Consider the following 144,179-nt stretch of genomic DNA (forward strand, 5'->3'; position numbering starts at 1 on the left):
CATCATTCTTGACTTTTTAGAAAAGTGCATTTTTTTTGTAGGAATTAAACCTAGAGATTTGTTAGAAACAGGAATAAATAATTGGTATAATACATTTGCAAGGCATCCTGACATACAGCATATTCCACAAAAGTTTTTAAACACTTAAGGGCAACAGACAGCTTCATTTCCCTCAAAAGAATCTGTAAAACAACAGACTTCCCTATCATGAGACTTTACACTGACAACACTGCAAAACCAAACGCATCACAAACTGTGGACTGTTAAGGATGGGGAGGGGGTGTCACCGTTTGGCTTTGTGTTTTAGGAACACTAAGCTTTGCAATGATCTTTGTAACACGTTCCTGTCCGTTTTAGAGACTGCAATATGACTAGTGCTCTTGCAGAGGTGGATGGCCCAGAAGAGCAGCACAGAGAATTCTTCATGCTCCATTACTCTTTTCCTTTCTTTAACTTGGTAGAGACAAGCAATCTTAAACACAGTGATTTACTGTCGGTCAACGAAACTAGAGAGAGTAAGGATCTTTACAAATATGTGAGGAGAAACAAGAAGAAAACTGAAAGTTAGTTGTTCATTAATGAAGGAGAAAATAACTCATTATTTAAAAACTGAATTTCTTTTTTTAGGAAGGCCTATTGCTGTAAAACCCTGTGTCTCTCTGTATATATGAGAGGTGTAATGATACAGGCCAACTACAAAAGCCAAGGAAGATCTGTGCTTTCCTCAGAAGTGTCATATGACAGAACACAGAAGTAACTCACTCTTCTTCCTGTGCAAACCTCACCTTGACTTACAACCATGTTTAATTCCAGACATCTCATAACTGGAGCTAGAAAGTGAAATAACAGAAATAACTAAGGTTAATTTTATTGAGTTCAAAAAACCACAACTTTTTGACTAACAGAAAAGATCTTCTGACAAACAGATTCACTTGGCATGGAAAATTTCCAAAGGCAAATGCAGGAAATTGTTGATTCTAATTTTTTAAAGGATGGTATGAAAAATATTATAAAACAAGTTGCAAGAAATAACTTTTTTTTAGCAAAGCTATCAGCTGGGAGATTTAGTGGCTCTGTAATTAATATATACTAATAAATCATAATATTAATTATGATTTCTTCATCATAATATTAATTCTGCTTTTTTCTTGTTTTGATATAGTGTGTATGAAAAGTCCTCATTACCTTTTGATTTTGTTTGTAGCTTATATGTCAAAAAAAGAAAAAAAATTTGAACCAATCCAACCAGGCTGGATAGAACTGAATCTAAAAAGAGATTATTAAGGATTTATTTATTTTCCTGACCATTTATTACTTGATTCAGACACATTTCTGTGGTAGAAAACCAGCAGTGGTCATCTGTAATGCATTGCAGATAAAACTACAGGACTTATTATTGCTAGGAAGCCTGTCAATGTGTTGTTTCCCGTGGAGTGTGACAGTATGAATTCGTTAGGGGGACAAATGAAGAGCAGAGGGTGAACAAGCAGTTGAGAAGAGTGGTGTATGGCACTCCGCCTCTCCTACAGGCTTTGTATTTCCTTTTGCTCTCTGAATCAGCGTGTGTCAGATTTTTCTGGTCTTTCATCTTGTGTGCTTAAACTTACAGATGTCTGTGAAAGTAACGTACACTTCAGAAGAATTCTCTGAGTCCTGATGTTCCCTGTACTACTTTAATCAAATACTGTGGGAAAGTAACTTACTTGCTACAACAAAACTTGTAACCAAACTTTTAAAGGGTGCCACTGCAGTTGTGGTTCAAAGCTTATGAAACTTCTGCATTTGCCTGAGGTAGGTCATTTTAATTAAAAAACATTAGTTTAAACATTCAATGTGTTGCACCAGCTTCTAAGGGGAACCAGATCAACTTTTACAAGTTGTTCTTAGATTTTGTCCCTGTTTGACAGAGGCCAAAAAATTTTGGTTTCAATGGGAAGAAGGAAAATATTCTTCTAGTTAGGTATCTAGCTACTTAGTTGTGTCTCAGAGGACCTAGTTATGTGCCCAGATACCTACACAGGCACACGCATTTAGCTAGTAAATGAGTTGTAACTTTCTTAAAAGCATGGAAAAGTCTCTGATTCCTTGGGGATATTTTGTAATTCTCTAAGCCGGATTGTGATTTAATCCTTCTGGTTTTTAATGTTCTTTTAGTTGCATTGTAATTGTAAGGTGTTCTGCTACATAATAATCTCTAATGATGACTACTTTGGCTTCTGTTTAGTTGTGAAATGATGCCCTGGCCTAAAGGGTGAACACTAGCAATCACAGGAGAATAGCTGAGGCTGAGTAAGTGCTTTCTCTGATGCTCATTAGCTAGAGAAGTATGTCCCAGACCTGCAGATGTTAAATAATAATTCTTGGTACATAAGGAAGGGAGTGATTGCTGTACTTCTTGTTCTTGTAATGATGGTGTGTGTGCATTTTGTAAGATATCTGCCCAAGAATAATTTTCAGTGATACTTTTGTTAGAGAGCTTTCTTCTTTTGTGCCTGTGATCCATCCATTTCAGTACCCGAGTTACTCAGAGAATGTGCATTATCCTGTTCTGCTTCCCTAAGATTCACATTTAGATTAAGATAGCTTTCTGCCTCGTCCTGTGTGATATAATGGTTTCAATTACATGTACTTATAAGTTTCTGATTTTTAAAGGTGGCATTGTTTGCTGAGCTGCTCAAACACTTTCAGGTACAGACATAGGTATGGGATATCTTGTTTTACTCTTTTCTATCTGTGGTCTTGTGAAAGAAAGCTGGGATGAAATCTTGATTAAAATAAAACTAAAATCCAGATTAGGAATCTATTCTTGTACTCTATCAGGTGGGTTCGTATCTGATGGAAATATTCATCTGTTAGGTTACTCATAAGCATTGTTCATCTAAGGACTAGAACTGTTAAAACTTCCTAAAACCTATTTAAGTTACCAGCTGTATGGTTTGCCTTATAAAACTATTGTGAAATAGAGGGACATGGCAAATGAAGTACATGTATGACATTCACAGAAATGTGAGTGGATAGAAGAGGAACATTTTTTCTATTAATGAAAAATACAATAAGCATGTCTCAGATTTTATTGATTAGTATCATTTTATGCAAAAATTAATGTGATTGATGTGTTTAGTTGTTCCCCTTCCAGTTCTTCCTAGTGCAGGCTTTCCTGCACACAGGCTTTCCAGATGCTTGTAGCTTTCCTGGGTGAAAGAGAAGGGTTCCTTTCAAAGTTTTTCTAATGCTAAAATTACTGGTTTTCTACATGGCCCAAAAGTGTTGCTTTGAAAATAATAATCCTGTGTTTCAGAAGCTCATCCTTTCTTTCCCAGAAAAGCTAACAATATTAATCTTAATGGATAATCTTAGCACTGTGTTCCAGTGGGTATTTGATTGTTAAATCAATTCCTCCTGCTGTCTCTAAAAAGATGTACTTTATTTTCATGAGTCTTTCATGGCTATTTGATAAGAATGGAAAAGACTCTCACATCCTTCAGACAGGAGTACTTTTCCAGTTTGTAGCATTAGATGAGTAGTTTCTCTCTTTTTTTTTTTTTTTTTTTTTTTTTTTTTTTTTTTGTTTTGTTTTGTTACTGTGGTGCTACTGGTTTTATCACATGTGGTAGTTTTTATTTCTTCCTCTGAAACTCAATGTTCCAGTTACATGATGGTCATGCAGTGAAGCCATTTTTTAGGCTTTCATATGTATTTGTCTTGCTCAGCCCCCTTTCTATTTAGATACTTTTGCAGAGGAACAAGTGTGTGGATGAGAATAAAGGAACAGTTCCTTGAATCCATTTTCTGACACATAAGCCTGAAACTTGTTTCACAGAGGTTAAAGCAACTATGTTATGACTTTCCAGTCTATAGCCAAGTCATTGAGGTAATAGCTTTCTTTCTGTGCATTTGCCTCATATTTGCAGAATATCTCCATGGGCAAAAAGCAGATTGATCCGAAATGTTTTCTTTTTCATCCCTATTGCATAATGTCATAACTTACACCACTTAAAGATCTAGGATGTGCAGTGGCAAGATGCTGAACTACTTTACAAGCATCTCCCTTGACTTTGTTGGGAATCAGAGCTTCTCAGTACTTCAGAGAATGAAGCTTTTCTGTAGCATGAAAAGACCTTCCTTGGTGTGAAATAAATGACTCAAATAGAGAAGAGAAAGAGTGTGTGACGGTTTAGACCCTTTGTTTCAGCCTTTAGTTTCTCCGTTGAGGAGAGGCTAGTGAGTTCCAGCTGTAATGGTGAGGACTTCTGTTTAAGTTCCACTGTAGTAAGTCCACACCACTCAACCCACTGAACTGCCCTCCCATATCAGCTGTGGTATCGGGGTACTTTGAGAAGTTCTGTATCTTCTTAATAATATCAGTGACATCCTGAACTCTAATCAGTGTAGACCAATTGCAGAATAATGCTCATTAATAACTTCTAGAGTAACTACAAAAGCAGATCTCTTGCTTATTAATACATTCAACTTTTTAAATTACGTTTTCTATTTAAGTGACTTTGCCTACTACAAGTTCTTTCTTTTATGCAGCTAGAAAGCAGGGCCTGTGTTTTTGAAATATTAGAACTGTGGCTGTGTAGATCACAGTCAAGGTTTCCATGCGTGACGCTAGCATTACTACGTACTAAAGAATAAATATCAGATAGTTGTAGAACACAGGTCACTTCAGAAAGATCATAAAACCTCTGTCAATAAGGTACACAAGCACATTAGAAGCTAGTGGGTCCAAGGGACTTAGGCAAGATGAAACAAATACAAAATTGTTGTGGTAGAAGCCAAAGACTGCTGTGCAAACTGCTGCCTCTGTTGGCTGTGCTCTGTGTCCACAGGTGAGTATTTAATTCCACCCTTAATGTGCATCATGTTTTCAAAATATCAGGAGGCTTCAAGAACAGCCCCTGACTGTTACATTTCCAATAATTCTAAGATTTCTCTAAAACACTGACTGTTGCACATTAGGAAAAGCCTTTCCTCTCACATTCAGTAAATTAAATAATTTGAATAGCTTAGCGGAAATACCTACGTTCTCATTAAAGATTGGATGCTAACAGTGCTTTCTTGTTTCATCTCCTTAAAAAAATCTTGTCATTTATAGCTTTATATAATTTTAACAAATTCTCAATTTCTGTGTAAATAGGTGCCTAAGGAGCAAAACTAAGAAAAATAATGCTTTATGTTTTCTTCTTTCTACCCGAATGAATGCAAATGAAACTCTATAATGAAAATATCTTAACAGATTTTGCTCAGTTGCATCAGAGCGAACCCTGAGTAATTAAGTTAACTTTGTTGCATGCAATTGAAAGGAATACTGTATTTGGTCCCAGATACTCATTATATGATATGACATGATACACATGAATTCAATGTTAAATTTGCAAGGGGAAGAAAAGTATTGTACTTTTCCACTGAGAGAACCAGGAGACATGTTGACAGCCTTTTCTAATCAGATTGACTAATATTATTAGCAAACCCATTTTAATCTGCCATTCATTTCTTGTATTACATTTAAATTTTAAGCTCATTGAAGCAGCAGATGTTTTTGTTTTCTGTTGTGTGAGGTGTGCAGCATGGCAAGAACTTTGGCAGTATTATATTACTAGTGTAAGAGAAATAAGTACAATGCTTACATATTGTGATTATAAAATAATAATTATTTATTTTATCATATTATCATCTGTGAGATGAGACATATCAATTCCCTGTCACAGTTTTCAGTGTCATGTTTACCAGTGCCCTCTGCAGGCATACAGTTTGACATATAAAAGGAAATATCTCTGTTAAGCATTTTTTGGGGTTCCTATTGGTCTTCCATATTAGAAGGATACAGACATATTTGTACTTTTGTAGTATAAGGTCACAGATGACCTGGAAGGGGGATTTAAAAAAAAAAAAGCTTTATTGACGTCTGTGGGAAAACAAGTTAAATTACTTCTGGTCCTGATATACACCTCCCCCCCCCCCCCCCCCCCCCCCCGTCTATTTCCAGTAAAAGCTTTTCTGGTGCATTCATTGAGGGAAATGCTGAGCTTTAGAAATGTACATTTAGTGATTTCTATAGCTTGGAGACTGAGTGATTTCAGAGTAAGCAAGATGAATACCCTTCATTTCTACCCTTTTCTATCCCTTTTCTCACTTTTTGTTTGTCATTTTGAAGGTCTTTGGAATAAAATGAATAATGAGATATTTCTTAGAGTCTTATTTAAAGCATTTATATTAATTATTTAAGGGCACAATGCATTTTGGGAGAAACATAATATGGATACATAACTATAACCATCAGCTGCTGTTTGCTGCTTTGAATTTGTGTTACAGAGTAATGTGGTTTTTTTCTTGTTGAATACCAAAGCATCTTCTGCAATTCTCATCTTTAAGATTATGAACAAACCGAGTTATCCCCTTCCCATCTACAGAGTTTGAGACAAGCCTTCTCACAAAAGAGGAGGAAGAGCTGTGGACTAATGTTCCTCAGCTATAGTGACCTAACTGTAACACACTCTTCTTATGAGGTCACAGTAATTCAGTAGGACTGCTTTCAGACTGCCTTCTGAATACAGTCTACACATAATAGCCAAATAGAGAAGAAATATAAAAGAGGTGGAATTTACATATATGGGCAGAAACATGAAACTGATGGTTCTAATGCTATTTCATCTAGTGGAGAAAGGAAACTTCAGATATTTGCAAGGGATTCAATTTCATAAATATCTTACCCTTCAGTAGCATGATTTTTGTGAAGCACTCAGCCAAGCTGTGGAAAGAGTAGGGAGTAAAGTACACTTTGATTATTCATACCATGATAAAGTCTGACCCTGTGCATCAATAACTTGTGATAATAAGTTAATTATATATGCTAATTTAATTTGTGTGCGCAGTCCTGGGTTTTTAAAAGCATCCAGCTGATGCTCAGCTGTTACAAGTGTCAGCTGCTCTCAGGATCGTTATGCTGCTTGTTTGGGGACTGGTTGGCTCATGAGAGCTAATCCCAGCATAGGCAACAAATTTCTGTGTCCTTTTCAATCTGATTAAATATTCCCCATGAAGAGATAGCAGATGAATTTTCCTGTTAGTTTGGGGAGAATCTATAAGGCATTAGGGGTGGGGAAAGACATTGTACAAAGTGGGAGAATGTCTTGAGAATCAGTAGCACTACTAGAGCTGAGAGCGCAGATGGAGTTGTGTGATTGCTGGGTCCCTGCCAGAAGTCACAAGTAGCTCCAGCTGAGGTTCAGCCATGGTGCAGAATCTGGCTCCTCACCTCGTGATTTTGCACTCTGCAGCAAGTCAGCGTGCCCTTGTTCTGTGGCCTGAGCAGTATGTTAGAATTGTTACTTTTTGGTGTTCCTCAACACCAGCATGCATCTCTCCAGAGACAACACTGTCCAAAATTTCAAAAGAAAACAAAAGGTAGCTTATTATTCCAATCTATTCTATCACATTTTTCTCTACCCCCTCCTTCAGGCAGGAGCTGTGGGTCTTGCAGAATTAACAGTCCTGATATGTACTCTGCCTCCTCAGCAGAGTTAATTTAGTGTTTGACCTTAATTCCTAATAGCTCTGGCAGTGATTGGAAAGACAGAAGTAATGTTAATGGTGCTTTGTCAATTAAAACATCAAGGCCTGACCTAATACATCCAGAAACACATGCTGGCCTGTATAAGAGGAATTTAATTTTGTTTCTGTTTTCAATTACTCCTAAAGCCAAGGACTTCTGGGTGTTTTGGTACATGTCCTGCAAGCTCCTTTATCACCTCAGAGGCCTCAAAAGAATTAAGGCCCTTCTGCAATTATTAGTCCCCAAGCCAAATTTATTCAGGAATAATTAGAATAGGAACATCCATTTTGGGCTGAAGATCATATTACATTTATTAGGAAAGTAATGACCTAGATCCCTTCAAAGCTGTACAACAAAATTTGATTAGCACGCTCATCCCTGCCGGTGTATGTTTGTGTGGGGTTTATTAGCATTCAACTATTTGGTTGTCCCAGCATTTAATTTCTGAACTCCTGTTGGGTGTTATATCCCTTGAAAATGCTTCCAAGGATCTGAGCTCTGTGAATGGGCCCCAGAGCTGCCACTGAAAGGCCAAGGTGCATTGGGAAATCGCATAGTTCTTCTCCATGGATGAAACTCATGGATTTTTTTCAAGGTCTTTCTCCTTACCTGGAGCTTGTGTGTGTATACGTGCATTATTTGTTCCATTTCAAAGACATTCTGTGTAATACCCACCTTAGTTTGTCACTGTGGCAGGCAAGGCAAATGGAATTGCGTGGTAGAAAGCTATTGGAACTAGGACCTATTGCTCTTGACTCACACAGGTCTGTAGGTCTACACTGAGATGAGTTGTAGAGCAGTCTGTGTCAGAGCTTGCAGAGGTGCAGCCATCCTGGGAAACCTGTCAGGTTGCATCACAGCTCCCTCATGGCTTCAGGGTCAAGCTTCCTTTGAGCTGAAACAAAGAGAGGTTGCCCAAAGATCTTGTTATGGCAGGATGATGGGAGGTGAGTAGGGTGTGCGAGGAGTTTTGCTATCTCCTTTGGAACAGCAGAGCTGAAGAGTTCTAAAATATAAATGTTAAATGTAATAGTTTATTAATAACTCATGTTGTTGTGGACCTTAACTGCCCTTTCATTTTCTGGCTTTCATTGTATTGTCATCCACAATTCAACCTTTCCATTCATGCCTGTGGGCATATCCTTAGAAGTGTAAATAAACTGTACCTTATTTTGGTATTTCCACTAGCTCCTCTATAGCCTCTCAATGGTAGGATAATTGATGCTCCAATGCTCATCATTTTTGGAATGTACTTATACCAAGATTTTAAAAGGAAAAGAATAAATAAATAAATAACAATAATTAAATATGCCTTGTATAGAGCTGTAACAAACAGACTTCCAGTTGATCCCACTGTTGTATTGGGTGGCATAGTGTCATCTGGGAGTGGGAGCTGGCCAGGTGTAAAGGTAGCCACATCTCTTCCTTGCATGCTGTTGTCTACAGAAACTGCCATAACTTAATGATGTTAGTCTAGTAGGACAGACAGCCTAGCTACAGACACTTAATTAAGGATGACTTCCTAATCAGACAGCCTGATATGTGAGAATACAGGACACTGGTGCTTAGACTGTTTGAAAAGGAGACACCTTCAAAGATAAGTAACAGAAATAGATTAGAAGCTTTTTTAGGCTGTTGGATTTGTTTGGTAATAATTTTCTGTTTTCTTCAGTTGTTCATGCTATTTTATTTTTAAAAAGCATTTATTTAAAAAATGTTTCCTGTAGGGTAATATGCTTGCAGTCTGTAATTTTTTAAGCCGATTCAACAATTTGGTGTTTGATGTTTATCATGGGTGGTTTGTTGCACAATATGGGCATGGAAACATGCTTCTGATATGATATTTCAGATGTATAATAATTTGTGCCAAAATTCTGAACATTCTGTGGTTTGTGAATTCAGCATTCAGATAGCAAATAATGCAACTCATAAGAGCTAGGACATTTATTTTTCCAGATTTGCAAAAATATTAACGGATCTCTGACGAATTCTGTTTATCAGTCCAATTCACTTACAACTCTGCTAAATATGGACTCCGAAGCTATACAATTTTGTTAGATACTTGGCATATTTAAATAAGACTTTTTTTTTTTTCCTGAAATTAATTTATTTTCAACTGCTTTCTTTTCCACAGATTTTTCCAAAGGTGAGATACAGTTCAACTAAAAGACCCACTTCACTTGATACTTTGTGGTTAGTTTTTTATGCTGTTTACTTAAATGCTATTGCAAAAGTGTTACCATCAAGCTTTTCTACTGGAAGAGACAATTATTGATCTCGGGTTATTGCATTTTAACACATCTTTCGCAACCCTGAGTGACAGAGATGTTTTTTTCCAAAGACAAAATGCATTATGGTGGTTTTCTACTCAATAGTTTTTTAGGAACAGGAGTCCTTTCAGGAACAAAGAATGAAACTTCACATACCTACATGTTAGCTGTTTGATAATATTTTTTAATTTCTGTACAAGGTATAGAAGGTGCTAGCACAATTAGTCTGAGATATTAGAGAATAGATCAGTAAGCTGCAAAACTAAACTTACAAATTATGTCTTTTAAAACCATTTACCTGCATAGTTGCTTTTGAACTTATATTTGCAGTCCCAGTGGGGGATACTATTCTTTCTTCTTTGGGGTGTAAAGCAGTTAGGTCTTCCTTGGACAACGTTATGCAACTGTAAATGCCACTGCAACCTGTAGCCAAACTCGTCATGGGTATTGCCACCAGTCATCCATTTTTAGGTGCAGTTTGATAAACTGTCACGGTGACTGAGAAGTTAAATAGATAACATCCTCTGAATCCGATGGTCTGTAGTTTATCTGGTGAAAGCTTAATCCATCTTTCTGTGATGCCTGATCAGTGCTTGTGAGGAAGTGCTAAGAAGATATTTGACTGGTGGCACCAGATTATTTTGAGGGCTGATGTCTTTTGCTATGAGGGAACATCTAGTCTCCTGAAACCATCTAACACTGCTAGAAGGCAGAGCACTCTGATCACACTATGTAGAGACTGACATAGAGTCTGGGCTAAATTTTGCACTAAATGGAGGCTACCTCAAAGAAGAGTCCACTCAGTGCCTCCTGTGCTTGCCTCAGGATCAGATCAGAAGGATGGGATTAGGAGCCACGATCTTAGGTTAATATGGGAAAACTACTGAGGAACCACAGGATCTGGTGGGGAAAAAAGGAGGCATATAGATTTCTGCTGTGACGAGAAATATGTCTGTTTTATGTGATACAAGTTCACAATAATTAGATATAACTATACCGAAGGTTTCCATGATTATTCAAGTTGTTTAGACAAGAAGAAGCTATTTAGCTATGCGTGAAAAAGTGGGGTTTGAGAGTTTCACTCATTCGTTTGGCTTGTGATGTTCACCTGGACACCAGACTGCTTTGGTGCTCTTTGTATGGACCTTCTTGGGCTCAGGATGACCTGTACACAGTGGAAGAGGAAGTGTTTAATTTGAGAAGTGTGTGAGAAAGCATTGTGTGAGAGATTTGCTAAGACAGTACTAGGGAGAAACGTTGGAAGTTTTGAGAACACGGCAGATCATTACACTGATTTTCTCCTTAGTATACACTAGGACAATAACTACTTTGCAATGTGGAAGTAGCCACATGTACAGTGAGGTGTGTATGTGATTATGGATACAAGAAATGGTCCAGCCTTGGCAGCATGGTCAAGTTTACTCATGATAATTTGGTAGTTTGGCAATTTCAAGGTAAATTTTAGCCCTCACAGAGCTCTATGTTGGCATGTCTGTGTTATTTTTTGTACCTAAGCTCATCTGCTGCTATCTCCAAAGCATCTTTATACCCTATTAGTTTTAGGGGGATTACATGGCTAACAAGGTATGAAAAGTAGTTTTGGACCCAGAAACAAACAGGCTTGCTCTCTCTTTGCTCTAACAGTACTGGTCCTGCTGCCCCGTGCATATTAGCTGGTTAGGTGACAGCAATGGCATTGGTTAGTAGCCCTGAGGGTGCTGGGGTGCAGAGCACAGGGAGAGAAGCGAAGATCACTTTCTTTCTGCCTTGTTGAATTACCAACCCCCAGGAACACTGCTCAAGATGGGTAGCCTCACATGGCCCATCACTTCTTGGTGATACACTTGCCTAAATACTTTTAAGGTTCCAAACTTGAACAAAATGAATGAACACTGTGAATATATTAGAACATGCTTCTGAATACAAAGCTTCCTTTCTGTAGTGTAAGGCTCTACTGAGTAGAGCTTCAGGCTAAGGAAGAGCAGTACCTTTGATCTCTGAAGTGTTGCTGGCTACCTTAAGTTTTTCAGTTAACGTCCGTGAGGTAGGTTTCCATATTGCAGACAGGAAAGAGCTGCTGGCTGCCTGGCTCTGTGAAGTCCTTTGACACTGTTAGTCCTTCGGCTTGTCAGATTTCATCTGGCAGAACCTCTGCCAATCTGGAGATGCTTTTGCGGGAAGTTTTCTCTTGCATTCAGGAAGGAGCTTGGCTGAAGTCTTGGTGTGTATAGTATCTACAGACTTGATCTGTTGTTACTCATATTTGCATATGAATTTTTGGGCAACATTACCGAAGAGCATCTGAGTATTTCAAGTGTTAACAGATTTGTAGCGTTCCATTGGTGAATGCCTGTTGATTAAATGATCAGTTTTTTAAATAATCTAAAGCACGTAAATTGAAGCGGGCTAGGCAATATGAATTTTCAAAATGTGTGTGGTTGGAAATACAATTTGTGGGAATGATGCTGGTGTCCCTTTTTGTTCACATTGCAAATATTGCAGTGAAAAACATACTGCTGGGAAGCTTGGAAATAATGATTCCAGAGGTTAAGTTACAGAGTACTCATAACAGGCAAGTTTTGTATTTGTAAATGTAACCATTTGCTTTGGGAAATCTGATTCCAGTTGTAATCCAATATGCATGTTTCAGTCTTACAGATAGGAGAGAGGCAATCCAATTAGCCAATAACAGGATACCATGTGATATATGAACCGACCTGAAACAATCTGAATTTAAATACCCACAGCAACTGCTCATGGACTGGTAAAGAATTATCTTTGCACTCAACAAATCATTTTGATTTACAAACATAGAACCACTTGAATCTGCTCATGACCAGGAAGACTTAAACTGAACTGAATACATTATTTAATATAAGGGTTTCACACAACATTTGTGGACAGTGGTGTATCCTAAGCAGTATCTCCTGCATCTTTTGTAGCAATATGTGGAGGTATTCATTAACACATAGTAATTGGGACTCAAAATTCCAAGCTCATCTTGAACTAGAGGAAGTGGTACAGCAGATTTAAATTTCTACCTGAGCTGGGGACAACTTCAAAAGTTTTGAAATAAATGCAACAGGAACAAGTGTTTCTATAAACTCTGTAATTCCTGGAGAGAACAGCCTGAAAGGTTTTGAAATTTATGTCAGTGAAATAGGGGGCTCTATTTAACTGCTGTGAAAGAAATTCACTAGTATTGAAAGAGAAATATCCATATCCAAAACACCCGAATGTTTTTATCTAGATAAGAAAGGCAACTTCTAAAACTTGTGTTTTGATCTCCTTTTCTATACTAGTTCCTTTTTTATGTTAATTTTTGAAAATGTATATTAGTATTGGTCCATGACCTTCCTCAATGGACACATTTAGTTACCAGATATAAACATGCTGCAAATAGCTCGTGCCGTGTGGTTCTGCCAATGCCTCCTAATAAGACTTAAGTGGACTGGAATGGAGGCTGTCAAGGGATTCCTGCCAAATAGCTACAAGCTGCAGCCTACTGAATGCATGTTGTATGAGTACCCTGAGCATACTCGGAGTTCATTTTTCCTCTCAACATCATGCTTTTATATGGAAGACTTGAGACAAAGTTATTATAAACCTCTATTCATGAAATGAGTTTTGAAGATCTGTGTTTAGATGTTTAGCTTTTTGTCCCCGTTTTTGTTTTGCTTTGTTTTGGGGTTTTTTTCCTTTTTTTTTTTTTTTTTCTTTACAAGTTTAGCCAATGTCAAGGGAATGAAAGAAAACTGATACTGAACCTACTGTGTCTGGAGATGTGAAAGTTAAACCTGTCCTATACCAAGGGAACCTCACTGCAAAGTGGCACTCCAGGGAACAATGAAGTCTTTTCATCATATAAACATTTTAGAGGCAGACTCCAGTAGCAGCCTGGGCTGAAGCAGTAGGAACTCTTATACATGAGGACTCATGACTCATAAGATCTTCAAGATCAGGCCTTTCCTGATGCTGCTGTTGAATTGTAGCTGTTTTAGAGTATTATTATGCCCCTCTTAGTAGGAAGTTACTCTGTATCTGTCTTTTCCTTAACTCACTTCTCAACAAGAGTAAAGGACACAGATTGAAGGTTGAAGTGCAGACGTGACACTGCTACAGTGCTGGACCAGCAATCACACAGAAACATGTGCATTGCATGCAGGCTACTATTTCGAGCAATCTTATTGGCACAAACTGAGGATGACTTGATTTCTTGTACCTTCAGAAAGGGGTGTTGTGAGGCCTATAATGAATTTTATTGTGACCAGGACACTTACTGCAAATGTTTGTTCAGAAGTAGTCATTCAGATGCAATCTGCTGTCAGTCACAGCTTTTGCTGTGCTGCTTGTTTTACTGTGTAACCCTTCATGGGTGTTGAGGCTGAGACAGAGGGATGGATTTGCACCCCGTATCATCGTAATGTTTTGTTAAAGCAATGCTGTGATTGAGAGCACAGATTTCTTCATTTGTTGTACAGGAATATCCTGCAACTTCAGAGGAGAACTACAGGAATGGTGAGGGTGTTTTTGACACCCCTACCCCACCAAAATCCAGTAGAGAGTATTAATGGATTATTTGTCCAGAATGTCATATTCTAAAACACTTAGAAAAGTGATATTGTTTTACTAATTAAGGACACAGGTGTGAGGAAGCCACCATTGCTTCCTCAATATTTGTCAACCAAGGATCATTAAAGTTATATGACAATGACGTTTTGTACATTTATGATGATGTATTTTTATATACAGCTTTTTAAGATTTATACTCAACATTTAAAGAGAATAAATTAATCTCACTACAACCATATTGTTTGAACTTACGTTCATGTATTGATGTTTATTAACACTGATTTTGTAATAGCCATAGTTAGAAAAGACAGTTTATTTAACAACTCTACATTTTCTGTATTTATGTTCCTCAAAAGTTGTACATGAGGAGGCAAAGGACTTTACAGCAAGTGTTTGTAATATATCACCATCAGTTTAATATGATTAGGTCCATTTTTTTGTGTGTGTGCGCGGCTATCCTGAAACTTCTCAGCAAAATTGTTAAACACCTGTGAAGATTGAAAATTCTTAAAATGGAGTATTTCAGGGGAAAAAATAGAAAAATATTTTTATAGACATTGCATGACACTTGCTGAATTAGTATACAGGGTTTTTTTTTTAAGGAAAAGTGAGAGTACAAGTATGGTATGATAAAAAATAGAGCTGTTTTTTCAGAAAAGCAGACCATTGAAAAGCATGAACTGGCATTTAAAAGGAAAGCCATTAATGAAGAGAGGTCTTTGCTTCAGTGGATTTAAGATCAGGCCTTGAATAGGAAAAGCTTGCATCTAGAGTTGTGATACATTTATATCGGAGTACAATACTCTATGACCAGGTTCTTCAGTTACTGCACACATGAAGGGTTTAACGTTAAACATGAGATTTACTTATTTGAGGTTATATGACTTTACACAAGTTTTTGATTTAGGAGAGTGATACAGCAATGTCCTGAAATCACAATACAAATACAAATTACACTTAGCAGAATATAACAATTGACTGTACAGATGGATCATTGGACAAACATGATTCGCATTACTAGTCTCTTATGATATGCTCACCGTCCCAGTGCTGGGCATCCCCAGTTGCTTGGAGGGAATGTGAACTAAAGCCAGCTCAAGCTTTTCTCTCTTCAAACTTCTCTTTGTTAATTGCTCAGCATTGGTACTGTGTTGGGTTGAGCCATGTATGCACTCCTGTGTGCTGGTCTGGCTAACTCAGGCAGACATTCACACTCTTTTGCTTAAGTTTTGTTTAACTGTTTGAAAACAAACATTCACACAACCAGGTGATCCACGCAACTGATTTAGCCATTTATCTAAAACAAAAGTGTCTCTCTGGTCCCTTTTGTATTAAGTTCAGCTTTCTTTCCAGAAGTGATGGTCAGTGAATTTTGACTGAATTGGGTGGGAAAGTATCTGTGTAATAATGCCTAACATGTTTTCAGATGCAGACAGAGGAGTATTTTTACACGCATCTAGCTATGTAAAATTTGGGAAAATAGCCCCAGTATTTTTTTTTCCTGGTGAAGGTGTTTCATAGTGAAACATGTTACTGTATCTTCTGCAGAGAAGAGTTCATAGCCACAGTGGTATTTTTCTTATATGTGAATCTCCAGTTTAAAATCTTTTGAGCTTTCTGAAGTCAATCACAAATCTTCTGTTAGGGTCACTGGAGGAAGATCTACCCTTACCACTGAGATACAAAACTATAGGACATTCATCTAAGCAATACATCCTCCTGGAAGTACACATTCCTTTGGAGTCTAATGTTCACTAATATAGAAACATCACTAGAATTTAACTTAGTCTCTTAAGAGATTTTCTCCTTTTAAAAAAAAAAAAAAAATTTCAGATATATATTTGGAAAATTGTACTGTTGCAGACAGAGCTGAACTTCATTCATGTGAACTTCATTTTGTCTGTTTGCCTGGGAATAGGTATAAATTGTAAAACAATTAAATAGACTTGGGGCCCATTAGGTCTTCATTATAAAAATTTTTTCATATCAATCTTACGTTATTTTGTTATTGTAGAATTAATACACTCATAATAGAAAACATCGTACATTTCAGCCTCAATAAGTGAAGGAGCCTGTTACATTTTGGTAAGTGAAACATAAATGCCACAGGTCAAATACAGCCGAAACAATGTTTTTTCAAGTCATTGGCTTATTTTAGATAATTCCTACAAACGTTGCCATGTATAAGGTGTGAATGTGCTTTTGGGCTGATGCATACATGCGTCTTCAAATTCTTCTTTCTCTCCAAAGCAGAAAAGTGATGCCTAAAAGTCTCATAATATTTATAGCTAGGGTTTCTCAGTAGAATTATATTTGCTTTCCTGTGGTATCAATATCTAGTCCCAAAGGAGGAGAGCATTGTCCAGTGCTGCTCTTCTAACAACTGTCCCATGAAATGCTTAGGAATAATCATTTACTGATGTATGCAGTGAACTGATGAGACTTGAAGCTGTGGAGATGGTCTTGGAATTCCTCTGTGAAGAGCCATTGAAACTCGTGTCCCTCAGAGCTGCTCTTTTCTTATGGCTGGCATGGGTGTGGTCTCCATCATTAGCGTCGAACACCACTGTCATGCTGGAATCCATTCTGGAGACAGCGTATAGGCTACTTTGCCGAGTGGGATGAAACCTGGCTGCCTTGAGCTCTAGCTCATCATAGCTCGACACCTCAATGAAGGGACACCAGCGGAAAGCTCGCTTGAAGCCAGCTCGGAACCTGGGAGGAAGGATGCTTGGTAAAAGCCTGTGCGTGTGAAAGCCAGCTACAGGCCTTCATCTGAAAACGCACCATGCTGACAGGACACTGGCTCAGCTAATTAACTTTTCCCTACTCCTGTTTGTGGTGAAGTTAGTGGGAGTTTGCTTGACTAAAGTCTCAGTAGGGTAAAAAGGACAGTGGTAACAGCTCATTTCTGTTTCTGATTTTCTATATACTTTCCCTGCATTTTAGCATTGGTATTTTCCTCATACTCAATTCCCCTTCCTTTGCCTGTGCTTAAATAAAAAAAACCCACTTTCATAGCACTGTGTTCACAGAAATTGTTTTGATTTGACCTACCATGAAATCTGCACCTATAGATCCACCTTCTTTCAGCAAGAAACTTTGTAGCCACCTTTTCTCTAAAATACCATCCCAGTTTCCAGATTCCAATACCCCTTCTGTGTTTCTCTCTCTAACAGGGATGCTTAAAGGGGAATGATGAAATGACTAATAATTGTTCATAAAGAATATTTGGAAAATAATTTGCAACAATTAAAGAAGATACTGAAAAGTTAAACAGTGAAAGTTAACAATGTGTAAACAGGAATTTTGAGGCTTTAGCACATTAGTGCTTCCAATAGTCATACAGGGTTACTTCTTATTTCAATTCACAGGCAGTGGTTTACTGTAAAGACTATTATTGCTTTTTATGTGCATACATTTCCAGAATAGATGTTAAATACATTAGAAAAACAATTTGCTGTATATTTATGTGTAACCTGAAAAAGAACACCTTTTCACCTAGACCTAAAACTTATCAGGCTTTCTCACTTGTCCTGCTTCTCTTCTTTTTGTTTCAACAATGAGCTGTGTTGTTCATAGTGTCTGTAAGCTTTTTGGAGCAATGGTTCCGCTGCCACAGTGATGACTACCGATAAAAGTTTAGATTAAGTTTTCAGTGAAAGCTGACTGATCTCACTAGGAAATAACTTTCTTTCCCCCTCGATTTTTTAAAGTTTGCCACAGAGCTGCCACAAGATGACAAATGAGCAGGTAGCTTGCTATTTGGCATTCCTCTGTTTAGATGCAGTCCACATTAGGAAAAATATAGAAAGAACCTCGGTTGGAAATTAATTTAGTGAAAGAAGCTGTAAAACCTAAACATCTTTACACTGCATTATTCTTTGTTTCAGCTTCTATTCTCTTTCTCATTCATGGCATGGTTTTTCTGCATCTTGAAATAATGCTCTCTTTATCTAGATACGTAAGTAATATCCTAATTATCCTGGAAGATGAGGCTGGGGATAGGTGGTATAACTCTGATACTAGATCCAGCAGAATTAACAATACTGGGTGAATTGATCTGACTCCCAGCAACTGGCTGTATTTTCCTACTGCATGAAAAGGAAGCAGACGCTCAGGTTTCTTGATTTCAATATGGAACTTAATTATAAGAAAACTTTCACCAATGCCTCACTCTTGTATTAAATTGTGAAGAGGGTGACCTTTAGTGTGTCTCAAAATTATGACATTTTTCTTGATTTCTATTCTTTAGTGTAGACACTTAACTTTGCAGTGTACGAGTGTCACCATAAGACACATCAGAGATATTAATTTTTTATGAATAATGTCTTTTGTAACTCTGTCATAAAAAGTTTTTGAAGAAAATGGCAATGTTATAGAGGGTTTACTGCAGTCATTGAGAAAATATGAGGCCTGGTTCTTCCTCACCTTTATTTTTGAAGACACTGGACACCCAGTGAAATCTGGTTTCTATTGAAATTAATGGGAAGTTTGCCATTTGAGTTCGGATTTTGTTCTGGCATACTAAAAGTTTACGTCATCTTTAAACAGTTGTAAGTGATCAAAAGGGGCAGAAGGCTGTATGAAATCAGGCATTACCTTGACATTTTAAAAGGCTATGAATGTTAAGCATCATAAGCTATCTTCATCAAGGAGGCAGACTCCACCATTTTTACACCAATAAAAACTCAGCAGGATTTGGTTGTTTCATTTTCAGTTAGACTCCTTTTGGCAGGTATTGCATGATCTTTACTGGGGTTTTATAAGTATTTAATAAAATTAGTATAAAGCTTCTCAGCAATTAAACTTGATGCTGGCTCCTCATTCAAAAGAGATTTCAAATAATATTTAATATTACTTATTCAATACTGATTCATACTGACTTTGTGAACTAATTTATTGTTCATGGTGGTCTTCATCCAGTAACACTAGAAGAAATACTGAAAAATAGGATGGCCAGGATGGTGTTTGTTTAGATCCTGGTCCTACAAGCTGAAATGAAAAACATGGGTTCATTCTGCAATCCAAGAGTCTCAAACTGCCAAATATCCATAAAACCTCGCCAAACTCAACAAGTGCAGGGCCTTTGAAATTCAGAGCATAACGCGTTGCGATCAAACAGTACTGTAATTTACTATGGAGTAATGAGAATATAAATATCCGTTTTATTAGCCTGTTACAGACCTCAGAGCTCAGTAGAAATCTAATGGCGAGGTATAAAATATACAGTAAATCACACTTTATATTATATCCTTCCAGGACTGCAAAACAAATTTGCAGCTACAATTAGTGAGCGTACAGACTGCACTGTATATCTCTAATGACTGTCTTTACTTTTTTATTTTAACCTTTTGCAAGGCAAAAATATTAAACTGCTATAGATTTTAAATTTTGCATATGGAAATGGGAAGGGTTGGTCTCTGAATACTGAATTTTGCTCTGAAATTTTAAGTAGACTGAAGTATTTACTGTAAGTGCGCATTTGTTTTCCTGGGATTCAAGTAAAAACCTAAAGGAAGCGTTTGTTTTATTTTTTGTTTTCTTTCCCTCTAACTGAAAACTATTCAAGTGAAAATTTCTTGTCTTTTATCCCATTTAAACCATTTATATCCTCATTGAAGTTATGCATACCAACTGTTTCATAACCAGCTCTTACCTCTTATTAAGACAGCAGTAGATAATGGGATTGTACATTGTAGAGCTCATGGCAAGCCAAAAGCTGGCCAAATAGATTTGCTGAATGTATTTCCACCGATTTAATTGTTGATAGATCCCAGTAACTATGAAGTAAATGTGGTAGGGCAGCCAGCAGACAGCAAATGTCAGCACAACCACAATCATCATTTTTACCACCTGAAAGAAGGAAGTAATAATGCTATTTTGTAATAAACATTAGCTGACATTATATTTGGAGTAGCATTTCAACATCCATTAATAATTTTCTTGCATTTGATAATTAAAGCTAGTCAGAGCAAAGATGAATATGCCTTTATATAATTTTCCTTTTAACCTGACTTTCCTAAATTTCTGGTTTAGTGTTTTGGTTTAGGTTTTTTTGTTTTCTTTTTTTTTTTTTCCTTGCCTGGAGATCCTCTTTTTCCTAAGGAAAATAACATTAAAATCTTCTCTAACTTTATTTGTATTGATTCTTCCGAGAAATGTATTTGCTTACTTATATTTGACTATCTAAAAATATTACTTTTTTCTGTACACCTAATCATGGAATAAGGTTACAAGGTGTTTTATTTGGACACCTCATTCTTGCCTTTATTGACCCTGGTGTCCTTTTCTGTTGTGGTCTGCAAGTATATCCCTTGTCATCAGTTATTAAATGTGATTTGAGTAAACACTAGGTTGTAGGAAATGAGCAGCTTCAGTATCCTGTTTAATTTCAGAGGCTAACAATTTCCTTGGCCGGTGATCTTATTTGTTGTTTTCTGCAGGCATTGTAACATCTGTTAGCTTCCATAGTTTCCATTAAGCACAAATGAAGAGGAGCTCTGTTTTGTGCTTGAAATGCAAGAAGAAAAGTTGCGAGTCATGTAAACACGCACTCCTGTCTTTCCATCTTCACCTCTGTTAAATACTAGTCGAACTACCATTTTCAGCACAATATGTTACACGTTTACACAACAGATTTTCTTTTTGTAGGTAAAATGAAACCGGACATGCTAGGTCTGTGCTGGAAAGTCTCTTGTTCATTTGTACTGTGAATACTGAGGAATAATAAGGATTGCTACCAACAGTCTTTTCATTTCTCTGTACAAGGTGCCATTTCCTGCTCTTCGTTGTTTTGCCAGGGAAAAAAAATAGAGCTGAAATTTCCCATACCTACATGTCTTAGGTTGATGTCTTTATAAAATTTCAGCGAATGTAATTAAATAATTTTACATATAAATGTCATGGTGCCATCCTTAACTCATATTACGTCTTCCTGTGGGAAACATATGAAGTAATTTTTCATTTAGTATCTGGTACAAGTTTACAAGCTTTCCTTCTGGCTGGGACTGTACTGTACAACATTTTCCTTATGGGAATGCTTATTATTACTGATACATCTACCAATCATTGCTTAAAGACACAAAAAGTACGTCTGTCTGCACACACAACAACATAATTAATATTTCATTCTTCTAAAGCACTTTTCATCAGTTAATTGTAAACTATTGTAGAAGGAAGACCATTATTATAAGGGAAGGCAACGCACCAAAACATATCACTGTTACCTTTGGTGGTGTACATCTGTATCTCTATATCTAGGCCTGTGTAGATGTATATGGGACTGTATATGAGGTGTTCCTGGGGGAGGGAAGAGGTTGTGGCTGTCTGTGAATAGACATTTCTGGACTAAATTATATATCTGAAATGGTGCCATAAAAATATGTTGTCAAATCACAGTCTATCATTAAATGGTATGTCTTTTCTACTCCTTTGGACATAACTTACACTGTTGTCTGTTGGGGGTTTACACCTGTGCCTTGCACACATTCTGTAGGTAGAAGACTTAAGTCCATAGTTTTATCACACTACTTAAGTTTTCTGTCCATTGATTTACAGGTGCACTTTATTTGTTGCTGTGTTTTTATACCTGCCAGGAATGATAAGCATTACTTAAACACTGTTCAGGATTTCTGTAATTTCAGAACACTGTAGAGTCTAATTACTTGCCTTGATATTTAATTAGCAAGTCTTGCAGTACCAGCTGTGCATGTGAAATTATTCCTAGAATTATTTATCGTTGGAATATCATAAGTACTAAATGGAAGGATTTGAGGCCTGATATTTGCCTCCAAATTTTGAAAGTGTAATCAGGCAAATCCATATTTACACTGAATATTTCATCTGTACAGTGCTTAAGAACAGAAACATTGGAGCTTTTCAGCAATAAATGTAGTTTAATCCTGTTGAACACTGTGTCACTCATGCCCCAGAGCTGCTAGAAATCACAGTGGGAGTGCAGGTTGCCAGTTTGGCACACTAAATTGCGTTAACAATATTTTCAACAGAAAGTTGCTTGTCTTTTTTCTGGCATCCAAATTCTTATTGGCCAGTTTGCTGTGTTATATCAAAGGTCAAGCTAAGCAGTGCTTTGAGTCCACTTAAAGGTCTCCTAAGGGTAATAAACTTTCACAGGCTGTACAAATATAGCTTTTTTATTTCAACTGCTGCCCTCAAAACTTAACACAAAATGAATTAAGTTTTGGTTTAACCCAAATGTAATATTTCAGGTTTTCTTCAGGGAAACAGAAACCTCCAAACAACTATTTGCAATATGACCCAAAGAAAATCCTCAATCAAAAATTTTTTGTCACAATTTCAGGCAGTTTGAGTCTTATTTGAAGCCTTTTAATTTTTTTTTTTTTTTTAGTTTCTAGATGAAAAATGTCAGTTTACTCCCAGAAAGTCACATCTTTCCCTGCAAGGTTACTGTTTTGTTTAAAAAAATCACCTGTCTTTAAAACCAGTGAAATCAGCACAGATTTTTTTTTTCTTGCTGTTTCTGTCTGGAAATCCATGATTAAATATTAAGTCATCACCATCATGAAAGCAGAAATTTCTGAAGCAAATAGGTAAACTGGTCAAGTAAAAGATTATTTTAGATGGCCATTACTGTTTGATTTAATTGTCATTTCAGTGACTTGTTACTTCACAAGAGAGTGAAACACACTATATTCTTCATTATTCACATTTGCAGCAGTTTTTCATAAATAGCAAGAGTTACCTAAAAATTTAAATTATTCTTTTCCTCTCAGATAAGGCTGTATTAGTCTGAGCTTCACTGAAGTGAATGGTAATCTACCGATATGCACGTTTAGGAGGAGACATGCAATGGGGTTCCCTTATTAATGTGTCAATTATTTTTTCCTGGAACAAAAAGTGCTAATTTTTTAATTAAGAAAAGGGATGTTTAAGAAAAGCCAAGGTTGAATTGTCACTCTTTTGAGTATTTATATAATACAATGCACTCATTGTCATACTACTTAAGGAGAAGACAAATGAGATGTTGCAAGCCTCTGTCATAAAATTGTTTGAAACACGGGGCAGTTACATTTGAATTTGAAGTCAGTCGCTGAAGTTATGAGAGGAATTAAACAGCAGTACTGTGTCCTGGTTTCATCAGCTAAGAATGCGTATGTGTTGGAGAAATGGAGGAAAAGAAGAATAAGAGGAAGCTGAAAAGGAGGGAGATTATTAGCAATTTTCTTTCCTCTTTCAGAGACAGGCACGCACAGTGTGCATACATTACAATTTATGTAACCGTACGTACACGTAAGGTTATGTAACCATGCCTTACAGTTTACGGCTGCGGTTGTTGTCCATCCCCTTACTCTTTCCAGTGTTAAGTTTCGTTTCTTGATGATATCAATAACTATGAACAGAAACTGCCTTCAAGGTCTATAAACCCAGGGCACCTTGATTTTACTTGATATAAATCCTGCTGAATGAGTGCCAGTGAACTGTTAAGCTCAATTAGGGAAAATAAGTGAAACAGGCCAAGTATGAATTTGCTGCAAAAGCCTGATTGTCTCTTCCCGGCACACTGTGATGTTTCACTAAAGAATCTGCAATGACACTTTGCAGGTTCAGCTGCAAAGTATAAAAGAGAGCCTCAATGGGTTGTTTTCTTTGTTTTTGTGTTGGGTTTTTTTTTTGGAGTGCTTAGACCTGTGGTTCTGACACTACAAAGATCTTATATTTTGTTTCTTTTTCATATGCCTGTTCTGCTTTATTTTTTTGAGATGACCATTTTTCAGTTGTTTTCTCCTCTCTTCTGTGTTGCATAGAATTCGTTAATAAGAGTTTGGTCTTGTGTGTTAGGAAGCATTTCTGAAGCAAGCAATCCAGAAAATCCCCGAATTCAGTTGTGCTTAATGTCTAGCTCTCTTCCTGACACCGTTTCACCACAGAGTTTTCCAGAATGTGTGACTGCAGTGAACATCACCAACCTGTGTCCCAGTGGCACCATTTTCTCCTGGTGTTCTGTTCAATCTCCCTTTGTGTATTGTGGGTAGCATAAGGTGGGGGTTTTTTTCTGTTCCAGGGTTTTTGTTAAAATGAGTTCTGCTGAGTCTCTCAGTTGTGCAAACTTTAGGCAAGTCTTGAGGCTATGGATTGTGATGGAAAATCAACATTTGATTTTCATCGACATGTTCTGCTGATATTGATGCACTTCTGCCTATGTCTAAGAAAAATTGTCTATAAAAAAAGTTTTTATGTGTTTTGTAGTCTTTTTTCGTCTTTTAAATTATTCCTTTCTGGGAAAGAAGTATTCTTTCATTAATGAATGATATGTCATAAGAAAAAAATGTATTTAAAAGAACAAAACAGACATAAGTTCATTGGAATTGGAGTTCACAGATTTGCTTTTGTTGTGAAACATCTGAAGCAGTAAAAGTGAAAAGGAGCTCACAGGTTCTGCTACACTTGCGAAGAGCAGCAAATACTTTTTTTCCCCCTCCTGTTTTTATTTTGCATGAAAAATAGCTAGAAAAGTGAGTCTGACTTAGATGTGGCATTGAGAATAGCTCTTGAAAGATTAGGAATAAAATATACTTTTATGAGAGACTCAGTTGATGCTGGAGGGCTATAGCAATTCACATTGCAAGGCATTGATTTGCCATCAATACCTAGACATAGGCCAGGGAATCATTTCTTTTTCAATCTGCTCTGCAGCTCCTTATTACCTTTCTAAGTCATCGTTGATATTGCTGTTTCTACAAGGCAAGGAATTTGGCTTCTGATTTCATGTGCAACAATATACTATATATACACTATAACTTCATTAGTTTTAGAACTTCTACTGCTAGGTGTCATGCGTATGTAAGTGAGAAGCAGAGCAAATACTTTAAGAATCCATACAGTACAGGAATCTCTTGGTTTACCCACTCATGGATATTATTTGTCCATGTGAATACAACATAAACACAGTTCACAGATAATCTCTGGGAGTCATAACGTGTTTCTCTTTCCGCTCTGTGCTCTTTTGGAAGAAGTAAAATACCAAACTAGCATTGCACAAAGTATTTCTCCCAGCACGTTAGGATGCAATCAGTAAATCCACTTGCCAATCCTGGGGACATACATGGCACTTGTGCAATAAGCACCAGAGAGAAGGGAACACCATTATATCTTTTGCTTCTCCACAATGCTTAGTTGGAGTAAACTATTTATCTCTTGCAAGAGAATTAGGATTCAGTCGTAACTCTACTGGCATTGGTACAGAGATCAGACTCTTCCCCGAGACAGCAAATGCCGTGGGTTTTCATATAATTTTGACAAGCTCAGGGGTTTTTTGTGCTGTTTCAGCCCATAGAAAGGATAGATTCTTAATAACGGAGGGAGACGCACATGTAGAAGGAGAAAGAATCAGAGAGCTTGGAAGTCTTTCAATCAAGTAAGGTACTTGTCAATTCCAGTGCTCTACAAATAATTTTATTCTTCTGGCTTACACTTTCTGTCCATTTTTTCTCGGTTGCTTGAAATAAAGAAACTACTTTTTATTTCAGTTTGCATAATCCCTTGCTGCAGGCAGAATTCGCAATCACTTATTTTATTTAAGCTGTAAAGGTGAAAAAGTTATTCTGTTCTAGTAAGAAGTAGCTTTGAATCAGCTAAAATGTGGGGTCCCCCCAAATCAAAGCAATTCCGACATTTTTAATGAATGGTCTTAGCTACTGCCATTTTTAAATAACACTTTTCAAGTGTTGCATGGAAAACATCTTTGACAGTGACTTTAAGATTCTCTCAACATGTCAAAAAATATCTATTGCAGTGAAGGAAAGGGGTAAATCTTTTGCTCAGAAGTTCTTCCTTGAGAAGACAAAATTTTACAAGCATCTGATTGGGGGCAGGGAGGAAAAGTTGCCACAAGTCTTATGTCACTTTACCTAAAAGATTTGTCTTAATTTCTCAAGAGAGATTGTTAGATATTAGACAACATGACAATGTTTGCTGCTCAAACTAAAAGAGTTTTTTCCTGTAACCTAGATAAGAAGTAAAGGTAGGTGGCCTTGTATCATTGCCTTGGTCTTCAGCATGGAGTAGCATAAGAAGTTTATGTTCTTTAGAAAATTATTCTGAGTGGCTGTTGTGGGATGTGCATTACTGGATATGTTTATCCACCAGAGATCTAGTGCTGAAAAAAAAAAGTGAGAAGACTGATATAGTATTTTTATACTTAAAATTCACATCATCAATTATTTTACAACAGTTTCCTTCTGTAGCTATGGCTTGGAATGAGTGATAGGGTACACTTTCCTTCTGTGTACCCTGTGTATCCTCTGCTTCCGAGCAGAGATGAGATTTTATGTGGGGAAAACAACATATCTTCTTTTGTTTTCCCAGTAGAGGTAGTAGGTTCTTAAGTCTACTTTCTGCCACAATCCTGAAAATGTTCTGGGACCTTTAATCCTCATTGAAGGCTCTCCCAGAACCTTGGTAATGTTTTAACACTCTCTTGAATTTTTCATATAAGACTTCAGAAGAATTGGCACATGTGAATTTTTTTCTCTTGGAAACCAGGCCTTATACTGAACAGTGCAATAAACAAATACAGCTATGCTGAATTATGCCAATGAATTACACAAAAGTATCCCTAAATGTGGTCTGCTTTATGTGGGCTTCTATTAATGGAAACTGCCCTCCTGAACCTAAAATGAGACGGCTACATTTGGTTATCTCCAAAACAGGTGCACAGACTCTTGTTTCGTATGGAAAGCCTACAGTCTTTTGGATTGTTTTATTTTCAGCTTATTCACTTAGGGGAATTAAATAAGTGATCTGTAGAATTAGAAACAATTTTAATGTTTACCATATTTCTCTATAATTTTGGCACAAGGACATCATGGGAAAGAATGCAGGTTATTTAATACATAGTTTGAAAAACCTCTTTCTTCTCTTTTCTATTGCTAGGAATAAAATTGTGTTGCCTGAAGATGAAATGAATTATTCCTAGACTGTATTTGTTTAAAATGCATGGCAAAATTATGTTTGGAAAAAAAAACCACACAATAAAAGCTCTTCTTTTATGGCCATCATAATTATGCATATGCAATGGTAGTCCACATCTTTCCTTTCAAAGGTCAAAGCAAAAGTGTTTATTACTACCTAAGAAAAAACAAAACAAACAACCAAACAAAAAAATATCCCCCAGTCCTATTTTAATTTAAATTGAGTTGAAAAGAAACTGTTAATGTCAGTGATGCCTGAGGCATGTTTTGCATTAGATGCCCATAGTTTATTTTTGTTATTCCACAAATGACAGTACAAGGTTATGAATTTATTAGGAGAAGTAGACTTGTAACTCACATACAGAACATTTTGGAACTGTTTGGTTGGTAAAAAGGGGGTATATGTTCTGGTCAATTATTCTTGCTAAAAAGCATCAGGAGTGCCATTGTCCTGACAGCATCCACTATTTCTGCATTTGCACAGACATTTTAGCATTGCTTCAAGTATTAAAGTATCCACATTGCTTGGCTATAATGGTCAACATACTGATCGTTACTGCTCTGGTTTGATACTCCTGCGGAATAAGGTATAAGCTGACCCATGCCAGGGTGGCTGAAACCGTTTCCTAGGAAACCTGCTCCAAAGCCTGTAGAAATCAAAGAAACTCTCTCCATCCACCCCAGAAAATGAGTAACATCGTAAAGGTGCTTTGATTAGGTTGTTTACAATGTTGAAGTACAGAAACTTCTAAAGCATGAAGTACTTGAGTTAAAGGATTAAATTTGTTGGGTGAAGGTATCAATAGACCTAACACAGACACCCCTCTGTGTGTAGGTCATAATTTTCACCTGCTTTTAAAAAGCACATTTGGAATATTGTAAGTTCTCTGCAGTTCAGCTCCTGCCACCATCTGTGATGTCTCTGGGATATTTCACCTGGTTTCCTCTTTGTAAGTCTATGCTGTAGTGGGAGTTTAGTGAGGTCTCTAATGCTAAGTCTTAAGGAAGGAGTCACATAGCCTTCTGCTTTAACTCAGGAAAAGTTGTGCTGAAATTATGTTTTGTTTTTACGTGAATAGCAACCTCTAATGAATGTAAAAGTGTATAAGTGCAATATTGGAACGGCAGTTCTGCTCTGCTGAATATACATTTCTCAGCACCTCAGTCCTCCAAAATGACTGATCTGTGTCAGGTTTCCTGGACATTTCACCATGCAGGTGCTGGGCCCCATTCCAGAAAGCTCAACAGATTCAAAACTCCTGCTAAAATTAATTTGTTCATGACTTTCCTATAGGGACTCAATGAGGTAGGGGCTTTTTCTTCTCTCTCTCTCTTATCTGTATATACACACAGGGCTATACATTTGGTTGCAACTTAATATACCTAATGGGATAAGTTTGCAGATTAGATGAGACACATTTAGAGACAACAAAAGACCTTTTGAGGTTTTCAAGGCTTGTTTGTATGCTGATGAAAGAATTTGCTTAGAACTTAAAGAACGTACTTTGTCCTGAATGTGGGATATTAAGGTTATCTGTCTGGAGGGTCAGGTCCCAGTCTTGATCTTGGGAAGAACTACACAGAGGAAATGAGGGATGTCTTAAAAAAAACCCAGATCCATAGTTTTAAACATGGAGATCATAATCTCCATGCTTAAATTTTAAATTTTGAAAAAGAGACAGATTTGGTTTTCGTTTGTCTTTCCGGTAAGTATCTTGGTTTTATTATTAAGGACCATGTATAGTTCAGTTCAGCAATGCATTTAAAAACACACTGAATTCACTAACATTGGAGTGGTTTGTTGAAATTTTTGGTCTGTTTAACCCAGTGTTATTTCCATTCCTAAAAATGAGGCATTATTAAACAGAAATTTTTGTCCGAGGACTGTAACTAGACTTAATATTTCACATAATTTTTCTGCCACAAGTGATCAGAACTATAGAAATACAGAGGAGAAGCATCACAGAAATCCTAAGAGCGCAATCCTGAGCCTACTCACTGACCATGCAGAACTGGTCTGTTAACTCTGCCCCTGATCTGGGGTTGTTGCCAGCAGTTCAAGAAGAAAGTTTTAACCAGAAAACTGCCATCAGTGTGTCAGTAAATACTTACACTGTGCAAGGTTTATGCACAGCATAAAACCGTTTTTAGAATTTAATGTTCTTTTACTCCCCTGTGGTTGCTGCTTGAAACATGGATGATGAGCGTGGAGTGGATGTGTTCACAGTTCATAGCAGAGTTTCAGGAAAACTTGAGACAATGAATGGAAGCTGGTACTGTTGCTGAGTGTGCTGTAACTATTTGGTAGACAGAGAGCAGAGCAGGGCAGCTTCCAGAAATTTCATTACATTTCACTGTTTTAATGCTGTTTAGAAAATGATCAGGAGGTCTGACTTTGTTTTTACCTCAATAGGAAAACTTGTTCATAATGTGGGGAAATTATTAAAACGAGAACAAATTCCTGGAAAGAAAAAGTTTCTTCTTTTCAGGAGAAAGGATGAACACTGTTTTTCCAAAGTTATAAGCCCATAGAATAACTCTATAAGAAATATTTTGGTTTTAATATGCAATGAAAATAATTGCCCAGTACCTCATGACCCTAGGCAACTGCTAAGCATGTGAAGAGTGAGACTATAAAATTAAAATTATGATACACGACATTAGGAATTATTTTGCTCACTCCCTACATTTTCAGTTGGTATTCAGTTCATATACTTGGTAAGGGAAAGGGTTTAACAGAACTTTTTAAAACTTAAAAAAGAAGTTTTCTCAGACTATTGGTTATGCTGTCTCATGCTGCTGGGAAAAAAGCCTCTCTGTGTGTATGTATTTAGGGAGGGGTCTGACACATTGTCATTAATGTGTTGATTTTGCAAGAATTTAAGAATTTAATTAATAGTAAGTAAAAATGCCCAAATCAAATTTTCCTGTCAATACTCTGTTTGTATTCTTGCTGAAATTTTTAATAGCTATGGGAACATATTACCAATCAAAATAGGAAAAAATATTTTCTTCTACTAGTCTTTTCACCAGAGAAATATTCATATGATGTTCTGGTCCTTATTACCCTCTAGAAGCTTTTCTTAAGCTTATGAGAAAATAAAGTACAGAAATCCCTATTCTGCAAGCTTTTAGCTGTAATAGCAATTACTTGCAAGTAGTGAATTTTACTATTGTGTTAACAGCAATTTGGTGAGTCCAGCAGAGCATCTGTCTTTATGGGTATGGGACAACTGCTCAAAAAGTTAGTGGAACACTAATACTTGCAGTCTGGTCTAATAATCTACTTCATGACCAGTGCTGACTCACCCATGCGTAAAGAACAACAGAGAGAATTACCATCAGTGCTTCCTAGGAAGCATGCTAAGGAGCATGCTACATCCCCTTGTGTTACTCTGTCTACAGTGTTACAAAACCAGTCTTAGGCATGTGTAACAGTTCAGCTTTATTAGGATTGGTTTTGCATTTACCTTGTTAACATGGATATTTCATATTCCCATAAATTGTCAGAGTTAAGGATATTATAATAAGAGGTGCCCTGAAGCAGAATCAGAGGAAACATATCTTTAGTTATTAATTTTTACAGGTAACTTTTACCTGTTGCATTTCACTACTGGGCACAATTTGTGAAACATTTTCCACTGGAAAGGCAGTAGAAAGAAACATTTTTTTTTAATTAGAAAGTATTTAATGTTAACCTCTGTCCAAACCAGGGTATATTCTCTAAGTGTCAGTCTTGAGGTTGGCCTCATTTAATGTATTTAGTAAGGAGTTTAGTAGAGAAGGATAAGAACATGCCAAATAAGTTTGGTGAAAACGCACTTTTGTGCAGCTTTGCTGCTATAGAGGCATAGCAGAGGAAGAACTTGGATGTTGAAGAATTGCAGGAGCAGAAACACAACTTAAATGCTAATCTCATATACTTATTGGGGTATCTGTAGTGATTGTCTCTCTAACTGGGGTTGTGGCAGTGACAGATACCACAAAGCAGAAAGAAACGGCTGGGTGGGTATTGTGCTGGTTTAGGGGATTGTTTTACACTGTTCTTCCATAGGTAGGATCATACTCAGAAAAATTCTGGAATTTGCTGAATTAAGGACTAGTAAAATTTTCTGCTGTGAGTTGTGGAGTGAACTGCAAGGAATTTTCCTGCAAGGAACAAATAAGGTATTAGGATGTTTCAGACGAGGCATTTTCAATGGAGACAGGAAAGCATTATTACCACTGTGCAGGACCATGGTAATACTTCATTGCTGGCATTCCTTGCCTGCTTTTTGACACTTATTCCATACAGATGTTATATAAAAGAAGACAGAAACACTTGTTTCTCTGAATTTATGAGTCTATGATTCATTTATGTAATGAATGTAAGTAAAAGCTGAGAGAGGATATGGCTATAAAAACATCTGTAGAGATGGCACTAGTGAGGGATAATAAGTAATTATTTAAGCTAACAGAAAATTATGGCATAAATATAGCTGTCCATAAATAAATTTAGCCTGGAGACTGGAACTCTAGGAGTGGTGAAATTTTTAGAATGCTTTCCATGAGATGTAGCAATACAGAAGGCAAAATGGTTTTAAGATGGAGATTTAAGATGGTATTGGAGGAATTCTGTTAGGGTTGCCTGTCATGACAGGTCTTGGGCCCTGAGGCTGGTTCCTGTCAGGTTTTCATTTAACATTTTAGCATTGAAAGAGACAAACTGACACTTAAGGAATAAGTGGAAAAAGCTCTGGACATAGTTCAGAATCTTCCAGTGCCTGGCAAACAAGGGCTGAGTTTGCTTTTGGAGGAGCCTTTAAAAGCTCCTGAGAATTTCTTCTTCCTGTGTTGTTTTTTCTTTACTTTAAGCAAGAAATGCGACAATGTCAAATGCAACCCCAGATAAAACTGATGTTTAAAACGTGACATGTCTTATTGATATGAAAATCTTCAAAGGGATTTAATTTCTAGAGTAGTTTCATAGAGTCTAGCATATATGGCTGGGTGAGTCTAACCTCAGAGGAGACTGACTTAAAAGTATTACATCATAAAGTTAGACTAGATTTATGATAGGGGAAGCAAAGACAGACTCAGAGCTAATCAGAAACTTTTAGTTCAATTCTTCGTATTTTATATAGAGGAAAGACATTGTATGAGCATAACATGCTGCCACTTTGGGTGGTATTTTTGTCACACCTTCAGCTGCTGAAGGAATAAATCAGTGGACATTTCAGTGTAAGGACTGGAATCATTAAAAAGCATCTCTTTTTTTGGTTGTTGACTGACAACAAAGCAGTGGAATGTACAGAACTGGTGCTAGCTGGAGTAAATTGTTCTTCAACCTGGTATTACTTAGCCTCTTTGCTTTTTGAATGTGCTGAAGAATACTTGCTAAATTTATGAATGGCTGCACTGAAATACAGCTGTGTTTTTCCACCACGATAAAGCTTGGACCTACAAGGCAATCATAATACATCAGCATTTGGGATAAATGATAATTTAAATGTAGCTGTATGAAATTTCAGATAGACAAGCAATATAACCATCCACACAATATAAGCCATAGTGATATGTCTGTTAGATCAGTGAGACCACCTGTTCTTAAAATAGGGTTTATTTCTCCAGCTCTCTCTTCTCTGCTATTTCTGTTCTAGCGTACCTCTATCTTTTTTTCTCCATTTTATTTTCATTGTCAATCTCTGCAAAGTTAAAGAGTTTACAGAAAAGGATTACTGATGGACCAAAAAATTACACAGGGACCTATTTTTTGCATGAGGTGTATATTATTCATAAAAAATTGAATTTCTGCACCTCATTTCTGTCCCACGATAGAATGGGTAGGTCATTTCACTTATCACTCTCAGAAACATAAAATCAACCAAAGCGAAGGGGTACCTTCCCAGGGGCGAAGCACACATGTCCCTTTGTGTATGTTTGCACAGTTCTGGAGTGGGCATCTTATCAGTATATAAGCAAAGTGCGCCTACAACACATTGGCAGTAATTTCTGTCCACGTAGCACAAGCACAAACGAATCTACAAGGTGGAAACATTCATGAGCCATGAATAAATAAGCAGTGGGAAAGGCATGATGGCAATATAACTGTCTTCCAGAGTCTGCTGTTATATGGCCATTTTGGATGAGCTGTAACCCAGATGCCTTCCCCCTGTATCTCTGTGCTCCAGGATTTGGTTCTTTTTGTATACATAACATGGAGAAATGAATATTTAGACATACATGCAGCCTTGGTAGACCATTACCTGAATAAAGGCCAAAAATTTCTGTGGTTATTACTGTTTGACTTAAAAAAAAAACATTCATAGGCGATGATTCAGTATGGACTAAGGTGTCATCTGTGAAGATCTGCCTATCCTTTGAAGTCTGTAGCACAAAGCTGTGTATAGCAGTTGATTGCAGCTGGTGTTTTTAATGGCATTTAAGTTAATCAAGTTATATTGACTTTCTGTTGTACTAAACTGTCTGACTCCCTTATACTGTTTTGGAAATGGAATATAACATGTAAGTTATGGAGTTAGGAATGCTGGTCCTCATGCTGGGAAAAGCCTAGGAGAAGATGGATTGCCTAAATAAACGGGAAGATACTGAACTTACCATGTCTGTGCAGTCCCCTGGGGTAGCAATTATTTTCCAACCTTGAAGATGTCTGAACAAATGTCTAGGATAAGAGTGGAGTTTGAAGATGGTGTTGACAAGAAATAGAAAGTCACATGCAAGACAATTCCTTGGACCCAGAGTGTCAAAACTTGATGTTTCTCGTGGCTAGATGCAAACTTTCACATGAGGTTTTATGAATGGTGTAGTATCTAACTGGTCTGTCTGTCTAGACTTAGTGGTTGCTTGTTAACAATAATGGTCTTTGATTTCAGAATTTCTTACCATGTTACATGTGAATTCACAGTGTAATATTCTCATCACCTGTTTTTGATGAACAAACTTTATATTATGAGTATGGTCTTGTTTTTCCAACTCTGTGTCAGCCTTTGTGGGTGCTCATAATCAATTCAGTTACACGAGTTTTGATGCTACACTGTAATGTTGCAGGTTTTAACTGTCTTGTCTTTTTTTTTTTTAAATGTAACAAAATATGCCTCTTAATAAACTACTCGATAGTGAAACAATTTAGCTTCTTTCATCCTAATCTTGTCAGCTACCATTTAATGCCAGCAAAAATATAATTATTTCTAGCTATTGATTTTCTGTTTTGTGCAATATAGTATAAAATGCATATTAACATGATTTCATGTCATGTTCATATGTGGTAAAAAAAAAAAGAAAAAAGGGACTTCTGCCTTTTTAGTTGCACTGAAAGTCAGTGAGAAGTCAGGAATAATATGCCGAACTATATTTTTATAGCTGTACTGCTATGTAAAAAAGGATCATAATGACATAGGACTGGATCACAGCGTTGTCCATCTATCCTACTATTCTGTCTCTGACAGTGGCAGTAGGAGGTGCTGTTTGGGGAGATCCCATGAACATGGCCATTTTTCTCTTCTGTTTTCCTAATACTGCCCCACCATCCAAAACTGTATTAGAGAGGGGTGCATCTCTTCTTCATCCTTTCAGTATCTATGAATTTATTGCCTGTTAATTTGCCTAATGCCTTTCTAAACCTTCTGAGATCATAGCATCTGGCAGGAGAGAGTCTCAGAAGCTCTTTACCGACTCTTAAATTGCCCTCTCTTAAAGTGCTTTCTCTCCTACCTGCTTTAAACTGCTCTCCTATTAGTTCTTGTATTTCAGGATTTGGTGACCTACAGTTCTTCAGTCACTTTTTCTACCACCTTTGTGATTCTGTAAACTTGGCCTTCTTGTAAACTTGGCCTCCTTCTTTCCAAACTGAGAAGTCCAGTCCACCTTAATCTCATAACACCTTTGATCATTTTAGTTGCCTTTCTCTAAATCCATGAAAGGAAAAGAAAAAAAAAAAAAGAACAAAACAGAGAAGTACGTATGAGTGCCTATGCGTGAAATGTTCACACAGTAGTTCTTACAGAGACCATTTGTTTAGATCCTGTCCTGTTGCTCACTTCCATAGTCTATGAAAGAGGGGAAATATTTCATGTAAGTATTCCAGAAAATTATTTAAAATTGTTAGGATGCCTATTTGTAGTATTTACTTTTAGTCCTCTAAGACTTTGCCTGGATGTTTCTGTTTATCTAGTATAAGCTTTTCACACAGTAATTTTGAGTGATTTTTGAATCACTAACCATTCTGACCCTCACTTGGAAAAGTGTCCTGCTGTCTTGATTTGGCTTCTCACACTATGTAATATTTCAAATTCATATTCAAAAGTGGTTCTCATAACATCATTATTCTTACAGTCCCACATTGTTTTGAATATTATTTTCTTTTTAGATGGAAGTCTTAAGTTTTCTACTTTTTCATTTTCTCCTCCTCTGTGTTGCATATACTGTATTAACTAATTAAATAGATGCATTTGACTGTAAATGGATATGGGATGTCTATTTTTGCTGTAAAAATACATATATAAAACTTTGAAAATTTCATTATGTAGTTAGGCTGGTAAACCTGGTTATCTTTTTATTGATTCCTGTAATACTCTGAGTTATTAGCAAACATACAGGGTTCTTTTTTCTGTCTTTACATGCAGATTTGCAAAACACTTTTGATATTGGAAAAAAGTGGCTTTTAATCAACCTTCATTGCAGTAAGAAGTTGAGATGACACCTCAAGCTGTGTTAGGAGAATCAAAGAATACAGGCAGAGGCATAAGTATGGAGGAATCATGAAAACTGCTGAAAAAGATGCACATTAATGTATTATCGTGAACGTAATAGAGGTAAGGGGAACTGTAAATAAAAGATAAAAGTTACGGAGATTATTTTCTGTTCTTCAGTATTCTTTCTATTGGGACAAGGCAACAGAATCTTCTGAGAGAAACACTATTTTTTCAGAAGACAATTGTATAAGAACTGCATCTCTTGACAAAGACAACAGTAACCCATTGATTTTATTTACAGTACGTGACTATCCCCTTACAGGATAAGTAAAGTTGGAAGAGAGATTGAAACAAAAGGTTACACAGAAAAACAGTGTGGAGACAACATCTGAGAGCAATTCTTCACGTATTTGCGTTGAATATAAAGAACACTTTGGCCTAGTAAAACTGACAGTAATATTATGAGCCACCTATATAAACTTCAGTTATGTATGACAGTATTGAAACTATAGTTCTGCCTGGTGAGAATGGGAATTGCAGAATAAATGATGTTCAGCTGAACATCGGTCAGTCTCATGCCAGGAGTTCAAGAAGAAGGGTTAATGGCTGCAAAGTCCCCACATGTTGTGAATGTTCAGAAGTTCAAAAGACTGATGTCAAGCAAATTTAAATGGGTCAGTCCCTGAAACATTTGATCTGTCAGGGAGGAAAAAAAGGATTAATGATGGCAGTCTCATGCAGTCCTGAATTTGTAAAAATTTCAAGTTTTTGACCCTTAAAGATACTAAGCATGACTTTGTGTTGCCCAACCTGTAGCGTGTATTGTGAAACTCTTTGAATCCTTTGTTCTGTGGTGCTTTCAGAAGGATTCAGGGTGCATTGCACACACATATGAAGGGATGAGACTATCGAACTACTAACAACTTTCTCAATCTTCAAATCTTTTCTTGGCAAACATTGTGTATTTTAAATGTCTTACATGAATGGTTCACTACCTTCTTAACATTAAATACCATTTCAAACAATCCTAATTAAGCACCCTTTGCATTGCATCCTTGCATAATATGAAACATGCAGTCAGTTATTTTGTATTTCTCCTTCGTTATAAGTGCAGCCAGTACAGACTTTCCGTATGTCTAGATATCTGCATGCTAAATAGCAAGAAAAACAGATGATTTTTTTTGTTTAGATAAAGGAAAAGCAATAGCTCTGTTATCAGAGGCAGGCTGAGTGATAGCTTTATTTGGATTCCAGCCTATTAGTTTATCTCCATGAATGACCAATTAGGATTCATCTTTCCAAATACCAGTTATTTAATAAATCCTGCTGGAGAGCACAACAGTGGAACTGAAAAGCTGTCATGGAGCTCTGCCAATAAAGTCACTGATGCAGTTACAATATATCTGCACATAATTGAATCCCCTTGTTGCATGTGTTGAAGGCATGCATTCCAGTACTCTCACATTCAAAATCCTTTAATTAATGATGCTACTCCTTGTCTCTTGCGTATGTTTACAGTTCTAAAGAGGTGCTGTTTTTAAAGTATTCAAGGGATGTAATTGGACCCTTCATAGCATATAGTAAAAGCTAGATTTTATCTTCAGAGACCTTTAGTTTTTATGATATATTTATTTTACTTAGTCATTATGATAACAGGTGCTGGAGTTCTGGGATCTCCTGGTTCTCCAAGTTAGCTTTTAATAACTTTCTTTCCACACTTGCTTTTGCAAACTGTGTTTGTTACAGAAAGTGGTTACTCAGTTTGTCTTTACAGTCAGACCCCAGGCACCCTCCACTGAGCATTTGCTTTCTTTTTTTCACTGGCTGAAATGGCAGTATTGGTAATAGCACAGTTAATTAACCAGTGAAATCTTTTCGTGCTTATGCTCTGTAGGAAAGGTAATGTTATAACTTTGAAAATACACTTTTGGGTAAGTAACAACATGCATGACAAAGGCTGTGGTGGTAATGTTGGACTTTTATGGATAATGTTCGAGTGAAATGATGATCTTCTGAAATGCTTTCAGCATTTCTGGAAATTGGTCCAATAATTTCACTTTGGGGCAAATATGCAAAGCATACTGGTTAGTTTTCCATGATGATTTTTCATCATTGCCTCTCCATTCACATTCCAAATAATCTTCGAACTGTTACAAGGCAATAGTAGCAATAATACGAGCCAAACTGCATTTTGCTTCCTTAAGAGAGGCTAGCATTTTCTCCTCTTAAATAAGCTATGTAAAAGCAAAAATAAATAACATCTTTGGTTTCACAGGAGGCATTGCACATCATACCACAAAGCTGTCCAGGCATGTCTACCATTCTGACAACTGAAACTTGCCATAGAAAGTTTTGCACTTGTCTCTTCTGAGTCTGAAGATGTATGAATGAGACAATTATCCTAATCTTTCCTTTCATATATCCTCTGCCATAACAACTTTTTCTGTGTAGTGTGTGGGGAAAAAACACTTTCGTATTCCTGGCAGTATCCTGAAAGAAATTGAAACATCAGTGTTCTCCAGTATTTGCAGAAGTTCTCCTATTGTCTCAGGACCCAATGTGCTGCACTCTGTTATTACTAGAGAATGGCAGCACATACCACTGTTCAAACACATGCACAGTATCAGGAAGCAAACTAAGCAATTGAAAATGTGCTCATCATTGTGAGTTAGAAGTTCATGTATGGGTACTATTTTTTTCAAATCTGAAAGGTTAAATGCATTTTAGTATGAAAAAAAGTACCAGAAATAAAAAGCAGAAAGGCTGCCTTATAAAAGAAGAAAAGTTAGATTAAGAAAAAGAATCTTATGAGAAAGAAATCTGCAACATCATGAAAACTGAACTGGAAATAGTAAAATAATCTGTTCATAAGCAATCCACAGGCTTATTAGATTAGGCAATACTTAGAGTGAAAAAGATTGGAAGAAAATAACTGGGGAAAAAAAAGCTTGTATTTCTCACCAAAAGTTATTGATTTGAAACCTAAATTATTCAATAGGAACAGGCTGATCATCACTCATCTCAAAGATGCATGGGCCTTAATCTACTGAAAATTACATCAAGAGTCACTTTTCTTTTAGTAGGATGAGAATCTGGCCTAACAGGAGCTAATGGTCCACTAGCCCATTATTCAAAACTCAGTATTTTAGCTATTTAATGATGAACCGTAAAGTAACAAAAAGAACAGCTAGTGAACGTAGAAGACAACTTGTCAAACTTAAAATCTTTTATTGAAGTAGATCTCTCATTACTGCTATTTCAAGTGACTTGGTGTTTCTGAAGGAATATATTGCAATACTTTGCAACACATGATGTTATCAGGATTCACTTAGTGAGGTTTAATGGAACAGTACCTTTCTCTTAGCTTTGAGCTGGTCGTGATATTTGTTGGATGTGTCGCCTGGTATTTCTCCTCCCCAGAGGGTAATTCCCACTATGGAATAAGTGATGCCCATGACAAGCAGTGGAAAGCAGTAGACCAGCACAATCACAATGACATGATACCTGCAATGAAAAAGCATTAAGCCGATGAGTGCTTTCAGAGGAGGTATACCTATGGAATGGGCTGTTAGAAGTCAAGAGTGCTACGGTAGCACAAAGCATGTTTTATATTGACTGGCTAGTCCTTGGTGTTTTCACTGTCTTTTTGAAAGTCCTAAACTGCACTGCAAATTTATTTACATTTTAATGCAAGTGTGTTACAGGGTTTCTAGTTCTGATTCTGAACTTGCACTAGCATAAATTAAGGATGACTCTATAGTTACCATGATTAGTGACTGCAGAATAAGGTGTGTTTGTCCATAGCTACCTGAAATGATGTAATTATTGCACAGCCAAGTATCCTAAGGGCAAGGTAGGCATTTTGAGCTCTAGTCTGGACAAAAAATGAAAGAGAAAAATAAGTATTTAAATGATATATTTAAACAAAGGCCCCAATAAGTGTCCTGTGTTACTGTGTCCTGTGTACTTCAAATGGCAGATCCATTGCCTATCTGCAACATAGTCATCGCTGCTGATGTAAGCACTGGGGAAAAAAAAAGATAACTTCTTTTGCCTCCTGTTAGCTCCTCTTGAAATGCCATTTCAGAAAAAGTCCCAGTGAATGATCAGTGAAGAATCCCCAGCAGTCACTGAGAGTGACCTTACTGCCCTAAAGAGAAATATCTGTGTGTGGTTCCTAAAGTGACAAAAATTATATATGACCAGCACCTCTTTCACCTGCCTGAAAGAGAGCAAAAGGTCAAATCTGATGCTGGGTGGTTACACAGGCTTTCAACCTTGAACACAGAGTTAATCTTAAATGCCAGTAAGGACGTGAAAGGGCATAAAATGTCTCTGTGGCTAGATGACACTTATTCCTAGTTCTGCCAGAGGGACAAATAGAATATATTCAACTTAATTAACTGTTATTCTACACTTTCAGAAACTGGAACCAGTTATAGGTTTTACAGTTTTCTTATTTGGACTGATATCTGAGATAAGTAATTTTGATAGTGTAACAGAATGAAGTGGGAAAATCCAACCCTCTCCTGAAAAGATCCAGATGGAAGAATCTGATAAGGACAAGAGGCTGGAAATACTTGTTTTTCTGGTTAGGATGAAAAGGAAGCTTGCTTTGAATTGCATGTTCTGTCCCCATTTCTGACTATCTCTCTCTGTATAGAGGTAGACATCTTAAGTGAAACAATGATGGTAAACATGCACATGGGATGGAGAACACTCATGGAAGTGGAAGAGAATAAATGTGTTTATCTCATTTATCACTTAAAATGCTGTAGCTTAGAAAACTTGCTTTACACTTCTCAGTGATCAGTGCTGTTAGTTATTCTGCATGTAGAGTATCTGCATGATACTCTACAGCTTTTGCCAAGTCTGTTGCAAGTGTAGACACCACCATGCACAAGTTTAAAAGAACAAAAGCTTACGTAAAGTGCTGTTTTGGACCACCTGGCCACGCTACATAGCACAGAGTTCTCCCAGGCATCACCTTGGTTATGGAGTATAAGCACTGGGGAAAGGCCAACAGGAAAGCCAAAATCCATATGCTCCCAATGACCACCTTGGTAGCAGTTGCAGAGAGCCTAGGTTTCAAGGGATCAATAATGGCCATGTACCTGCAAAAGAAAGGAAAAACCTGTGCATAAGAAACCTTCAAAGATTAACATGTATCTAGAACCAACCAAAAGTTAGGGTTGGGAGAAGGATAAAAGCAGAGATATTTGTCTTCCCAGAGTTCTGATGGCACTGTGCTTTTTGGGTGGTTCAGCCCCAATGAAGGCAGTGCTGGAAGAAAAAGAAGGTTATTGAATATTATTTTAAAGCTGTGGGGCACTGCGTTGACCATATGTATACCACTAGAACAGCTATTTCTCAGAGACTTAGTTAATCCTGTTACTACACAACCTGATTGAAAAGCAATGATAGAGCTGGATCCTCTGCTACTCTGCTACATAATACAGGGTTTATCTCTAATTAAAAAATTAACAACCAAGCTGTCAGGTTTATTAGTCATCTGTCCAAAAGCTACTGGAACCTGGTAAGTCTGCATGCATTTATTTCCGTAGACATAGACTGACTTTGGATTGTCTGCCAAAGAGCCCCAGGCTGCAACTGGTTCATACAGAGATTGAGAGATGAGCCATATGAACATTTCCTCAGGCAATGTAGAAGTGATAAAGGCACCTAAAGAAATAGATGCATAAAGCATGAAAACATCTCATTTGCTTTCTCAGTTTCTGTGTTTTCAGGTAGGATAGCATTCTTCTTGCTGCCATATAATTGTATTGGCAACGCAAAAATTTCTTCCACTATTAGAGGGAATGCTGATAAGTATCAGCCAGAATCGCATTTAAAGAAATTATTGTATTTCAGTAAAACCAGGGCAGGGAGGTACTGACTGGTATGTCCATATTGTGTTACTAATATAGCATACTGAATAACAGGCTACATGTTTTTTTAATCTGACATCCTAGTATTTTCCAAAACAACACAGGAAATGTTTTTTACATTAATATTTTGCTTCATGTCCAGAGGGTTCCCAAAGTACAATTAAAAAATCCTTTTATTCATGATTGAAACACAATGCTGTTTGTTAGTTAATGTAGGAGTTAGTGGATCAGCAATTTAAGTAAAGAAATTTCCATGGAAGTATTCAGTGTATCTGTGCTTATTCAGGAAACTGAAGTCTGCCCTTCTGCAGTCATTGGTAGCACTGGCATTCTACACTGCGTTTCCCAAACCATTGCTTTTCTGAAATCAGAATTAGAATAACAATGATTTAGAAGCTCCTCAGGAATAATCAGGGCAAGTCAAAAAGGAAACTAACAAAATCAAAATACTCTTTTCTGTGTTTCCTTGTCGTCTTTTTTTTTTTAATTTATTTTCTTATTATATGAAACCACCTGAAGCAGATAGAAAACTGGGGTGAATATGAAAACTAGCTTGAATATTTTACCAGTGAGAGTTTTACAAATTTCTAGGAGGATGTCTGGATTGGTTTCACCAGTTTGTCATCAGTCACAGGGATTAGTACTAATTCTGGAAGAAGCAAACTCATTGCCAGAAAATAATTATAGCCCATATACTTTCACTCTCTTTCACAGTACACATGTCCAGTTATCTGATCATCTTTGACAAGATTATTGGAGTATATCAGTGATTTCCTAATGGCCTTTTTTTGTTTCCATTGTAGGTCTCCAGTTTTCATGCCAGGTAACTGCCCTTGTCCCTGTCTGTTTCAGGTTTTAAATACAGTTAGAAAGCCAAAGGACACGTATTTGTACAGAGAAAATATTTTCATAATTTTCTAGTATTGCTTCCCACTTTCTGTCGTTTATACATTCTAAAGGAATTGCAATAAGTAAAAGATGTACTATGGCTCTTCATCTCCTCTTTCTCTACATTTCTACCTCATATAAAGATGTACTGGGACAAAGACTATTTTCTGATTGGGAAATTACATAGGCAGTAATAGGCATTGTATGGCAGGACTGTGAAACAAAAATCACTTTGTCTCATCAGCATTTGTAGATTTTGTGCTATTGTTGAGAGTTTATGTGTTGCTGTGGGCTTAGAAGTTATAAAATCGGTTTACTTGACACTCACAGAGAATTAATTATTTTGTAGATAAGCAAGCATAAATTAGTAGATTCTATTACAAAGCAACACTAATATGTGACTGTATTTTTTTGTTTATGTTTGCCTTTTTGACATTCATAGATAAAAAAATTTCAAAGCCACTCGTGACGTTTACTTTTTGTGTTCTCATCATGAGACCCCTTCTTATACTGTTAGGTGACTGCTTGGATCTGTGCTTCCAAATCCAGGCAGGATTTGAATTAAAATCCATTGAAATCAATGGATAAGCTGCCATTGATTTGAATCAGTCGCTTTTTCATAGAATCATAGAATCATTTAGATGGGAAGAGACCTTCAAGATCATTGAGTCCAATTGTAAACTCAACACTGCCAAGTCCACCACTAAACCATGTCCCCAAGTGCCACATCTACATGACTGAAATTCCTCCAAGGAAGGTGACTCAACTGCTTCCTCTCTGGGCAGCCTGTTCCAGTGCATGAGAACCCTTTCAGTGAAGAATTTTTTCCTCATATCCAATCTAAACATCCCCTGGTACAACTTGAGGCCATTTCCTCTTGTCCTATCACTTGTTACTTGGGAAAAGAGACCGACATGCACCTCACTACAACCTCCTTTCAAGTAGTGGTAGAGAGTGATAAGGTCTCCCCTCAGCCTTCTTTTCTCCAGGGTAAACAACCCCAGTTGCCTCAGCAGCCCCTCATAAGACTTGTTGTCTAGATCTGTCACCAGCTTCGTTGCCATTCTCTGGACACGATCCAGCACCTCAATGTCTTGTACTGAGGGGCCCAAAACTGAACACAGCATTTGAGGCGTGGCCTCACCAGTGCCGAGTACAGGGGCATGATCACATCCCTACTCCTGCTGGCCACACTGTTCCTGATACAAGCCCGGATGCTGTTGGCCTTCTTGGCCACCTGGGCACACTGCTGGTTCATGTCCAGCTGGCTGTCAACCAGCACCCCAGGTCCTTTTCTGCCAGGCAGCTCTCCAGCCACCCCTTCCCAAGCCTGTAGCCTTGCACAGGGTTGTTTTGGATGAATAAGTTCTGATCTGCTGCAATTAGAAGAGTAGCACTCATCTAACATGAAGGAAGGTGCAACATGTCCTAATTGTTACAGTACGCATCTAGGTTCTAGGCAGACTTATTCAAGATTTTTAGGTTCAGACATTAGCTACAGGGCAATAATAATAATATTCATAAGTTAATGGTCCTGATAAGAATTTGTGCAAGTAAACTTTTGCATCTGTATTTACCTACTACAGCAAACAAATTTAATTCAAGGTATTCCTACTCTTTAGAAATTTCGTATTTGAGAGATGGGTAATTATAGAATAGATATTTGTTTTAGAAAAACAACTCTGTTTATAGTTAACTATCAAATATGGGATAAATCCAATATCTGCCATCATAGTGGTACACAGACTCTAGTAGACATGATAGCTGTGCTAATACCTTAAAACATCTCAATGCTGTCAGAAAGAGTGTGATCTAAACTAACTTCAGTTCTGAATCATCCATTTCCATATCTAGAATTTCAAGCCTATTAGTTTTCCATTATTTTTACTGCACTTACGTATTTTTTTTTCTACACGTTAATTATTTCCCCTCTCATTTACCTGCATTTTGGTGTTTTTTTTTTTCAGCTAAACTGGTGCTTTTGATATTACATACTAACTATGAAATATCTTTATTCAAGTGCTGGGTGCCATGTCCTGAGAGAGCCACAGATCTCATGAAAATATGCATCAGTTAGATTGTTGCCCTCTACCCCCTAGTTTGCTTCACCTCCAAAGAGTATGTACAACTTGGTAATGAAGATGAGCTTGTAGTCATGAGTCCTGTCTTTCAAACTGAGTTAGCTTGAGCGTGGGCTGCCAGATACTGTCCAAAATGTTTGATGATCTTTACCTGTAGTAGGTGATAGCCCATAAAAAAGTAATAATTTTCACTTGCTTTTGGGACTCTTAAGGCATCTCCTCTTAGCCTGGAATCATTCCTTTCAATTGCTAGTTTTCTTCAGATTGCACATGGACATTATTTTATATGCTATTGTCAGATTTCTAATACGTTCACATTATTCATACTTCCAGTTATATTATTCTTATTCCCAATAGGTACCAGCAGTAATTCTCTTTGGCTAAGATAAAATTCTGTTGTTTTATCTCCCTGTCTGGTGACTGCCCTTTAAAGATGTGGATTGTTTGTGTGAGATGACTCATATAGCTGTACTGTTGGAAATTTTAACTATTGGCTGTCTGAGTAAGGTAAGTCAAAGGACAAGGATCAGATGAAAAGCTACTTGTCTTTCTTGTTTAAATTTGAGTGCTAAGCCAACAGCCTAGCTTTTGCACAAGATAGATTACAAAAACATAGCAGGCAGTCATTCTAACAAGCAAGATGGGGAGGAGGTGGACAAGCCTTGACCATTCCGTCAATAATGCCTTTATGCAGGAAGGACTTAGCTGACCAGAGAGTATTGACAGTTCTCTACTACTGAGCCTTTGATAAAAAACCTGATTTATTCTAATTTGCCAGTACACTAACAAGTACAATGAAGTATCTAGCTTGTTCCCTAAGTGGTTTTTCTTAGAAACAAAATAGCTTAATTAACATAGTGAGATATTGCTTTATAGCTGCAATTGTTAGACTCACTCAAATTTGTCCTATAAGTTTGGTGGCATTTTCCTAGGGAAGCCACCACTGCCATAGTTAAGGATGGTGGAAAATGTAGAATGACTCTTAGCTGAAGGTTAAAAATGACCTCTGTAGCTGAGCTGTCTCTGGATGTTAAACTCTGTAGCCAAAAGAACCTCAGAAGGGAATTAAGTCCTTCCTGCACTGTTAGCTGTCATTTGCAAAGGAGACTTGGCCACTTGGCATATAATTTTGTTTGTTGGAAATCTTGCCATTACTGGTACCTAAAGGTGGTAAGTCGTCTGTCTCTTCAGCCTCAACCTGCAGGAACAGAAGCTAATTTTTTTCAGTTAGCCCTTGCCTTTGATCTCTGTCTATTTTAGCCAGGGTGTTTCCATCTGGAATGAAAACTTCTGCTAGCACAGGATAGAGGCTCCATGCTTAGGTGTTGCTCAGAAAATTAGCGAGGTGAGGAGGCTATGTATGGGACAATATGTATGTATGATGCAGGATATTGCCCCTATGTATTCCAGTTACCCACAGCTGACAACTGTCATCTTTCATGGTGTAGCTCTATCATTAAGACTCATTTCCTTACTTACATATATTTTGTATGGCAAAGTGCCAGTTACATGGGTGAGCAACAGATATGCTGTCTGAATTGTGCTGAACATGGTGTAGGAAAAAGAGGATTCTGTAAGTAGGCCAGAAACGAAAGGGAGAATGATGACATAGAGGATCTGGAGCAAAAGCAAAAGAACTAAGACTGGGGAACAGTTTGCTGAATGCAAAAACAGCAATAGAAGTGAAACGAGTAATGAGAAACTAACAGGAGGAGAAACAAAGAAAGGAGGATTGTGGAATAATAGGAGATAGAAAATGGGTTGAGAGAGGAAAGAATAAGAAAGGACACTGGGGCATGTAAAGGCAAAAGACATGAGAAGAATCATCCCTAGTGAACCAGAGATTACCAGGTAAACTGGTAGAAAAGCACAATATTTTGACAGTAGGACTCTGTGGTGGCAAGCCCTTTTGCTTCTGCAGGTGTATGGGACAGAACTCCTAAAGTGTTGTTGTCTCTCTTATCAGCCATCCATAAACTGTGTGCAAGGGGAACAGATGGACTTCTCAGATGCTCTGATGTCTTCTGTCTTAATGACTGTTCTGCTTCTCCACTGTTCTTTCAAGTGGCCTGAACTTACGCAATCCTGAAGTCAGTGAAATTGGGTGAGTGCTGAAGCCCTTGTAGGTCCACCATGTTGTGATATTTATACACAGACCTTGGACCTCCCCACACCTCTGTCTCTAAGGACACTAAAATATGGTAAGCATTTGAGCTGAAGAAGGATTTATAATTGCTATAAGCAACTGAAGGCTTGTTACACTGCTGAAAAGCTTTCTGTAGCCACACAAAAATTATTCAGTGGGGTGCTTTGCCAGTTTCCTTTGCAGTCTTTGGATATTTACTCTTCAGTCAGTCACCGGGCTGGAGCAATGGGATGCCCTGCCAGACAAAGAGCTCTGAACTCTCACTGTGGTCATTTGATTTCAGGATGGGACTTCTAATGCTTTCTCACTCTGGTAGGAGCTGCTGAGAACGCCACAGGTAGCTTTTCCACACAATAAAGCAGGGATGCTGAATCTAAAGTACATATCAACTGAAAAGAAGCAACTCATGCTTATTTATCACAAGCAGAAACCATTATTACTCTAACCAACATGAACACTAACACTTGGGAGAAAATTATAAGACGCAATATGCACATTTAGAAATTTAGGGATGTAAATATGTGCAGGTAAAGACTCAATCCAACACTTACAAGAATGTGGATTATTCAACATCTGTGCCGTATTCTACGCAGTACTCTAAAGCTTTTTTAAGTAGCACTTTAGTTTCATCACTAGAATCATTAGCACATGATTTTGTTTGCTGTTATCGTCATGCTATATCCCACTGTCATTGCTTTTCTTCCAGCCTTGGCTTGTGTTAGTCTTAGCTAATTCCTACTGAAGTCAGCAAGAGTCTTTCCATTGAACTTTATGAGAAGTCAGTCAGGCTGCAAGATACAATGGCTGGTACATCATGATGTACTTGCTGCAGTGCTCTTTTCCTTCCAGACTCTTTTCTTATCTGCTGGGGTCAGAATAGATCTAGTTTCCTTCAGAACTGCTCGGTTTGGCTGGAGTCTACAATTTACTGTTTGGTACTTGTTTCTTGGGTTCATCAAATCAAGAAAATCTGTTTTTTCTGAAAAAATAATAGGGACACTCTCATTTGAATAACACTGATAAACTCTTTAAGCCAGTGGTTATAATGACAGCATAATCATGTAGCTCTGCTACAGTTTGAAAATAGCATAAGAGACAAATAGCTGGTAAGTACTATGAAAGCTTCTGAAGTTTGTGTGTAATGGTCCTGACAGTACCAATGATGAAAAAATAATCATAATTTATCTTTTTGTAAAACAGCATACACTGACTAATACAAGCAGGAAAATCTTCCCTCTTTAACACGTTCTCTAGAAAATTGTAGCAAAAATACATAAGATGTCTTTAAAACAAAACCATATTCAAAATTGGATCCTACAAATGCCCATCTGGAGACACAGTTGGAATCCTTTAATCATCCTAAGTGATTTGATTCACCTGTTTACAGCGTGTTTATAAACTCAAATGGGGAAAAAAGTAATCAATTCATCCCCAGATTGTATCAGGAAATTGGGACTTGACAAAGGAAGAGACTGAGAGAAAATCATAATGTTTGCATATTACTGGCTCACCAACGGCAGACAGCAGAGCACACTTTCTTCATGAATGCACAGATGTTGTTATTCCCTCAAAACAGAAGCTGGTTTTGAAATTTTGTATTTGGAATCAACAGGTGATTAAGAAACTTAGGTAGGGAAATTGCTATGATTCCCTGTCTGTATTTAAAGCATTGTTGTGGAAAATCCTACAAAAGGTTATCTGTAAGGTAGATAGAATAGACTAAAGGGGATGGAACAAACTGTGAGGTTTTAGAGGCAGTTTTTGTGCGATGAAAACCAAATCTTTAACTTTTGCATTCTTTAGTCTTTATCTTCTACCCAGTAGTGCAAGGCTCCATCTTGTCTTGTGGGAGTGGTCTGCATTAATTCATTTAGACTGACTTTCTCTGCAGGAAATTTTTGCTACAGGCTACAGGCATTTTTGTAGGACTGTCTCTGACTGTTGAGTAAGACTGGTTTTGGTGGCCAGGAGGATCTACAGCAAACAATGTTACTGTAATATAGTGATAACCTTAAAGCTAATGACATAAAAAAGAGTATATGATAGCATGACAAACAAACACACACACTGTATGCTTGAGTGATCAGTGGGCAATATCCCAGAGGGATAATTTGGCCTTGATTTACCCAGAGGCACATGTGCTGCTCTTGGTGAATGGCTGTTGTGCTTTGAGCAGGGGGTAACACTGCAGTTTTTCTGAAATCAGAACTAGCGTCCAGTGCCTTGTTTTTGGGTACCTCTTAACAGAAACCTTCAAACAGGAATATTGAAATTCTTCAGTATAGCTGAGTTCTCATCAACAATGCAATGCTTCCTACTTGAGGAACATTTTGGTAACTGGCAATGAGCTAGATTTTTATAACTACGTAATTGATTTTACACAATGTATTCTATACCTATGGGTACAGATAGAAAAGTGATAACACTTTTCTTTTGTCTGTCTCATAAAATGATGGACTAACTGACTTCCCTTGACAGAAGGGCTTCTGTCTCTCCTATTCTGTGAATATGATCTACCTGGGATATCAAGGAACAATATCAATGCAAAGTCTGCAAAAACAGCTCCGTCTGCACAGACTGCAACCCATTCTGTTATTGCCTACATGTATGACACTCATCTGAATGGCTTCCTTCTTGTTTCTGCAGTTATTTTGAAACAATTTTATTTTAGGTAAACACAGGTATGTGAATAATACAAATTTCTGTCCTGGTTGGTAAATCAGTCAGAAATACATGCATATAGGCAACAATATTCAAGGGGAAAAAAGGCAAACAAAAAACCCCACCCTTGACTATGTTTGAAAAGTACCGCAGGCTACGTTACATAGTAAACCACAGACACATCTTTTTATAGTTTTCAGTAAGCTATAAATAAGGGCACTGAGAAAATGTATTTAAGGCTAAGAGTCCGTCTAAAATGAACTTCTCATTTGAACACACAGTTCGAACTTGTCAGATGATGTTTCCTGCCTGGAACAAGGACACCTGGGGCTAGTTGCTGTTGTAAATGTTGCTTATACTCCTCAAGATATTGGCGTATCTACCTCATTTTTTCACTGCAACTTTTGAAAGCAGCTTGTTAAATAGAATATTTACTCAATGCAAAATGAAGAGGAAAAAATAGCTGTTATGCTTATATTTATTCCCAAACTGTCTCAGTATGTTACCAATAATGTAACTGTGACATGGATTTTTACTAAAACCCAAAAAGATTCAGTCTTTTTGCCTGATCGTTATGAGTTTGTACCACAGCAAGAAATGGATTACTTTTCCTGTGTCACTGACAGTCTGAATCTTGTGGCCATTGCATCAGGCTGTTCTGCAGAAACTATTTCACCTCTTTTCTCAGAAAGAAAGTGAATTGTCAAACCCCCAAAATTATTTCAGGCCCCCAAGTCATAAAGAGTATTTTATGTTTCACTTCTTGATTTCTGAACCCTTAATGCTCTCCTGTTCAACTTTTTCTCTCCAGTTCTGAGGACTAGTATGTTTCAGAGGGCAGCATAGATACTGGAACCCAGAAATATGATGTGTTTCATCTTAAAATACAAATTGGGAAACACAGAGAAACGGGGAAGGGATTTCCTGTTTGAATTCCATAGTTTGGCAAAGTAATAACAGTAATAATAGTGATAATTTTAAAAACATATCTTGCATTTTTCCCTTCATGATGTGCAGTGACCAAGGCTGATTCATGAAGTCATGACTATGAAGTCATCCATTAGTTTGGAAAAAAAGCTGTATTGAAATTTATTTTGAGGGTAGGACAGGTAGCTTTTTGTGCAGTTATGTGACACCAGAGGCAGGTAAAGATAACTAACAATAAAATAACATCTTGTGGAAAAAACAGCACAGTGAGTATACAGAAACTCCCTTCATTGATTTCTTTGGGTGAAAATATTCTCAGATACGAGGGGGAGATCTCTCTGGGGAAAATAGCCTGTAAAGCACAAGAAACCTGAAAAGAAATCCATCTAGCTTTTTGTTTTCCTTGTTGTTATGTTCACCTCTTTCTCCCCAGCCTTCAGGGCAAATTCTCTCTTCTTTTACATGGAAACCATTTATTTTGAGACACAGAGTTTGAAGGAAGGGGAGTGAAAGAGTGGCCAAAGGCTGCAGTTCTGTTTGGGCTGAGCTCTGTGCAGGGGATGGTAGATGGCTGAGTGATGCAGTTTTCCTGCCTACCGTTGCTTCAACCTCCTCTATTTGGAGCACAAAACACTTGGTACCAAGCATATGTACAAAGAATGCAAGTACCAGTGTACATTTCCTTGGTGTGCATCTTTTGCTGATGCCGCTACCATATGACCACAACATAGGATCATGCCCTGTGCAGTCCATATCCTAACCCGTTAGATGTATTTGAGATCACTTTTTCACTTACACATTTCCCTACACTTCAGCGTTTCCGAGCACACAGGACAGATAACAGATATTTAACTCCCAACTCATGTAATGTTATTCTACATCAAAGATGGTCATGTATAGTTTGGCAGGACTATCAGTTTAAAATGGTTATGGCACATGAAGACTTTGCCCCAGGTATAGGAACTCATGCAGAGACAGATACCAAATGTATTATACCGGAAAGATAATACATTTTTCAATGTGCCAACTGCCTACCTCAGAATTTCAGTAGCATCCATTTATAGGTCTTGTGGTACTACTTAGTGACAGTAACTGCTCTTACAGCATACACTTGAAGACAATGAAGAGCCTTAGCAATATTTTGAGGATCTGTGTGTGTACACATGATGAATTTAGGTTTCATTTAATAAAATGAATCGTGTGTTTATGCCTCGTAACTGTCTTTGTTTACAAGTTTGTATCATATTATGCTGGATAGAGGGATTATTAACAGCCATCAGTAAGTGAACAACATCACAGAAAAAGAGAAAACTGACCCAGTATACATGTGTTTCTGTGGACATATTAGAAGTCTAAGAAATAAGGTGGGAAACTAGAATGACAAGTTTTGAATAAGAATATTGGTGTAATAGACATACTAGAAAGTGGGTAGTATGAATATTACATTGTAATATAAAGGTTCTTAAAAAAGAGGCGATTGTGCAAGAGGAGGGATAAAACTGCATGTTAAATATACTTTAAAATCAAGTCAAATAAAACAAATTGATTCATGAATAATATAGAATTTTATGGTTTGAAAACCCAAGCATGACTCTGAAAAAATAAACTTCATGATTATACACTCAGCTAATTCACAGGAATAAAGGTGACATGCCAAAAGAAATTAAAAGGTTGTGATAGCATGTAATGCAATAATAATAGAATATATCAGTGACTTCTGTGCAGACATAAAATATATTCTTGGTCAACATTAATCACTGCTCTATGGAGCATCTATGAGGAGGAGCCCAAAGTAAACAAGGAGCTCTTGAGTTGGTCCTGAACAGTGTCTATGATCAGGCTTAAACGTTATTATTTTTCAAATAGTGTCTAAAGTATGGCTGGTTTTAACATATCTGCAGAAACAATAAAAGCCAAAAAAAAGCTCCTGTGGTAGTGTTTAATTTAAAAAGGAGGAACTATAAAAACTTAAAGAAGCTTATTAAAAAGAAACGAGAAGGGCAACCAAAAGGAAACAGAGACTTCTAATAACAAGAATCAATCATATTCTGAAACATGGAGATTCTCTAATTATCTGTTATTTTATTAGTGAAGGTTGATTTGATTTTCGGTCTGATGTTCAACAAAGTTTGTGTCGGGGTGTTGGGAAAAAGAAAGCTGGGCCCATGGCTCTTGGATTCTGATTCCCATTCTGCTGAAAATTGTTTTATTATTTGTTTTTTTCACTCAAATTTTTAAAAACATCATCATGATGTCAACATGTTATCCACATTAACAACATGATGCTCTATAATCATACCTGAGTGAGCTGTCTGGGGTACCAGAGGCAAGAGTGCAAATATACCTTTTAGCTCTAATTTTAATAGCCTTATTCCCTCTAAAAATAGAGTTATAGACACAGTTCTATGGAATAAATGCAATTAGGAAGTTTAATAACAGCTCTGTTGGACTAGACAAATATGGACTAAAGCTCTGTATCTTCCTGTAGGTCAAAAAAAAAGGGCATTTTGTTCTAACAGAAGGACCAATAAAGGGGCAAAAGATGAAGTTACTATTGAAATCATAACGGGACTTTGTGATATGATCAAGTTTTAAGTTTTAAAAATGGTGATTTACTTTGATAATCTCCTGATTTGAAGGTAATTATTGGACTTTCATTATTAATGTCTCACTGAGACGGCAAATTGTAACAGCTCCAGAGTTTACATCAACACAACACATGAGGAAAATTTTGTGATTAAAAAGAAGTGCATGAAAGTGGAATTCTCTTTAACATGGACTTTATTTTGTTGTTCTGCTATTGCAATACCTTTGATTCTGCAAGGAACTGAACTGAAAAATGGGCTGGGACTTTTGCAGAGTATAGGGCTAGGAGAGATGGGTAACATCTGGCAGGATCTGATCTTTAGAAAGGATTAGGTCAAATCCATTGTTTTTCTCTTTCCTAACAATTTTTTAATAAAAGTTACATAGGTCTTTTGATGCTATTATGTTGATCATGTTGAGCAGCAGTAAGCCTTGTAGGCTGTGTTGCAGTAATGCAGAACATTGGTGTATCATAAATATAATTTTATTTACATTTGTGTGAAATATTGGCACATATATGTCATTCTTTTCAATTACTTTTGCATATAAAGGAATCTAATATATATGTAATAGCTCTTCAAAGACCAAAACTTTGCTTGCGTATTAGGAAGAAAAGAAGTCATAAGATGTGAATAGGATCAGCAGCTACTCACCATCACTGTTAGAATACCTTGCTTAATTCTAAAGCAGTTGCTTTTACAAAGAGTTAATCTTGTTGAAATGAGGAAATCATTAGGGAATTGCTAAGAGAACAATTACTGAGAAAGTCATACTGTAAATCTGCTAATATCAGGAAAAAATGCATAAAAATATACTAAGTAAGGCATGTTATTTTATGCTATATTGCTACATTTCCAAAATTCCACTTTAACCATCAGCTATCTGCAGAGAATTTCTAGGCCTACACACAGAACTGCTTGTATAATGATGCAATCTTGGGACTGGAAATTAATTGCCAGTGTACATGAACCACCTCATTTGCATGCTAAGAACCAGTAGGAAGGGACACTGGGTCTTCAATGGCCAGAGCCAAATGGCTTAAATTCTGCCTAAGTTACTATTTTCAATATGTCCAAGAAGTGTACCACAGCCAGTAGCCACAGATGGAGTTAAGAAACATGACCCTTTAGGATCGTGCACCGGGCAGTGGCAAGGGCATATTGGCTCCAGAACTGTGCCCTATTCAGTTTTAATTAGGCTATTTTAAAAGTTTATCCCCATAAGGTAGCTAGAGGAACTATTGCACTGGAAGGAATGTAAATGTGGTGCTGTGCAGCACGAGCTACAGAATGCTCAGACGAATGCCTTTGAAGCAGTACAGTGTAAAATCTTTGCTGCATCTGATACTTGAGCTGGCTTGGTTACAGCTGCCTGTGGCATCTCTGCAGTGGAATGCAAACAGCCTGTTGGAAAAGAAGCAGAAGGTGGGGAAAAAAGACCACCAGCAAGGGGTGGGCAGAAGTGTGAATAAACCCACATAAATCTGAATCTATGTTCAATGACCAGGTGGTCATAAAGCAGTCTTGCATACTTTCACCCTCAGCTCCAGACGCAGCACACCCCACTGCAGGACCTGCCTACTCCACCGAAGTCTGTGTCGGTCCAGTAATTTCACAGTGCACACAACTTAGACAACATGACCTACATAATCAGACGTGAAAGGAAACATGTACCGCCTGTGACCTCTGCTCAATGATGTCTAGAATCACAGTGACTCGTTCATATGCTGTGAAAATTTGGGTGTTCTAAAACAATCAATAGAGCATATTACGACATACTTTTTAGTGAGTCGCAACTCATGACCTTTCAGCATTTTGGGATGTTAAAAGTTTCTGCTGGAAAATCATCTGATACGATCCCATCATTTCAGTTCCTTCAGTAGCTTTATCCTAATTTGTAGCTTTCTTTTTCTTTTAATTTTTAAATGAACATGCGTGTGTAAGGATGAGTTTACTGGGTCAAAACTAAAGCAGTGTGTCCTATCTGAAGCACGGGCTGAACTTCTACAGAAAGCAAATGGGAACCAAAATGTTAAAAAATGTCCACCCAGCATATCTGTGCCCTGGAATAGGGCAGTCTGTACATCTGAGGATATTCCTTGGGATTCACTTTGACCCTCAGTTTTCCTCTTGACTCTGCAGAATTGTTCTGCAGAGGTAGCCAGGAAATGGTTAAAAGTGCCGAACACATCAGGTGTGATTTGATGTAAAAGGAAAAGGAATAGCAGTGTGAATAGGGAAGGAGGGATAGACTGCTCTTCTGTTTGTTTTACATGATGCTTCCTGGTACTACAGGGCACTCACCTAAACACAGCTGTGGCCTTGTTCACTGTGCTCCCCCCAAGCGAAGATTTTGACTTGTCTTTGGGGCCAGGTGAGCTTGGAAGATGTGGTGGGGTGGAAATTGTGATTTCTTCAGGGGATTTTCAGAGAAGAAATAGATCAGAGTGAATAACTAGTAATTGACTCACTTCTGAGCACCAGTGTCTCACATTGCTAAGCCAAGGAAAACATTCCCAATATATTTGTATCTGATCATTGCACTTCAGTCAGTGTGGAGCAGAGCTTTACTAACTCCACAAATGCACCTTTAAATTCCCAAGGAATATTCACCTTTGTCTCCTGTTTCCTAACATAAATGTAGGAACTTTCAAGGCAAGTACTACATCTCTGTGGGTGTTCTTGTCATAAAAATGATAAAACCTTACTCAGAGCATCCTAGTAACTGCTCCGCTAATGACACGATCAGCTGCAGAAATAACAGTTAAATCCTCATCATCAGCTAAAAACCTTTTATCTTTCTGAAAACCTCAAGCTAGATGAGAATCTTAAGCTAAACCCAAATTGACAATGGAAGAAATCTTTGCCTGCTTAAAGACAGTATCACTGGCTTTACGCTACCTCTTCCATTATTAAAGGGAAGTAACAGTTGGCAGTAAGATACATCACTGGTAGGAGAAAAGTGTACTGATTTCCTCCTGTCTTCACCCATCCCCAGAGCAGAGAAGTAGAACAGTTGCTAAGAATCTAATTTTCTCTTTCATTTTCAGCTTCACGGAACAGAAATGCATTTGGCTGAAAATGCCACCTAAAATTTGCAATTAGTAGGGCGAACAGAAAAGCATTATTATGAACTTGTCCACAGCACAGACAAAAGGTACCATACCACGTTTCTCAATCTTTGCACCTGGAAATGAGAAATAACATTTCAGAAGATGGACTGAACCTTATAAAACCTTCATTACCATCTCCGGAAAGTGCTGCCACTCTGCCAAGTCAATTCAGGCGAGATGCATAATGTGGCTTGAACACGTAGAAAGGAGTTTTGTGAGTAGTTTCAGTGCATTGCTAAAAGGAATAAAAGATCTGAAGTACAAAACAATCTGTTTTTCTGAATGAAAATTCAGGATTTTATTGGATTTCTAAAGTATGGGGTAAGTTATCTCTCCAGTATGGCAAATGTGAAAATGATCATGAAGAAAGGAACATTCGCCAGGGGAGACTCACAGCACCTTCTGAAGAAGATGGGCCATCAAAGCACCTCTGTTGGAAATCTGACAACTAAATCTCCCCTTTACTCTATGGAGACTACAGCTGTCCTATTCCATTATTGTCAAAAGCACAAAGGTAAAGTTTCCCCCTTTTTTTCTTTCACAGTCACAAAGGCTTGTTTTGCTGCAAGTAATCAGAAAAAAATCAAGCGCTTTCAAACAATGTTCTTGCCAGACCTCTGGATATGCACAGATGGCAATGTAAATAGTCTCATTAGTTAAAATCAGGAGGAACCAAGCAGCTCAGAGCTGTCTGCAAGAAAAGCTATTAAAAACAGGGTCTGAAGTGATTTCTAAAGAGGAGGCAAACGCCTCTGCCAGCTGCAGAAATACAAAGTGGAGGGAAATTTGAAATCCTCTCCCTTCACACACACTCTCTACAACTCCTTACCAGTATGGATTAGATTATATTGACTGAGGGACAGATACTGTTTTCACAGGTGGGGAAGCAAAACCCCAAATAATGGCTGCCGTTACAGAATTAGTATTGAAAGATTAATTAGTATTAAAAGATAGAGCACAGAGAGCAGCTGAAGTCAAACAGTTTGTTGTAAAAGAAAGCAAGACAGTAAAACCAATGAAAGGCTGAAGGAAAAAGGCCAAAGACAGGGAGAAAACCACTGTGTTAGGGAGAGATCTTAAAGAAGTACAGAGGAGCTCAATCTATTGAGGGCTCTGCCTCTCATCACTTAATGATTGTTATCTCTGTATTTCTATTTCAGCAGAGAATCCGATCTCCATCTCTCACCCCTAGACTTTTCCTGTCTTTTCTCACCTGTCCACAGCTATTGCTGTCATGGAGTAGATGCTGGCGAAGACAGCTGTGATTGGGAAGAAGTTGTGGAAGCGGCAGTAAGCCTCTCCAAAGTACCACTCGCTGTGCAGCGCATAGATGAAGTTGATGAGAGTATTGAAAGCAGCCATGGAGGCATCGGAGAAGGCCAAGTTCACCAGAAAGTAATTGGTCACCGTCCTCATGCGCTTGTGAGCCAGAATAATCCAGATGACAATGACATTTCCAAAAACAGCCACTGCCACCACCCCACCATAAGCCAGAGACCACAAGGCAATGCGCCAAGAGGGTTGCACAAACTGATTGGAGAAGTTGGCTGCTGAGGATGCTACAGGGGGAGAAGCGTTTCCAGCTGGCGCCCCCAGCTCCTGTCCCCAGGGATCGCCCGATGCAGCAAGGCTCAAGTTCCACCTGCTGCTCATGCTCACGTTCCAGTTGGCTGTGGGGACAGAAGTCATCTTGGATGTTCCTCTCCTCTCTTCCAGGAATGATGTGCTTCTCCCTCCTCCCTCTCCCAACCCTTCAAAATCCCTGCTAACAGATAAGAAAAGGAAAGAGAGAAGAAAGGAAATAAGGCAGCACAGCAGGTACCGGGAAGGAGAGATCTGTCAGAAAAAGCTTTGGCTACAGTGTTCAAACTGTTAGAAATGCTGTACCAGCTGAGTCAGAAGAGCTACCTCTGGGCAGAACAGCATCCCATTCCTCCTCTGTACAGCCACCTCTTGCTTTTGGTTTTGCTGAAGGAGAAGGGGACTGGGAGCTGAGGCACATTTTATAGGCTTGTGAGTTCCCAGCGTCATGAAGGGAGTGGAGCGATAAGCTCCATCGGCTGGTAAGATAACACCTCTTTCTCTCTGTTCTCCCTCCTCCCCTTTATTTCATTCATCACCAGCAGCAGGCACTTTCAGGAGCTGTGGAGAGCGCCACAGGGAAAATGAATTCTCGTCTCGTTTTTGTTGAGATATTTGTTTTGTATTGTCTTTCTTTAAGTTTCATTTTTGTGCTTTTTAAATAGTCTTTTTGCCCTGTCTTTGCAGGGCTAATTAGCTGGCTTCGTTGAACATCCCAGGACTGAGACTGCTTTTTATTAAAGCTGTTTCCAGATGAATTTTTGACTTCATTCCAGATTAATTCAGATCTGCTTTTTTTGCTGCTGTCTTTTCATTTAGTACACGTTTTCCTTTTAACCATTCTGTTAACCACAGATTTGGAATAGTGACCTCTTTCAGATGAAGGAATACATCCTGATGGTCCCTAATTTCACTTTTCAATCTGTAATATGTGACTGACATCAAGAAACATTTATAAAATTAAAATGTAACTGTCTTTTTCTTACTGCACTAACTTTGGTTCCTGTAAAGACATTTGCATGTTCAGCAGACACTGATTTTTGCTGAAACACTGTGCAGCCCTAAACATAGATGTCCTTAAATATGGGTAAAAAGGTAGGGATTTGTTTTCTTGTTATCTTTAAAAAAAATTTTTTTTTTTAGTTCTTTTTACTTATTTGCATTTATTCCACACTTAGTACTATTGAGCAAACAATATTTTTATATGCAGTGATTTCTATACTGGTAGAAAAGGGTAAATGAGGAAATCTAACACCTGACGTTTGCACATCCAAGAAATCAGTTTTCTTGTCAATACGTTAACAACAGCTGGCATTGGGAATGCATGCTTTGTGCAAGGGTTGATTGCAAGCAACTTCAACTAACAAACCTTTGTTATTCAATAGGCTGCAGTCTTTAGGGAGAAAATGTGTTTTAGTGCTGATCTGCTCCATGCTTCAAAAATTTAGAGCTACTACTTGTCATCAGCAGAGATTTCAACTGTATCACAGCAGTGGGAGCTATTCAATACCCCTATCAGCAATGACACATACTACATTTTTTTTCAAACAAAAGCTTTGTACAAAAATCAAACATTCCTGTGTACCACTTCTTCCCTGCTGTATTTACCCAGTGGAAGTAGTGCCTGCATTTTAATTGTCAGGTCTTCACTGCAGTTTTAATTTGAATGACTGCAACGGTGGCCATTTCTATATGCTTCTCAGGTCTTACCAGCTGACAGGATCCCAAGCAGCAGCTCACCCCAGGCTGAGAAGCTCTGCTGAAAACCACCCTTTGCTACATTATGTCTGGAACCTACCCATACACTGCGGGTCCTCATCACAGGAAAACCACTGGAGTTAATCCCACAGTTCCATTTTGAGTCCCACATCTTCCATCTGCATCATCTTTCATCCTCTCCTGAAGGTGATTCTGAAGAAGGGAATAGTAGTTCACATGCCGTTTCCCCAATAGGCTTTGTGCTGTGTTCGCAAGAGATCCCATGGTAAGAAGCACAGGGTCAGCAGAACACAGAAGTGGCAAGTGGGTTGAACCACTCTTTAAGTTAGCTTAAACTACAGCGAATTGTAGGATATGTATCTCTGTCTTTTGGGCATGTATAGAGGGGACTTTGGGAAGGCAATGAGGAATAATTGAGTAATTCAGGTCCACCCTCCTGGTAAAATCAGTGGGGTGCTGGCCAGAGGGTTAGTAGCTAGGGCTCACTGTTGTATCATGTTGTCCAAAAGAGGGCAGTGGGATAAGCTGAGAGAATCCCATACCTGGGCAAAGAAATCTGACTTGTAATAAATGATATAAGTCACAGGCAAAATCCAAGTAAGAAATTGAATTAACTATGGTAAAGAAAACATCTGTGAGTCTAAGCATTGAAAGAATTAAAATGTTGGTTCCAACGAGTAATACCAGACTGACTAGTTATAGCAGAGACTTGGACACTCTTGACTCCAGAAGCTTCACTCAAGATTTCATATGGCCATGAACCTGAAAGCACAAACCCACCTCTGTGCCCTAATCCTTTCCACCTTTATGCCTAAACCAGAAACTCCAGACTGTATCCTTTTATTAAACTGATGTGTTTTCCACATTCCCACACCAGCTGCCCAAGTCCTTGTTTCCCACATACTTCAGTTGCTTCCACCCAGCTCTCCCAGCCTCAACTCTATTACTCCTTTTCCTCAGTTTCAGCAGCGACACAGGGACCCTACTTCCTGCACACAGTACTGCTAGGCGTGCAGCAGAGTACAAGTACAAACTTACAGGAACAGCATACAGTATAGCTCCAGCAGTAACTTCCCCTGTATAGAAACATAGAGGATCTGTTTTTGAACTATTTGCTCTGCATGGTTCATGGAGTTATGTCTTGGTCTTGTGTGCAAATTCTGTCTCAGTAGTGAATTCCCATTAAAAAAATATGCAATATGCAGTAGTTTGGCACCAATGCTGCAAACTAGGGGCTGTAGTTTGACTTTTAGAGCAGGAGTCTAATTTCTTTTTCCTCTTTTCTCACAGGAATGAAGCTTGTTCTAGCTCTGTCTTGGAAAATTGGTTGCCATTGCATACCATGTGTTCTGGAGAGACCATTCCCGTATGTATTTCCCTAATAACAGTGCCACAAGGGAAATTTTTCTCCTCGATACATTCCTAGTCACAGTACGAGAAGTTAGTACAAGTCAACACCTCATTATGCAAGCAAAGCTATCAATAAATTGAGTCCTTGAGACACACTTTAAACAAAAATCAGGAAGCTTTTTGTATTCTGTGTCTGTGAAATGTCAGCCAGACCACCAACAGAGTACATGGACAGAAGTGTCAACTTTACAGTGTAGAAATGAAAGCATCATTGATTCCTGCCTTCCTCTTCTGGGCTACCCTGAGGAAACTGAGGAAATAGTCCACTCCTGTAGGGAACTTTTTATACACTGTGCTTTTCTCCATCCCCTCTTCTTCACACATGAGAAGAAGGGAAACTGTGGTGTACCATTAGCACAGTTTCATAACAGACAACCTAGATTTTTCATTAGTCACTTACTCAGTAAGCTGGATGTTATCGGTTGTGTTGCAGCAGGTATCCAAATCTGGCAGAAGAGGTGGCTGTGTCTGGAGCTGTTTTTTGAGAAATTGAACACTGAACAGCACAGGGCAAATGTTGGGCAACTTGATCAGCCTCCCATGAGGAACATTTACAATTCCTTTTGGAGATGACGGTAAAAATTTTCTAGAATAAATTCCTCTGTGCTCAAGCTTTCATGCTTTTTGAAACCCTCGAGAAGCAGCCTGGTACAATCAATTGGAGCAAAACCAGGTCCTCCTACATGCAAAAGACTACAGCAAAAAAATAGGTTGATCTGCCCTTTAGCACCTGTCTTGCTAAATTTTATTTAGCTAATTAAGGAAAGAGGTTAGGCAGCCAGCAATTGGCTCCTGCCTAGAGAGGAAATTCACTTGGACAGTGAAGTCAGCTGTGCTTCTCCATCAAAATTTGTGTTGATTATACATGTACTGATTGAAATTTGGTCCACTGAAGGTCATCAGCATTCAGTTTCTCAAATAAGTTCCACAGGAACGTTAGTGATAACATTGGTATTAATAACTTTTGTCATGGGTATTAATAACTTTTGTCATTGGTATTAATAACTTTTGTGTAGCAAAACCTGTCTAACTGTGGTGAAACTCATGCGAAGGAGCAGTACAAAAGACAAAGATCTGTGGTTTTTCTCAATCTCTTGGAGAAAAATATGGTAATTGTAGAGGTAACCATTCTTGCATCTTCTTCTAAAACTGTTAGAGGTACATAATTTCTTATGTTAATTTTTGGTGATTCCAGCTTATGCATATTCACAGTGGGAATGTTTCATTTTCCTCTAGGTAAGACTGTGCTCAATTTTAGAGTGACTGCTTTCCGCTCATCTGCTGTTTGCTGTTCTCTGTTGCCTACTGATATCTACTTTGTGTTTGTACAGTCAGTTGTGGCTAAACTTGAAGCTATTAGCAGTTCCCCATTCTTAGGTTCACAGAAATACTTAGAAATGTGAAAGAAATATCCAAAACATGATCAGAAAAGTAGCTGTGATTGTTTGTAGTTCTTCCTTTGTGGTATATAGCTCAAAGCTATTTTTTTCACAATTCCAGCAAAACGTTTCCTACTGAGCCCAGAGTGGAAGATCTTGATGTAGCATCATGACTACAAGGTAGACTTAGAAATTGTTCTATTCTTTGCTATTTATAAGACTATGATTTAATCTTCCACAGGCCTTCTGGTGTACTTGAAGTTTTCATCTGAAGTCACTTTTCCTCTGAATTCATCTGTGCTATGGAGAAGAGAGCCAGCAGCAGTACACAAGTAGGGATTTGTAGCAATATAGCAGCCTGCACAGCTTATCTATTTAGCATGAGTGCTAACTGCACCATTGTTAATTACAGCAGTTCTGTTTCACAAGACCTGTCCTCTGTGGTTGCTTCCTTTTGATATAGCACTGAGGGCAATGCTAAGTTTGCTTTTGTTTTTGGATTTGCTTGCTTGATTAGACTTAACCTAATGATCTCATTCCCTGCCTCCTTCCTCCAGCCCCCAGCTGGAAGACATGATCCTTCAGCAGCAGCTTTGGTAGTCCAAATATTTTCTTCAGCTTTGATATCTCCTGTTCATCAGTCAGTCATGCAAAGCTCTAGCTATGGCAGCAGAATTTTTGTGATTTAAGGATGCTCAGCACTATTCCATTTATTATGGCAGCTTGTTAGCATTGTGCTGCTGCCATGACAATGTCAGCCTACCTGGATTTTGAACAGTTTGCTTTTATTTGTGTAGCTTAAAACACAGCTGGAAAACTCAGTTTGAACTTGGTTTCTGAATATTGCTTATGAATGCAAGAGTCATCTTCCTGGCACCAACTGAAAATGACTCAGTAGGACATCAGGCAACCTCACAAACATGTGAGTAAGGATGTTGCAGCCAAGGGGTAGGCCAAAGCCAGAAGTGTTGTATCTGGCTCTTCATCATAGCTAGAGGGGGCCCGAAGGGTGGGGACAGTCAGAGCCAAAGAAGTGATTAGAGACTAGTTTCTTCTCAAATATGATGCTAAGGTACAACCTCACTGAAACTACTTTTAGAATAAAGTAAAACTGAGCAGGTCTAGGGATGAGTTATGGGAAATTAACTAACACTAAATAGAAATTAAGGGTACTCTGAATTATAGATAATATTCACAAATTATGTCATATGAGAAAACTCTTATTTTTCTTTGGTGAAGAAAGAACCAGCAGGATTTCTGCAGCCACTGAGAGTTTGATCTTCTGATCCTCCTGAAAGGCTAAATACACTTGGTTTCCATTATCACCAGCATAGCTTAGCCCTCTGTTTTTTAGCTGCTGCACATAGGACATGACTGAAAGGGCTGAATAACTGGTACAGTGAGGTGCCTGTGTCAAAATGTAATTTGTAGGGCACAGTTGTTCTGTGAAAAATAATTCTTATTCATTTGCTTTCCTGGTCAGTTAGGACTTTGAGAGGGAAATACATTATACAAAGTGCGATACTAGCAAATTTTTTTGAAAAAAAAAATTATGTGGATTGATTCAAGTGGTTCTACTGACAGCAGTATATCTGGAGAGGAGGGAAAGGCAGAGTGAAATGGGACATGATATAATAAACATTTCCTTGGGCTATTGTGGTTAGTCTTCCTTCCTGCTATTATTCTTTTCCTCTTTACATTCTTTGTTGCAGTCCCTGACAAAAATTAGTGTGATATCTTCACTGATTTAAAGTGTTTCTCTTCTAAGCACTGTACATTCTTTATTTTCTCTAGTGGGAGACAAATTATTTGCAGCTGCAGTTCTGGGCACCTCTGCCTTTTCGTCTTTCTCCAACTGCTCAAGCGCCTGTCTAATGTCAGGTGAGATGAACTAGCAACTTCCGTGTATATGTGCACTCATACATGTTTCCCCATACTCTTCTTTTCTTTTAAATTGCTTTAATAATTCTATTTTTTTTAAGTTGCATTTAACAACAGAATTATAAGGTCACATAAATTGGAGATTAAAAGAACGTGTTTTATTAGATCTTGCAGGTTCTGAACTTACAGTCTTGAAACTAATGGGTAGCTGCTGTTCCCACCTGAAATTCCTGCAAACCTGTTTGTAAGTCCACTAATGTCAATAGAAAAGACACCTACTGGCAACACAATTTCCTCTGTCTCCTACAGGGCTCTTTCCAGTGATATGTTTCCTTCCAAATATCCAGATTCAGGGGGCTTTTATTGGTCACTTTTCTGCCTTCTGGAGTTACTGAATATATGTTATATATAATAAAATGTATATACATATTCATACATAGTAAAATGCATTTTTTAAGGTCTTGAGCAAGATGAGGAGGCATGAATTGATTCATAGTAACTCAGTGCTGAATGAAATCAGGAAATAAGATTTCCAGGTAGCTTTATCCATGTTATTCATAGAGCATTGGTGACACTTCTGTGTTTCACTGATACCTGAAAAGTAAAACAAGGTGGCTTCTTGACTTTGCTCTTCAATAACAGGAGATGGTCCCAAGCTATAACCGTGGGTCCGTAGATGTATTCACACCACACAAAAATCTACAGATTCACTATGGCATCAGAAAGTGTAAGGATCACTTCCATGTCTAAAGAATGAAATCACATGAATCCGCTGATTCATAGAGTATTTGCCATCAAGTGTCATTTTTATTTCAGTTGTCTAACTGTGGCACTCTGAGTACAGTTTTAACAGGGAGGTATGTATACAGGGCCTCTGAAGTTGCCTTTTCAGCCTTGAAATCAATTACAATATGAAATATTATTTTGGGAAAAAAGCAAGAGCTAAATAGAAATTTCATAAGACCTAGATACGGCTACTTAGTTATATAATGCTGATGTTCGAATGTCCTCTGATTGAACCAATTTGCCTTCAGTAGGTATTACTGGTGTTTATTTTAAAGAATAAATGAAAATTTCAGACTCGATCTGATGAGCAGTTTATTATCTTACTGTCACTGTTTTATGAAGATATATTCAATGTTACTTGCTTCCTTCATTAAAAAAGAATTTTTATGGATTGTTCTTCATAAAGCATTGCAGGCAAGTCACAGATTTAGAATACTATCTACAGAGTATTTCTAAAAAGCAGTATAAATTCATCCATTTGAGAAGACTGTCTAATTGAAATGCTTGTATGATACCATATTCTGACAACATAGAAACAGTTTATTACTTTTTTCTCTGTTGTGCAAAGATAAAAGTAAAAAAAAAATAAAAGGTATAAATTTACCTATTATATTACTATGTTCTTATGACTTTCATCCAAAAATTATTTTAAATTCTAAGTGCTAGAGAAGGATCAGAGTCAAGTGAATTTTGTAATTGCTTATGTAGGAAACATATAACTTAGTAGAAGAAAGCTGTATCTGCAAACTGTGTAACAGACCTAGGAGGGAACCTTTTGGCAACATAGCAAGTTTTGTGTCTTGAAATGTATCTTTTGCACTGAGAGTAAAGGCTAAAAAGAAACCATTTTCAGCTAATCTCTCAAATGTGGGAAAACATCTGCTTTCTCCTGTTCAGCATTTCGGAACCGAAGATTCGTGCCCTGCCTGCTTCAGAATCCAGTTTTTTCATCTGAGATGCTTCAGGTGCAGGTGGAGTGGGGATCTGAACTTGGCTTTCCCGCATCCTAAACCACTGTCGTGGCCTACACGCTGACGATGCCTTGTGGTGTTTTGTGTGTTTGCTTATGTGTCTATCAGTGGAAAAGAAACAACCATTAGAACTGATGTGTAAGGACCATTGTATTCTTATGGTATTTTATCACAAACATTCTATTTCTAAACTATAGAGTTTCTTAAGCCAAAAGGTCTCTGGTTAATTGGTTTTCAGCAGAAATAATAACTTAATTTCTTTTGCCAAAATTCAAAAATATGATCTGCCTATGTGTCTTTGCTGTGTGACCTTTCTCCTTCCTTTGGAATTGGAATGAAAGAAAAAACATCTATGGCCATATCAGTGACATTCAATTTGTGGCTTCAAGAAGTCAGACATCCCTTGCACCTTTTCTGCAACCATTGGACCAAATTATTTCTGCTATTATATATATTTTGATTTCCTATATTCATGTTGAAATAAGATGATTTATGTAAGAACAAGAGTACTTGGCATTTGCTTTTCATCGTTCAGAATTAGAATTTTTCAGTATGAGAGGACTCATTACTGCAGCCAGCCCAAGGAATGACACTCTGAAGTTGACTGGCCAATTGTTTATTGACTACTGAAGATCACATACTTGGTTTGTGTTCAGCAAGCTGCATTATGGTCCAAAAATGTGAGAAAATATGACTGATTACAAATTGACTGGAAGATTTTGAGGTCGTTATGACCCCAAAAAAGCTGCAATAGTAAAAGCAAAAAAAAAAAGGATGAGCGATGAAGAGGGTAATTTTGTTAGTGTTTCTAATGGAAGATTTTCTAGAAATATGCTAACTGTAATTTCCGTCCTCCAACTCTTCCAGACAACAAGTATTTTTTTCCCACAAGTTTGCTGCAAATGGTTCTGCAAATTGCTACTTGGTTTCTGCCTGCTCAGAAAACTGTTTTTTTTAAAACATTCTAGCTTTATCTAGAAGGCCAAAGAAGCTTCCTGCTACACTAATTTTTTCTGTATTGCTTAGAGTTTAAGGGAAAGCAGAAAAACTGCATTTTGAAGCTTTTAGAAAAAGGAAATAATCACATTTAATATCCATAACCTCTGTGAAACGAAGAGATTACCCAGAGCAGATTAAGGAATCAGGAAGAATTGAACAACACAAGTAGTAGTAATAATAAAACTAAAAAGTACTATACCAGAGTGGATTATTACAGAAAATATATTGACTTAAAAAAGGGGTACGGTCTAAACTCTTCAAAGATGTCACTGTAAGGAATGACAGGACATGCTGATGCTAGGTTAGGTATTCATGACAGTTTCCGATCTCTGATACGCTGAGGTTGATCCAGAATTACTCTGATTTCTGGGGACTTGCTCTGAATTTCTGTCCTTCTAACTAAAAAGTGAAATCAGCTTTTAGCTCTGCATCCAAAAGTAAGGTTTTAGTTTCTCTTTTTATCTTGGCCATAATTTAAAATACTTAAAAGTTTCCCACTAAAAATAAGTTATAGTAGAGATAATTCAGGAAGAGCGAATATCTTTTAGATAAGAATCAGGCCAGGATTTCTGTGTTCATCATAATTCTAGGAATAATTTGTAGTGTTGAATGTATTTTCTTTGCTTTGATCATCTTATGTAATAGGATGTGCTAGCTCCCTTATGGGGGTCTGATCCATCAAATCCTTACTCTCAGTGATTTCTCTTCCTATACACTAGAGAAAAGTATTTTCTGGCCTACGCTATTCTCTCTTTTATGAAGTACTGTCAAAGAATTAACAGAGTTCAAGGAAGTGTTTTCTTACTAGCTTCTGTGCTTCGAACACGCCAACTACTAAGTAAGATTGACTAGAAGCAACTAATTAGAAATTCTTTTCAAAACCCTTTCTTGACTTTTTTGTTTTGGGCTTTTGGTGAAAATATTTAATTTTTCAGCTGTGTATAAGTCTTAGTCGTGCTCTGAGAAGAGTGAAGAGTAAGGGTATTTCTCACTTTTTGCTTCTTTTAGCACACAGTATTTTAAGTATGCTGGCACTGCTTAGTCTGTGGCTGATCTGCAGTGCCACAGGTTCCTCAGGTGATACATTCAGTAAATTGTAGAAGAGAGAGCCAATTTGTACTAGTTTTATCTTAGCATGAGATAGAGTTCCTATTGCCTTTTCTCTTACCTGAGCTGACCTATTGAATCACCTAGCTGCTACACATTTTTGTGCTATGTCAGTCCTGTTGCTTATTCTTGACACTGCTTAAAACCAGCAGGTCTATATTTGTGGAGACCTGCATTCAAGGTTGGCTGTGGCACAACCTAGCTTGGAGAAATCAGTTTCCCTCTAAAATTCAAAATTCCCATCCTCCTAATCTGCTTTGTAAAGTGCTCTGAGATTACCAGTCACATCAACAAATTATTACTGTTAAGGTTGGAAACCAGATGTCAGTAATTTTGTCCCAAGCTTTTCTATGTATGCCACTCCTTGCAAAAAATCAGGTTGCTTTTTTATGTACTAAATCACAAAATCTTCCTCCTATTTCTATTGTCAGACAGGCTCATTTGGCAGAAAAAAAAAATCTTGTTGCAAATGAGCTAACCTTTCTTAATAATTCAGTGTGTTGGAGAGACGTTGTGAAGACAACCAAGAGGAAGGCAATTAATTTTATGAAGTGAAATGATTTAGACTAATTTACTTTTGTGGATACAACATATATCACCAGATCAGTTTTGAACAAGAAGTAGCAAAGAGGGAGGAAAAGGCATGAAAGCAAAAGGTAGTAACTAAATATAATTTGTAAAGAATGAATCTTATTTAGACCAGCTCCAAACATTAGCATTCATATTTGGTGACTATTTTTGAACTTTGTGGAAGGTAGGTAGATTTTTATAATCATTTCCTTTTTTTTAATTAATTCTCAAGTAACAATGTGGCTTTTTTTTTTTTTCTGATTTAGGCTCCATATCTAAGTTTATTTTATGTGAAAACAGATCTTGCATGCTCTTTAGCTGTGCTGTGCTTTGGTGTACTGTGCTATACTAAACATACTATACTATAGCTAATATTGACAAGAGTTGATGGCAAAATTACTTTCCTTGTATACTCTTTCTAAAGGGATCATCATAATTCATTTATGAGAGGTGTAATTACCATATTGCTTAATCACTGGTTGATTTCTCCATTTATCCTGTCCAGCTTACTGACTGATGTTCAGTTACTGGGCTTGTATTCACAACTTACAATGCAAAGTAGAAAGTGTGCATGGCAAATGATTTCTTGTATTATTTTCATGAGTGTGAGCATGATTTGACCAAACAACTTTTCTTATTTTCTGTAGCAATAGGAAGATTTTTCTTCCTGTGGAAAACTTGCCTTTATATATATGATCTTTTCTTTTTCTTTTCATTTTCTAAAAAAAACCCTTAAAAATTGAAGTTTTTCTTAGCAAAAAGTTGAAATTTTCAGTGTAAATTTTCTATAAAAACATGGAAGCAGCTCACTTAGAATGTCTATTTCTGTCAAAAACTGTCTCAAACTAATATTTTGACTTATCTCTTATGGTAACAGAGCTTCTGTTGCTCATTAATTCAGCTATGCGTTTAAAATGTATAATTCTTTATTTGTTTACTCTGATCTACTCTCCTGTTAAAACAGGTTTATCTTCTTAAATCTTTAAGGGACTTGAACAGTTATGCTCATAGCTGATGGATTAACTCAACTAAGAAGCTGCTATCAATTTATTGATGTACCAGGCCAGGACCTAGAGATTCTTACTTTAGCAAGAATTCAAGGGAGGACTCACAGGCACTAAGCTGGATCTTCTCAGAACATCAACTTTTCTGTTGCTCTTGGGACAGCATATGGTGGTAAGTTGCCTTAAAAGATTTGTTTGCTCTTCTGTTTCAGTTACAGCTCCCCACAAGGATTAAAAAGACATAGTCTACTTTGGTCCCAGTTTCCCACTTCTGTAGTGCCTGGCTTTAGGGCATAACAGAAAAGCATTCTGCCATAAACCTTGTGTGTTCATGTATGTGTGTAATAAATGTTATATACATACAGACAATATGCACACATACATAGAACATTAATTGAATATACTATTGGTAGGAAAGTCGTCTAATATGTTTAAGTGGAAGGGTACATCTGAAGGAGGACTGTGGCGATCAGCTGCTAACACAGCTCCTGCAGGGTACCACATTTCAGTCTGTAGAGCTGCCTGTGCCTTGCCGCTTCTTGCAAACTACTTGAGTAGCAACGTCTCAGTTCTCTCGTTTGTCTCATTTGTTGTCCACCAGCTGAAAGAGATTCTCGTGCTTGCCTTTTCTTTTTTTTTTTTTTTGACATGAATTCCTAGAAAATATTAATTGCAATTTTTCATGAGGATACTTGGCATTTATTCTTTCCTCTAGGATAACTGATCCTTATAAGCATCCTGTTATGATCTTGTTACGGTTTCAGCCCCATAGGCAGCTAAACACCACACAGCCGCTCGCTCATCCTCCCCGGTGGGATGGGGGAGAGGATCAGAAGAGCAAAAGTGAGAAACTCGTGGGTTGAGATAAAGACAGTTTAGTAGATAAAGCAAAAGCCGCACACGCAAGCAAAGCAAGGAATTCACTCACTACTTGCTACCGGCAGGCAGATGTTCAGCCATCTTCAGGAAAGCAGGGCTGCATCTTGGTAATTGTTATTTGGGAAGACAAATCTACCATAATAATTGGTTATCTGAAAAAAACTGCAAATAATTCACCAGTGATCTGAGTTTTATGCACCTTAAATATTTTTAGTCAGAGAAATTTAATTTTCAGTAGAGATCCAGTTTTCAGTGAGGATGTTCAGGTTTCAGTAAAAGCATCTTGGGACACCCAAGAATATTAATTTTGCTGCTTACTGTGAGCTGATCCCTTTAATCTCTGGTGTTGTAGTATAAGTAGTTACCTTGGTAGCTATATCAAGAAGATATTCTAACAACTGGCATAGCTGTCTGTGTTAAAGAGACTAGAAAATTAGATGATACAGTTTAAGAAAGATGGGAAGGGGTTTGTCTTTCTTTTAAAATAGAATATGAGTAATAAAAATTATATGTCCTTTCATTCTCTGATCATGATGGGGTAGCAATCATAAAAAGCTTGTTCTTGGCAAGAAAAGAAGCCTGCTGCTACTTTCTTGGCTGCAAGAATTTGTGAATTGCAAAAAAATAGGGTATCTGTCAATCCCTCTCTTCTAACACATACCTGTGTATGTACCTGGCTTCTTGTGTCTTGCTAGCATGAGTGATGCCACTCCCCCAGAAAACAGTTGTGAAAAGCAATGTCACCATCTTTTTTCTTTTTTTAATGTTCCAAATATTGCTATGAAAAGATTTTTTTTTCTTTATAAAGAACAAGCATGTGCCATTTGTCTTTTGAAAAGAAACGCTCATTCATCAAGTAGGCTTTAAAATAAGTGTTTAAAATATTCCCATTCTGTACAATACAAATAGGTAATAAAGAAAGGCTGTATTTTTGGAAAACTGACAAACCGCAAACTCTGTATTTTAATACGATTTAATAATCTATTGCCCAGAATAGGAGATTTCAGAGAAGATTTTTTTTCATGAGGGCTACCTCTTCTCTGAGACTCATGTTGAGGACAGAGATATGTCCTAAAATCCCAGTCATCTTCATGATTTTACAGTTAATTGGGAGTTTAACAAGTTTAGTAATCAGTAAATTGATGCAAGCTCTATTTTTTCCCCTGCCACAGGCTTAGAGATGTTTTCCCCCAGTTGCAGACTGCAATAATTTAAGCTCCCTTAACTAATTGACTTCAACTTTTGTACACCTAAGTTGGCCTTATGACCAATCTGTTTGTTGGATAGCTCGTTTTTCCTAGGAGAGAGAGTAGTCAGAAGCAAAACTGAAATCCTGTGGCAAATTTAATGATGAAGGGGCTATGACAGCTCCATAATTTGCACCTAATAAAGCGCTTCTTATCCTTGTTGCTGGTTTTGGAACAAGAAAATGACTTTTATGTGGAAATGTTAAAGAAGTTAGTAGACAGCACTGCTACTCCTTTCCTGATCAGAGTCAAGGAAGGTGGATGGACACTACATCTACATCCATCATGTGTTATTGCATCCAGAATGATGATAGTTGGCCCTCTGGCAATTTCTCTAACTATATTAATCTGTCAACATTATTCTCTTTAAAGGATACCATTCATTAAGGGTTGGCACCAGGTAGCAATCTCATGCTAAAAAATTACTTCTAGCTTTACTGGACTTTTTTTAAATAGAGGCAAAAACCCTTTCCTGCCTATGTAAACAACAAAGGAAATGGCTCACAGCCTGAATATTTATTACACCCACACACCAGTTCAAATAATAAACAGATATAAATATGGATGTCCTACTAAAGTCAATTTTTGTACCTTGTATCTGAATCATTACTCCAACAAGTGGCAAATGAAAATGAGTTCTACTGTATTATGAACTGACAAACTAAGCCTTACTATAAAAAAAAAACCCAACCAAAAAAGAGATGCAACTACTCTTCCCCAATACAATGGCTTTCAGAAAAGGGTAGCTACAAAAAGGGCTATAAAAAGAGTTCAGAGATCTGGGATTTTTAAAATTAAAATGTGAGTCTTCCTTAACTTTCCTGAGGCAGGCAGAAAAAAAAATATTTTTGATTGAATCTCCCATATTCCCTTCAGGTTATCATCTGAAAATAATTTGTTCTCATACATGTAGCAAGCACTTGGGATTGAAGCTGTTTTATAAATCTTTTGCTCTTTTAAAACCAATACAGATGGTGGGTATTGATTAAATGTTTGTTGTCTCACTAAATTGTTCAGATAATTTAATTTTGTCAAGTAGGATTTGTAGTGGTAGGAACATGTGTAGAGGTAGCATTTGTAGGCTGAAGAAACTAATTTCTTGTCTCTGCCTTAATGCGTTCAGAGTGTTATCATCTAATGGATTTATTTCCAGATTAATCTGGTGGAGAAAGGGCCCTTCAGCACACATTTTCTTTCATGGATGATAGAGATAAAGAAATCCTGGACTGGCATGTGTACTTCAAGTGAATTCTAGCATTGGCCTAATGAAACATCATTTCATCCCAGAAAGATGAACTAGTGTTCCCTGCTGTTGAGCAGTGTTTTTGCCTCATGTTCTTGTTTCTTACTGAGGTAGTGCATGGGATGCCCAAGAATGCAAAGCAAAGGGTAACTGGAGTCTGCAGCTGGGGCAGTGTGCAACAGCAGCCATTAAAACCAATGTCCATTCAGAATAAAAAGACAGAAAACTGAGGAGAAGAAATGCAGAGGAAGGACAAAAAGGGAAAAGACAAATCAATAAGTAGCAGGGAAACAGGATATTGGAAAACTGAAAATAACTGGAAGTTGAACCAAGTTGTTTGGTGGGGGGAAGAAGGAAGGACTGAAAAATATGCTGTTTATGTCTGTGATTATATTAATGCTTGTATAATTATATATTTTTTTATCAGGTGTCCATTGTGAAACCTAAAATCACAGAATCACAGGTGGGAAAGGACCTCAGGGATCTTCTAGTCCAACCTTTCTAGGAAGAGCACAGTCTAGGCAAGATGGCCCAGCACCCTGTCCAGACAACTCTTGAAGGTGTCCAACGTGGCCGAGTCAACCACTTCTCTGCGGAGATTATTCCAATGGGTGACTGTCCTCACTGTGAAAAATTTCCCTCTCGTGCCCAATCAGAATCTCCCCAAGAGCAACTTGTGTCCATCCCCCCTTGTCCTCTCTGTGTGACTCCTTGTGAAAAAGGAGTCTCCGTCTTGTCTGTAGCCACCCCTTAAGTACTGGTACGTGGTGATGAGATCCCCTCTGAGCCTCCTTTTCTCAAGGCTGAACAAACCCAGCTCTCCCAGCCTAACCTCGTATGGCAGCTTCCCCGTCCTTTGATCATCTTGGTGACCCTTCTCTGGACCCCTTCCAGCCTGTCCGCATCCTTTTTGTATAGCGGAGACCAGAACTGTACACTGTACTCCAGGCAATTTTATCTGTCAACACAGAGCACCTTTGTTTAGACCCCTGTCTTTTTCACTGGCAGGATTTTATCCAGCCTCCATTACCAGAGAGTCCAGACACATGCTAGTCATGTCTCCAAACCTCACATGAAATCCTTTGACTTGCTGACTGTTGAAATTATTTCTTTTGTAAAATATGGCAAAGTATTTTGTTGGGGTTTCTTGTTTGATTGTTTTTTAAATCTAAACTTTTGAGAATTTCCGCTTGGGAAAAAAATTAGTCTCAAGTTCTCTGTTGATTTTTTTTAAAATTTATTTTTTATCTTGATTCAGGACCAAAATACATATTGACATTTCTCATGGCTGTACACTGGAGGCTTTCTTTTTGCATACTATCCAGTCCCTGCCACCTCTTTACAGCCAGACCAAAGCCTGTAAAAGGTCAGAAAATAGCAGTTTGATACTGTGGACAGAAAATAGTATATTTTAATTAAAGATTTTCTTTACCCAGTAGCATCTCCCTTATCCCAGCTGCGTCAATCTGCAGCAATCAACTGTGTTTTTCACTGCTGTCACTTATTAGCTGAGAAGAGCAAACTGTTCTTTTTTAAAGTGAAGTGCAACCTGGTATTCCAGGGTTTTATGACTGACAAATTCAGATTGATATGCTAATCAATGCATGTTGTCACCTTTGTGCTGAGCTCTTTCCTGTCAGAATGTTCTGTGTCCCATTGGCTTTGTTTTTTGCAAGACTCTCTGCTAATACGATTAATCAGCTAACCCGGGAATCATCTCCCATCACAGAAAACTGAAATAATCTTTTCAGCTGTAGGTACTCTGCAACTTTTGTCTATGGTGGAATCATGTGCTGTTAGATAGATCTAGAATGTATTTTAGCATTATAAATCATTACCAACACTAGCTCCAAATCCTATGGAAATGTACCACTATATGCATGTATATTTTAAAGCTTGTCTACCATTGACTTCACCGAGCAGTCAGTCCAGTGGAAGTCCCTCCTTCAGTCCTATGATATTAAGTTTTGAAAAGCACACAGATCCAAAAGCTCTAACTCTAAGGTCTGTAAAGAGTATTTCCTGGTGAGCACAGAATCTGTGAAACTAGGTTTAGGGATAAAAACCTTCAGCTTTTAAGAGAAAGGAAGCTCAGTGAAGTAAATTATTCTCCTGAATTCCTGCCACAATGGAGATGTTTTTCAACAGCCGCTGAGAGTTTCTCGTAAAGAGTGATGTCCCCGCTATTTTTTTCATCTAATAAAAGAGGCCCCTGTAGTTCCAGGTAAGTACAGGATTGACTTTGTGATGACTTTGTAAAGATGAGCTTCTGGGTGAAGACCTGGGCACCAGGTCTTTTCCAGTCAAAGATGGATAAAGCTGAACCCTCTATGTGACTATGATCAGCTGCAGATTTTTATGACAGAAACATAAAGAACCAGAGAAGTATAATACCGTCTTTCTCCTGGTATGCCATCCAACATTTTTTTTAAAGTGCTGTTCTGGGAACTTACTGAGGAGATCAGATTTAGGGTACCGTGTTTAATAGCAATGCTGAGACCTAGCAAAAGTGATTATATTTATTCTTCTGGTATATACATCATCTGGCTATGAGATCCACAAGTAAATAATACCCTGTGCCAAAAATTGTTTCATCTTGTCTCTTAAATCTGTGGCCTGATAACTTCTTTGGACTTTCTCTGATATCTTTATTTCTAAACCTCAAGAAATAGCCATTCTCTATTCATTTTCTCCAAATTAGTTACGATGTATTAGATGTGTTTCTTTTGCAAGCAGAGGATTTTTAAACACTCCCATATGTAAACTACACCGTATCTCTCACTTCTGTTAAATGTTGTTGTCTTTCTCTGCAAATCTAGTTACCTGTATCTCTTTTTTCTGAATGGTTGTAGTTACATTATAGATTCATACTGTGGTACAATTGCATTTTGTTCTTTATACCCTTTCTAACAGTTCATAACACCCTATTTGAATTTTGGCTGCTACTAAGCCAATGCTTTCTGAGAATATCTACACTGATATCTCTCGCAAGCAAGGCAGATGGGGCTTGGGCTGGGGCAACCGCGGGAGATTTAAACGGGCCCCTAGGGAGTGCAAGCGACCAGGGGTGCATCAGAAAGGGCAAGCAGGCAGCTGGTGAGCTCTCCTTGTGGTCTATGCTCTCCTGGAAAAGACTTAGCCATGGTCTCCACTCAGACAAGAGCCGTTGCCAGAAGGGATGTGGTGACACAGACAGAACTCCTGCTAAAGCATGCAGCCACCCAGGTCTCTGGCTGCAGGGAGTGCCAGAGCCTTGCTCTGGTCATGGAGGGCTCCCAAGACAACACCTGTGTGAGGTGTGAGCAGGTGGAGGATCTGCTCAGTATGGTGGCAGAGCAAAAAGAAGAAATCGCAAGTCTGAGGAGTATCAGGGAATGCGAGAGGGAGATAGACTGCAGGAGCCACTCCCTACCATCCCTGAGATGAGCACACCAGATGGAAGCATCCAGAAATGGAGTGGATCCCCTGCCTTTGTGCTGCCAGGCAGAGGGAGGGGACCCAAGAGACGGAGGAGGATAGATGCAGATCCCTACTTGGCACAGCAGGTAAATCCTCTCCTGGCCAACTTTGTCCCCCAGGATGCCCTTAACTATAGGTATGGGGCTTTGGAACCTGAGGGCCAGGAGGAGGAAGATACAGACAGTGACCCACCTGAGGGGTTGACTAAGGGGAACCAGTCAGCCCCACACATTGCAACGGCCACTGGTAAGAAAAAAAGAAGGGTAATTGTTGTAGACAACTCCCTTCTGAGGGGAACAGAGGGCCCGATATGCTGACCGGGCCCATCCCATAGGGAAGTCTGCTGCCTCCCTGGGGCAAGGATAAGACATATTACCAGGAAGCTCCCTGGGCTAGTAAAAGGATCTGATTATTATCCACTAGTGGTTGTTCAGGTCAGCAGTGATGAGGCAGCCAAAAGAAGTACAAAGACAATCAAAAGGGACTTCAGAGAACTGGGGCAATTACTTGAAGGATCAGGAGCACAGGTAGTGTTTTCCTCCACCCTGTCGGTAGCTGGGAGGCACACGGAAAGGCACAGGAAGACCCACCTCATTAACATGTGGCTCAGAGGCTGGTGCCAGCGGTGGAATTTTGTTTTGTTTGATCACAGGGCAGTTTACATGGCCCCAGGCCTGCTGGAGACAGAAGGGGTTTATCTGTTGCAAAGGGGGAAAAGGATTCTGGCTCAGGGGTTAGTCGGCCTCACTGAGAGAGCTTTAAACTAGATGGGAAGGGGATAAAACCAGGCTTGCTAGGGATGAGCCTAGGGGTGGCATACCTGTGTTGGAGAAGAGATCAATAGATCAACTGAAGTGCATTTACACCAATGCACGTAGCATGGGCAATAAACAGGAGGAGCTGGAAGCCATCACGCGCCAGGGAAACTATGATGTGGTCGCCATCACGGAAACATGGTGGGATGACTCACGCAACTGGAGCGCTGCAATGGATGACTACAAGCTCTTTAGAAGGGACAGGCAAGGAAGGAAAGGTGGAGGGGTAGCCTTGTATGTTAGAGAGTGTTTTGACTGTCTAGAACTCAACAACAGTAATAAGGTTGAGTGCTTATGGGTAAGGATCAGGGGGAAGCCTAATAAGGCAGATATCCTGGTGGGAGTCTGTTATAGACCACCCAGCCAAGATGAGGAGATAGAAGAAGCTGTTGGCTGAAGTCTTACAATCTCTAGCTCTTGTTCTCGTGGGAGACTTCAACTTACCAGGTATCTGCTGGAAATACAACACAGCAGAGAGAAAGCAGTCTCGGAGGTTCCTGGAGTGTGTGGGAGATAACTTCCTGACGCAGCTGGTAAGCGAGCCAGCCAGGGGAGGTGCCCCACTGGACCTGCTGTTTATGAACAGAGAAGGCCTGGTGGGTGATGTGGTGGTCGGAGGCTGTCTTGGGCTCAGCGACCATGACATGATAGAGTTTTCAATTCTTGGAGAAGTAAGGAAAGGGGTCAGCAAAACCGCTATCCTGAACTTCAGAAGGGCAGACTTTGGATTGTTAAGGAGTCTGGTTAAGAGAGTCCCTTGGGAGGCAGTCCTGAAGGGCGAAGGAGTCCAGGAAGGCTGGATGTTGTTAAAGAAGGAAGTCTCAAAGGCGCAGGAGCAGGCCGTCCCCATGTGCCGTAAATTGAGCAGGCAGGGGAGAAGACTGGCTTGGCTGAATAGTAAGCTTTGGCTAGAACTCAAGAGAAAAAAAGGAGAGCTTACTGCCTTTGGAAGAAGGGGCAGGTGACTCAGAAGGACTACAAGGATGTTGTGAGGTTATGCAGGGAAAAGATTAGAAAGGTGAAGGCCCAGCTGGAACTTAAGCTGGCTGTCACTGTTAAAGATAACAAAAAATGTTTTTATAAATCTATCAGTGACAAAAGGAGGGCCAGGGAGAATCTCCCTCCTTTGTTGGATGCAGAAGGTAACCTTGCCATGAAAGACGAGGAGAAGACTGAGGTACTTAATGCTTTCTTTGCCTCAGTCTTTGATAGTCAGACTGGTCATCCTTGGAGTTTTCAGGCCCCTGTGCTGGGAGATAGTGTGCAGAATGAAGTCCCAGTTGTTGAAGAGGTGGCAGTCACTGACCTGCTCCTCCACCTGGATGGTCACAAGTCCATGGGGCCAGATGGGATCCACCTGAGGATACTGAGGGAGCTGGCAGAGGAGCTTGCCAAGCCACTCTCCATTGTTTATCAGCAGTCCTGGTCAACCGGGGATATCCCAGATGAAGCTTTTGTCTTCCTAAGTAACTGTTACATGCGATGGAGCCCTGCTTTTCTGGAGATGGCTGAACACCTGCCTACCCATGGGAAGTAGGGAATGAATTGCTTGTTTTCCTTTGCTTGCATGCGTGGCTTCTGCTTTACCTATTAAACTGTCTTTATCTCAACCCACGAGTTTCCTCACTTTCACTCTTCTGATTCTCTCCCCCATCCCACCGGCAGGTAGTGAGTGAGTGGCTGTGTGGGGCTTGGCTGCTGACTGGGGCTAAATCATGACAGGTGGCCAGAGAGAGTGGATAGGACAGGCCAGCTGTAGAAATCTTTCAAGCAGCCACTCCTTGAGGGAAGGCATAGATTAGAGTAAATGAGATGCAGGAATTGCTCTGGTGGAAGAGAGCTGAGGCTTCTGTCAATGAATTTATTTTAGAATTATCCTTGTGTCAACTAATGAGATATGAAGGGGCAGGTTTTGTTATGCAAGGAGCTAATCATTTATATCTGAGGCAGTAATATGATTTTATCTGTTTATATTTTACTGGAGTATTAAGAGAAAATATAAGCATTCCTATAGGGCTTTTAAAAGAAATATAAATTGGAACAGCAACAGATTGTCAAAACCTGTAGAAAAATACTATTCCCTATTACATGCTACCTTTTTTCCACATCATATAAAAATGAGTTGATTTCTTCTAAATCCTGTGTGATTTTTCTGGTTGGGATGGTATTCAGATTTTTAAATGAAATTCTTTGTAGGCTTTAGCTAGAGTTTTTAGCAGTGCCTTTCAGAATTATGGAAACCACAAAATGTAGAAGAGAACTACTGAATAATGTTGGTAGCTTTAAAGTTTCCAGAGGGAGATGATTATCATGTATAAAGTGCATAAGTTCTCTCTATAAGGATTATGCAACACCGTAGATGAGAACCAAACAACAGCTTTAAGTATCAAATCTCCAAACAGGAGGGGCTGTAGATTAGAAATCGACTGATGTATCTTTTATCCTACAAATTTAGCATCAAAAAAGAGATAGAATGTATACTTAATCCCTCATTAGGTATAATCAAGATTGTTGATTAATTTGATCTTCTAATCTTGTGTCTGAAAAGCAAAGTCTGTGCCAGGAACACCTTGATTGCATAAGTGAATGTCATTCTTTTGGGATAAAACACCTGAGAATTACACAGACATGAAAAAATCTGAAGGCAGCCTAAGTGACATGGGAGAAAACCAGCATTTGCTTCAGAAAGGCAAGAGGCTGTTTACACTTATGTCTGTCATACCTCATTCTTAAAGGTCAATACAGTTTCTTTTTTAGAAAACAATAAATTAAATGGTATAACAATAAGACATCAAACACTGTAACAAAATACATACTGTCATTGAAGAAGAATGCTGACATTTTGCAAGATCCGTTGTGGGAGTCAATGGAAAACATTGAAGAAGGGAAATTACATACTTGCAAACATTAATAAGATTTAGTGGTAATTTTTAGTTAAGCACATACATTGTCATTCAGGAGAATGAAAGTATTTGCAGTTCAGTAATGGCATTCAATTAAGGCATTTGGGTCTGAATTTTGAGTTATAGTGACTGATGTAGAACTGTGAGCACTTTATCAGCCCGGCTAGTCCAGTGGTAGCTAAGGAAACTGTGTAAGGAACCACTTAGGAGCCAGTGTTTGCATCTGAGCCTGGAGTAAAGTAAAATTATTAGCAGTTACTTGACGGCAGTCATTCAGATAATCTCAAGAACATCTACATTGAGGTACAGAATTGTACTTCTTGGAAGAGAATACTGCATTTTTGGTGATTAAATATTTTGGGTTTGTTAGTCTGTTTTTATGCCTTGGGGAAATACACTCCAGTCCTCCTTTTCAGAGCTATTGGACTCCCTCTGATATGGAAGTCCGTGAATAAATTGTGCAGTCTGAGAGGGTTCATCATTGTTCTTCCAATGACTTGTGTGTGGTGCTCCTTGCTGAAGACGGCACCTTCAGCCCCTTGCAGAAGCCTGAAAGATTGGTGCTAATTAGAGACAAGGAGGAGAGCTGAGAAAATGTAAAGGGGCTTGGCTTGAGGAAGAAGCAGGTAGTGGATATATAGAAGCACAAAGGACAGAATTAACTATGTAGCTACTGTCCATTAAAGCAAGTCTCTGTAAAAGTAGTAGAATTAATCTGTAAAAGTAGTAGAATTAATTTCACAGAAGGACTCCCCCCCCAAAACAAGCTCTTATTAATATTAATCAGACTAACATTTTATTAATGTTAGTCAAGCTGGTTATTCCCTTTTGAAAAAACTGGTGATATCTTTTCCTCCAAATATAATTATGTGAAGATAATTAGCTGGCTGAGAGCAGGGAGACACATAGAGCAGAAACAGCTCATTTTGCTGTTAATAAGGTCTAGCATGGTGTCTAATTGGCTGTGCTCCGAAATGTACAGGCCAGCTAGGACAGCAACAGCATTCAGAATGAAGAATAGCCACCTTTCACAAGGTCACCCACTGCTTTTCCTTTGGTGCTGTTTGAATGCAAAAACCTTAGTTTGTAGGGAGATCTTTTCAAATAGGGTAAGACAGACGATCTTTTAAATGCTTCACTTTTGCAGCTGAAGTAGAAAAATAAACTTGCAAACAATAGTTCACACTAATTATCCAAATGAATTTCCAGCAGAGATTTATGTTAGAATTATGTGGAAGTCAAAGCATGAGGCAAGGTTAAAGAAAATCTCTCTGGGTTGTGCTTTTAGGCATTTATCTAATAATCACTCCATTTGAATAGTTGTTTTGTGAATTAAATAGCTAATGTTTATAAAGTTTTTTGGAAAATGTAAGTAGAAACATTGTGCAAATGCTCACTATTATTATTACTACACATTAATTATTGTATTAAGAACAACAATTGCCTGTCTCAGTTATGGACCCAATCCAGCTCCCAATGTTTTTGATAGGATGGATTTCCTCTAGGCTAAATGGTTGACTTTTCCATGTCATTTAAGGAGAAAAACATTTTCTTTCCCAACATTATCATTATATACAGAGACTCTAATGGGAGTGCCATGCTTTTTTTCTTTATATATAATAGCTGGTCCTATAGGTATTATTTGCTCAAATGATGTACAATATACTGTTGGCTTGGAAATAAGGCTGAAAGCCCAGTTTTTCTACTACTGACAAATAGCTTAGGGGTGACAACACGTCCTCCCTGAACCCAAAGGTAAACTCTTCAGCTAGTTGACATTGTTGTTTCAGAGTACTGAAATAATAGCTTTGATTGCCATCTCTTCTTGGCAGAGAATGTGAATAGAAATCCCTGCAATTTGTGAATTTTGATTACAATTGCTTACCTTTCCACATTTTCAGTTCTCTTTCAAGGGTAGCACATGGAGGCTGTATAATCCCATTTCTCTGCTGTTCCTGTTGTGAGGAATATTCACTACCTTGGAAACATACTCTAGTTTTGTTTCTTGTCTCTTCTTCCAGTTGTAGTAGTACAGAACAGGCTATAATACAGAACCATCTTAAGCATCATGGCTTAAGAAACCTTTAAGATATGCTGGAATTCAAATAATCCAAAACTTAGTGCAGGACTTGAGTGACTGAAAATGGACAAGGAAGAAGAAATATTGGAGGAAATAGACTTTAGCAAAGAGGAAAATATGTAGTTCTTAAATAATCCATATTCATAATCCATTTGCACTGCCTGGAGCAGATATTGATAATAAAAGCCCACTTGGGCATTACTTGTATATATATTTTTCTATATCACCCCACATCCACAGTGTTTGAGAATCTTAAATAAGAATTGTAATTGCAGTGTTGGATTACAGAAGATAATATTTCAGAAAGGATTTTTTAATGTGTTGCTTTCTGGTGGATGCCATCAGCAGGTGCAAAACTGCAGTGTTCACATCTCCTGTATTTGCTCTACTAAAACCTGGCAGAGTGCTTCTCTCACTTTACCAGTCCATTATGTATAGCAACTTTGTACTGATGTTTGCTATATATCACTGTGCTATATAATTTATTTCTCTTTTCTTAGCAGACATTCATTTTCCTTTATAAACATGCCAGCAATCAGATGTCTCTTAGCGCCAGGATTTTTTTAGCATTTATAAACAGGAAAGGTAAGTAGCATTAATTAAGTCCTGTGCCAAAATGTTTGTGATTTAGGCTTGTGTTTCAGAAGCACTAGCTGTCTTTTCCCTTCGTGGTGTTAGCACAGAAGAGTATCAAGAACGCTTGGCTGCATGTTTCACTCAAGTACGACAATTTCAATGAGCACTCACAGCATTGCTGTTAGGCTTGCAGGACTGAACAGAAGATACAGGTATGTGGCACAGGGAGCTGTGGGGAGAGAGAAGAGTCTGCGTGCACATGTTAACAAGTGTCATGCTTGTCTGAAGTTACTCATCTGACTTGGTTTCTCTGGCACGCTTTGTCCTATAGGCAGTTGCTGCCTGCGAGTCAGGGGCTGAAATCGTGCTCTATTTTCTGTGGTAAATCCAAGCCTGACCCTAAATATCTTTTTATCTCCATTTTCTAAATATGTCTTGATACTACCTTTGAAGCCATTTTCTGTCTTATTTGCACTCAGCTCAACCAGCAACATAGGCCTTTTTTTGACAGTTCAAAAGAGTTGACCTCCCCTTGCTCACCTTTCCTGTGCCATTGGTGCCTGGAACAGCTGCGTGTTAGAATACAGCTCGGAGATTAGGCAGAAAGATCTGTGTTTTCCAGGCTGATGTAAGCTGGTGGCAATGCTGTTAGAAAATTTATTTGAACTGATTCTTGTACAGTTCATTTATATTTCCTCTCTCCACTTCTCCATATGCTGACACAAAAGGCATAAAATATCTAAACCAACTTAGATACCAAGTATCTAAACCAACTTCTATCTGTATCACTTCAAAAAGTCTAGTTTTTTACTTCAGTTTGCGCTAAACAAAGACCCCCCCCTTAATTTCTGGACCATAAAAAGCTTGACACTGAATTTGCAGGGCTTTAAGATGTTCTTAATTTAATCCACATAAAATGGCAAGAAATTAAAATAAAAACACTTTTTAGGTGTAAAACTGTCAAGTGTATAGTGAAATAAAAATAATTTCAGTGGATAAGACATTATCATGATTTTTGAAGGACTTGTATTGGAACATACAATCTTTCAAACTTCCTGAAAAAAAATTGAGTTTCTGGTTTAGCACCTATGCATTTATATGTCCAGTCAGGATAACAGGACCATAAACTTTTAGCGGTCATTGGTTGCTTTGGCAGTGGTTTTGGTCCCTTTCATGTTCAAGATATCAGGTTTCAGAAGATACATTTGTAATTAAAGAAGACATGTTGTGTCTCTCATTTGAAGCCACACTTTATAGGCTAAATACAGAATAACACAGGATCAAATGGGACCTGCATTTCTGGTGTCTGTTTCCACAGATACGTAATTAGGGAGGAACAGAGGGCGGTGAAAAAGAGCAATTAGTTAAAGTGCAGAGCACAAAAAATAACACTTAGTATTTGGTCACAAATGCAAATGAAGTCACGCTAAACTGCCAACTATGACAACCATACACAGCTGTACAAATTATTGATAAAATTTTCTGGTTTGAAGATAGGAGTTGAAGAATACTTTTATGTAGCTCTTTTCCTTCAAGGTCGTGAAATGATGGTAGCTCTTTTTATCCTGTTCTGCCATGCTACGGTTCTAAGTTATGAAATTAATTGTTAAAAATGGCCTTTATTTCAACAGCAAAGATGATCACTTGTGTTTGGTTTTTGGGGTCGGGATCTGTGCAAACACAACTACTTGCAGAAATCTGGTGTGTAGTATTTGTTTAGAGAAACAGAACTAATAACAAATACTGAAGGCAGGATTCGGAAACTTCAAATGAAAATGGAAGCAACAGTAAAATACCTTTTTAGTTTAACAAATAAGCCAAATTTAAATTAATTTCCATCCCTGTCATTACTGGCCAATGGAAACAAATAACACAGTATGCTGCTGTTACAGCTGAAGTGATGTGCTTCTCAAGCTTTCAGTTGTTGAGTTGATTGACTGAAAAGTTGTCTGTAAATAAGGACTTGAAAAAGAAACGTGGGAACTTGAAGCAGCCTACAAAGGCAGCTGTCAGTGCTGCTAAGGAGTTAATAAAGCACAGGCTGGAGGTGATTCAGAGGTGATACCTTATGTGTCCTGCTTAACCCTTGGCACCAATATGCATTCTACACCACAGCCTTGTGAACAGCTCTAAGGACAGATAGAAGATGTCTGTGAGGGATAAGAGGAAAAAAAAAAGCTGCAGTCAGTTGTCTTCTGATTCCTGAGTACCCTACTATGCTCTTGAGTGTGCAATGGTTTTGCAAGACCTAGTTTCTTTTCTGTTCAGTACCATTTTTCATGTAGTTCCTTTGGGATGAACTATAGCAGAAGAATAAGTCTGCTAATTTGCATCCAGCTCCTATGATAGCAAAGATCAGGATGGGTTTTGCTGCTTGTTTCACCTGAAGCCATGTTAGGTCCTTGGCTCTGTTCCGGATGCAAGGAGTGATGAATGACTCCAACGAAAAAGTGTGAGCAACATAGGAGCTGCCAAGAAAGTAAATGGGCATCTACTGAGCAGCTTGGTGTTCGAGAAGAGGGACAAGAAGATAAATGATCTACATGAGGCAAGTATGCAAGGAGAGTAGAGTGGCCCAAAATTTGTTGATTAGGGGGAGCTAGGAGCCCAGGGTTGTACTGAAAGCTTTGCCATTTAATTGCCCACTGGCCTTGGGCAGTTATTTCTCTGATGTTTTCTTTGAAAAATTCTTTGCCGCCTATGCTGAGTATCAAAACTGGACTACCAAGGAAAATACATTAGCTCTATTCCTGGTGTATTCTGTTAAAAGAGGTACATGGGCACCATCTCTTCATGTGTCTTGATTTCCTTTCAAAGGAGGGCATGAAGGCTATATTGTAATAGTTCCTAGAATAGCAATGTGATGTGCACCTTAGTGCCACGCTTGCTGCAACTGAAGGTCTCGTTCTCTGTATGAACTGGTGCACTAGCTGGTTTTGTCTGACAGCTACACAGTGGTTGCATTTTTAACTCTTTGTGAAGGGAAAAACTAAATGAAATATAAACATAATCATTAACTGAATCCTTTCCTATGCAAAGGATCTTTCTGCAAATATTGCATCAGAAGTGTTTCTCTTTTGGTGCTGAGATCTTTCTGTTCAGTTTATTTTAGAATATCTTGTTATTCCATTTATGATGATGCTTAGCTAGTGTTTTTATTCTTAAAAAATATTGCATGCAGATGTCCCCTGAATGAGAACATTTTTCTCTTTCCATTCAGAAGGTATCTGAACTCAATTTACCCTTTCTCTCATTTCAATGCTGTGAAAGTTTAGTGTCTTTAGTCTCTTGAATATATGTCTGCATCTGTAGCTGAATTTTATTTGCTTATTTTTGAAGGGTCAAAGGCAATGGACTGTGGGCTTTTTAAAGTGAGTGTGTGCGTACTGTCTGGCAAGTTCTACAATGCATTCAATTACATTACTTTGATATTGAATTGGCTAAATTTCAAAGTACTCTCAGTCCCAAAAAGTACTCAAATTCTAGTGCTCTTTATACCAGTTAAGGTAAGGTTATTATTTCATCTACTTCTACCATTGGGAAGACTATGAGACTCCTATTGTAAGTAATCCAAAATTACTGCCAGCAGGATTTTGAAGACTTCCTGTACCTTTCCATGACACTGTCACAGAGGACCAACAAAAGCAGCTATATGATACAAATGTGATTTCCATCAGATGCAAATGTGATTAGTGGTTAGCAATAAATATAGGTCTAGGGAATTGTTAATAACAGCAGAGAGTGTGTAAAGGTAACTCTAAGAGCTGTAAGTGGTGAGTGTGTGGAAACTTAGGTCTCAGCAGGAATTATGCGACTCCCACAGAACATCAGAGAAATATGCTTTTCTATTTGGATCTACAACCCAGCATGTTATCCTGAGGGCTAAGGTCTCATAAATAATGTCTCTAATTATTCTGTAACAGAATTTATGCTTTTCAGTCATGTTGCTGTTACTGCTGACCATGTAATAGCCAACTGGCTAAGAAACCTCATCTACAGAGTGTGCAATTGCTGTGAAACCATGTACCTTGCTGGGTGCTGCAGTGAATCGAATCTGACTCTAACTTCCTAAAGGTCTGCACCACGAGGCACAACAACTTGTAGAAAACTAACAGCAGTTTCTTACGTTTCATGCATTTCTTGCTATTGAGGCTTGACTTCAGATTTCAAACCAAAGATATAAAAAATTATTGTTTGGAAAAGTGACTGTTAGAAGGGGAAGAAAAAAAATGAGTGCCATTACTCAGTAATCCTGTTTTTTCTGCTTTTGGCCTGGTCTCCATCAGCATTAGGGATTTCTTTTTCTTTTAAGTAAGCATATGAGTGAACCCTAGCAAGTGTCAAGGCTGAAACAGCTCATATACAGAATAATTTCTCTAAAGGTGTCACTTGCTGAAGTAAACTAACACCACCAGCACCAGTAGAGTAAGAAAAATAATTTTTACCCAAAAAAAGTTGGCCTTACCTGGAATTTAAATAAATTACAGTTTCAATTCAAACACATTTATCAGTCTGTGAAACTAATACTGCCTCCATCTTTGTCTTTAAGACTTCAGGAAACAAAAGTATTTGGATCTAAAACTGACCCGGTATAAGGGGGACAAATGACAGAGTGTAGCTGACAGGTGGCCCAGAGAGACTGTGAGAGAATGAAGTTTCAGTGTTTGTAGTTTCTTTGAACATTCCCCTACACTTTCTATCTTTAGCACTCTATAGCTGCCTGCATTGCTGTTCTGAGATTTAACAAACAAACAAACAAAAAGTAATAATAATATGGCATTAATCTGTGGAAATAAACACCAATTTAAAATTGGACGAAGAGACGGATAAATGCATTAAGATGAATTAAGATGCTGACACTTATTAGCATCTGAAACAAATGAAATTAAGTAAAAGATGACTCGATGTTTTGTCTGGGAGGAAGGAGCACTAATGGTTTTTACTTGAGTAATTATGGCAGTTGAAAATTCCTGCTGTGATCAGTAATTATTAGATGTTAATATTTTGGTAATAGTCTGTATTTCTGTTAAAATCTAACTAATTGGTGATGCTTTTATAAATACAGCCAAAAGCATATTCAAAGGTAGTATTAACTGATATTTCCTAAGAGCCTTTTATAATATTTTTTGCATTCCAAGTGCACATCAGCCTTTTGATGCTTCTTGTAATGCTCTGGAAAAAACCCTAATGTCTTACTGGCACTGATTGCTCTTTTTTTTTTTTTTTTTTAACTAACTAGGATGCCAGAAGGAAGCGTTATGATTAACTTGTCTGTCCTTCTTCTGAGTATCTCAAGCCACTGAGTTCTGCCCAGGAATTCCTCCAGGAAAGGAGATGAGCTCCCTCCAAAGCTGATGGGATCACCTCCTTTGGAAAAATGTTCACTTTCAGTTCAACAACTTCAAGCTCAGCTACAACCTCTGATAAGCTGCTACAAATATTGATTCCCTTGACTACTTCTATTGGTGTTACCTAGGTGTACCCTTTCAAAAAATTCTGTTCCTGCCTTCCAGCCAGGATTGCAGTTATGTGAAATGGCAGTATCCTCTACCAACAGCCAGCTGTGGGATTGTTAAATCCACAGCTCCTCTCTTAATGTCCCTCCTTCTGTCCTTGCTTTTGTTCCCTGCTTGATCACACTGTTCCCTCTTTTATTCCCATTCTCCAAGCCTATGCACAGCCTTTCAGACATTTTACTAACTTCTAATCTTGTTAATCCTAGACGCTGAAATCCAGGATTTAAGCTGTAATCGTGGATTCTTCTCTGACTTGTAGCCTTGTTTCCATCTGTCCAATTGTCTCCTCTACTTGTATGGCTTATTTCCTCTGCATTTGCATTAGGTTGTTTCCTCCACTGCAATATGAAAAATGAGAGCTTTCTTAGATCTTTTATTATTAGTCTTGGTACCTTGATGCAGCCAGGAGTAACACCTGCGCAGTTCTGGTACAATCTTTGGATACATTTGCTGTCAAATTCTATCAAGTGTCTAAGTAGCACGTGGGACCTGTGACCCTAAAGAGTTGTAGCAAGCCACAAATGCTGCCCAATTTCCAGACTTTGTTTTGCAACGTGAGATGCTAGAGAATTTCAGTAAATAGCTTTGGCAAAATGACATATTTTTTCAAGACATCTTCTTTAAAATATCTGACACTTACCCCTGCCCTCCCACCCCTGGCAACTCTCAAAATATCCACAGTTGGGACTAATCACTATATACTATGAAAGTAACCTAATTTCACTAGTGAGGACATGATCTTATGAACACACATACACAAGTGTAATCTTTTTTATTCATGTCTCATTGAAGCTTGCAGGTGCACATATAGTTGAATATTTGTGGGATTAGGCCCAAAGTTTATGTATTATTTAGAATATGGGGTATTTCTGCAGAGGGGTCAGTCTTTGAATGGGTCTAGGTGCAGGAAACTCAAGTGTTTCTACAGCAGAAATAGTGCTGTGCTGCTGCAGTGTTGTCTTTAGGACTCTTCTCTGGTGAACAGGGGGATTTGGAGGAATTTCTGAGTAGGGATGAAATGGTACACATATCAAAAATGTGTGCTGGGGGACAGGAGGGGAGGACACATTTACAACTCATTAGTTTAGCTAATGTATTGAAGTAATTATTTGGTATCTTAGTCCTCTAGAGATTGCAATGATTTGTTTTTCTTCTACAGATCCATCTGGTTGTCATACAGCTCTATTTATTAATTTTACCTCTGGCTCTTGCAGCATGAATATGGTGACTTGAGAATTTCTTTGACTGTGATTTATTTATCTGTGTATTGATTATTCCTTTAAAATAAGTATAAGTAAAATAAGTATCTTCTTAAAGTGTCTTTTTGAGATTAATCCTCAAAGAAAAAAAGGAATTTTGTGAGATACTGCTCTGAGAAACCTGGAAATTTGTGACTTCTTTCTTTCTTTCTTTTTTTTTTTTTTTAAATGAGATCCTTGGGTATTTTAAACCAAAGCATCTCCACTACTATTAGTGATATATCTCTAATTTACATCTGGTCTGCATCTGTAAATTCTGCCTGGTCTATCATTCTGAGATTTCTTTCTGGAGCCATTACTTCTATATTTTCTTACTCTCTCTCCACCCTCCCTGCCCATTTTCTTTTTATGTTTACTAACTGAATGGCAATAGAAGGTAGAATTTCATTCATTAAACAACATGCTCATTGTCAAGCCTGGTTCTGATATTTCTTTAGAAGACTCACACTGATGATACCCACTCTGTTAGATTTCTTACACTTTAAGAAGTTGTTCCTATTCTTATTTTTCTGAGCCATGGAGAAATTATTTCTGAAGCATACATAGAAACTATGTGGTTATTGAATGTTAGCTGTCTTCTATATTGCAGAAAGCCTTTGCAATATGTCAAAGCACAAACTTTTCTGATTAAATAGGCCAAGTTACCATCTAGATGACCTTGTGTCTTGAGAAAAAATATATTTTCAGGTAAGTTTTACATGTTTTTAAAAATTCTTACTTTCTATGAGTATGGTGCCTAAATAGCAATCCTATCTATACGACACAGTCATTGCTATTTTTTGGAATATTTTTGAGAGATAGCTCTCATTTGCAAATCACCTTCCATATATCTGATTGTTTACTGACTTACCCAAAGTCACAGGCTAAATCTACAGCTTTAGCCAGGAGTTTCTACCTTGGATTCTTAAACATTAAATCTTCTTTAAGCCTCTTTGCAACCCAGAGCCATATCTCCTAAATGTCTTTTCAGACTTGTATTTTAGAGTTGTAGCCACTGAAAAACAGATACTTAGAGTAACAAAAGCAGTATCAGAAATTCTGCTTAGATTGATGATCCAAGGGCTTTCTTTAAGATAAAGTGAAGAAAAGATTGCATATTACTTCAAATAACAAGAATGTAAGTGTCCCATGAGAAGAACTCTTGATGACCAGGTCTGTTGGCAGACTGAGCTACTTCTACACTTAGGTAGTGCGCCACATTAAGACCATTGTCCATTAACTTAGCCGTATTTTGAAATTATGCATTGAAGTTCAAGTCCCTTTCAAGGGGAAAGGAATATTTTCAGCACTGAAGTAGATGCATGGATTTGGAAAGAACAACTAGTGCTTTATAACCATTTCACATCACAAGTCAGGTCATATATAGCCTAAATACAGATTTTTTAAAAATCGTGTATAAATTTAATGTAAAAAATTACTGCATAGGCCACTTCATCCACATCCATTTGTGTTAATCCCTGACTGCAAACTGCATATATCACAGTGGGATTAGCAGCATTTCCTAAACGTATCACTTTTTCTACAGTCTAATCACTGAAGCAACACTCAACTCAGTCATGCCTTCTTTTCCAACAACATTGAATAAGTCACATGTGACAGATGGAAAGCTAAGGTGACCAGACATATTCACTTCATTTTGAGAGATTAAGTGCTGGGATCCCACTCTCACTGCAATGTAAGAAAAGTCTTTCACTGACATTGGAAGATGTGGCCTGAACCCTACACCATGGTCACACATCCAAAGAGAATAAGGCCATTTTCCATAAAAATGTTACGCATATGCCCTGTTGCTAGGAATTGATTTGGGCAGTAGGGATTTCTCCTTTCCTCCACAATCTCAAAATACCTGCACTACTTTTGCCTCCCAGCAGCCATACAGGGTTAGACTTACAGGATGGGGTAAGGGCTAGGAGGTTACCGCAAGGGGATAGAGTTTCAGGGTTTCAGGGTAGGGACTTGCTTTAGGGTCTAGTGAAAAGAATTAGTGTAAGTGACTAGCATAAGGGGTAGGGTGCAGGGTTAGAGATAAGGGTTGAAGCCTAACTGAAATGGTCTGCAATCACTGTCCCAGCCTTATTGCTGTGATGACCCAAATCCCCACAATTTCTCAGACACTGAATCCTCGGCTTGATGTTCTGAAGGGAACAAAGGAATGCTAATGTAACAACAGCCGTATCAGTAACGTGATTACTCATACTGACTTTATTTGTCATAAATTTTCATAGCAGAAATATCTTTCTTTTACTTGTTCTTTAAAAGGAAAGAGGAAGGTGATGCTGGATGGTTAGGCCTGCATCATGGTCATCACTATGCAGGTTGAATTAAAGGTGAATCTTTCTCAGTGGTATATTTTGACCTGCAACTTTAATATAACTTCTGTGCTGCATTTCCAGGGTGACATTCTTAAAGTCAAAGAAATGTCAGTTGGAGGGATGTCTGAAGGCCATCCATAGAATCATGGAATCATTAAGGTTGGAAAAGACCTCTAGGATCATCAAGTCCAACCATAAACCCAACAGCACCATGTCTCCTAAACCATGCCCTGAAGGGCCACATCTATGTGTTTTTTGAACACCTCCAGGGATGGTGACTCCACCACCTCTCTGGGCAGCCTGTTCCAATGCCTGGCCACTCTTTCAGTAAAGAAATTTTTCCTCATATCTAATCTAAACCTCCCCTGATGCAACTTGAGGCCATTTCCTCTCGTCCTATCACTAGTAACTTGGGAAAAGAGACCAACACCCACCTCACTGCAACCTCCTTTCAGGTAGTTGTAGAGAGCAGTAAGGTCTCCCCTCAGCCTCCTCTTCTCCAGGCTAAACAACCCTGGTTCCCTCAGCGGCTCCTAAGAAAACTTGTGCGCCAGACCCTTCACCAGCTTCGTTGCCCTTCTCTGGACAAGTCCAGAATCCAGCCCAGCCTCCGGTGAAAACAACAGGAATAAACCAACAAAGATTATTTGTTGTTTATATACTTGTCCATCAAGATATTTTACAGTGTAGAAACAGCCATGCAGGCAATTATTAGAGTCCATTGATAGTGGGAGAGTGTAATACTGAAACAAGGGAATGGCAATTTTCACAAAATTCCCTGTAGATAATCTTTCTCTGTGGGAAAATCCACTCTGAGGGTAGCAAGAGATTTCATATGACGATGCACAAATGAAGAAACCAGGTTTTAGAAGAGAGAGAAATCTGGTATATGGGATCAAACCCAACATGGCAAAAAGTTGGTTTTAGAATTGTCTTTGAGTTCCCCTCCACTAAACATTCTGGCTGAATCAAACTGCCAGGAAAGATGAGAACTTGAATGGGTGAACATCAGATAGCTTGTGTACATGTGGAAGAATCAGATGATTGATCCTAAGATAGGAGGGGAAAGTCTAGATATTTAATTATGTACTACAGAGATGAGAAAGGAGAAAGAGCAGCTGAAAACTTTATTACAATTTCAACTGAATTTTAAGTATTGTAATGAAATGGGTTCAAAGTCATATCAAACAGCTACTATGGTTCAAATCTGTTCTGTACCAGTTTGCTTGTTAGGAGACAAATGCTAAATTGCAATTTCTTTGCAATTAATACTTAAGGCTGTTTGCCATTAATATTTATTAATTCAGCTAAGTCAGTTTTAAGGCGGATTTTAGTTAAGTTGTTCAGGTAAGACTTTTCAAAGTTTAGACAGGAAGAGATACTGATTTTCACTGTGTTTGAGCATGTGAAAAACATTAATGGATATGTCTAATAGTGCCTCTGTAAACTAGAAAATAAGCAGTAATGCATCTTCTTTTTATAAATAGGATCATGTCTTGCCAATCAAAATTTGATTGTTTCTTGATAGAAATATAAAAGGGAGCAAGAAGGTAGTGACACAAAAATATGAACTGCTTGGAATTTGATTGAATTTCTTATAAAATCTTAGCTGAAAGTGAGTATGAACTAGCTTGAATAGGCTTATAGTAATATGTCTTAGGCTAGCCAGAACGGTGAACATAATAGGAAATGAATAACAGCTATCTGTCTGGAAATTGCTATTAGGAACTGTTTTATTAAATGTCTCCTTGTTTAAGCACTCAAAGAGGGTATTGATAATAATGTAATGAAATCTGAGGGTAGTACTGAAATGAGAGAGAGATGCTCGCATGGGTTGAAGCAGATAATAAAATGGTAATTTTAAGGAAGTACAAAGTTACAATATGAAGAAATAACAAGGTGAACATTGGCAAAAAAAAACCCAAACCCAAAGAGGTAAATTATATAGCTGGGGAGGATCTCAGGATGCCTTATAAAAACTCACATCTGTTCGTGGGAAGAGACTCACATGACAGATGCATGACAGATATATGGTAGAAAACAACATGCTTATGATATGGCGTCAAAGGGAACCTGTTAAAGTTGACTTGCCATGCAAAAGCGTCTAAGGCAGGGAACACTTCTTTATATGGCCCTGATGGACAGCTGAGAGCAATTTATTATCAGAGAAATAGCAAAGCTTAGGAATTTCAAAGATTCTGGGATCGGAAATGGATAGATGAATTTAAAATTTAGATGTATCACTGTGTGCTGGTTTTGGCGGGGGTAGAGTTAATTTTCTTCACAGTAGCTAGTATGGGGCATGGTTTGGATTTGTGCTGGGAATGGTGTTGATAAACATCTCTCTAGATGTTTTCATTATTGCTGAGCAGTGCTTACAAGGCCTTTTCTGCTTCTCACCCTACCCTACCAGTGAGCAGGCTGGAGGTGCACAAGCAGCTGGGAGGGGACATGGCTGGGACAGCTGACCCCAGCTGACCAAAGGGATATTCCACACCATGTGGCGTCATGCTCAGCATATAAAGCTGGGGGAAGAAGAAGGAAGGGGAGGACATTCAGAGTGATGACATTTGTCTTCCCAAGTAACCATTAAATGTGATGGAGCCCTGTTTTCCTGGAGATGGCTGAACATCTGTCTGCCGATAGGAAGTAGTGAGTGAATTCCCTGTTCTCCTTTGCTTGCGCACATGGCTTTTGCTTTACCTATTCAACTGTCTTTATCTCAGCCCATGAGCTTTGTCACTTTTAGCCTTCGGATTCTCTCCCCCATCCCACCCCAGGGAGAGAGAGTGAGCGGCTGGGTGGTGCTTAGTTGTTGGCTGTGGTTAAACCATGGCACACAGTTGTGGCGTCAAGTGGTCCTTCACCTCCATTCTGGATCTTGCATGTACCATTTTCAGGTAATGCATTTGTTGGTTTTATGTCCTTTCAGCTGGAATACTGTTGTTCTCCTCCACTCCAACATTTAGAACTGTGCAGTACATTTAATAACAATGTTTTTAACCCTGCACGTGATCATCTACAGGTCTTCAAGAACTGAGACCAGTGAGACTGCAGTCATAGAGAAGTTTCCTCCAACAGAGTACAGCTTTAATCTTAACTGCAGTAGAAAAACCTGCAAAAAGGCCTGGATAATTGACTTCTTGCACCATCAATATTACAATCATTTATTTAAGACTTAGCCTTTTCCTGAAATGTTTAGGCAGGCCAAGATGCATTAGGTCTAACTCACTAGTCTTGTGTGCATCCATCCACTACCTCCCGGAATCAGTAGTCCCTGAAAATGTCTGGTTCTTCAGGAACAGTTTTTATTTTCCTGAGTACTTTATTCTAACTTGCTGTTGTGATTCCCCTCATTCCCCAAACCAAATTGCTGATCCCAGTATGCACTGTTTGCCTCTGTATTGTGTGCTGTATATTAGTAGTTGGGCTATCTTACCAAGGCAAGATTTGCAGGGAGAGGTGTATTTTATATTAAAAACAGAGTCTTGCCTCACTTACCTCTGGATTATCAAGGCAGCACTACTACTATATGAAGCACCTAAACCTGTTTCCTGAGATTCTGAAATATGGTGATAGACTTAATAACCAGGATAATCTTATGCAGCTGTATAGGCAAATTTTAAATTAGAGAAAAGCAACTCCCTAGGAGGTGTAACCAATTCACTTGATTAAAGAAACACATTTTCTCAGAAAAGATTAGAAGTTGAGTGTAGATTTAGGAGAAAAAGAGAAAAAAAAAGCCAAATAGTAACAATAAAAATAATTACCTGACTTTCTCTATTCTTCCAGGAAAGAATTGTCAAGTCAGTACAGCTAGCTCTTGGGAAAGGTTTAAGAGTGGTAAAGATCAAAACTAAACAGGACTGCTCTAATTGCTTCAACCAATCTTGTTGTTAGAGCAACAGCTAATTACAGTTGAACTTCAGTTATATAGATATAATGGGGGTTACTGAATAGTTTCAGATAATTAAAGTTTTGCACAAATGACAGAAATGTCAAAGTAATTAATCTATTGAGAAGATTTTCCTTGTCTGAGGAAACAGATTATCTCAATATCTGTTATATTTGATAACGGGAACTAGCTCTAGAAATTGTTGGACTTAGAAAAAAGCTGCTGGTCTATACAGCCTTGATATTGCTTGAGGAATAGTATGCTTTATTTTGAACAAAATAGCATAGCTTTGATGAACGCCTATGAATTTCCGTCATGCAGAGAACATTCTGCTTTCCAGATAAATTTAGATACATCTGATGTAGACAATTTCCTAGGAACACTAATTTCTTTTTAGTCCTACAGTAGAGCATAAACTGTCCTTTAATCTTCAGCAGATTTATTTCATGAACAGTCCTTACTTTGCTGTACTAGGTTTATTTCTCTTCAATTCCATCTATATTGCTACAGTGAGAAAAGCTTGTGGCATTATGTCCCCAGCATGTTCAGGGGTGAAAATAAATAATTTATTACTTTAAAATAAATTTTACTGTTTCTTACTATGAGGTTAGCCTTTATTTGTGTGCTGGTTTTGGCTGAGAAGGGGTTAATTCTCCTCACAGTGGGGGTCGGCTGCCTTTCCAGCTTCCCGCGCTCTGCCGCGTGGCGGGGGGGGGGGGGCTGGGAGGGGCGGGGCCATGGCGGGGGCGGCTGACCCCGACTGGCCAATGGCAGGTTCATTCCATACCACGTGACACCATGACCAGTATATTGAGGGGGGGCGGTTGCGGCTCGGGAGCGGCGCGGCGCCGGGTCGGCGGGCGGTGAGCGGCTGCGGCGCGTGCGGTTCGTTTCGGCGGGTCGTTCCCCTCCCCCCCCCCCCCCCCCCCCCCCCCCCCCCCCCCCCCCCGGGGTTTTGTGCCTCTCGTTGTTCTCCTTTACGTTGCATTTCTGTTGTTGTTTCTTTTGATTTTAATTATTAAACTGTTCTTATCCCAACCCACGAGCGTTACCCTTCTGATTCTCTCCCCCATCTACCGGTGGGGAGTGAGCGAGCGGCTGTGTGGGGCTGAGCTGCCGCTAAACCACGACAATTTGAATCGGAGGTTCACTCATTTTTAATAGCTTAGTGGTAGGATTACTTAAACAATCCTCCGAAAAACATGTATTCTCTTTTCATACAATGCTCTTAAATTTAATTGAAATCTAGAGTGAAGAGTGTGTATGGAAAATGAAGACAGATGTGCAGATCAAGTTCTAGTTTTGGGCATTTGGAGAAATTTCAAGGGAACCCTAAATTCTGGTGTCTGGTATGCTAAGAACATGATATACTCCAGATCTACCTCTAGAATAGTACTGCCAAACATACAAAAATATGTATTTAAAAATCAGTGCAGTAGTGGAAGGGCTAAAAGTATTCAGTGTATTTTGTTTATTGTAGATAGCATTTGATTAGGGTATACATCCCTTCCTAGTTAGTGGATAAAGAAAAACTTTCTCTGCAGGCAGGGAAGGTTTCACACAGAAGGGTAAAAATCTGATGTTAATCAGAGAAAAGACAGTGGTTTAGGGTAATCACTACTCTGATCTGGCATTCCACACTCCCACCATCTCCTTACTGCTGTGTACTGGAGTAGAGACTGTGATACTTTAATCCTTCAAAACAATGCAGAAATAAATCTCTCCAGTCAGGTAATTCAAAAGGAAACAAAGACTGGGGGGTAGTGGAAAGGAGGTGAAATATTTCTTTAATGGTGTCTAAACACCTAAGGAGTTCTCCAGGGTCCATTAAAGGTCCATGGGGAGACTGATTTTTTTCAAGGCCAAGCTACTCTGGTCAGACAACTGAGAGATCCACCTCATTGAGGTGGGTACATTCTGTCTGCAGCTTTTCAGTCTAGCCAATAGTAAAGAATTTTCAGTGTTAATTGTATTTTTTCATAGAAAATTGCTAGAGATAAAGAAATACATTTAGGGTGGCAAAAGCTGAACTGTTAGAGGAAGTGATTATTTCCATTAGTTGTTGGATCCTTTCCTCTCTCACTGCTAGGGTAGCCGCTTTTGAATGCCCCCTTTGAATGACCTAGGAGGTAGGTCCTGCTGAGTGCACGAGAGTGGATTCCTCAGTGTGTACTATACCATGCATGCAGGGCAGCTTGCACACTGTTTTGCAAAAGGATGGAGCAGGGGGAAGAGCTGAATATGCAAGAGGGCAAATAAGCACTGCCTAGTTCCTTTGTACTTGGAGCAAACATCATCCCAAGCAATTTCCTTCACCACTGGTATCAGAGGATGATAACTCCACAAAATGAACAATCACAAAAAGCTAACAGGCAGCACTGTTGCTAGATGGTCATCTGAGGCTCATAAATGTTAGTTCTGTCTGTGCTGAAAAGTTACAATTTACACTGAATGGCAGGTAACGATACCCACTGTCAAGCCCTAAAGCTGCCTGCAGGCCTAGTGTTTGATTAGTCAGAAAACATTTATTTGAGCAAGCTATCATTGGTTACACATCTAGCTATACCTTCAACAAAAGGAAACAGGATGCTCATGAAATTGTGCCTGATTTCGTCTGAGCTCACCACCTAAACTAAGGATCCTACACCGGAATACAGATAGGACCTCCTCACTCCATGTGTCTGGGATACAAAGACCATTCAAGTACTGAGGGAGGGAAAGGAAGAGCAAAAGGCTAGGAATTTTCTGGTTGGAAAAGGGAAGATAAGGGAAAGATGAAAAGGGAATGATTATTTCATGGTTTGTCATTTAAGTATTAGCTTTTATTTTAAGAAATCAGAGTTATCAAATTAAGTTATAAAGAGGTAGATTAAAAAGAGCAGAGATTTTTCTTTGTGCCTTGTATAGTGAGACTGGGGAGCTCTGCCATGATGTGTTGCAAAGGCCAGTGTTTGCATGGATGCAGAAAAGCAACTAGAAAGCTTCATATTAAAAAGAGCTGTTAATATGTTTTCAAGAGCTGTTGATCACAAAGATATTAAACCCCAGAATTTCTTGCACCACAGATCACTTGTGACCAGATGACTACATGGAGAAGAATAAATACATTTGCTTTCTTATTATCTATCTTAGGCATTTGCTGTTGTGCACTGTCAGAATAGTTGGATGTTGAGCGAGGCTATCACTATGCAAGCTGAGTCTTTCCCCTCATACGGATGGACTCGGAGCTCTAAAGTGTAACAAATGTAATGAGAATATTTACTATAGTTTCAGTGATCTTTGACACAGCTGTTGGTGTACATGTCTATGACTGTGGCCCCGTAGGTCTGGGCTGTGGGATCCTGAGAGAGCATTAAGAGAGGAGACACCAAGGAGATGTGAACTTTAGTGAGGTGGGAGTTAAAACAGAATTATGGGGCTGCTAGTGCATGAAGTAATCTCTGCCCTTACTGACATTTTGCAAGGTTTTTTTCAATGATGAATCATTAAACTGCTCTGTCTTGGAAACACCAGCAACAGAAAGCTCAGCTGTTGCTTTTTTCCTTTGGTTTGACTTTATTCATATAGGTCAAGATTCTGGAAAGTTGCCAGTAAAATTTCTGTCAAAAGCCTCCACGGGTTGGCATCTTCTATAATACAGATAAATATTTTTATGGGCTCTTAATTCAGTGTATTTATTAGACATCCAATGCCCTAAGTGGCAAAGTAATAAACCACATACAGACACCTAGCAGCATTTCAGCTAATTTTTGAGGAAATCTGATTTTGATTTCTGCTGTACTGATTTCTACTTTTCTTCCTATTAGAAAAATTGTTTACCACCTACACCTTAGCAGTACTGTCAATGTTCCAGGTATTACACTCTTTCTAAACTTGATTTCTTTGCAATGTTGAGAGCACTTGCTAGTCTTGAATCAGGAAATTTTTCCTGCTGTTTTAATTTCTTTGCATAGGAAAGAAACTTAGTGGACTTGGCAGTGATAGGTTAGCGGTTGGACTCGATGATCTTAAGGGTTTTTCCAACCTTAATGATACTATGATTCTATGAACAGAAGTTGTTTCATTTCAAATTGCCTTGCACATGTTTACATGAAGTAAAGATATATTTCTCAAAGGAACTTGGTGGAGGGAATTAGGTAACTCAGAGGAACATTTGTCACACAAATGTTGATCATGGGTATGATCTCTAAAGAGCTTATCTTACCCCGCTTCTCTTTCCATTAGCTCCTATAAAATGTATACTACAATTAATTTCTAACAGCTTATGCAGTCATGCCTGGAATATGAAACCCATCTGCAAGGTACTGCTACAAAACTAGACATTACAGTGAAAAAGGGAAGAGAAACCAAGACCTCTGCATTTGATTTCCACTAATGTCAGAGACCATTTGTGCTTTGCACATACAGTGCACGTGACACCATTTATCAGATATGTGTAACTGTTAGCTCTTATTTCCTCTATAATGTAGATACAAATATTGCAATTTCCTCAGGACATCAATGTCAAAATCGAGACTAAATTCTTCCTGTTTTATTCTCCTCCTTTAATATACCAGTGTTGTTGATATGATTTCTGATGAGGATTTCAATAATTAATCGTTACTCATCTCCATTAGAAAATGAAAGAGAGGTCAGGGAGAGAAAGTTTTCTCACTGAAGTCAGATTTATATTTTGTCCCAAGAGAATATGTCTGGCTATCTTGAACATACAGGTGTAAACAGTTATTAAAATGCTGCATGCATTTCGATAATACAGTTAACCTAGGTATAGTCACTAAGCAAAAAATTCTGTAATATAAATGAATAATAATGAAATCACTTAGCAGCTCTCCTTTTTGCACGCACGTTTTATCTGTTTCCAAAGGATGAGGCTGCTGTCGCGGAAACATTCTATTTACCTGCTCATGTTTATTCATGGATTAATGACTGGAATTATTGCTTAAAATAAGAAAGCTCTTTTTTAATGCTTTTTCCTACTGTGCTGGCAGTCTCTGCACCTGAAGTCTGGAAAAGAAAGTTCATGGGTGAATTGAACAAAGTTTAACACGGTCTATTCAAAATTGTGCTCTTTTCCCTTGCCAAGTGATAGGAGTAATCTTCTAAAAATGCTTGTGTTCCTTCCAAACATTTCAGATAGATAGAATTGTAATACTATTACAGCATACTGTTCTCCAGCAGGTATCCCTTAGCTTAAAAATGGCTCCATTGCATAGTTATTGGCAGCAGCAAATATCCTGCTTGCTTGATTTTCTGAAATAATTTTTTACAAACAATTCTTTATATAGATGAAGAACTTGAGAGCTGAAGTCTGCAGATGTTCTTATTGATACCATTCTGCACTTGTGCTGAAATATTACTTTCCTAGAAAAATCACAGGAGATTTGAGCAAAATTTTGAATGCTCTAGATGTTGTCAGCTTAACATGGTGACAAATTTGCAAGACTGCCTGTGGGGTCTGAGCTACTTTTAGATGAAATTACAAAGATGCATTTAATTTATCGTGTCTAATGAACATCAGAAGATACAATTGGAATTATTATAATGCTGGAATACATGAAAACTACTTTATTATTCTGCTATAAGTCTAAAATAATTTAATCCATCAGCAGTATCTCTAAGTTAGCTGGAGACTAAAAAAAAGTCATCACTTCCTACTGGCATATACTGTTATCTGAACCACTGTTCTAGTAAAGCATTGGATGAGTGCAGTTGTGCTATAAGCTACATTGAGAAGAACTTTTATGGTTACAACTTACAGGATACTGTCCTGTATTCCACGTTCAATGATGGAATTAACTCAAAATGTAAACAGCATTTTTGTATCCTAAAGGACAAAACGAAAATACCATGGAATATTGCTGCTGTTGAAACTTGTATCCGATTCAAACAGAACTAAGAGATATCTAGTTCCAAAACAGAAATAAACTTGTAGTCATGAGTTTAATTACTAAGACGAATTTCATATTAAGTTCATAAATTGTTTCTGTGCAGTGCTTGCTAATGTTCTTATGAAATACACAAATGAAAATACATGTGCAAACACAAATGTGCTTAATGTGCTCATGCTAAAGAGGGGTTCAGCTTCTTGTAGTTAAAGAGAAAAAATGTTTATGCAAACATTGTAACACACATTGACATGAAAGTGCTTTACCAGTCATCCATAAACGCTCTGGTCAGTCCTTTCCAGCTGCTTGCAAAGTGTATGAGATGAACTATACAGAATGCTGTATTGAGACTTTTTGCATTTGAATCCTCATCAGCTCTGCAGTGTTATTCATCCATGCATCAGCAAATAGGTAAGTTGGGGAAGGGAATAAGGGAACTTAGTGGGAAAGCAAGAATTGGATATATTTGATATTGGCTGGTTTCGTTTCCTCTGATGTTTTCCTTCATGTTTTTCCTTAATGTCTGGTTGGAAATGGGAGCAGTGGGCACGATCCTGAATAAATGATAGGTCTCTGTGGTGGGAGTAAAAGAACTAATACAACCAGAGTCTTAAGTAGCATTTAGTTTGTTCTTAACACTCTTACAGACTGATGTCTTGGAAGCTGTCAGTGACTCAGGTGCTTAATTTTATATTAATGCTTTCCTTATTTTTCCTCTGTGGGCTACCAGGCATAAGTCACACTGTGTCAGCTATCAATAATGATAGCCGGTTTTCAATCAAAAATAAAACAATTGTGGTGTTAGCTGGTAGTAAAAGTGTCTTCCAGGAATGCTTGCTTAATGCAGGTTACCACAGGAGAGAGAACTACCTTACTCATATAAGAAGAACCTTACATATTGCATGGGCAAAAAACAAATTCCCAGTTCCAGAATAGGATGTAAACACATATTGTCACTACTCATGTAGTAGCTGTGGCCAGCAAAGACAATCTTGCTTGATTTCAGATATCTGCAAGGTAGATTTCTGCATCTAAGTTAGTTGTCTAAGTTCCTGTGTAGCCAAAAGAAAGGATTTAGCACCTCTGGGGTGCTGTGCTTAAGCGGAGCTGAATCATGCCCAGGAGGATCCTGTCACTCCAGTCTGATTCTAGAAAGTTTTGATGAGCATCTTCAGAAATACCGACAGTCAAGTGGGGACTCTTGTCCACTTAATGAACTGAACTCAAATACACACCACTGTTTGTATTCCCCTTAAAGAAGAGAATCTTCTACCTCATTACTCAAGTTTATAGTATTGGCCTAGTCTTGCAAGAATTCAGCCACATGTATAATATTTATTTAGATGATACCATAGGTTTTTTCATTGTGGAAGATTTAATGATGGGTGAGGAGTGAACAGTAGCAAGATCTATTGGCAAGATTATGCACTGCAGGCAGTATAGGAAGGTCTAGAATGTGAGAACGATTCTTTGTTGGAAAAGCGTAAAACTTTACCAATTATTTGTCTAATATCTCAAGTGATTTATTTACCATATACTTGATTTATTTTTTAAAATAATAAAAATCATACCTCATTCAGAGATCAGCAGACCATTTCCTTGCATTGTTTTTTAAAATCGATGTGATTTCAATTGTTTTAGTGATGAAAGTAACCGAGAGAACCAAAATTGCAGGGAATGTTTTTGTTCAGATTAGTTGATTGTGCTATTAATTATTCTTATTGCTTGCTTTGTCGTCTTCATCTATTATTTATGTAAACATTCAGAAATACTTGTGGACTGTTTTCATGTAGGCTATTAAGTATGCTAGTAATGGTTTGTTTTAGCTTTCCCTTCTTTCATTTTGCATCTGTATCTGTAAACATGGAAGAAAAATGAAGATTAATTTTCTGTATGATGTTGCTTTAACTTCCAGGTACTTCTTTCCTCCTTCCCCTGTGTTGGTCCATTCTGTCTTGTATAATATAGTTCTAGTAATAACCCCTGTTGTTCTCATACCGTTCTTTACCCTGACGGGAATTTTATTACATCCCATGCAGTTTCTCAACTAGATTTTGCTGCTTGTGCTGATTTTTAAGCACCTGTAGCTACAAAAGCAGCAAATATTTTCTGTGGTTTAAATAAGGGACTAAAGGTTGGCTACATCCTTAATCAAGAGCATCTATTATTATTCCCTTAAATCCTGCTGCCTACGAATAAATTTTTATCAATGTTCAATGAAGAGAGAAGTTTAGTTTCACTGTTTTAGATGGCTTAGGGAATAATTTGCTTTGGTGTCTCTGTAGAAAGGAGGGCTTCTGCATAGCTGACATGATCCCACAGAGAGAGCCCATGGCAAAAGCTTTCTGTGGAAAGATCTAAAAGACACTGTAACAGACATGCGGCTAGATTGTGTTTCCTCCTGGTCTGCTTTGCCTTACTTTAAAACATTCAGATCTGGTGGAAATGACTTTTCTTGCCTGTAGTTGTAATGTTTTCTCATGTGACTTTTGTTACCACAGTTGTGAATTGGGAGGGGCAGAGAGAAAAATATTGAAATTTAACATGCTGTTTCATGCTTCCTCAGGTCTTATTCTTGTTAATCTGGGGACAAAAATACTGGGCTTAATCCAAACACTTACATAAAGACAGAAATAATTTATCCTGCGTAGTTTTTGCCTCTCATCTTTGCTATTTTTTTCATTTCGTATAGATATATTTCCAAGTATAAAAGTTATTCTTTCCATTTCTAATCTAATGTAGCTTGTCAGTCTCTTGGATAGGGCTGAGAAATTGCAGAGTGATTGTGTAAGAAACTTTTAGCTATTCTTCAGAATGTAAAAAATAATATTTAGTGTTAGGATTTTTTTCAAGCCTCTAGTCTACCCCACTGTGCAATCCAGGGCAAACTTTAAAGTACAAGGGCATTGCTTGCATAGCCTTGTCTAGCTGAGTTTTGAATATACCCAAGGGTGGAGATTCCATAGTTTCTCTGGGCCCCTAACCCAGTGTCTTGCCATCATCAGCATGAATCTTGTTTTTCCATTCATGCAGACAGAATTTCCCTTGCTTAAACTTTGGCTGTTTTCCTTTGTCCTTTTCTTGGAAAGGTATGTAATATGCCAATCTTATCTATTATTGATAATGCTGTCTCAGAATATAAATGTACTTGCCAAATTTTGTATTTCATTCCCCACCACATGTCGTAAAATCTTGAAAAATACCCCTCACATAACAGTTGATGAAATAATACCTGTTGACTCCACTGTTTTTTATTTGTATGTGGGGTGCTGCATTTGCAATCCTTATTTAATCGAAATCAGTTTAAACTGGGTTAACATCACTAGTCAACTCTTCTAAACATTACATCATATACATTCCCCACTGTGTTTTCTTCCTTTAATGTCTAAAGTAAATCTCATTTTAGAATATGTACTCTGTTAGATTTCTGATATATAATGATTAGGGTCTTGTAAACTAGTTTTTCCCACCCTCACATGCTTGTACTTAGGGATTATATTAAACTGTCTATTGCAAACACAGGAAAACTTTTTTTGTGAAAACAGATCCTAACCACACAGCTGTTCTGTACTGCTCCGAAAAGCAATAAGGTTACATTCAGCTCAAAGAAGAAAATGCTCAGGACTTTCCTGTTTATTTTTTGGTGCAAATTCTCTGAGGTTCAACCCTCCCATGCATTCTTTCTCTAGAGAAGTTAATTTGCAAGTAGCAAAAGATGGGACTCCTCTGCAGCTTTCCACAGCACTATCCATCCAATTAAAAAAAAAAAAAAATCATATCCTAAATGTCTTAGATGGACAAGTCCAAACCGAGATCCAAGTCTCATGACTATTCAGAAACAGTTGTAATCATTTAAGTCCTCATCACAGTTGAGCCACATAAGTAGATTTTACCATAAGCTGGCTGGCTTAGCTTAAATTGCTTTAACTTGTTCTGCTTGAGCTGAAATTACTTATTCAACAAGTGTGGTAGTTTTAGCCCCAGTCAGCAACCCAGCACCACGCAGCCGCTCGCTCACTCCCCCCTGGTGGGACGGGGGAGAGAATCGGAAGAGTGAAAGTGAGGCAGCTCATGGTTTGAGATAAAGACAGTTGAATAGGTAAAGCGAAAGCTGCATGTGGAAGCAAAGCAAAATAAGGAATTCATTCACTATTTCCCACGGGCAGGCAGGTGTTCAGCCATCTCCAGGAAAGCAGGGCTCCATCATGCGTAATGGTTACTTGGGAAGACAAACGCCATTACACCAAACGCCCTCCCCCTTCCTCCTTCTCCCAGCTGTATATGCTGAGCATGACGTCATATGGTATGGAATATCCCATTGGTCAGTTGGGGTCAGCTGTCCCAGCCTTGTCCCCTCCCAGCCTCTTGTGCACCCGGCAGAGCACGGGGAGCTGAAAAAGTCCTTGACCAGTGTAAGCGCTACTTAGCAACAACTAAAACATCTCCATATTATCACCACTGTTTCCAGCAAAAGTCCAAAACACAGCCCCATACTAGCTACTGCGAAGACATTTAACTCTATCCCAGCTGAAACCAGGACAGTTAGTGAGAGCAAGATGTACCATTCCTAAAGAAGAAAAGGCACTTACTACACTCACAATCAAGAGCACAAGTAGCTTTACAGCTCCTCCTTGAGAGAAAATATGTGTTTTACTTAAAGTAAAACTGCAGGGGGGGAAAAATATAGAAATGCAAAAATACATTAGAATTTTGCTTAACACCTTTAACCTCATAAATGCTGACAAAAAGGTGAAACCTATATGCAATTACCACAGGTGTGAACTCAGGGAAGGAATCTTTCACAACTGTAAAATATCTCCTCGGTTGTTCCCCCCAAGCTCAAGAAAGAGCGCTCTAGATAACAAGTAAATTGTTGGGGAATGTTAGCCTTGTTCTAATAAAATCACAAAATATAAATGGCAGTATCAATTAGGATAAAAGTTTTCCATCTCATAACAAATACCAAATATGAAATACTGCCAATTAGTGATCATAACAATTATGTTTTGATTATGGAAAAATAAGATTGTATGCCTTTTAGTTATTCTTTGACATCCACCAACACAGCTTAATTTAAACTGCTCCCTCAGGGGAAAAAAATTAAAATATAAAAAGGTTTTCCACTTGACTGCATGGTATTAAATCACTGTAGTTTATGTAGCTGTGAAGGAAAATGGACCACTGATGACAGTTTTGAAAAGCTGTCCTCTTTGCTGACTGGAGTCCCAATTACAGATTTATTGTGTTCTTTGGGATCTGCTTAGGCTTCTTTTATGTCTTGGTCCTCCATTATGGATGACAATATATTCACCCATTTTTTCTATCTGTTTTCTAATAGTACCTGCAAGTCCCAGCCACAGTACAAAGAGTCACGTGTTGGACTGGGAAACCAAACTGGATTCTGCTCCCGCTAAACTCCTTGAATGTTTGTGGCCAACTTACAGAGAACAGAGAGCTTCAGGAAGAACGTAGCTGTCTAAATAAACAGGGCAAGTGGGGAGCAGAGCTTATCTCAAAGGTCTGGAGTTCCTTGTTTTGTTGTAACCTATTATGAAATGCTTCTGTTTCTTCCTTCATTTAAAGCCACCTGGAGCCTTTATCTTGATTTGAATAGAAGTTAAATCCCACGCTTCATTTTTATTATTTCAGTTTGTTTATTTTATCAAGTAAGGATAACAGCATTGTTAGACCCTAGAGAATTTGTAAATTATATTGTTAGAATTACAATAGTAACACAAGAGCTGTCAACACTAACCCTTGAAATCTCTTCTTTCTTTCTAATGTTGTAACCAGTTACACCTGTTTGCTCTGTCTCATTCTTAAACTGAATTTTAAACTAAGTATTACCCTTTGCACTTTTTTACCTTAGCCACTGTTATTCTGTGTGATACATCCTCTGTAATCAAACAAAATACATCAGATTTTTTGGATTTATGTGCCTTGGACACCATAACAGTAATGAGGTTAAATAATTCATAAATTCATAATTCTTGTCTAGCATTTTTTCCAATAAAAAGGCATCAGTATCATTACTAATACTTTCCATATGTTGATCAGAGATCCCACAGTTTCTATCTACCTGGCAGGATTTAACACATTCCTTGATATTATTTGCAGTCATTAGTTCCTTTCATAGTAATGTCAGTATATCTGCAAATAGATTAAGTGCTTTCCAGCCAGGCAAGGCGTGGTATCCCTCCCTGGTAATCTTTACCTGATGGTCTCCTCTGCCATCCCTTCTCCTCGCAATTCCTTTCACCAAAATAGTGCGTCATACCTTGTTATTGCTTGGGAACAACCTTTTTTTGCCTGCCTTTCTGAAAAGTTTCCCCCTCCTGTCAAATGAGTTACAAGGTGTTCCCCAGCTTCTGGGTAGCAGAGAGAGGAGGAGGTGGCCAGAGGGACAGGAACGGAGCGAAGTGAAATGTTGCAGGAGTGCTGGGGGATTGCTGAGATTGACCCTGCAGCCTGTAGCTCCACCGGGAGCCATGTTGCTTATGGGCTGTGCACAGAGGTGAGAGCCGGGTGGGGTACAAATCCGATGATGGGCACAGAATTCCCTGCTCCCCAGGGTGGAGGCCGGAAGGACAGGTGCATGCATGAACCTAGACACTTGTCCTCTTGACAGTCAAAACATGTTTTAAAACTTACTGTACCTTCTTCTGCCACTGGGAATGGACCTAGGAGAAAGCTGCAGATGCTGAGCTCATCTGTCATCCCAGGATGGAAGGCTGACTCTGACATCAAGCAGTTACAAAAGCTGAATAAACCCCTCTTTATCTTCCTGTGACCTTAAATGATGTGCAAACTGCTTCACCAAGCAGTCAGGGTCCCTGTACAGAAACAGGTTTTTGTCTTCCCATTTGTGAGAATAGGACAAAGTATGCATAGATTTTACTTCCTGCTTACAGAAAATAAATATATAATATTCCCATTTCTTTGCATAAAAATTTGTGTAGGGATTGAGGGCATTATCACGATTTTTAAAATATAGTTAAGAAACTTTGAAGACAGGATTCCCCTCCATGACAGTTCCTACATGATGTGATGGAAAAGCTTCCTAAGTCAACAACGAAGTGATGAAAAGAACAAAAGCATTTGGCTTTGTGCCTATTACGCTGCCCCAAAGCAGGTCCAGTAAAATATTTGCTATCTATTTATAGTGCCATTTATATTCACTAGTTTCAGTATGAAAAGTAGCTGTCTCTGAGCAGTGTACCAGATAAATGGCAATGGGCTTTCTCCCTGTAACATCCCTTAGTGCCACCGTCACCACATAATAAAAAGTGAAAAACAATGAGAAGAGTAACAGCCTTAGGAAACTGCAGAATGATGAATGGTTGGAAGGAAGTTATTTTTTAATTTCAGAAAAGGGGCAAAACAAATTTTTACTGTTTCATATTTGAGAAGTAATAATCGATCTTTTGACATTTAAATCATATTTATTCAAAACCTAAATCATACGTAATCCTTAGCATAATTTTGCAACAGTAAGTGATCAGTTAGGATTTTCGTTGATGTATGAGGAAATGAGTTGGCAAAGATTTGAATCATTTGAACGTGCTCACATCTGGTGTATTGGTCTGTAAATCAGAATCTGGCTTTCTGACACCCAGAGCTTTTCTCGTCCTGTGGCCAGATCATCTGGCAGCACGGAGCCAGCACTGTGACTTAAAGATGATATGGTTAACTGAGAAGTTGTTTTTTGTGAGATTAAAAATTCTTGGGAACCATTGGCTGCATGTGGTAGCAAATATAGCATAAATGGCAGATGCAAGGTAACTTATAAACACTGTTTTCAGTGTAGTACTAAAGCATCCCATGGCTGTTGGTTTCCTCCCCCATGTACCTGGCAGGGATGTCCATCACTACAATCTACAATAAATATAAAGCAGACACCTTGTCATCATTGTATAGTTGTCAGCTAATGATATGAAGGAGTGAACATAGAAGGGAATGGATATCAGTAGTGGGCAACTGCAAAATATTGCTGGGTAAACTGGGATTATTCACATCAAAATACATTTGTTTTGTTCCCTATATCTAGTATCATGCAAACGTCTATTTTTTCCTCTAACTTCTATTTGTTAAGGGGAACTATATGACTAAAAATTTAGTATATACAAACTTGCTAAATAAAGAGTAAAATATATCAAGGAAGACAACTCATGGAATTTATAATTAGATGAAAGCAAAAAGGAAAATTTGACCTTTCAGGAATGACAGCTGTAAGAAGATAATAAATAGGACATCTCACACAACTATTATTTTTTCTCTGTGTGGGTTTAAGGAAAAGAGTGCTAATGTGCAGATTTTGCCTCTGTGAAACCACAACGTGGGAAGGATATGATTTACTTTATCTTTCTGAAATGTGACATTCTGGTACAAGTACGTCGCTGGAATCTATTCCTACCTAGCTGTGTGCCAAATGGGAAAAACTACATTAAAAAATAATATTTATAGTTTCTATCTGCTGTTGAAATGAGCATCTCTACATATATAGATATCTATATATGTAGACATATATTATACGTGTAGAATGGGAAAAAAGCAGAAAAATCCCTCTCTCAAAATCCATACATACTTCATTTCAAAACAAACTGGACCACTGCTTTCATCCTCAAAACCGTCTGGTACCAGGACGAGGCGTTGCTTATTGTGCAGGGTGATTTGAATTCAGGTGAAAGATTCAAGCCTGAAAGGCATTCTTCTGATGGAGATGCAGTGTTTGTTGGTTGTTTTATAAGTAAAAATGTAACTATAAAAGATCCATTGAAACCTTAAAGCAACTGTTCTGTTAAGCCAAAGTGGTTAGACCCCTCTGCTGAAGAACTAGCTCAAACAGAAAGTACCACTCTCTTGGTGTCGAGACCTGGTTTGCCCTAACCCAGAGTTGGTTTGCTGTCTGAGAGACCGGCAGTCATACAGAGCTCTTCTCAGCTCATTTATCACAGCGCTGCTGCCGATGGTGGTGGCTCTAGAATAGGCAAGGATACATTATGTGTCTGCGTGTTCACGTCCAAGAAGGAACATAAACTAGCAAAGTGACCCCATGTCCTTCAATGAACTAACATATGTCCTGAGGATGTTGTAGGTGTGGGACCACGAACTGGACAGGGACAGAGCACTGAAGTTCTCGCTGTAGGATACCATGTTGTAGATAAATTTTGAAGAAGCGGGAAGTCATTATATGAGATTAATAAAAGTCAGCATAACTTTAATAATTAGCACAGAGGTCTCCCTGCAAGCTGCTTCCATGGTGACCTTCTATAAAAATGAATCTCTGGGGCTGTGACAGGATGGAAAGAATGATGTGGAAGTGACAGTATAATCTGTGGGACAAACACTGCTAGAGAGGGATACCAGTAAGGTAGCAGAAAGACCTGTCTTGCTTTGAAAGTGATCCAGAACTAGGAGACTTACTTTGATTCAGTGGTCGTGTGGAGGAGAGAAGAGTGACACAGTACAAAGTAGGGCCTGTTGCTGGAAGTTTGTCTTTAACCAGGGTCCTCTTACATCAAGTGTGGTACAGGAGCATGGGAAATCTAGATATTTGGTACCCATCTGGGTAGGAGCATGGTGGGAAGAGAGGAGACTTGGAGAGAAACAGCATGCAAAGGAGAACACCTTTAAGATCGTAAGTTTCAAATCAAGTCTCCTGGGTTTATTTATTATGCACATTTCCAACTTATTTGCAATGAGATCTGCAGATATGTCAGAGTTGTCCTCTCCTGTTTGGTTGCCTTCCTGCTGGTGGGCCAGACATTACTTGCATGAAAGCAAGCACAAAGGTTCTGCAGCTGGGCTAGAAGGAAGCCTTTAGACCACATTATGTGAAACACTGCAAATTCAGTTGCTGGTAGTTTAATAAGGAGTTTAAGAAACAAAGCTCATTCAGTTGAAGTTCCCTTTTCTGTGCTTATGATAAGATGCAATTCCTCAGTTCAACCTTCAAGAACTGAAGCAATATTCAGAGTATTAAGGATTTTGCAAGGTGCAGGGAACCTGCTGCATGAGCAGCTCTGAGCTAATGTACATTTTATGAGTGAGTCTTACTGTGAAGAGAGACTCTTGGTTTTTTATTGTAACAAAAAAAAAAAAAAAGGCCTTTCTCTCCCTCTTTAGCATACTGTGGGTTTCAGTATAATGCAATGAATTGCCTGGTGATGATTCAAAGCAGCAGGTGGAGAGCAGTGTTAATGGCAATCCGGGCTGGCTGGGTGGGAGTTACTGGGTGCACCTGGAGTGACTGCTGCTGGGGTTATGTGGGATAGCCCCAGGCTGGGCAGGGGAACAGGACTCAGCATTGGGCACTGCTTGGTGCTTCAGAGGTGCCTTCTCTGAAGAGGTGTGTATGGTTTAAGTAGCCTGCCTTGGGATGTCAGAAGGGTAGAAAGGAGGTTACTGAAGAGCCGCTCGCTCACTCCCCCCAGCCCTGTGGGATGTGGGAGAGAATTGGAAGAGGAAAAGCAAAAAATAAAACAACTTGTGGGTTGAGATAAGAACAGTTTAATAAGTAAAATAAAATAGTAATGATAATATAATAAAAAGGAAAAGGGGAAAAAACCCCAAAACCACAAACAATACAACTGTTCATCACCCACTGACTGATGCTGCCGGTCCCTGAGCCATGATTGCTGCCTCCCTCCCCTGGCAAGCTCCTCCCAGTTAACATACTGGGAATGACATTACATGATATGGAATATCCCTTTGGCTAGTTTGAATCTGCACTCTTAGCTGTGCTCCCTTCCCTCCTGGCTTCTTGTGCACCTGGCAGAGCATGGGAAGCTAGAAAAGTCCTTGACTAGTAAAAGCACTACCTAGCAACAACTAACATCTCGGTGTGTTATCAACATTATTTTCATACTAAGTCCAAAGCACAGCAGTATACTAGCTACAGTGAAGAAAATTAACTCTGTCCCAGCTAGGTTCCCTGGAAGATCTGGAAAAATACAGGCCAGTCATTCTGACCTTGGTGCCAGGAAAGTTATGGAGCAAATCATCCTGAGTGCCATCACATGGCACGTAAAGGACAACCAGGTGACCAGGCCCAGTCAGCAGAGGTTTAAGAAAGGCAAGTCCTGCTTGACTAACCTGATCTCCTTCTATGACAAGGTGACCTGCTTGGTGGATGAGGAAAAGGCTATGGATGTTGTTTACTTGGACTTCAGTAAAGCCATTGACACCATTTCCTACAGCATTCTCCTAGGGAAACTGGCTGTTTATGGCTTGAATGGGCATATTGTTAGCTGGGTAAAAAACTGGCTGGACTGCCAGGCCCAAAGAGTTGTATTGAATACAGTTAAATCCAGTTGGTGGCTGGTCACAAAAGGTGTTCCCCAGGGCTCAGTATTGGGACCAGTTCTGTTTAATATCTTTATTATGATCTGGACGAGGGGATTGCACCCTCATTAACTTTGCAGATGACACCAAGTTGGGCAGAAGCGTTGATCTGTTTGAGGGTAGAAAGGCTCTGCAGGGGGATCTGGACAGGCTGGATTGATGGGCTGAGGCCAACTGTATGAGGTTCAACAAGGCCAAGTGCCAGGTCCTGCACTTGGGTCACAACCACCCCATGCAACGCTAAGGACTTGGGGAAAAGTGGCTGGAGAGCTGCCTGGCAGAAAAGGACCTGGAAGTGCTGGTCAAGAGAGGGCTGAACATGAGCCAGCAGTGTGCCCAGTTGGCCAAGAAGGCAAACAGCATCCTGGCTTGTATTAGGAGTAATGTGGCCACTAGGACTAAGGAAGTGATCCTGCCCCTGTGCTTGGCACTGGTGAGGCTGCCCCTCAAATGCTGTGTTCAGTTTTGGGCCCCTCAGTACAAGACATTGAGGTGCTGGCGTGTGTGTAAAGAAGGACAACGAAGCTGGTGAAGGGTGTGGAGAACAAGTCTTATGAGGAGCACCTGAGGGAGCTGGGTTTGTTTAATCTGGAGAAAAGGACGCTGAGGGGAGACCTTATTGCTCTCTACAACTACCCAAAAGGAGGCTGTAGTGAGCTGGGTGTTCGTCTCTTTTCCCAAGTAACAAGTGATAGGGCAAGAGGAAATGGCCTCAAGTTGCGCCAGATGAGGTTTAGGCTGGATATTAGGAAATCTTACTTCACTGAAAGGGTTCTCATAAACTGGAACAGGCTGCCCAGAGAGGAAGCAGTTGAATCACCATCCCTGGAGGAATTTAAGACATGTAGATGTGGCACTTGGGGACATGGTTTATTGGTGGACTTGGCAGTGTTGAGTTTATGGTTGGACTCAATGATCTTGAAGGTCTCTTCCCATCTAAATGATTCTATGATTAGTACCAAATGATCTGACCTCTAGCAGTGGCAAGTTCCTAGGCCTCTTGACAGAGGATACCAGTTATTACAGCACACTGCTTCTTCAGGTTTTATTCACTGTGTTATACCTGGTGTTGGGGCATCCAGTTCCTTGTGGTGTTTTGCTCTTAGTGCCTCCTCAACAGAATGAGCTACAAATGTAAATGAAACAAGAATGAAGCTTTACTTTTGTCAAACTGTTAACTGCTGCCTACTTCTCTGGAGCTATCTGCACTAGAAATTAACACTGGCAAGTCCTGTGCTTTGCTGATATGTATGCTATTGACTCACTGTGAACATTGGATTGTTTCTGATCAGATTGCCCAATACTTAAAATGCAGAATAAAGCCACTCTACAAGTTAAATCTTGTTCAGGTATGATTATATTAACTGGGATTAGTGCATGTAGCTCACTGCTGGCTCTCAGCTGAGATCAGACCAGATGGCAATTAATTATACTGAAAGATAGGCTGGGGAGCATCCACTTTCAGCCCTGCCTTTGGGGTCAACTGCAACAGTGCTGTTTTTTAATTTCTAGTGTGCTAAATAAGCATGTCAAATGAAAGCTGCTGCTGCTCCTAATGGTTCCCCTTCTGAGAGCATGCCGTTGGAGCACTTCAAAAACACTAATTAAAGAATCACTGGAATAGGCTTCACCTACCAATGCACTGATGTTATTGTCTCTGCTTTTGTGGATGACAAAATTGGTGGAGAAGGAATGTCTTGCTGCAGAGCAAATCAGCATAGAACTGAGATTATTGGTCAGGTCTTAGCTCCTAGGACTATGCTCAGATGTCTTGTTATACAGGGAGGAGCCAGTGAAAATGCAGATATGAATATCAAGACACTAGAGCAACCCTTTTAGAAATAAATAAGTAAAATTGCATAATCTATTGACAGAAGCAGCTTTCCTCAGTGAGAATACTTGCTTAGTTCCCCAAATTCAGTCTTATTTCAGTCTTTGTCACTAGTAGAAGAACAGGCAAACCAAGGCAAGTTCTTTGCAGTTGGTTTCTCCCCACCCCACCATAGTATTTTTTGCCTGATAACTATTTTTAAAGGCTGGGCTCAAACATATTTGTCAAAGGATTCATGACTTTACTAAATGCAAGTCTGAAATTGTCTCCCTATTTCATAAATGCTTTGAATCTTATAATGGGCTGGCTTTTGGAAGTGGCTTTTTAAAATTATCATATTTTATTTTCAAATGGCATAATAGCAATTTATAACCGTTCTTGTAATTATCATTGCTTGTCGTTTTATTCTCATGTAAGTAATGACTATGTGGCTAAACTGTGTCAAGGTGCCACATATTTCTTTCTCTACTGCTGTTTCAACCTGTCATTAGTGTAATGAGTGTCATACATTGTATCAACCACTGTGTAGTCATCTCTCACAAAGCCCAGTTCCTTTGGCATTAACTTAATGAACAATATGGAGGAGAAATATTTCAAAATTACATGGCCAATTTAACAATCTGTGTATGTGAACAATCAAATTTTGCTGCTTTTCAGCCTTCATGTTCAAATGTAATTCCCAGTTCTGCTGAAATGATATTTGTAGAGGACCTTGCAGTCTCTTCAGGAGGAGATACAGCTAGAAAAGAAGTAACTTGTCCTTCATTGTGCAGCCTACACAGAGATTGTGTCTAATTAACAGGTATGTGATTCATATCAGTTGTAATCATGTCTTACTACAGAAATGCTTGGATATTTTTTTTTTTCTTTACTGGGAATCTGTTTGTGTAAATATCTTGTTCCTAATAACTTGATATTGCCAGTGTCATGGCTGTCCAGGTGACCTTAGCAATGCATGCCACAAAACTACATGGTGTCTGAAATGATAGAGTTCACTATGCAAATAACAGGCACACTATACAATCTGATGCCAAATGATACCATGCAGTCAAAACCAGAAACCATGTTTCGAACAATCCTAAATTCTTGCTTAAACCCATGTGCCAGGGCCTGTGGAAAAGGTGAAAAAGTCTGCAGGTTTGGGAAGAAGGGTGTGAAATCTGGACTGAATGAGGAAAGGAGTAGAGGATATATAGAAGCAGAAAGGAGAATCCTTTATTAGAAAGGAAGAGGGAAGAAGAGGAGAATAAGAATGTGAACTAAAAAGAACCATGGATGTAAGCAAAGAGCATATTATAGGAGCACAAAGGAGGGAACAAGATGCTTAGGTAAATAATAGTGTCTCCCTCCTTTTCTAACTGCTGGCTCCTTAAGAGCATTTCTGTTGGTTTTCATATAGCTAAACTACTAGGAAGCTGTGAGGATATACTGCTATCTCTGTGTGTGTGTGTGTATATATATATATATATATCAAAAATGCCCCAAAATAAAGGATGACTGTGTACAAAATCAAATTCTCAGAAGTTCAGAAATGCTAATGGTACTTGACCTTAACCAACCCTACTTGTGTTTGAGTTGTGATAGTCTTTAATTTTGATTACATACAACTGGTTATTAAAAAAAAAGGCAGCATCAGGATTAGTGAATTTTATTTAATCATAAAGCATGAAACACTATTTATTGTAACTTCTTAGTAAAGGCTTAAACTTCTTCACCAGAGCTGGCAAACTAACAGTAAAAGAAAAGTAGCTATTTTCAAGGTATTTACAAATACTTTCACATGCCAGCATATGTCTTTAGAGAGAGCATAGTTCACTACTCAGTCTGACACTTTACTGTATTTCTTCTTATTAAAATGTTGTTGCAGGAAATTACCTAATTTCCTTTCCAGGAGCATATTAAAAAAATGTGCAAGGTTCTTGAACTGTTCCAAAGAACTGCTTTTCATAAATAGGAAAAAAAAATATAATGCTTTCTTTTCAAGCAATTATCAGCTATGCCTCTCACAAATAACTATAATCAGCCTTTCTGGCATAGCTGTGCGTGAAGCTGCCTTCTCAGAACAGCAATATTCCAGTGACAATAGAAGCATTTATTGCAGAAAGAAGCCAAATATTCAGGTGACTTGACGGGGATGGGAAGAAAACCATTTTCATTGTCATGGCCTATAAAGTCCTCTTGCAATCCTATTTATCCTGGTCAAAGAAACTTCTTCCTTACCCTCTCTGAATAGTAAAAAACCACAGGGATCCTTGGTATCTTCCCCCAACCCAGGTTTCCCAGAACCTGTGTTCAAGAGGCTTTAGTCATTGCTGTGGGTGGCACTTCCATAGAGAAGTTGTTGTTGAGTTAGAGTATCTCTGAACTTCAGCTGTCATTAAAATGCCTCGTTTAGCAAATATAATAATGTTTTTAGCCTGTGTCAGCAATTCTCACAGCTACTCAGAAAGAAGTAATGTTGATGTGCCAAGAGACTAAATAAATCTAATTGTTAATGGCAGATTCCATACAAGTAGAAAACAGGAGTCCATGCTAATGCTAGAACTTCAGCTTGTTGGGTGAAATCATATGGGTACATAGCATAGAAAAATAGTTTGTGTTTGTGTGCAGCTCGTTCACAATAAACAATAGACCCAGTAGAGCAGATTATGATGACTTTAATTATTGGGTGATGTTTCATTTCTGAGGAAGTTGTGGACTTCAGTCTTCCAAAAATGCAACTCCAGAAGCTGACGGTTTTCCATAGGTACTGTAGAAGCTTTGGCTGGCAGGAACAATCTTTCATGTATTGTTGTTGCTGTTGAACTTCAGGCTGCCAAAGCAACTCTTGTTAGTTAAGTTTGAATACAGCCTATTTTGAGCTGTTTATTGGTTTTAAAAAACATGACCCAATGCAATTTAGGGGGTTTGTTTATTTAATTATTTAAATAATAGAAGGAAAATTGAAACAGTGTTAAGACTGGGCTGGCTGAATGGGAAGGGGCTGCACAACTGCACACCAGAAATGTCTTTAGATTTGTTAGTATGAAGTGTCATACACTGTGATTTCATCCATCTGCAGTTCTTGTACATATCACTGATATTAGAAGTGTTATCCTTTTCTTTATAACATTCCTATAACATGTGAAAAGAAGCTTGCAGAGAAAGGAATGGAAAAAAGTCAGGTTCTTTCTAAGACAGTCCCTTGGCTTTTGGGAGGGACTGCACAGTGCCTGCATGGGAAGGAGGCTAGAGGCTTACCTTGGCTTTCATTCAGCCAGAAGTATATTTCAACACAGCTTTTACATGCCTGGAGAGTTTGGGAGGTGGCTGTAGTAGCTGATTAAACTCCACTATGCTTCTTTTCCCCCTGCTTGCATTGATAGAGAGGCACCACTGTCACTGCAGCATCATGTTTTTCTGTTCATCCCATGGCAAGGGTTGGGGGAGGGTATTAGGAAATCCCAACAGACTTTCTTTCTTAAGAAGTGTTATTACTTTTGATTCTGTCTTTTCATCTTCCTGGAAAGAAGATGGAGAATGAGATTAGACTAACGGTTAGGAAAGAATAGACACATTTCCTTTCAAATGACAATAATAATATTTAACTGCATTATAGCATAATCTGGGAAGTGAGCGAAGACAACTGACTACCCTTAGGAGTGGCTGTGGTGGCTGCCTTGGAAAATTAAATAATATTTTAATATGAACTTTCACTGTAAACATAGCCAGGACAGAAAATTGCGGCCTAGAGATGTGCAGTAAATAGCTTTGCAATTGAGATTATAACCCAAGCAGAAATCGGGCTGTTTCACTTCACTGATCCTTTAGTCTGTATTTGACTTCAAGGCAGGTGCCCACGTAGCATTACCCTATGGCTGATTGTGGCAGGACAACTCTTTCCCTACCCATGCCCATTAGCTTGTTTCCCACAGGCGCCAAGGCTTGCAGGAAGGGCATGGGGAGAGTATACGCACATCTCGCCCAGCACACAGGCTGAGAGAGGTAAGCGGCTGGACCAGGGGACCCAAGAGTGCTCCCACCTTCTGCACTTGAAAGGCAGCTTTGGTCATGCCTGCAGTATCATGTACCCTTACTTCTCAGTTGGCTCCTAGGTCCTGCCCCTTTGGGCAACTTTAGTCAGTGTCTGTTTCTGCAGTCCTGATCTTTCTCTTGGAGCAAATGTCCAAATTAAAGGCAGCTTTACTGCACTTCTAGAGTATGCATAGCTCTTCAGACACTATGGACAAGGCTACAACAGTTCAGCCTTCCTTCCCCCTATACAGCCTTCCAGCATCCTTTCTGTAGCCTTTGTACCCTAAATTAATCCGTGTGACCTTAAGCCCTGGCCCAGAGCATGCCACATGGGCTACCAGCCTCAGTTATGAAATACAGCTCTTGGTGGGGTGTGACATGTTGCTTCAGGTGTATCTCTGTGTGTGTGTGTAAACATGCTGTAAAATAGTATTTATGTTTCGGGGTGATAACAGGGTGTTTGCTCGTGACTTGAGCAAAGTGTAATGAGGTGCAGATGAGACCAGCTGGCTCTGGAGGGACCCAGCCTGCCTCAGTGCATGCTCCAGTGCTGTCGGTGTAGCCTTCTGGAGCCACACTGAGCTGCATGTTTGCTAGCAAAGTGTACAAGGCTGCATGAACTCTGCCTGGAGTTTTAAAAGAAAAGTGAGCATTGTCAGGATATTAGGAAGAGCAGCACGCAGCTGCTCCTCATGCTCATTTTGGCACAGGCTGAAACAGAAAGTATCCTATGTATCTGAAAGAGAGCAACTTGGGGGCTTGTGTAAGCAGCAGCAAACAGATGACTATTATTTAACCAGGAGAATTATTCCCCCGAAGAGAACAAGAGCTTGGTTACCATTCAGCAAACACCCAGAACATAGCTGTGGTTGTTCAGGGACGTGCTTCCTTCTCCCTTTTCAGGACTCGTCAGAACAAAGGCAAGGCTTTGCTGAGAGTGCTTTTGTCTGCCAAATATCATATTTCATGATGCAAATGGCAGCTGCTTCTCCGGGGCAGAGAACTTTCTTTGTAGTAAAGATGCTCAGCATTTAATAAATAAATAAATAACTCACCTCTGTCACAGTGCACAGCCTGGGCATATCTGGTGGGAAAGAGCTTGTTTCCTTTGTTTCCCTTCTCCTACCTTTAAGAGCACATCTGGCAACATACAGGGTTTAAAGAGTTTATAGCTTGACAGTAGTTTTTCTCTCCATACAGGTGTAGTAGAAAGATGCTGGATATTGATGTCGACCAAGTGGAGGAAGTTGCTAGTACTGCACAACATCTCAGAGGTGTGGACCCACTTGTGTGGGCTCTTCTCCTTCATCCTGCTGAGGCAGTTCAGCCTCTTCCCTTCAGGCTGCTCTTTACCTCTGTGAGTACACTAGTTTATTTTTCAAAATATCTTTCAGTCTGCTGGTGTATCTTGATATCTGCAATAACCTGTCCACCACTAGCAGAGGCAGGGCATAGCTTTTCATCACTGTTCAGCCTCTGCTGAAGATGAGTCGTGGCATAAATACACTCTGCCGGTGGTAAAAACACAGTGATGGAGCTACTCTCTGCTCTGCCAGTTTGCATCATGCAGGGACACAAGGAAACAATATTGTACTGTGCGTGAATGGAGGAACTGGGGAACTGCACCCTTTATTTGGCTCAGTTGATGTTGTTGTTTCAGGTATTAGAGATGGAGGGTGAAGGGTGGATAAACAGCCCTCTTCTCAGCTGCTTCCTGACTGGAGGGCATACCTGGCTCTTCCATGCACTCTTGCTTGAGACCTGTTGCAAAACAGTTAAGTGATTGTGCAAAGGAATTTGTAAACCATTGATGTATATCATACAGCCACCTCTATTTTTTTCTTTCATTCTTGTATAGCTTTTTTTTAAAAGGTTAAACACTGATTCACCTCGGTATGGATAATGTATGCACAGGTAAATTTTGCAGACTAGTTGCCATGTGGGGAATAAGATGATGCTGCCAGTTGCTGACTGGAGCAGAGTCAAAATACTGTAGGATTTCATTTATTGATCCATCTGTTCAGGAGTGGCATTAGAGGACTGTAAGGCACATAAACTGAAAGTGAGAGGGAAGAACAACAGTACCTCACAGGAACACCGTTCATCTAGTAACTCGTAAAGTCACATCTTGCTTAGGTACAAGTGCACTTCTGCAGCCACTGCTCCAAGCTGTGCTGGTGTTGTAGCTCCTCTGGCAGGTACCACTGTTCTCCTTTGGCTTCTTCTAGTCCGTGTTTATGTAGTTCACTGAGCACAACAGGATTGTGCTCAAGTGCTATAATTCATAAAAATACATGCAGTGCACAGAAACAATCCAATATGACTTTTGGTCTGTACGGAGGTGCAGTTTTGCATGGTTATGGTGATTGAAAAATGAATTAAGCAGCAAGTGGGTCCATACCTCCTGTTAAACCTCTAAACCTGATGAAAGGGCTCTGCGTGGCTCCCTGCTGACTTGTAGGTGTACTTTCTGAGCACCAGCTGCTGCTCAGCTTCTTTATGCTTCAGTTTGGGAAGGGAAACAGCTGTTATTGCTGATCCTGTAATAACCAAAGACTTGGCAAATTCCGGTACCTATTAATTCACCACAGCTGTCTGAAATATTTTATTATGTTTGCTGGCTACTGCAGGAAAGTCTTGTGAAGCAGACTACAAGACAAATTCCCTAGAGGAAAATCCCTCCCTGCAGCTAGTTATTACAAATTTCCAGTTGCTGCCTCGCTGTGTGCAGATGGCTGGCCTCACCAGCCACCGGCTGCTGCTGAGCCATGCGGCATTGAGCCAGCATCGTAGCAGCCATCCTCATGCCGCACTGTGCTTTGCTTGCAGCTGGCATTGCTTCTGCTGGCGGCACCACTGGTAGAACAGTGGCACAGAAAGGGGTTTGCCTGCACTGTTATTGGCTCAGGAAACCTTTTAAATGGCTGTCTTTATTGATATCTGTTACAGCAGCTATTCTCACTTGCGTTGCCCTCATGCCAGCTTGCCTCCTTTGAATACCCTTTGTAAGATTTAAGGATGGGTAGCTGGGAGCCAGGATCACTCCTGTAGTAACTGGTCATGGAAACACCTTAGTGGATCTTGCCCGTCCTCAGCAGTGCCTGTGCCAGGGCTGCCCTTTCCTTTGTACAGTGTGTGCCTCGGTAGGCTTTGAGGCCAACAGGGAGGAAGGGTGGAAACCTGCTTGCAGAGGTGATGATGGCAATAGCTCCCTTCTGCAAGGATCCCTTGCAGCCGATATTGTTGTTTCACAAGGGCTAGAATGAGGCAAATCCTTGGCCTTTTGGTTTATCTTCTATGTGCTCTTGACAAGGCCAGAGAAAGAAGTCTGAGACTAAAGCTGTGGATCTCCTGTTCTGCTTTTGAGTTTTTCAAACTGCCTGTCTGGTGGCAATCCCCAAACAGCATGAAACTTGAACGCTGCTGTACTAAGAGCAATGGGAGACTGCCTGTTGCTGAAGTCCCTCTAATGCCAAGCCACAATTTTAGCCACTTTGATAAGACTTCATAGTGCTGACCTGCATTTGCAATCTGATTTAGGGCAGCCTGGCAATGTCTAGACACCATGACGGTGACATTTCCTTCCAACAGCTGTTGGTAGGAACTTTTTTGGTATTAGCGTTTTTCCTGTGTGTAATCAGTGATTTCCCAGCCGTTAAATATAATAGGTCTCTAATGGCCTCTGTCTGCTGCTGGGCTGTTGCTTGCTATGAATGAGGCACCTGGGAAAGGAACTTGACTTCTGGATGGGAAATTATTATAGAGGGGGAGTTGGCTTTTAAAAAAAAGCTCTTTTTGTCCATTCCACAAGGTGGAGACGAAACACCTTCTGGGGGTGCCAGGGATTTTCCCTGAAGAGGGGTCCCTTGCAATGGCCCAGGAAGCTCTGCATGCTGCTCACCAGGGACTGCTACAGAGCAGTGTCCCCATGGCATCCATCATCTTGGCCAGGCTGGCACTAAGAGGGCTGATCATCTCCTCTGTGGGCTTTGCCATGCTGCTGACAGTGGGATTGCACAGCTGCCGAGGCTTCAAGCAAGAGGCAAGGCTTTGCTTATGCTGCTGGGGATAACAGCAGCTTAGGACTCTTGCAGGCCTGGACCCAAATAGCTTAATATCTATTCTGCCACCAGCATTTCTATGTCTCTGGTCTAAATGCTGAGAGGCCTTGTATGTGTGAACACTGCCACCTTGGGAAGTACTCCTTCAAATGTGAATATAGCTTTGCTGGGGATTAACTTGTGTGAGTAGTTAGAGCCTGCAGGAGATTGACTCTGGCAGGCTTGTGCTCAGGTGCCTAGGTTGTCCTCTGACCTTGGGCAAGTCTCTCAACCTTCTGGCACTTCACCATTCACATCCTTCTAGTAAAATATGTTTCACGTTTTAAGATGCTGCTATGAAGTAGGCTGAAATACCTATGTATCTATGTGGCTTTAAAGTACTACCGTGGAGAATAACACTAGTGGGATTGGAGAACTTGAGCTGGGCACCTCAGTGCTTTGCACAGTTACTGTGAACTGCTCCACAGGCTGCCCTGGGTGGGATTTAATTGTTCAGAAGGGCACTGACAGCTTGATGTAAACAGACACTTAGAAATTAGCAACAAGAGATGGTTTACTACTGAGGTCCTTCTACATGTCAAACCAAACTGTCAGGAACACCAAAAAAATATAGTGCTGAAGGTTAAGGGCATTGAGTAGCAGATTTGAAGCAGATACTAAATTTTATTACTAAAAGAATTGGGCTACACAATGTACATAAATTTTAAATCCACCATTTTACTTGGATTTAAACTTAATCAGCTGACTACAACTTCTTTTCCCCTCCCACCTACTGCAGCACTAAAAACCAAGGTGGTTATATGTAATAAGATAAATGATTCAACTGCTTTTATAACTTGGAAAGCTACTGGAAATGAACCTTTCTTTCATGCAACACCTGTGCCTTTCTGCTGAGCACTCCGTTATATCTGTCATATTATCTGATTAATAAAGCCATGGTCTGATAAAGATGCCTTTAAAAAAATTGCTACTAAGAGCAGTAAGTGTTATCCCTTGTATTGGTATGAAAGTCCTCCCTAATGCTGTCATTCCTGTTCTTTGCTACTCACTGCAGAAACTTGAAGCATCAGATTAAACATTTTTGGGAGATAAAGATTAGTGGTTATTCCAGCCCAGTGGGTCTTGCTGGCTGGAGTTCAGCTGCCTTAGAGCAGAGCCTAGGTTTTTCTGGAGCTAGATGTTATGGTGCTCCTTGTTGTGCATCCCCCCCTCTGGGTGGGATGGGTGTCACTGGCAGGAACCGGGGTGTAAGTAGTAAGGAAAGAAAACAAAGCAGGGCGTATCAGCTGCTCCTGCAGCAGGCAGGCTGAAGGTGCAGCCTCCTCAGCCTCTACAAGTAGAGGGTTTGTACAAGAGAGCTCTACAAGACCCAGGTTCTGCCTGGGTTTGGAAAAGGAGCAGGTTGGTAGCAGCTCCCATATATTCTAAATCTGGCTGCTTCAGGTCCCAGTTTAACTCATAAGTCAAAAGTCCTTCCCTTCCCATACATGTCCCCACAAGTCATCACCTCCTTCAAGCATTGCTGAAGGTATTCTAGGGCCAAAAACTTCTGCTCTCTTTGGTCCCATCAACTTATCTCCTTATCAGAGTCTAGCTAACAGCTGAGCCAGTGGCTTTCAGCCCTCCTCTCTAGCTTAGGTCAGCCCTCTTAGCCCCTTCCTTTATTAGGGATTTTTGCATCCTGAGGCAGACAGACTGAGAGGACCACAGCAGCCATAAAGCTCCATGTGATCATCCTCCTTCTCTCATGTTCCTCTGCAGAGATCTCCTCCACAGTGTGCACAATCAGTATTGCTTTATTGAGACACTAAAGGAGAAATAAGGGGAATGAAAAGGAAACATAATGTTGACAAGCTCCTCCCCACCACCCCCACCCCCAGCTGTTGATGAAATTCAGTAGAATATATGCAATAAATGTTTGAACTTGCAGGCAGAGTATCAGGTTGTTTGGACTTAATTTTTTTTTTTCATAATAGAACAGGAGGCCCAGAGAGGTACAAGTGTGAGGAGATCAGTCCAAACTCTTGCTTACTGCTCTAGAAAGAAATTTTAGTGTGTGTGGAAGAGGGAACTTGTGCACAAAATAAAGTGCACACAACGATCTTGCTTTGAGCTCTGTGTTTAGTGTTGGTCAGCTTGACTGAGGAGAATGCAATGACAGCACTGAAATAGAGTATAAGGTACAACAAAATCCTCATGCTGAGGTGCCTCTTTACTGAGCCATCTCATGCCAGCTTGCTCTTAAGCAATCCTGAATTATAAATGTGCTTCACTTTTGCAGCGTAATTTTAATTGTTCAAAAGGAGGAGTCTGTCGGTTTGGGGAAGGTCAGGAAGGAGGCAATGTGAAACCAGGGAACTAAACCACAGCAGCTACAAGTTAGGACTAGAGAATTGCAATAAACTCTGTCAAACTTGCTCTTTTGAAATGCAAATAAGACCAGTGATCAAAGAACTACAGAGGTGATTTTAATGATCTCTCCAGTTGTTCCTCAAGCAGACTGATCTACAGAATAATAATTCTCTGTTTTTCTGCATGTAGTTGAATTCCTTCTTATAAGGGCTAAGTAGTATTTTTCCTTCCACTATCTGCTTTTCCTGTAGATCTTTTCTGATGTAAAATTACTTATCTAATCCAACCCAGAGATAAAGCATTGAAATAAAAGAAGTGATGAGCAGTCTGTATTTGAGCAAAAATTTGCAGCAGTTTCCCAAGGAATATACTCACTGGGGATGGCTTTTGAGCCAAAGGAAGGGCAAAACCTGTAGCTTCCTTGTAGGAAGGGTCAGCATGGGACAAGTATTAGTATTTCCTTGACTTCATCAGGAGACATTCACTAGATACTCAGCGTTGCTTGTCACGTTGTATTGTCAGGACTCTCAGCAGCTGCCGTAATGCTCAATTCTGTGTGAGACCCTACATCAAAGGCTAAAGCACTGCACCTAACTTGAGATGTGTGACTGAAGAGAAATTGTCCCAAAACTCACTTTTCTAAAGTCTAAATGTCTAAAGCCTAATGACTAAACATCACTTTAACCTCCCAAGGTTTTATGCCCCACCCATTCATTACAATTTAACGTGCCCTTATGCTTGGCAAGGTAAGGGAAATTGGTAACTGGACCCACATGCCCTTTGTACCATGCTGACTGCCGTCGGTATTGCAAGAAAACCCAATGCTGCACAAGCACAGTGGCAGCGTGTCACTGAGCCAAACAGCCAAACAGCTCATAGCCTGCAGAGGGAGAAACTGGCCAGGCTCCTGCCAGGACAGCTCAGTTCAAGTACTGCTGTTGCCTTCCCCTTTCTCAGGACAGCTGGAGCTTGGCAGCTCAGCCTATGGGCTTTACACAGCCTTGTTATTGGGGAAGCAACCTTTCTGTTGTCACTGGAATGCTGTTGGCAAAGTGTTTTCCCAGAAGTTTTGACCCTTCCAATTTTTGTCTCCACACCTGGATTAGCACAGGAGGATGCCTGCCTTTTATCTGCCTGTCTGTGCTTTTTTACAGTGCTCTTAAATCTGGGGTCCATAGTGACCCCTGCATTGCCACCAATGATCTGACAAGACCATCCGTATGTAGTCTGGAAGATTGCTGGGTTAAGGACCACCTTTGTTCTTCTTTTGTGATGTATAAAGCCAATAGATACTCCTACACAACACTGTAAGGCAGCTTACACATAACAGAAGGTGTTAGAGATGTTCTGGAAATCATGATGTTATCATTCTCTTCACACTCAATCTAGCAGCCACCTCCCTGTAACATCACTGAATGTAAGCAATGGAGTGGTGCTGCCAAGTTAATGAGAAAACAAGCCTTTTTTCTTTTTAAACTGTATGTGCATTTATGAACTTCCTTATAAACTGGAACAAGAACTGTAATATGTAAAATCTTACTGGTGAAGTGATAGCTATGATAAATTTTAATAGCTTAATCCTGTAATGTTTTCTGGAAATCTATCATAGAAATATATAACATGGTAAATAAATAAATAAATAAAAGCTGTGTTAAAACACAGCTTTAACATGTGTGCTAGTGACTTACCTCACACCATGCCAACACTAGAATTTAGAGTTCTGTAATGCAGAACTCCTAACACCCAAGTTGGTCACTAGGTTTTGTTCAGGGCCTTTAGTTTCCCCACTTCTATAGCTCCCATTTTGGATGGCGCTTAATATTGTTATTGATGCACTTTGCAACTTTTCGTTGGACATTGAACTGGCAGTATTACCAGTTGCAAACCCTTCATGTTTCTGCCTTGCATACTCTTGTCTTCTCTCATGTTCATTGACAATAATGAAAGGATATATGGCACTTTTAGACAGTTAGTAAAAAAAAAAAAAAAAAGTGCTTTCTGATGTTGTTGTAGTAATTAAGGCATGGTACTTTTATTGGAGAGAGGCGCTGGTTCAGGAGCAAGATCATAGGGTTCCTACGTTCAAGTAGGCATGTAGACAAATTGACCTGGAATATTTCCTTCCAAATAGCAATAATACAGACAGGTGACACTTAGAACATGGATGGAAGGGAAAAAAACATAATTGTGTTTTTGGAGTCTGTTAGGCTGTAGATACGGCAAAGCCAGATACAGTGACTCTAGACATGAACCTTCTCTGGGGATGTGGTATGTTGTATATGTCTCGTGTGAAGGTGGCAAATCTTACGACTGCATGACATGTTTAAATATTTGGCTCTTTGCTTACAGCACAAACCAAAGCTTCTCTGAAGGCAACAGCCATAAATAAACTGTGAATACTGCCCAGGTACAAAGGCATTTGTCTTTTGGGAAGCAGCCAGAGCTTGGACACTTATTCCAGAAAGCTGTCAGGACTTCAGGAACAGCATCAGTTTGAATAGCTCATGGTTTCATTAGCCAAGCATTCTTCAAACGTACTTTATTTCTGAGTGTTTGTTGTTGTGTTGACAGGTTTCAGGATGCTATTGTAGGCATCTAAGCTGCTGTTCAGAGGTCAAGTGCCTCCAGGCAGTTCTCTTTAGGGCCACATATAACTTCTGACAGTAGGGGGATTTTTAATAAGCAAGAGAGAAGGAAGGATTTTCATTTACTTTAAGACAGATGACAGTGTAGTGACTGTAGTGGCATTCCTCTAGACTGTTGTAAAACGTGTCTAAGGCCTTTTAGCAAACTGGATGCAATAGAGATTTTCTGAAAAGAGTCCTTAGTTGCAGAGTCGTATCAGCTAATCTGAGTTGGGAGAGACTAAAATACTATGCTGTCCTACAGTTTGACTGAATAGGAAAATGTCTCCTGCCCATCATCTCCCTTACGTTTGAGCCTAAAAAGCAGTTATGAACATATGAAAACAAGTTCTTAACTGCGTATGATATTTATATAGAATTTATATCTATATTTATATAAAGCTTCTGTAGTTATAAACTCATTTTTAATGAACTATAATTTTTTTGGAGGGGCACGTGGCAGTGGCACATGCCTACTTTATTCTTAATCCTTTGGCAATACCATCCAGAAGTCACTTTGCTAATACCAGCCTGAGCCAATCTACTGTCTCTGTTAGGTTTGTTTAAAACAAACAAACAAACAAACAACGACAAAATTGTGTAAGTCTGAAGAGGTGGAATGTCTGGGGGGTTTCTCTAAAAGGCGTTGAGAATTGTAAGGATAAGATGATTGAAGGTACAATGGTTGAAGAAAGGTTTCAAATTGATTAAAGAAGTTCTTAGGCTCTGAAATTTATGATACTTGAGAAGGAAAAACACACATCTTCTTAACAACTGTGAGATCCACTCAGAAGACTAAGGTAACTATTCTGACAATGAAAAGTACAGCACTCTAGACTGGCATCTTGTCTTTTGATCTCCTCCTGTAAATTATTGTCCTTCCCATTTAAATAGGGTCAGGTGTTTTTTGAGCTAGCTCAAGCCAGCTGAGGGATGTGTAAAATTCTCTTTCAGAAAAATCATAGCCTTCCCACACGCAGGCCCAACCGTACATTTACAATTGGTCCAACAGCATCTATTTGTAACTGATCTAATGCAATCTCTAGTTTGGTACATCCCTCAACTTCAAGGCTATTTCCTTTCCAATTCAGAACTTAAAGCTCAGGCCCTTTTCCTCAGTTTGGCTACTTGAGTGTTTTCTTTTTGCTCATTCTATCTCATGTGTAAGAAAATATTGTGTCTGACTGCAAAATATTCTAGAAGCTGCCCATATATGGTGGAGAGTTGAGTCATCAAAACCTGAATGAGTAGTTGTTTAACAGTAGATGAAATCTGGATGCTCCTTTCTCCACTCATTGTACAGCGTACAGTTTAAAACACATTAGTAAGCATTATGGTGTGATGTATTTTTGCCCAAAGTTGACACCAAAATCTGGGTCATCTTGTCCTGTGTGCTGAATAAACACAGATAAAAGACTTGGAGGTTGTACTCTGACAAAACCCATCAACCAAGATTCCCAGTGGAGGAGAGGGTAAGGAAGCAGTGATGATATCTTGTTTTTCATAAATCATACTCTTGTGCCACTACATTTCAGCTTTTCAGGTTTGTGCTGTGGGTGGGTCAGAGCAGAGCACTGTGTGCTCCTCCCTTTCCCTTCACCCCAGTAGCTTCCCCACCCTTGCACAGGGCTGGTCTGGTCCCCCTGCACACCAGGTCAGCCTAAGCTCTGCCAAGATTGCCTTTCTCCCATTTTTTATTTTTTTTTTTTAAAAGCAGAGGCATTTTATAGTAGACAGTAGGTGAAGTTCATTCTGTTGACCCCAAGTACAGTGCATCAGTTCACCTGAAGGAACTCAAATGTTGCTGACTTTGAAAACCTAAAATAGGGGGGTTCTGGTGATTGAATATTAATCCCCAAGCACAGCATACACTGCATATTGCTCACAGAATTAAAGGGTGACTTCTCAGATTTCAAGATTTCCTCCTTAAAATCGGGGAGAAAAGATTACCTGATGAATAGCAATTGTTGTTGCTATGACATTAGAAATTAGTACCGATGCATATTTGCCTAATATTCTTATCAGTATCTCATTTCCCACATGGACCAATCGCCACAAATCATCTCAGTGAACTTTCCTGCCAATGTTGCTTTCAGCTTAGGACACTCATCTTTAGCATCCTGACCTTAAATCCTCAGAAGGATACTACCGTTTCATCAAATAATTCCTGCAATTTGCTGGAAAAAATAATGGAGGTGGCTGTATTTAGATGAGGAAATCTTGAGGATGACAGGGTGAATATTTTGGCTGCTGGGAGAGAGGGAATAAAGCAAGAGCGTGAAAGATGAGGAGGCAAGATACATCAGCTTGGATCTGGGGGAGAAACCCAGGATACTGACAAAACTGTTTAGTTGAGGTAGGGGTAGCTGTGGAATATCATCAGCAGAAAAGGTAAACAAAACTAAGAGAAAAAAAATACATTCTGTCCCTTTTTACGCCTACCTAATTGGGACTGCCACAAAGTCAATGCCTAATGCATGGAAAAGACTTGGAGAAATGTACAGAAATCCCAACGAGCCAAATGGGACTAATGAATAATAAATAGCATCCAACTCCTTTAATTATATAGCAGATTGCTTCTTTGGAAGAAAAACAAGATAATATAAATACAAAAGGACTGGAAATACCACCACCACCCCCAAAAGATCCACTTGATTCTGCAAGCTGTCAGCTGCACTATTTCATTCCCTCTCTCTTCTTAATCCTCCTTCCTCCTGCTGAATGCCTTCCTAAGCAGCAGCTCTTCTGAGCTGAGGGTTTTGTTAGTTCTCTGGCTTCCTCCACCTGTACTGCTCTGTGTAATGATGCCACACATTTACAGGAACTTATAAGATAGTTATCTGAAACGACCAAATCATTAGTAAGTACAGCTAGAATAATTTATTTTTGGTGAGATTTTGGTGGCTTTTTAATTTTGCAAGGAGCTGTGCGCCAATTAAGAGGAGACAGCAATCTGATCGAAGAAAGGGAAACTGAAGTAAATATTCTGGGACTCAAATGCTGGGGAGGTTTTGTTAGACCTTGTTTTCCTGGTGGTTTGAATTTGCATCATTTCCATTCCAGGAACTTTATTAGAGGAGCAGTTGTCTTGGTCTTTTCATCTTAGCGGCTGTGACGAAAGGCTGCGTGGCCTCACTGGGCTCCCCTGCCAGTCCCCCAAGAATCACAGCTGTGTGCCCTTTACAGTACCTTCCAAGCTGCTGGGAATGTAACTTTTGATAGTTCCAATTTGTACTTATATGAAGGCTATATTCACCTATTATAAAGACTTTCTATAGAATTTTGTCAAAGGTCATATTGATCGCCCCCCAAAACCCCTGCATTTTATTAATTTTGTATTTACCCTTGAATGTTTTCATTTCTGCACATGAGGATGCCTTTCTAATCACAGTGTAATGAAGAAAATGAAATAATCGTGTGTTTTCACTGCAGTTTTAATAAAGAACAGTGTGTCTTTAAAATATAGATGATATAATTTAATTCCCAACTATAATTTCTCTGCTTTATGGTATGCAGTGCTCTGTAAAGAGTAATGACTAGTTACTATGGAAATACACACACTCACCTGCACACATGAAGAGGCTAAAAAGTGCCAGAGAAGGCCTAAGCTTCTCTTGGAAATTATGTATAGATCTGTCCCTGTGGCTGAAAGCAGATCTGTGGACTGCTGGAGTGGAAGAACAACTACTCTATGTGAAAGATGATACTGTCACAACAATAAATGTGCATGAATTGGCCATACTTAAAGTCAGAAGCCTTCTTCTAATGTTAGAGAAGCTCAGTTTTAGAGCAGACATCCAAGGTGAATGACAGCAACAATTTGTACTAGGTTTAGGACAGAACCAGAACTGGATTTCCTGGTGTGATTGACTGCAGTAGGAAAGAGTTGACCACCCTCTAGCAGCTTCCCAAGACCCTTTGGTTATTTACATGCATAATATTTTCAGATGTATTTTTGCTTGGCCTTGTCTTTTTCTTTACTTTATGCTGTCATAAGCCACAACATCCAAAGTCCTCCCACTTGCTGCCAATAGCTACCTGACTAACAGTTTTTGCAATCCCTGTAGCAGCTGATAGCTGACTGCCCACCTGAAGCTATGAGCTCAAGGATCAGTGAAGAATGGGGTTACCAACCTTGAAGATCAACAAACACAACAGAGAGCCAGAAGAACCAGCCTGAAACATACAATGTAGAGCTCTAACAGGAGAAAGCTGGTAAGAAGAAACTGGTGAGATGGGAGCATGAGTTAGGGGAGACAGAAGAGCAGAAGAGGTAACAGTGGGTCATCTCCAGGCATAAGCAAAGTCACACAAGTCCAAAAGTCAGAATGTAGCTTACTGTTTTCCTTGCTAAGAAGGCTGGACACTCATAAGGTCTGCAGGTCCTGGAGCTAGCCAACTAAGAGTCCTGAAGCACATGCAATCATGTATGCAGAAATGCTTAGAAAGTCACAGATGCATAAACTCAACTCAAAAAACGCTGTACAAGACCAGTGATGTTGTTTGTGGGACACTTACCAATATGATTTTTTTTTTTTTGTATTATGTACCCAGTGCTTTTGAATATATGTCAGAGCATTTAAAAATTTTTTAAAAATATATATTCCATGTCAATAGGTGGAAAAGACTTTACTAAGTGGGAGAATTAGGTCTGAATGATGCTGTGTATTTTGTGATGAGTAAATTGGACCTTGGTAGCTCACAATGGTGAGATGACTTTTATGTCAGTAGATGCCAAACCAGATTGGACTAGGTGTCTACTATTTTTTCCCTTACTAAAAACTGTATGTAATCTTAAAAGCCAAAGGAGTAATTGTATTCTAATGATTAGCAATGCAATTATGGGTGTATCTAGCATAATTCTGTTCTTAAAGGCAGAACACTGCTGGAAATGGGACGCTTCAGTTTGATGAATGTTCTGTAACGATGCAGCTGAGCAAATTTATTGTCAAACTCTTCAAGTAGGTTTGCTGGGTTATCTTTGCAGCTGATTTATAGGTTCAGAAGACGGGGCAGACAGGACTTGGAAGTGTGCAACTGTCATCTACAATCAGGGAGGAAAATTTTGTAGTGCTTTTTGTCATCTCAATTACAAGGTTTGAAAGAGATGTCCTCTCCTTCCACAATGGAACATGGCACTTGGAGAGGAAAACACCACATTGCAAGGGCCTAGGGAAGTCAGTGAGGGGATATATACCTAGACTAAAAGCTCGAATTGCAGCATTACTGTCTAATCAACTGAACAGTTTTGTTTTGCAAGAACACAGACCTTTATGTTTTTAGCCAGCACATGGAAGTTTGAAAATACATCTACCTGCTGTCCTTCTTTTGTACAAGTGGATTATCTGTAATTACCATTTAAGCAGTGTTTTGTCACCTTGCCTGGCCTGTTTTGCAGGAGCCATTGCAAAGTGCTGTGACAGTGGAGGAAACTGCTGGGTACGTTGTATATGACAACAGGTCTTGCAACGTGCTTCGTGAGCCCAGCCCAATGTTTCTTTATGTGTTTTGGGATACTAAATTGCTAGTCTGGCTGCCTACCACAACTGTAAATTTGCCATTTCTTTTTTGCCATGATTTGAGGAAAGGAGTTTTCAAAGCTGTATTAGCTCTCTATTTCAGAGGGGCTTCTCCTGTAGCATCACTAGCACCAAAGCACAAAAAAGGCAAGCTGCTTAGCCAAAAAAATTTTTTCCTTTGTATAAATGAACTTAACCTTTATTTCTGGGTGCCTGTAAGGGCTTTTGAGTGGTGTGTGTAAGAAGTCAGCGGTCTGTTTACAAAGAATATTTTTATTTAATTGTGAATCCGAGAAAAACTAGTTTTGTCTGTGAGGTCCATTACTCTTGGAAAGGTGCTCTTCAGACTTCTAGTTCTCTGTCTCTGATACATGGACTTCACCATTACTCCAGTGTGGTCAGATAATACCTTGCCAATGCTATCAGCAGCAAAATCGACCAGTCGTCATTGCTGAACAGAAACTGCCCCAATGAAGACTATTTTAAGTCTTTATTTGCTGCATATTTTCATATACAAAGTTACAGCTTAGGCATTTTTTCCACCAGAAAATACCTTACTGTGGTAATAATGAAGCTTAATTAATAAAAGGCTAATTTCTGAATTAGCACTTCTATTTATGCGTTTTTCTCCTAAGTTATTTCATTGTAATTTATGGAGTACTTATTTGTTGTTTTGAAGTTTGGATGATGACACAAATATTTGTTTATTGATGGCAACCTTGGTCTAATTTATTATCAGCCAAATAGCTGGTAGAAATTCTATGCTGTATGCAATTTTCTTGAGGTGTGATTAATCAATACCAATTCATCAAAGCCTGCAGTCTGTTAATTCCAAAAGAAAATAAATATAATTAGAGAGCAGCTGTCAATAAACTTTGTAGCAGGAATTGAAGCTGTGTTTGAGCCTTCCAGTAACTGCAGAGAAGCTGGGCTGATAATTTAAGCTTTTGAACTTGAACAAATCATTGCCAGCACTAACTCTTGATTATTAAAGCTTTTTTTCGCACTTCAGGACACTAGTTGATGTTCCAAACTTCAGTCAGCTCAGGTTCAAAATTAGATTGGTTTGTTGATAGTTGATGTTACAGAAATCAGTGGAGTCAGCATTGATTGGAGATGATGTGTTGGGACTCTCACAGCTCATTTTGTTCATCCACAGGACTGTTACTGATATTAAAATTTAGACAGGATATATTTTGTGTTTCCTATCTTCCTTGCACTATTGTTTGTGGGTTACAACTTTTTACCTTTACAAGGCTAAGTTCGCAGAACTAAATCTGAGATGGGTACTGTTCAGTAACCTCTGAGAACTGGCTACAAAAACATTTGGTTCTTCTAGGTCCTGGTTAACACATACACCTCTACACACGCCCTGCCCGTCCCACACTCTTCTTCTTCCTTTGGGTCACAGTGAGTTGAGAGTGGTGGAAAGAATCTGAGATGGCAATAGTCACTTCATTATTTCTAAAAAGAAATAAATTGGTATCTGTGTTAATGGAACAATTAGAAAAATTAATATTAAACTGAAAATCATCAGTGCAAGAAAGGTTTATGTGTTTATAATTCAAAGCAAACCAGTAGATTATATCCTAGTATTGCTTAGTTGGTATTCAAAATTTAAGCACTAAATAATTCTATTGCCCAATTTGATGTTTTGCAACCAACTGCTAATTAGGAGGATTTGAGCAGGAAAACTAGCACCAGGAACTGGCAGATATTTAAAATGCCCCTCAAAAAGTCATCTTGAAACACTTTTCTTCAGAAGCCATTTAATTTGGTCTTTTCTGATACAAACCTGTGCCAAGTATTTGGATCCATAGCATACATATGCTAGGATTATTAAATACTAGGGAGTTCTTCACAGTAATTTAGCAATTCATTATCCTGCTGTAGATCCCTCTCAGGCAGTTAACTGACTGCGTGTGTGCAATCTTGATCTGTTGCAATGCAAAATAAAATTAATTCACACCATTGACCACTGATTGTGATAGAAGATGACTTGCAAAAGGCATATAATGAAAATCTGGTGTTGGGATTCAGGATGCTTGACATCTGAAACCTTATGTAGGGTGGAACACAAACAGCAGCAAAACAGCTTTTCTTTGGAGTGATGGTGGTTATACTTACCTGTCTAATTTAGCCCTGTAAAAGCTTAGAAGTGCGAGTAAAGCCCATTACCATACCTCACCCATGGCTACAATAACCTTCCAGATGAGCCGACCATAAGGTTTTTAACTGCTTTGATGCTTGTATATGTGTCTGTTCATGCTCTGTTAACCATATATCTTCATGAAGTACTGTACAGAAACAGAAATACCCGAGCCTTAAGCAAGCTTGCTTTGATACTAAAAGCAACACCACTATGTTAATAAGGTGCTCTACTGCTCAGCTGGGTAAATGGGCCATATTACATGGCCCCTGGTAAGTGAGCTCATTTAGATATGAGATAGAGGCATGGATTAAGTCTGGAATGGCTGTTCAGAAATTTCTGAATAACTGACATTACACTTCTATTTAATAATATTTTGCACTTGACTTCAGTTTCATTTAGTTTAACCTGCTTCCTAATCGTACCAGAATATGATACTCTACTACAGTTTTCTACACACAGGTGACTTTAGGAATAGCTGTCATATTTTTGCCATCCCTAACAGAATGTTAGTGAAAACATGGGTTTAGAAATAATCTGTCCAGAATTCAGCATTTGTGTGAGCTAAAAAGTATTTCAGAAACAGCTGAATCCTGGAGTGTGGTGGGTATTTGTCAGAGTCACTGTATGGATGAAAATCCTGCCAACAGCAAGCAACAGTGATGTGCAAATCAGTAAATAACACATTTAGTATCAACCCACTGGAAAATTTATGAGCATTTTATTTCTGATAAGGTTTGTCATGAAAAAATGTTAATACCTCCTCCCCACAAATGGAAGCTGTGAAATTAAGCTCTGCCTCTATTTGCACCAGGTATGACCTGGTATGAATGTGGGCTACGATGTACAAAGACACTGTATCTGGCACAGTGATTTTGATCCAAAAATCACTGAAGACTGGGAGAGTAAATACCACTATCTATTGTCCCTCTCCAGCATGCAGTCACCGATATCTAATATTGGCCATCAGTGGAAGTAGAGCACTAGACTAATTGTACTTGTGGTTTGTTGCGTATACCATTCTTATACTCATGGGTGAGCTGGAGTAAAGAGGATTGATTCAGAAGCATAGTTTATATAGTGAGTAGGGAAAATTAAGGATGACTATGCAGAGGCAAAACAAGAATCCCAGTAATGACACAAGTGCCACAACGGTGCACTGTAACTTTGGACAGGATTTGCAAAGAGGATTTTGCTGGTTGCCTGGATTTCTCAAAATTTAAAACTTTATCTGAAGTTCCAAATACATGATTCAAGTTAAATTAAAGGACAGTAGCTTGAAACACAGTTTGCATTTTGTGTGCTCATTCCCCAGGCTGCACTTCAAGTGAGGTGGTGCCCACAGAGGGTAGAAATCTGGAGTAAGGTGCCACCTCTGCTCTTGACAGCATGAAGAATGCACAGCAGAAAGCACATGATTGTACACAGCCCTGAATGTAGAGGTGGGGCAGTAAATTATTTCCTCTGTACAAATTAAGTCAGAGCTTAAATTAAGTCAAAGCAAGTGAAGAACTGAGATACTGGGTTAAGAACTGCACTGGGACTGTCTTCAGTTTCTAACTGCTTCTCCTTGAATGGGTGCCTCTGAACAAGTTAAATCAGATGACTTCCTACCCAGGTGAAGGTGTTTGTTTTCAAATCCTGCCTGAATCTCTCTTACTTTGTGTTTTCAAAGGAGAAACGCAAGGATGCATTTACTAATGTGAAGTCATCAAAAGGGCGACTTTCTCTTGTTTTGTGTTTCGGAAAGCAGCTGGCACAGGAGGGCTCCATCTCAACTGCTGCTTCTGGATTCCGAGTTATTGCAAAATAATATCATGTGCACTGTATTACCACCTGAAGCATAAACAAATCTCTCCTTTGCCACACAGAAAGACATTAGGCAGATGGCTCTTTTTGCCATTGGCCTAAGACATGACCCAGCACATGCTCTAGGATGATGCGTTTACAGCGTACACAAGACTTCTTCAAACAGAGGTGGGGTGATCCAAATGGCACACAAGCAATTGCACTTGCAGGGCTCTCAGACCACTGCATCCAGCTCTGTTGCCAGGAAACTGCTCTTGTTTTTCTCCCCTCTGCTTCTAGCTCACTGCCAATTTCCATTTTCTGCTGTGCCCTGTGGTTTCGTTCGGCAAAACCTCTGTCCCAGCTTGGCTTGCCCTGAACATGTAGTGCTTATGTTTTCACTACCGAGCATGGCTTAGTTCAGGGATGGAAGTATGCATTAGCACCATTTTTTTGTGTCAGGTTGATGACGGCTGGTGGCCCCTGGAGTCAGTTCCTGATACTGTGAAGTTAAAGCACACTGAGCAACTGTGTACCCTTGCACTGTGTCCTACCAACCTTTCTCGTTTATTGCATATATGAAGCAAATTATGCCCATATTTTTCTATAACAATATGTGCAGAAAACATGCACAGAAAAAGGACTCAGCTAGAAAGCAGGGTCTTTACCCTCATTCCACAGGCAGAAGAACTAAAGTGCCCTGGTCTCTGAGCCTGGATGTTGCAGTTCGGCGATTAAGCTGCAAATACAGCAGCAAAAGGCAGCAGAGAGAGATCATCACAAAAATCTTTGCTCAGAACCTCCCATGCATGTTGCTAAGTCACCTTTGCAATGGTAAAGCTGTAATAGCTGAAAATAACTCCTATATATTTTGTTGCTTTTATGAAAAATTGTATTTCTCTGGCACAAAACACCCCTGGTCAAACATAAAACTTAAACCTGGATAAGGAACGTCACATACAGTGTCACTTCTGATGACTTTTCTTAGAATAACTTTCTTTCAGTTAAATATGTATCCAACTGCTTTTGGATTAAAGCTTGGCTGGAACACCCATCAGGTCCCTAGCGTGGACAGTAAACTCCCAGGTCCACTCTTAGAGCTGTGCCCCAGCAGCTCACTACCATTAGACTGGCGTGGAGGTGTTTTGAGCCAGTTGACTGGGAAACAGTTCCATAAAGCGTTTTTGGCATTGACATGCTTGTGGACAGAATGGTCTTGCTGTAGAAGGAACAGACTGTTATGCTTAATAATTGATAAAACATATCCTTAAATGTTAACACTTAGAAAGATTTGTTTTGTTAAAAGGAAAAGGTTGGGGGGTTTTAGGTATTTTTTAGACATTGACAGTGGTATGTTAGTGATCTTTGGCCTCCTTCATAAATATATACAGTCTGGGACAAGCTGCTGAACAGGCAAATCAAACCTAAGTCTATAACTAAAGAAGCCTAAATGTATTGCAAGTTGTGCTCTTGCAATTAGCAGAGGAAGTTTAAATTTAACAGAAACAAGGAAGAAAGAAAACAAGTATATTTGGTGGGGGAACCAAATCAGGAGCCTGTTGGTAGAAATTAGCACGCACTGCTGCTTTTCTGATTGGCTGGGAAAAGCCTTTCAGCTAGAAGTGGTTTAAGAATAGCCCTCAGTTTGCCATAGGCTATCTGCTTAGCCCTACAGAGCTGCCTCGGCAGCTGGGGCTCAGAGGGTTAAAAGAGAGAAATGATGAGATGCTTTCCATAAAAGCCAATGTGGCCAAGAGCTGAAGCATTTATGTGGTGCCCTTGTTTTCTGGGTCAGCCAAAGAAGCCAGCATGCCTCAGAGATTGGCTTGGCAATCTATCATCTCTGCGAGGAATTGAAAAAGGAAATGCGGTGCAAGGCAGCATAGTCATGTTAGATCCGTCACTGTCAAAGTCCAGATGGCTGTAAGATACTGAACTATGAAATGGCTCCAGAAAGCTAATATACACCTCTCTTCTAGTAGCCCATAAATCTTCTTCTTCTTTTCCAATAACATTTCTTGAGAGAACTAGTCATTGCACAGCATTGAAGGTCTCTTGAGAAGCACTAACTGATTTCCAGTACTGTTGGCTCAAGCTCCCAGAAGTTAAAAGTGCTTTGAGTTTAGATGATTCTTTGCAGTTTAAACTAATCTGAAGGTAATGAGATTACTCTGGATACCCCACACCTCAACATCATTTGGCTACCAACCATTTCTTGAATTATGTGAACTAACGTTACTGGTAGGACAGAAGAGTAATTTAATTGCCCTGTATTTATAGTACATTAGCATCTAGAAACACAAGAAAGTGCCAGTTATGTTGTACTTGATGCCATTTATAAGTACAGTAAGAGGCTACTTCTGTCCCAGATTATATTCTTATCAAAACAGAGTCAACAGACAAAGGGCAGAAGCAGAAATGAAAGACGGATAAGCTGAAGTAGCTACCTAAGGTTGTGCATCAGACCCCTGGCAAAGCTGATGTCTCCTGATTTCCAGCCTTGTGCTGTGCCTGCAGATTCAATGTACGCAACTGACACTTCTGAAAGGGGTAGTAAAGCAGCACTAGTCAAAAGCCTAAGGGAGTTTGATAACAAACCATAACATCTATCTGTCCTGCAGTTAACCAGTTGCATATTTATCCCCTTGAAGACAAATGGGGAGGAAAGCAAGCAGCCTATAAAGCAAGCTAGCCCCTGACTTCTGAGGCATGATACAGGAGCGTGCAGTTCAGAGCTCATCACAGCAGCCACGGTAGCCAAGTATTTTGGGTGATTGCTGTTGCTATGTGTGCAGATGGTCTGGTTTGGCTGGGGTGGGACAGAGGGCTGGGACCAGCAGATAAGCAGCACCAGAGATAAATTTGCAATGAGCAGTTGTAGCTGTATGATGATATTTTTGTCCCACAGTATTTATTATTCTGTTCAGCTGGGCTGCAGGGGCTTGGCCCTGGAGGTGTGTAACCGTGAACTAATATTAAGCCTGTCACAGAGAGAAATCTGAACTGTAAAAAGAGCTAAAGTTATTTTTATGTGGTTCAGGGATGTGTTGGAGGAAAAAAAGATGGGGTAAAAGCTACTTCGTTTTAGGCTAAATTCAAAGAGAGAGACTTAGAAAGCATCCAAAAATGTGGATTGTGTCAGATCGATACAAACTAATAAAGGCTAGCAGACAATTACAGCAGGAGTGGCAATAACATTTCTGGTCTAAGTGCCAAGTGAAAACAGATTTTTCTTAGTAGCTTCACTGGAAGAAATAATCCCTTTCTAATTAAAAAGAGCTGGAATGGAAGTGTGGGATGTTATGGCAAATATCCATAGCTAAGGCATTATTAGACTTAAAGCCTAACTGGGTAATACTAAAGAAACTTTAAGGAGACATTTAATTAAGGAGACATTCTAGCATCCACATCTTCTAAACAGAGTCTCATGAACAGAAATCAAGCTTGACGCCTAAGCAGGCCCAAACTATCAGGATCGATGGTCCCTTCACGTCGTCTCTGGTAACTGAGGATTCCAGGATGTCATCTTGGACCATAGTCGTTATGCTACCTTCTTTGGGGATCAGAGAAACCAAGGCCCTTAAACGGTATTAAGAAAGGTGCATAGGTTAGTGTTTCTGGCCTGACAAATTTGTATTTAACAACACATTATGTACACATTATATTATTTAACTCTTGTTTAATCACTGCTTTCATGACTGAATACCTCTCCAGCCAGCACAGACTGCTTATGAGGTAATCCAATCTTTTGTGATCCAATACGACTAGCAGATAAATCAGACTCTCAAGCAATGTTACAGTGTATTCCAGTTTAGAAGACTGCTTAGTATTTGATTCTGAAGTATTTGGAACATATTTCAGGTAGCGACATCTCTTGCTGCTGCTTTTAGCATAGTACTCTAACTGAGATTAATTTTGTTGTGGTTCAGAGTTTCAGTTGGTTCAGTTCTCTCCGAGGCAAACTGGTACAGCTCCATTTACTTTGCCAGATTTTGGTCTTTAGTCAAACAGATTAAATTTTAGAGGCTCATTCTGACACTTGCCTTTGAGTAGGACATTAGTATGTATGCATTCCCTAGGTCTCTCCACACGGGGCAAAGATGGGCTCAGTGACACAGTAAGCTGCTTCTGCAGAAAAGTAATATTCAGAGACAGTAAAAGGGTCAAGAACTGGCCTTAAGGAGCTATTCAGCATGAAAAAGGCTGAAATTATCAGGCCTACAGTAAGAAAAATCTGCTTATTGGAACAAGAGGTGCAACACTGAGAGCTCTCCAAACCTTTCTGTGTGTCTCAGAGGGTTATGTGGCCAAATTAAGCAGGGACTTGGATTTTTCCCATCTCCTCCCTATCAGTGTCCTGTCTGCAGTTGGTGCAGAGCTGAGTGTTGGTGTGAGGGATGAGCAATTGCATATCTCTGTGAAGTGGTTGAAGATGAGACTGATCCTGGCTATCTGTCCCCAAAATGTGAGTGTCCACACAAGGGAGGTAGGACAGACCTGTGGCCCCAGACATCACCTTCACAGTCCAAATGCACTTTACTTTAGCTCTTTAGCTGAAAGTATGCTTCAGCTAAAACCACCAGGTTGCAACTGCAGCAGCTGAGGTGTGGGTAGGCACAGTTCTACTTTTGCTGCCCCCGCTGTGAGGCCAGGCACACTAACATGCAAGGAGAAGGCTGGGAGAGCAGTGAAGGGGTGTGGGCACCTTATGAGAGTGCAGACATTAGCTTCAGTGCATGCAATTCTGAGCCTCAGCAACATCCTGATGCTACACTTAGTCGAGTCCCAGCAGGACAGCCGACAGCCTTGCATGAAGGCTGCCATGTACTGCTAGTAATGCTCACAGCTGCAGCTGTTTTAGCAGCATGGTATTACATGTCAAACATCAAAACATTTTCAGCCAGCCAGCATACAACTTGCATCGAGCACCTTGGCCCATGACAAACCTTGTACTGTTTCTCATGGCAGAGTTCAGTGAGACTCTTCTGGACCCGGCCAGCATCAGAAGTCCTCCCTCTTGCTCTGTTTCCCACCTCCCTGCTTGCCAAAGGAACTGCAGTTCTAGCAGCAGTTGTCTTATGGTGACAGCAGACTAAATGGCTGCCTGGGAGACAGAAAGACAATAATCACTCACTGTAGGAACCTCCTGAATTATCAAGTCCTGTCTCTGTTCTCAAGAGGCAACCCTGACACGTCATCCCTTTCACATACCCACCAAACTCCACCTAAAGACAATTTGGCTTTTTACCCTGTCTACTTATCTTGGGAGACTGTTTCATAACTCCACAGTTCTTGTGGTTGGAAATCATCTAACTCCCAGTTTAAATGTATTCCTCATCACTTTATATCTATGTGCTTCTTTCTGATATTTTTAAGCCCGCCAGCTCAATTTGATTTTTCTTTCCCTGGGAAAATTCAAAACACACAAGGTGAGTAAAGGAGGCTAAGCCTGGACCTCTTCTGTGGCCTAATTGTGTTGTGATGTGACTGAACAACTAGCATGAATACAAAAGTATAATTTAAGTCTTAAAGCGGATTTGCCAAGAATTCTTGTTAATTGAGTAACCGTATTAGTTGCTTTACATTGCGTAAAAAGTAGCTTTAAAAAGGAATTTGTTGGCACTGGAATGTCCCATTAGACATTAAAATGTTAGTGCAGGTCATCTCCAGTTTCTCCCTGAAAAATCATCTGGATAACTCTGAGCAGGTGCATTATGATCTCTTAACTGTGAAATACTTAATGAAGTTTTATTCTCTTTCTAATGTCTATTTTTTTGTTGGAATTAACTAGATGCCTAACACTATATATTTTCATAATCTACCTAGGAATCCTTTCCTCCTCCAGCCTCCTGGGTGGTTCAGCATGGCCTTTGCTATTTCAGCAGGTAACAGATTTCCTATGGTTTTCAAACTCTCAAGAGCTGAATTTGTAAACCAAAAACAAATCAAGGTAAATGGAGAAAAACACTCCAAAAAATAAAAAGTAGCACTCTTTTCAAAAAGACAATCAAACACACAAGTCAACTTATTTAATTTTCAGATTAGATTCCATTTCTATAATGCATTAGTTATTTTAGTCTGTTTATAAACATATCACAGACCTCATATATCATAACAATGGATTCATTGCTCCATACCTTGCATTTAACCCCCTGCAGGTTTCTCCTTTCTTCACAGTCAACAGAATAAGAACAAATTAGATATGTTTCATCTTCTAGATAGAGGTCGTTCTATTTGAATTAATCTCAGGTGACATTAAGATAGGAAGCATCATTTGGCTAAATAACTCTCATTTGCTTGCTTTGCTGATGGTAACAAAAGCTGTTAAAGCCTGGGTCTGGTTCTGCTCTTACTGACCTGGTCACAAAGCGATGAAGTCAGTGGAAGCAGCTGTGGAATAATTAAATAAATGGAGCAGGCATGGTCTAGGAGTCAGAGTCAGACCCCTTACTAGAAATACCCTGCTGGGATTTTAACTATTGGGTCTACAGAACAGGGCCAGATCTGCCTCTGTAGCTCAGCAGAGACAAAGCTACTGGGTCAGAGCAAGGGCCACTATACCACAGGGATTCAGCATGCTCTTGCTTCAAATGGTTCCAGGTAAATTAAGTCGCTGCAGTTCCTCTAGCGCAATGACTTTTCAGCACAGTGTAAGTGGGCACTTGCACAGGACATCTAACCTTATGCCAGCAT

The 144,179-nt window shown here is 39.0% G+C and overlaps 1 protein-coding gene and 1 long non-coding RNA gene across 3 annotated transcripts; one reads left to right on the top strand and one right to left on the bottom strand.

The window, feature by feature from the left end:
* Positions 1 to 16,796: 16,796 nt before the first annotated feature.
* On the bottom strand, positions 16,797 to 58,331 carry TACR3 (tachykinin receptor 3). Of its 2 annotated transcripts, XM_009506624.2 has the most exons (6): positions 58,238 to 58,331; positions 57,543 to 57,999; positions 40,966 to 41,154; positions 39,394 to 39,544; positions 20,057 to 20,253; positions 16,797 to 17,112 (listed from the first exon to the last, which is right to left on the bottom strand). In XM_009506624.2, the coding sequence occupies exons 1-6, from the start codon at positions 58,329 to 58,331 to the stop codon at positions 16,797 to 16,799; spliced, it is 1,404 nt and encodes a 467-aa protein (XP_009504919.2). The 2 variants fall into 2 exon arrangements, with proteins under 2 accessions (XP_009504919.2, XP_064306916.1); XM_064450846.1 differs by lacking the exons at positions 16,797 to 17,112; positions 58,238 to 58,331 and adding an exon at positions 40,490 to 40,495 and having other exon boundaries at positions 19,933 to 20,253; positions 57,543 to 58,086.
* Positions 58,332 to 64,478: 6,147 nt separating this feature from the next.
* Positions 64,479 to 73,566, top strand: LOC135313280 (uncharacterized). The gene is made up of 3 exons (XR_010372899.1): positions 64,479 to 64,543; positions 69,720 to 69,908; positions 73,533 to 73,566. It is a non-coding gene; the product is annotated as an uncharacterized LOC135313280 (long non-coding RNA).
* Positions 73,567 to 144,179: the final 70,613 nt, after the last annotated feature.

This window comes from Phalacrocorax carbo, chromosome 4 (assembly GCF_963921805.1).
Source record: "Phalacrocorax carbo chromosome 4, bPhaCar2.1, whole genome shotgun sequence".
Taxonomy (NCBI): Eukaryota; Metazoa; Chordata; class Aves; order Suliformes; family Phalacrocoracidae; genus Phalacrocorax; species Phalacrocorax carbo.

Coding starts and splice junctions, on each gene's coding strand:
- TACR3 (XM_009506624.2), bottom strand. CDS start 58,331: ATGTGCCTCAGCTCCCAGTCCCCTTCTCCTTCAGCAAAACCAAAAGCA. Junction 39,545..40,965: donor GGTCCAAAACAGCACTTTAC/GTAAGCTTTTGT, acceptor TTTTCATTGCAG/GTATCATGTCATTGTGATTG. Junction 17,113..20,056: donor TACTGCTGTCTTAATAAGAG/GTAAGAGCTGGT, acceptor CCTTCCTCCCAG/GTTCCGAGCTGGCTTCAAGC.